The sequence below is a fragment of the Cavia porcellus genome, unplaced genomic scaffold (assembly GCF_034190915.1).
Source record: "Cavia porcellus strain 051 isolate PalLab524CR breed Dunkin Hartley unplaced genomic scaffold, mCavPor4.1 scaffold_1, whole genome shotgun sequence".
NCBI lineage: Eukaryota > Metazoa > Chordata > Mammalia > Rodentia > Caviidae > Cavia > Cavia porcellus.
The window spans coordinates 21,273,367-21,417,545 of NW_026947484.1; the positions used below are offsets into that span (position 1 = coordinate 21,273,367).

General features: G+C 38.3%; 3 protein-coding genes and 1 long non-coding RNA gene across 6 annotated transcripts; 1 reads left to right on the forward strand and 3 right to left on the reverse strand.

Moving 5' to 3' along the window:
* The first annotated feature begins 1,920 nt into the window (after window positions 1-1,920).
* Window positions 1,921-54,809, forward strand: LOC106026467 (uncharacterized). Its single transcript, XR_001200100.3, has 5 exons — window positions 1,921-2,330; window positions 45,798-49,302; window positions 51,054-51,155; window positions 51,938-52,037; window positions 52,264-54,809. It is a non-coding gene; the product is annotated as an uncharacterized LOC106026467 (long non-coding RNA).
* On the reverse strand, window positions 46,928-50,306 carry LOC100718836 (granzyme B-like). The gene is made up of 5 exons (XM_013146998.3): window positions 50,110-50,306; window positions 48,952-49,099; window positions 48,355-48,490; window positions 47,942-48,199; window positions 46,928-47,184 (listed from the first exon to the last, which is right to left on the reverse strand). The coding sequence occupies exons 1-5, from the start codon at window positions 50,270-50,272 to the stop codon at window positions 47,023-47,025; spliced, it is 867 nt and encodes a 288-aa protein (XP_013002452.1). The 5' UTR covers window positions 50,273-50,306; the 3' UTR covers window positions 46,928-47,022.
* A 4,136-nt stretch (window positions 54,810-58,945) lies between the features above and the next one.
* On the reverse strand, window positions 58,946-61,574 carry LOC134475461 (granzyme B-like). The gene is made up of 2 exons (XM_063246098.1): window positions 61,332-61,574; window positions 58,946-60,325 (listed from the first exon to the last, which is right to left on the reverse strand). The coding sequence occupies exons 1-2, from the start codon at window positions 61,492-61,494 to the stop codon at window positions 60,174-60,176; spliced, it is 315 nt and encodes a 104-aa protein (XP_063102168.1). The 5' UTR covers window positions 61,495-61,574; the 3' UTR covers window positions 58,946-60,173.
* A 48,243-nt stretch (window positions 61,575-109,817) lies between these two features.
* Window positions 109,818-121,065, reverse strand: LOC100719110 (granzyme B-like). 3 transcript variants are annotated; one of them, XM_063246249.1, is made up of 6 exons: window positions 120,951-121,065; window positions 119,792-119,930; window positions 119,194-119,329; window positions 118,779-119,039; window positions 117,549-117,668; window positions 111,171-112,690 (listed from the first exon to the last, which is right to left on the reverse strand). In XM_063246249.1, the coding sequence occupies exons 1-5, from the start codon at window positions 121,057-121,059 to the stop codon at window positions 117,603-117,605; spliced, it is 711 nt and encodes a 236-aa protein (XP_063102319.1). In that variant the 5' UTR covers window positions 121,060-121,065; the 3' UTR covers window positions 111,171-112,690; window positions 117,549-117,602. The 3 variants fall into 3 exon arrangements, with proteins under 3 accessions (XP_023418631.2, XP_063102319.1, XP_063102314.1); XM_063246244.1 differs by lacking the exon at window positions 111,171-112,690 and adding an exon at window positions 114,664-115,167; XM_023562863.2 differs by lacking the exons at window positions 111,171-112,690; window positions 117,549-117,668 and adding an exon at window positions 109,818-110,093.
* Between the last annotated feature and the right edge of the window lie 23,114 nt (window positions 121,066-144,179).

Genomic DNA, 144,179 nt, shown 5'->3' on the forward strand with positions numbered 1-144,179 from the left:
TGCTTTCTCCCTGACATCAACCGTTTTCCCTCTGCAATGCCTCTCTGTTATGCCACCCTGCCTGGAAATCGGTCAGTTATGGACTGAAACCTGTGCAAATTGTGAGTTAAATAAACCTGTATCCCTTGCAGATTTGTGTTGGACATTTTGTCTTATTCATGAAAAAATTCGTCCTGAGAGTAGTATTGGTGGCACAGTGCTAGGGTGACTTACTGAGCAACCCATTACTATCTTATTGTCATTAATTCTGTATGCCAAATCATTTGCCAAAACTTCCAAGAGGAGACTTTACAGTGTAGCCTGGCACACTCAGATGTCTTCCTGGACTACACTAAATTCTCCATAGCATTGGCTCTCTCCTTGAAGCTCCAAAGTGTCTGTTCTCCAGGTCCCTTTGGCCTTACAACATTAAGATTCTGAATTTGCAGTTATGAGTTCTTAACAACTTATGCACAGATCATAAGTGGTACTTAAGAACTCCTGAGGACATAATGGGAACTGTAATTAGTGGAACTGGTATCAATTCACATTGTTGCTTTAGGTTCTTTCTCTCCAGAAATCTCACTGTTGTTCTAGTCATCACAGAATCAGTAAGACCAGGGCTTTATTTTTCAGAATATTTTATAATGGGTTAAATGAAGAGGAATTAGTTAGTTGTGAGAGGTTTCCCAGCCTGGGTGCTATGAAATGTTTCTGAAGGAAGGATCTTTATGGTGCAGTAAACTGCTACCTGAGCCATAAAAAACTGAAGAAGTAAGGTAAAGGCACATCATAGCTATCCTGAAATAATTTGTGACTATTACTTAGTAGCAGTTCTTGCAATAGAAGCAGCAGGATATCTTAGTATGCTGGCAGGTTACAATGGGATTTGGGTGTAAAAATCACTAGAAAGATTTCAATGCAGCTCTGAGTTTATCTGTCAGTTGAAAGAGTCTTTGGTTTAGAATTCTGGACTTTGTTTCAGTTACATGGCTCAGTTGCCTATTTCTGGATTTCATGATCTCATTTGACAGAGACACTATAGGCTGTATAAAAGGCTTTAAAATGTTTAAAACTATAATGTCAGTTAGAAAGGGAATCATTAGTGTCAACACAGCTTTTTGAATCTGTATCTCTTACTTTCTATATGCAATACTTCTCTCTGTGTTTCTGTACATTTTCATATGCATTGCCACACATGTATGTATATTCAATATATGCTTTTGTATATGATTACATATGCAGAACATACATGGAGATTTATATTTGTGTGTGTTCATGTACATGATACTATATGATTCTCTTTCTTGTTATGTCTTCATTTTTTCCTTTTCAAGCATAGTCTGGAACAACTGTGTTGCAGGAGACATTTTTTCACTCAGTTAGAATTTTTGAATTCAGCTGCTTCACCCTTATTATGAAGATGACCCGAGTCATTAAGATATTCTGCTACCATATACTCCATGAACAAAAAGAAAGCAAGTGGCAGGTACCTAGAAGATGATATTATCCCAATGTGAAAATGAATTTTATATTGGTTGTTTTTGAGTATATTGGATGAGGGGTCCTTGTGCACAAGGGTAACTCGACAACACTGCATTGGGCACCAGGATGACAGAGGATGTTTGCTTGCTATGCTGGAGCAAACAATGGCCTAAAAACACGGACACAGTGTCTACAGTTGATCTCATAGCACAAGTGTGGTCTGTACATCAAACACTGTCTAAATTTGAGGGGTCACTGTGGGCTTACAAAGAAAACATATAGCATTAACCCTTACGGTTTGTGGGTTAGGGCTGCTGTTCAATTTTCTGGTGCTACGTGAGCTTCTTTGAATCTAATGTTCTTTTAAAAACGTAATGCTACACGGTGTGACTTCCGTGTTTCAGTTTACACTACACTTTGAGGTAAACCATAACATGTGACTGCTCATTTTTTTTTTTTTTTTGGTTTTTCTCCCTGTATGCCTGCATCTCACAGTGAGTACACATTTGGGAACCTTCAGCCCAGAATATCTACCCAGTCTTTCTAATTCCCTATTTACTGCACTAACTTAAAATGTGACAATGCTCATGAACATTTTTAGTGTAAGAATCATAATTGCTGTTATCCTAAAAATTTTCATTTATGTGGATTTCTCAGACAGATTCAGGCTAACCAAATTACACTGGGTGAAGAAACAAGGCATTGGTACACTGTCATATGGCTGAAGTTTGTGAAGGTTTGGAGGCCCCACAACAAGCTTGCTTTTGAACCTCCAGCAGCTGTCACCTGCATTATATCTGTTTGCTGATGAATAACAAATGGGTGCTTTCGTCCTTCTGGAAAAAAGTCTTGTGGCTATTCTAAAGGTAGGTACAACCTGGGGATGCACCTATGATCTTGGAGCAGAGGCTATGTTGGGATTGGTGAAGCAGGGCTGAAGCTAATGAATTAGTTTATTTCTGAGTGCATCCTGAGCTCATGAGGGTTTTTGGACCAGGTATGAGAGTTTTGTTTGCATAGCCACGAAATGGAAGTGAGAGCTCTGGGCAGAGATCTTGCTTGATTTTCTCTATGACTGTCGTGGGACCAGCAAATACTGACCTCTTAGAATCACTCTCAGACAAGTTAAGAGAAAAGAAGAAGACCTACCTGAATAAAAGTCCCTATTAGTCCATTGTAAAAGTCCCACTAGAAAAAGAAATGCTCAGGAAGTACTGTCTGAAGAAATGAATAGAGATACTGGGTAAGGTCAAGGTCATTTGAAGGAGAAGTCCTAGGCTGAGAGACTTTGTAAAGAAGGTGTGTTCAACCCATTACCTGAAGGCTGTAAATGTCTCCCAAAATCAGGCCCACAAGATCACACACTTATAGCAATTTTCTGTGATTTTCAGCACTATTTTTTACGATTTGACTGTACAGTGCTCTTGCACAGATTGTGTGACAGTGGAACTCTGTATGCATGGGGACAGAGCAGTGTTAACTCTACACTCTGTTCTCACCACACACAGTGCTTTCATGAACTTCTATTTACAAGGATGAAAAAGAGAAAGCATAAAACTATATCAAAATTTTCTGAGAAGCATCTTGAAAACTAACTAAATTGCAACGACTTTCAGTGAAACATTTATGGATGAATTAGTTTCACAAATGAGGCCAAAGTTGCTATTAGATTTATGTTTGCATTTCCCCCTTAAAAGAGTGAAAAGAAGAATATAAATGTTTTGATATTCATATACATTAGCTATATTGTAGATTTAAAGTGTAACCCGTGACCATTTTTTTTATATACTGTAGACCAAAAAGTCTACAAATGTTGTGTTGTTAATGGTCCAAATTTTCACACTGGGTTAGGAAAGACCATGGACGTAAGAAACAGTTGGGCATTGGGGAAATAAGCAATGTGTCAGCTTCCTAGCTCTCCAGCATTCCTGGCTGTCCCAACTAGGTGAAATCATGTACACCCTGCCTGGGCTTTATTTATCCTCATTGCAGAGGAGACAGAAAAATATAAAGGAGGTCGTGTTCCACACAAGAATTTGTAAGTTTCTTTCTTGCTTAATCATAAATGGATATCATGTTGTAGTAACTTCTATCATCATTTCAGGTGACTGCTTTCCTTTTGTCCCTTACAGGTAGCTTTTGAACACATTTATTTCAGTAATTTCCCTTTTGTCTCCTGGCGGGTTACTCACTTTCCCCTTAGTGCATACAATGCTCTCAGGAGTATCATTTACATATTAGTCCCAGTCTTCTGAGGATATGCAAGTGAAATAGGTTGGCTAGCTTATTGTATCCTTTCAATTTGCACTTACCATATGTATTTCTCGTTGGTAACTGATAAGTTTGGATAGATGTTTATTCACATGCAGCCTATTTAAAGTACTTGATTTTGATAAATCATTGCCAGCCTATGAAGTTAAATTATTTTCCTTATAATTAGTGAGGAGAATGAGGGATGAAATAACTGCTTAATGTGTTAGCCTCATTTTTCCTAGGGCTCCTAAAAATCCTGCATCACGTTTATAATACTATATTATATGGATACATCATTGCTCCATCTAACTAATATGTTATTATTCAAACTATTACTAATTTCTGATAATATTAAGCAGTACTGAAAGTATGATCTTTATGCTGAGAACTCAGTGTATGCTGTGTGTAGTGCTGTATGTGTGTGCTCCTGTGCCCGCACTTTCATTTCGGTTTGCAGGATGTTCTCACAATATTAGAATTACTGTGCTGTATTATTGTCTGTTGTCACAAATGTTTCACCAGGGGAAAATGTTGGTAATGAGTGAGATTACACATGTGTGGGATCAGGGATTTGGGGGAAATCTCTGTATTTACCTATCCAGGTTTCTTTAAACCTAAAATTGCTGTTTAAAAATTAAAGAGTTTGCTGTAATATTAAAAAGGGTCTCTAAAACAAACATAAGCCCAAAGGAACAAACAAGCCAGTGAAGATTTATAGAACAGTTGATACAAGTAAAGTAAGAGTGCATGTAAAAATAATCATATCAATATCTATATAAAACATAATTCAGAAGAATTAATAAATCAGTAAAAGCCCAAGATAATCAGAGTGGGGATAAAAGCAAAATATAAACACATGTTATATGTAAAATGTTGCAAAAATTGAAAGGAGAATGAAAATAGAAGTACACACAGAATACCAGTATAGGTGGAAAGGTAACAGAAAATACTGATTTTTAAGAAAATAGCATTAGAAGGACATGTACAGTCCTTCCATGAGGACTATCAGTTTAATTCCTTGAGAAGATACATTAATTTTTATTCATTTGATTGAATATAATTGACAAAATCAAATTTACTTAAGTTGCAGAGCATCATGTTTTGATATAGCTGGGCACTATGAACCACTGCTACAATCACCTCACACACAGCAAATTTGACTCCTTCTGCTTAAAGTGTTTTATAATAGCACAAGTCAGAAATACTTTTAACCAAACAGAAAATGTTTTCAGCATCTAATTCTCAGAGTCATTAAAGAGTTAGTGAATGCTATTCTCAAAGATTTCATATTTCTGTATTAATGCATTTTTGAAAATAAAACAATCTATCATGTTCCTGCATAGGATTTTGTACCCTGATTTTTCACCTAATGAAGTGTACTGGACACATTGTTACCTCAGTAAATTCATGTCAGCATCATAATAACTTGATGACACACTTAATAACTTTTTCCATTCAAAATAGTGCCTTGATTACAACTTTCTCTTGCTCCTCTTTATTTCCTGTCTATGGTCAAATAATAGTCTACCTACTACTTTCATGTCATGTTTTACATTCCACACATTAGGAAAAACATACAATATTTGTCTTTCTGAAACATAAATTTCATTTAACTTGATCGCCTTCAGTTTCATCCTTTTTTTGCAAATACTTGATTTGATTCTCTTGATGGCCAAATAACATACCATTGTACGTATACACCACAATTTATTATTATTATTTTCTTTTAAAATGGGACAAATAAAACTTAACAAATCAGAACAAAGCAGATCAGAAGAAAACAATGTAAGTGACATAGATTTCAATGCAAAACAATTGGAGATCTACTGTGGCTAGCATTTCTCTTGTTTCCTTCTAAATTGTTATCCAGATCTTCAATCACAATGAATTCACACAAATCAATGTAGTATAAAACAGATAGAAACAGAGTAATCTAGGCATTACAAGTCTCTAAAATCAGCTGAAAAGAATATCAACAATGACTGCAATAATGTCTCTTGTTCTCTTCAAAATAGAGCCATCCAGCCCTTCAGGTATGTTGAAATTCAATAATAGAAAACAGACTAAAACTACTCTGAACAAAGAATAAAAGCATTACTGGATTTCACATCATGATGATATGTGATCACCAATGGATACCATAATGTCTCTTTTTCTTCAAAGCATCTGTTCATCCTATCATGCATAACATAATTGATTCTCTTAAACTGTTTAGGAGAAATTTTGGGCATGTATAAGCCTATACATATATACCTATCCTTTCTGTATTAGCAGGAAAAAACCAAACCAAAGCAAACCAAACAAAACAAAACAGATTACTAGAAAAACAAGAAACAAAAAACGCAAATGAATGACGATAGCTAAGTACCCAAAACAATGACTATATAGGCCTGCGAAACAAGGTAAGACGAGCATAATCAGGGTTGTTACTTTGTATCGTGATCTTCACAAGAGTTCCTCAGATCACCAGACCGAAACATGCCAAATTGTTCCATACCCATTAATGTTAACTGTTCTGTTCCAAGTACTAATAGAATTTTTATCACAATCATCTTAACTATCCTGCATGTTTACACAAACGTAGATTTTTTTTTTATTTTCCCATCCTATTTCCTTTTCCTCCTTTTCTCTGAGATATTCTTTTTTTCTCCTTTGAGCAGATACTTTCCCTATCACTGGATTGATTGAGGATTTTATATCTTATATACTCTTACCATTTCTTACACTACAGAGAAAATGCAGTATTTACACATGTGAGTTTGATTTGTTTCATGTGTGAGTATGGTGTCAAATTGCATTTGTTTACCTATAAATATCTCAGTGTTACCATTCTTCATAGCTGAGTAGTACTGCTTGTATAAACTTACCACATCTTTTTTATCCATTCCTCAGTAGATGGGCATTTACGTTGTCTCCAAATCTTAAGTTTTCAATTCTTCTGGAAATGTGCCCAGAAGTGGAATAGCAGGGCAAAATGTGACTTCTCATTCCAGCTTTTAGGGGCACCTCTAGACTGAACCCCATAGTGGGTGCCCCATCTCTTGCACCAACAGTGCCAGAGAGTTCCTTTTTAGGCACAGACTCTCAAAGATTTGTTGATTGTAGTTTTCTGGATCCTGGCCATTCTTTCTGCAGTGAGATGCAACCTCAGTGTGGTTTGAATGTGCATTTGTCTAATGAACAATGGTGACAAACATTTTTTCATGAATTTATTTGCCTTTCATATTTCTTTATCAGAGAAACGTGTATTCATCTCAGATGCCCATTTTAGGATTGGGTATTTGAATATCAGGGTACTGAAATTTCAAAATACTTTATATGTTCTGGACTGAAGTTCTTTGAGAGACAGTTGACTAAGATTTTTCAAACCACATGGGTTTCCTCTTTACTCTGCTGAAAATTTATTTCAACATGCAAAACTTTTTAATAAGACAAGAACACAATTATTGATTCTGGGAAGCATCTGGTGAAGTTTGATTTTTGTTCATGAGTTCTCTATCTATCATAATACCTACCTCTTCAGATTTCTACCTACTTTGTCTTCCAGAAAATGAGTAGTACTTTTGTTTTTATATTTAGATCTTTTTTCCATTTTAACTTTAGTACATGGTAATAGGCATGGTCTACATTTATTTTTTGGCTCGTGGAGAGCCAGTTTTTCCACTAGCACTTTTTAAAAGGACAATGTTCAGTGAACATGTTTGGCTCCTTTATCAAAGATAAGGTGGTGGAGAACATGGTGGGCAGATAGCAGCAGCTATGGAGGCTCTCTGAAAGACCCAGCTTAGAATTCAGGAATGGTGCAGAGTAAGGATTCATAGGCAAGTGGAGATTTGCCCTACTGACCCAAGAATGAACTGGGCTGAGAGAAACCAACTGGGAATGCAATCCTGGTGCTATAACAGAAACAGAAAAGGCTCAGCATGGAAGTTGGAGCCCGTGCTATTGGAAACCGCGATTTGGGTTTCCCACTGCTGCTGTTGCATCTACATTGGCTCGGCAGGGAGAGAGATGAGTGAAAGCTCTGAGAACAGGAATCGGTGAACTGAGTTGAAAGCAGGACGGGCGGGGAGCTGTGCATTGACTTGTGGTGAGTGAGAGAAACTGGGACTCTTCCATGGTTTAGGAGCCTCCAACAGAGGACATTCTGGGATGGATCAGACTTGGGGGAACGGGGTGCTGCAGTGACTTCAGCCCAGTATACCCTCTCAAGTGGGATTGGTGAGCAGTACCTAGCCTAGGTGACATGCTGGCTGAGACCCAGTAGGCTAGCACAACCCAGATCCCAGTGCCTGAAGGTGACCTAGAGGGGCGGGCCCTGCATAGGCTGCCTGGTCTGCAACTTCCTGGTGTGCTGCGGTGGGCAGGAACACATAGCTGGCACAATTCAATCAGACTGTGGCTGACAGGAAAGAAAGCTGGGCCTCCTATACACACTTGCATATATAAGGAACAAAGAATATGGGAAGAGGCACAACAAGAAAGGGTCCTCAGCCTCCAATCCTGAGAAAGAGGCAATAGCAGATACAGCACCAATAGATATAAAGCGCTATCTCCAGAGCCTCATAGACAAGTTCAAGAATGAAGTTATTAATGACCTGAAGCTAGACATAAGCAGCATAGTTAGAGAAATGCTAAGCACCACCCAAGATAAAACAGATGGTGTAATGGAATAATAGAAAAAGAGGGGAGAATTGTTTGATGGAGAAAATAGAGAAAGCATAGAATACGTGAAGCAGGTTCAAAGAGATTACCAGGAAACTAAAAACTCTATCGAAAACTGGCATAACAGCTTGAAAGAAACTTAGGACAGATTATCACAGCTGGAGGGCAGATTTGTAATAGGGGAGAATGAAATGAAAAACTTCTTTAAAATAACAAAGAAACAAACAGCAATAATACAAAGACTAGAAGATGATAACAGGATCCATAATTTAAGAATTAAGAACATAAAAGAACAAGTAGGGACACAAACAAATGAACTACAAAAGCTAATCACAGATATAATCCAGGAGAATTTTCCTAATTTAGCAAATGGTAAAGATACTCAGTTGTATGAAGCATACAGGAACCCAGCCACTTACAACCCAAACAGATCAACGCGCAGGCATATAATAATTAAAATTCCAGAAATCCAATACAAGAACAGAATATTAAAAGCCGTCAGAGACAAGAAACACTTACAAGGTTTCCCTTGTAAGAGGGATCACTTACAAGGGAACACCCATCAGAATTACAGCAGATTTCTCGGCACAAACCATCAAATCACGAAGAGCATGGGGCAAATAATTCAAGCTTTGAAAGGTAATAATCTCCAGCCAAGATTGATATATCCTGCACAACTATCCCTCGAAATTGATGGAAAAACGAGATGCTTGCCGGATAAAGAGGATCTAGGGGAATATGTAACCACCAATTCAACTCTATAGAGAATACTGCAGGATATTCTAAAAAGGAAAAATACGAAGAATCCAGAAAATAGTGGCAGAGAAGCCACAATGAATGGAGCAGAAAGCAAAATGAAGAAGACAAACTGACAACTAATGACAGAAAAAGAGCTCAACAGAAATGAGACAGAGAAGACTGGATGATAGGAACAGCTATTTTGGAGAAAATGACATCTTAATAGGAAATACTGATTTAGTATCATCTTGTTTTGAAGTCTCATCAAGCTTTTGTTCTTCTGTCTCCAATGGTCTAAACAGGTTGTATCTTATTGGATTTTATTATGTATGATAGTATAAGCAAAAACTTTTATAGACAAGGAGATTATACAGAAACCATTGTTCATTTTCTGTTAGTTGATTCTAAATACTCTGTAATACTGTCATTCTCTTAAATGGTTTTACATTGCTTTGATATATTTGATGCTACAGTATATGAAACTGTACTCAAAAGATTTCAAGGAAAGAGACAATATGGTAACTACTTTTATGTTGGGATTATCTTGTGGTGAAAAACTATTTTGCTTAAATGGTTATGTTTTGATCTGCACTGTTTTGCTGTTTTGCCCTCTTTTATCTCAATCTCCATTTTATTGTTTACTTTATTATTTTTATCCTTTTAATTAAGGGAAATATAAATAAAAAATAGCAGGATATATTATAGTAACCCACTTTGACTTTCCATTATCCTGATTTAAAGCCCTGTATTGCTCTCACCATCTTGTTTTGACTGATGTTCCTCTATTCTGTTTTGCTTGATAGTACCAGGTTTGAAAGTTTAGGCAACAGGTGTGAAGATAGGGGGATTCATTATGACGCCCATTCTGGTTCACTATTATCTACTATTGAAGACCTATAATGTCTCCAATGTTTTGGTTTCTTTGGTTTTGTTCTTTACTGTTTTGTTCAATTTTATTATAACTGATGATATAGGCCATTCTATTAGAGATAGCAGGAGGCATTATGGCAACCATTGTTGATCACCTCGTATTATGCTTTTACATTTTCTATTATGTCCACCCTTTTGATTGGACTGACGCTGTTCTGTTATGTCACATTTGGTTCTACTCTCTTCCAAAAAAGTAATAATAAGTGTGGGAGCAACAAAACCCAAAATGTGTAATAGTAATTGTACAAAAGAGAGGAAAAGAAAGTGCTCTAAACGATATAACTGCATGTATATTTAAGTGTATAATATAGATACTGATATCACTGAGTTTTGTTGGATCATTGAACAGAACTGTTTGCAGTCTCACTGTTGGAATATCCACATTATAAGCTTTAATTTTGTAATTTTAACAATTATTTCTAAGATGACAATATGTAATCCATTAACTAGTGATTTCCTACAGTTTATTTTTTTTTCTGTAAATCTGTATAACTTGTACCCTTTCTCTGCTTTTTTTTTATCTCCTTAAATAAAATTTAAAAAAAAAGATAAGGTGGCTGAGGGCATTTGTAGTTGTAGTTGTATCTTCTAATCTACTCCATTGATGTTCAAGTTTATTTGAATTTCAGTACCATGCTGATTTTATAGCAGTAGCTTTTTGTATTACTGCAAGTCAGGAATTGTGATGTTTCCAGCCTAGCCTGTGTTGCTGAGAATTTTCTTTGCTACTTTAAGTCTATTCAGGATTCAGATGAATTTCAGGAGTGAATGCTCTAGATCTGTCAGGTATATAGGGGTATTTTGATTGGAATTTAATTAAATCTGTATAACAATTTTGGGAGAATGACCGTTTTCACAATGTAAATTCTTCCTATACATGAACAAGAAATTGTCTTTCCATTTTCTGAGATCCTCTTCAAATTCTTTTTATTGGGGGGGGGTATTGTAATTTTCCCTAAATAGAGAGTTCTTTTACTTCTTTTGTTAGATTCATTCCTAAGTATTTCATTTTTGGATTCTAATTTGAAGGATGTTGATTCTCTTATTTCTGTCTCAATGAATTTGTTGTTTGTGAATACGAATGCTATTGATTTTTGTGTATTGACTCTGTTCCAGCTACATTACTGTCGTTATTAGAGCTAGGAGTCCTTAAATGGAGTTTTGTAGCTCTTCTATGTAGAGTATCATGTCATGTGCAAATAATGATAATTGAATTTCTTTTCCCAACCTTACTTCTTTTATTTCTATCCCTTATCTAATTGCTCAGGCTAGTATATCTAGCACTATATTGAAAAAGAGTAGTGACTATGGACGTCCTTGTCTGGTTCCTGATTTTAGAGTAAAGGCTTTAAGTTTTTGGCCTTTTAGTATGATACTAGCTGTTTGATTATCATAGATGGCTTTTTCAGAATGAGATAAATACCATCTATTCCAATTTTCTGTTAGGTTCGTATCATGAATGAGTGTTGGACTTTATCAAAAACTTTCTGTATCTATAGAAATGATCATGTGATTATTATTTTTGGGTCTATTGATATGGTGGATTACATTTATTGATTTGTGTTTATTGAATCATTGCTGCATTCCTGGGATGAATCCCACTTGCTCATGGTGCATAATCTTCTTGATGATTTGCTTAATTCTGTTTCTCAGTATTTTATTGAGAAATTTTTGCATGTATGTTCATTAGGGAGGTTGACCTGTAGTTTTCTTTTTTGTTTGTGGTTTTTGTATTAGAGTAATATTTGCTCCCACGAATGAGTTAAGGAAAATTGCTTCCCTTTCAAGTTCATTGAAGGTTTGAGGAATGTTGGCATTAAGTCTTCTTTGAATTTTTTGTAGAATTCTCCAGTGAATCCATCTGGACCAGGACATTTCTTTGTTAGTAAAGTTTTTTATTTATTTATTTAAAATTTTATTTGAAGTGAAATTAAAAAATAGATAAAAGGGTAAAAACAATACAGACTTATAGAAAAAAACCTAAACAGTAATCACTAGTTGATAAATTATATTTTGCTCTTAGAAATAGTTAAATTACAAAATTAAAACATACAAATTAGACATTCAAAGAGAGAGACTGCAACAGTTCTGCTCAATGATCCAAGAAAATCTTAGTGGTATGTTTATCTATCCTACACACTTAAACATACCTGCAGTTATATTCTTTAGAGCATTTTCTTTTCCTGTCTGCTTTACCTAGCAATTACACATTTTGGGTTTTATTACTCCTACATTTATTAATACACGTCACACTAGATATACAATGTGATTTTTATTAATATGATTTTTATTTATTTCACTTACAAGGATAGAGTCAAGTTGTCTCCATTTACCTATGAATGTCTCAAGATCATCCATTTTTATAGCTGAATAAGAAGAATACCACATCTCTTTCATCCACTCTGTGTTTGATGGGCATTTTGGTTGTTTCCAAGATTTAGGTACTATTAAATTGTGCTGCTAGGAATATGGGTGCATATATATCACTGTAGTATGAAGTTTTCATTTTTTCTGGGAAAATAGCCAGGCAAGGAGTAGCTGGATTGAATGGAACTTCCAAGTCTAGTCTTCTGAGAAATCTCAATACTGATTTCCATAGTGACTGCACCAGTCTACACGCCCACCAACAGTGGGGCAGTGTTGCTTTTACCCCACATCCTTGCCAACATTTGTTATCAGTTGATTGCAGAAGGCAGCTATTCTTTCTGGAGTGAGATGAAACCTCAATGCTGTTTTAATTTGCATGTCTCGAATGACCAGTGATGGTGAACACTTCTGCATGTATTTAATTGTGCCATTTGTATATCTTCATTTGAGAACTGTGTGTTCATCTCAGAAGCCCTTTTTGAGATGGTTTTTGAATGTGGGGCCTTAATATTTTTCAGTTCTTTATATGTTCTTGATATAAGTCCTTTGTCTAAGGAGTTGCTGGCTAAAATTCTTAACCATTCTGTGGGCTTTCTTTTTACCCTGTTGCTTTCTTCCGAAGTGCAAAAACTTTTAAATAACATGAGATCCCAGTTGTTGATTTTTTGAAGTGTTTCCTATGAAGTTTATATTTTGTTCATGATTAATCTGCTTACCCCTATGTCTCTAAGACTTCTACCTACCTTGTCTTCCAGTAGATTTCTTATCTCTGTTTTAATATTTAGATGGTTTATCCATTTTCACTTTAGTTTTGTGCATGGTGATAGGTATGTGTCTAGTTTCAGGCTTTGGCATGTGGAGAACCAATTTTTTCAACACCATTTATTAAAGAAGCTATTCTTCCAGTGAGCTAGCTTAGCACCTTGGTCAAACATCAAATGGCTGAGTGTCTTGCTAGTTGTGTTTGCATCTTCTAATCTGTTCTATTGATCCTCAGGTCTATTTCTTTGCCAGTACTATGATAATTTTTTTCACTGTGGCATTGTAGTATAGCTGCAAGTCAGGAATTTAGATGCCTCCTGCCTCACCTTTGTTGCCCAGAATTTCCATTGCTATTCTAAATTTCTTCTATTTCCAAATGAATTTTAGGAGTGTTTTCTCTAGATCTGTGAAGTATGTTAATGGTATTTTGATTGGGATTGCAATAAATCTGTATCGTAGTTTTGGGAGTAAGGCCATTTTCACAACGTTGGTTCTTCCTAAGGGCATGGAATATCCTTCCACTTTCTACTATCCTTTTCCAACTCCTTTTTAAGAGTAGTAATAATTTTCATCACATAGGTCTTTTACATTCTTACTTATGTTGATTCCTAAGTATTTCATTTTTAGATGCTATTGTGAAAGGTGATATTTTCATAATTTCTCTCTCTAAGACTTTTGTTTGTGTGCAGAAATGCTATTGACTTTTGAGTGTTGACTTTATGTCCAGCTATATTGCTGAAATTAAACATTACTTCTAGTAGTCTTTTAGTGGAATTCTTTGGGTCTTCTATATAGAGTTTCATGTTTTCTGCAAACAGTGATAATTTAACTTCTTCACTTCCTATCTTTATTCCTTTTAGTTTCTCTCTCTTGTCTGATTATCCTGGCTAGTGTTTCCATTACTATTTTGAATAGGAGTGGTGACAATGGACATCCTTGTCTTGTTCCTGTTTTTAGAGTAGAAGCTTTCAGGTTTTGTCCATTTAGAATAATGCTGGCTGCTGGTTTGTCATAGATGGCCTTTTTCAGTTGATGTATACAACATGTCCTCTGAGTTTCTGTTTTTTTTTTTTTTTTATCATGAACAAGTGTTGGATTTTATTGAAAGCTTTTTCTGCATCTATTGAGATAATCATTTAATTTTGGTTTTTGGTTCTATTGATGTGGTGTATTACATTTATTGACTTGCATATGTTAAACCATCCCTGTATTCCTGGGATAAACCCCACTTGGTCGTGATGTATAATCTTCTTGATGATTTGCTGCATTCAATTTGCCCTGTATTTTATTGGGAATCCTTGCATCAATGTTCATTAGTGAGACTGGACTATAGTTCCTTCTGGTTGAGTATTTCTCTGGTTTTGGTGGCAGAGTAATACTTGCCTCCCAGAATTCTGTAGGGAGGATTGCTTCCCTTTCAGTTTCATTAACGCATTTGAGGATTTTTAGCCTTAAATCTTCTCTAAATTTCTTGTAGAATTCAGCCATGAGTATATCAGGACATAGAGTTTTTTTATTGGTAAGTTTTTAATCACATTTTCAATTTCAAATGCTGATATTGGGTCATTGAAACCTTCCTGAGTGAGCTTTTGTATTTCATATGTTTCTTGAAGTCATCCATTTCCTCTGTATTTTTCATCCTATATGAGTAAAGATTTTCAAAGTAGGTATTCATGATCTTTTCAACTGAATACCTGAAGGCCTCTAATTCAGAGGCAAAGTTACCAAACTGGAGCAAACCTGATGAGGTCCCCTTTTTGGTTACTGAGTCTCCATTAATCCAGCAAGGCTACTCCAATGAAATCCAAGGTTCTGGGAAGTGGAAGCGCAAGGGCTCAACCATTCCACATAGAAATCATACACGATATTCTCTTTCAATATGCTTATTCTTGAATAACTCAAAACTGGAACACCTGAATTCAATATAAATTGCTACATGAGGGTTAATTTAATACCTTCTACACTTGTAAATTTTAAGACTAGATAATCCAATCAGGACTAAGGTAAAATCCAGTCCTCATAATTTTCTTTTTTCTGTACCAGTCTGCAACACCCATGTATGTGAAATAGCTCCTGAGGGCAGAGCATAAACCATTCCACATAGAAATCATATAAGATACTCACTTTCAGAACACTTATCCTTGAATTACTCAAGACTGGAACACGTGACCTGGATCAAATTTCCTACATGATGGTCAATTTAAACCCTCCTCATCTCCTAAGCATTAAAACTAGTTAATCCGATTAGGAACAACATAAAATCCAGTTCTCATAATTTTCTTTGTTCTGAAAGAGTATGCAACAGAAATGTATATGAAATAGCTCGAGGACCATGGGGTAACCATTTCACATAGAAATCATATATGATACTCCCTTTTAATGCACTTATCCTTGAATAAATCCAGAATGGAAAACCTGACTTTGAGGAAAATATATACATGAGGGTCAATTTAAACCCTCCTAATCTGCTAAACCTTAAGAACAGATAATCTGATTTGGCTGAACAATAAATCCAGTTGTCATAATTTTATTTGTTCTGAATATGTCTGCAGTAGAAATGTATGTGATGTAGCTGATAGACTTTGGTGTAAACCATTCCACATAGAAATCATGCAGGATACTCATTTTCAACATTTTCATCCTTGAATAACTCTAAACTGCAACACATGACTTGGATGAAAATTCCTACATGATGGGCAATTTAAAAGCCTCTAATCTGCTAAACCTTAAAACCAGTTAATCTGGTTAGGACCACCATAAAACCTATTTCCCATAATCTTCTTTGTTCTGAAAGAGTCTACAGTGGAAATGTATGTGAAATAGCTCTTAGACCATAGGGTACACCATTCTGCATAGAAATGATGCACAATACTCACTTTTAATATGCTTATCCTGGAATAACTCAAAATTGGAAAACCTGACTTGGATGAAAATTCCTACATGAGGGTCAGTTTAAACCCTCCTACACTGGAAAACATTAACACTAGATAATCGGATTAAGATGAACATAAAATGAAGTTTTTGCAATTTTCTTTGTGCTGAATATATCTGCAATAGAAATGTATGTGAAATACCTCGAGGACCATGGAGTAAACCATTTCACGTAGGAATCATACACAATACTCTCTCTCTCTCTCTCTCTCTCTCTCTCTCTCTCTCTCTCTTTTGGTCTTTTTCCCTTTTATTGGTACCTGGGACAGAACTCATGACTGCCTGCTTTACAAGGCAGGTGCTTATGCCCCTGAGCTAAATCATCAGCCCCTAACGACACCCTCTTTCAATATACTTATCCTTGAATAACTCAAACCTGGAACACCTGACTTGGATATAAATTCCTACATGAGGGTTAATTCAATCCTTCCTACACTTGTAAACTTTAAAAATAGATAATAGAACAAACATAAAAATCCAGTTCTCATAATTTTCTTTGTTCTGAAAGAGTCTGGAATAGAAATGTGGGTGAAATAGCTCATAGACCTTGGGGTAAACCATTCCACATAGAAATCATGCATGATACTCATTTTCAATATAATTATCGCTGAAATACTCAAGACTAGAACAGCTGACTGGGATGAAAATTCCTACCTGATAATCAGTTTAAACCCTCCTACACTGGTAAACCTTAAGAACAGATAATCTGATTAGGATGAACATACAATGAAGTTCTTGTAATTTTCTTCGTGCTGAAAGAGTCTGCAATAGAAATATATGTGAAATAGCTCAAAGGCCATGGGGTAAACCTGTTACACAGAAATCATAAATCACTTTCAATACTATTATCCTTGAATAATTTAAGACTGGAACACCCTGACTTTGATGAAAATTCCTACATGAGGTTCAGGTTAAACCCTCCTACACTGATAAACGTTAAGACAAGATAATCCAATTAGGATGAACATAAAATCCAGTTCTCCTAATTTTCTTTGTTCTGTAACAGTCTGCAATCGAAATGTATGTCAAATAGCTCATAGACCTTGGGGTAAACCATTCCACATAGAAATCACAAAATACTCAGTACATAAGTAGGTGTATGCAATACATAAGTATGGGAACTACTTCCTAGGAAGTTGTTCCTGGTGTCCAGTAGCAGCCAGCAGAGGTCAGAACCAAGCCTAGTGCCCTCCAGTCTCCAACCAAAACCTTGGCCCCCCATGTGAAGCCCTCCCTGTACAAAGAATACACTCCTCGATCTGAAGTGACAGATATTCCTGATCTGCATGGACTGCCACCCAAGGCTGTCCTCTGCAAAAAAAGAGAGCCTCTTACAGCTGACAAAAGATAAATGAAAGAAACATTGGCCTCGGATGCAAGGCCACGCGCAATCCTGGGAAGATTCTGATCAGTCTCCAGAGAAGGCAATGTTCAGAGCACCTACAGAGCTACAACTTAAAAACACTAATGCAGAGCCTAATCCTAATCGTAACATTCTCAAAAGTGGCGGCCTCCTTCCTTCGGTGCCCCCCTACAACACGGGACAGGTCCATAACCGAAGAAATGTTTCACGTGCCCTGTATGTCTATGATGTCTTTCTTTGCCTCTTTCTGTTTCTCCCTGGACTTCTGAATCCTCCACTGTGGCTAGGTTTGCAAGCTGCGCCCTCTGGTGACGAAACGTGCAATAGGCGGTAACCTCAGATAGCTGAGGTAGACCTCCAAATGCAGGTCGACCTAAGTGGCTAAACTTAACGGTCCGGGGGCGGTCCATCGCACTTTCCCCATGCAACTCCTCACGCCAGGAGGGGAGTGGGGTTAGGATGGCCCCGATAATGGGTCCAGGGGGTCTTTCCTAAGCCACTGGCCAACTAATCATCACCTTCTGCTAAACCTAAACCCCTGCCGCTAGCCACTCCTCTGCTCTAACATATCTATAGCAAACTCCTCATGGAACATAGAAATACAATAAATTTTGCCATGTGGAAAAATTGGACCAAGAGACTCTAGTTGTTTCTTTGGTGAAACAGACAGAACAACTTCCTCTATGGCTGGGGGCCATCCAATCCCACATCAGAGCCCACATTCCTTCAGGGTGTGTGGAGGAAGGAGTAGAGGGTGGGGGTTTACAGGGGCATCCTCAGGCTTCTCTAAGTCACCAGCTGATAACTCCAGTGATCACTAACCCTCACTCTATGCCAGACCTAAGCCTAACCAACCCCTGTGTCCACTCCCCTGCCCTCATCCAGTACTCCATAAACCCCACGAACAACACTTTGCCTGGCTTCAAAGGTCCCATTCTGCTGGAAATGAGTTAGCTAGCATCTGACTTTGACTGGTCTTGGGCTTATTGGAAGTAAGGGTCTGTAGGCCCCCACCCTGGGAGAGAGGGTGGTGGCAAACCACTCACAGAAGGGTGTGCTCCAGAGAAAGTGTCAGTCTCTCTGGGCAGTACTGGAACTGCTCCCTCCTGAGCCTCAGGGGAGGATCTGATATCAGGCTGCTCAGTGACACCAACCTTGGCCCTGGAGGGTAATTTTGGGCACAAGGCTGACTCTTGTTTGAGCCTGAAGGGTATATGCAGAGGCCAGGCTGATGGTAAAGGTAGTGGACAAAACCAAAAACCCAATATTGGAGGCCCCATGGATGGAGGGAAGACCGGCAACAGTGATTCATTCCAGTGGTGTGCCTCCTTTTCAGAAGGACTGAGTCCATTCCCCGGAGACACTGGATGCTGACTCATACCTATGCACAAACAAAACCCTGAGTTCCTCTACAGCCCAAAGAGAGGGACATCAGAAAGCACTTTCCACCACCTCTCTCGTGTCCCTGATGAATGTTGCTCTAACTCCCTTGCCAGCAGGTATCAGGGTGGCTTCCTCAATGGGTAGCCAGACAGACAGAAGACAGACAGACAGACTTACAGTAGAGGAGAGGGCTGTGGATTCCTCAAAGACATAGGCCCCAGAACAGCATACCCATCTGTGGGTCAGGACAGTTCTTTTTCTTCACTTGCCTCAGACAGGTAAATGAGTCTGTGTGACCCTCTGTCCATCCGTGTGCCACCATCTGGTGCTGCTGCATGGGATCCTTCTCGGGTAATGGCCTTCCTTCCGGTTCCCCTGACCCCTTGTCCCATCCAGGGTGGATGGCCCAACTGGGGCAAACATCCTCTCAGACAGACATACTTGTGCACCTTAGAAATGGGCAGGATAGATATCTAGAGCACACTGATTTTTATCTAGGGGTGGATGAGACTGCATTAGGCTGGGTGACTTTGTTGGCTTCTATTTTTTAGGGCTCTCCCAGTTGTCAAATATCTTTTAAGCAATATCTAATAACTGACTGAAGGGAATTCCCTCAAACTTTTGCAATTTTCCCTTAATATCAGGGGCTGACTGGGTTACAAATGCAATCTTAATGGACTTTGCATTTTCAGGTGCTCCCTGATTTATGGGTTTATAAATGTCATAGACCTTTTGCACTGTTTCCAGAAAACCCCGAGGAAGTCTCATTAGCCAGTTGTCTCACCTGTGCTACCTTGGGCAAAATGGTGGGGTTACTGGGGCGCCCTTTCCAAGAACAACTGGCAATACCAATGGAGAACCTCCTTACCTCTGGCTGTCCACTCAGGTTGGACAAAGGGAAAACGTGGTTCTGGTTTTCAGGATCAGAGGACATGTTCCATCTGAATCACACACTGCTTTTTCATCCCAGGGTGCAAACTCTCTCTCTCTCTCTCTCTCTCTCTCTCTCTCTCTCTCTCTGCCTCTTCTACTGTAAACAGAACCTGTAAAGTCTGCTGGCAATCATTCCAAGTGGGACAATTATTGAAAAAGATAGAATCCAGAAGAGAAATTAAGGCCTTGTGGATCCTCAGAAAAATGATGGGTTCTGCTGTTTCTGATAATTTTAGGATTTGAATCTATTTGTTCAGCTTCCACACTGGAACTTGTTTTTTCAGCTTTAAAATCAGAATCAATAGTCAGCACTAATTTCCACTTTTGTAACAAATCACTTTCCCACAAGTTAACTGGAATAGGTGCCATATGAGGTAAAAAGAATCTCTTTTGTTGGTTGGGTCCCCTCTAAGACAAAGGTGAAGCACTCTGTAACAAAATCAACTGGGCCACGTAGCCTCCCTGTTCAAAAACCCAGATATCCACAACACATGAAAGAACTTGTATTTCATCTCTACAATGTTCAATCATACTAGGCACAATAGTTATTTATTTTAAAGTTATATCATCTTTTTCTAGCACAAGGCTAACTGTTCCTTAGTTGGGGGACCCCAAATTCTTGTCCTAGAAAGCAGTTCCTCAAACAGATTGGGACCCTTTCTATTTTTATGAGCCTTCTCCAAGAAAAGAGTTTTTAGCTTCACATCAAAATGCAGGAATTGACCATGAGACAGGCACGTTATTGCCGAATGTTTGATATCATAAGGTGTCAACTGATATGTATCTAAAATATTTTGCAGTAAAGGTTGACTAATTCAATTCTATTAAATTTTGAAAATATTTGTTTCTTTTTTATTTAAAGCCTGTTATTCATAGGTACTATAATACAAAGCAAACAAAATTCATGTTCCCTCAAGCTTTCTATTACTTACCACACACACTCAAATTGAACTTTTCCTGTTTCACATTCTGGCACAGCCATAACTCTTTAAGACAAAACCACTTTCTTTGTCCCTCTTTTTCTTTCTTTACTTATTTCCAGTCAATTTCTTTCTCTCTCACTTTTCAGACAACATTAAAACAGTCAATAAAATCTTTGAAGTGACTTGCTTTCAGTCATCTAAAACATATTTAATCATTTTGTGTCTTTTCAACACCTTAAAAAGCTAAACCTTAAAAACTGTAACTTTCTTAACTGGCCCAATTACATCATGACCTGGTTTCATTTGGTAAAATTAATATGCTTTTTAAAACCCATATATATATATATATATATATATATATATAGAGAGAGAGAGAGAGAGAGAGAGAGAGAGAGATTTTAACCAGAAAGAAAAATACTTTTTAAAGGCACTCTGAAGTTGCAAGTAATCACTTCAGGACCGAAACATTAAACAAGGCACTGCAAAAGACAAGACCAACATTAAAGACACAAACAAAGATTTTTCTGTCCACAGTTTTGTGAGCCACTGGGAATGAGTTTTCTTTATGAACCTTGAGTTCAATAAGCTGCATGGATCCTGAAGCAGAAAATGGCAATGAGCCCCTAAATTAAGTAGCAAATTCAACAAGTTCAAATGGGCAAAAAAAAAAAAAAAACCAAAGTTACTAACAAGATTCAACAGATCCAAATGAGCAGATGGCACCAAAGTGCAGAAACACTGAACATAAAGACAAATGGGCAAAAAGCCCCAAATTACAAACAGGCAAAAAGACCCAAATACTTACAGATGTTTAAGCCAATCAATTGTTGAAAAATAATTTGGGGAGGGGTCCCCCAGTAATACCAGATGAGCACCCAAATATTGTACCCCAAAAATTAGACCCCTAAATGTTGTCCAAAAAATGGAGCAAGATTTTTTTAAAGAAAAGGAGCAGTTTTATTTAAGCTGGCAACAGCCATACAGTGCAGCTGGAGTTTGCTATGCCTTGTAACTTGTTTAAAATTTTGACAGACTTTTATAGAAAGAACAATCACAAAGTAAATCTTGGGTGGGGTAACAAGAATAAGGAAGACTTTGTTCGCCCTTGCTTGAGGGCAGAGAAGTTTTGCAGTTGGTGGTCAGCCATTTGCTTCTTTACAAGTATTTACCACCCTTTGTTTACTAATTTCGGGATCAACTATCTTTCACAAAAGGAGGACAAAAGTCGAGAGAGAGGAATGTAGGTAACTCAAGGTAGACCGATTCCAGGAGCAATTGTCCATCACAAGGGGATCAAGGGTCAACACACCACACATGTTACCAGGGTGATGGCACATGCAGAACAGTTTGGCAGTGCTTTTTAGAATAACATTTCCCCTTTCCACTAATTCCCCTTTCCCCTTGCCTTTATTTTTCTTTAGTTGTCTCTCCTCTACTTTCATGTCATTTTATTTATTTTCCACATTTAAGAAAATACATTTATTTTTGTCATTCTGACTCTGACTTATTTTGCTTAACAACAATCTCCATTTTCAGGAAATGATTTCTTATGGGACTATGACTCAGTGATACTCCAGTATGTATATATGTCACATTGTGTTTATCCATTAATCAGTGGGTGAGGGTCAGGGCTATTTCTATGGCTTAACTATTGTGAATTGCCCACAAATAAGCATAAGTGCACAGGTACATCTAGAGTATGCTGGATCTATATTATTTACACAGTATGGAGCAGGTTTCAATTTTTTGAGGTTCTATAATGTGTATTTTCATGGTGACAGTCCTAACTTACATTCTTATTCAGTGCTTATGAGCATTTATTGTTTGATAATCATTATGACTCAAACTAGATGGAATCTTAATGTAGCTTTATTTTAGTTCATTCATGTCTAAAGACATTGAACACACTTTTATGTACTTATTCATCATTTGTTTGTATGTTTTATGGAAGTATCCATAAAGTTCACCTGTCTACTTATCAACTTGTCTTGTGTTTTTGTTTTCCTTTATTTTTTGACATGGGAGTCTTGCTATATAGTTCAAGATAGTTTTGATCTCACTGTGTAGCCTACACTAGCCTCAGACTCACATCAATTGTCTTACCTCAGCTTTCTGAGTGCTTGGATTACAGGCATGTACCACAACTCCCAGTTTGTTTCTTTGGTTGTGATAAATTTTGAATCTATTATACATTTGAATATTTAAGCCTGTGTTAGAAGGGTAGCTCACCAAGATTTCCTCCCAACTTTTAATGGGTGTTACTCTTTAATCTATAGATTGCTTTTTGTGCAAAGGTTTTGAAATCAATGCACTCTTCCTTGGCAATTGCTGCTATTATTCCCTAAGATATCAACTCCTGTAACAGAAAGTCTTTTGGGTGCTGGAATCACTTGATTATGTATAACTATTATGAGTTATTGTCACATACACTCAGAAGTAGTGCTGTTTGAGTGATATGGGATCCTAAATAAGATCATGTAGGTCACAACACTCTCATATCTGAAGTGCAGCAGGTTGGAGTTTTGTGGCTGGGCTGCCTCCTGTCCACTCCTACACCGCTGGACCCAGACTTCAGTGGCCACACATGGGCTATGAGCACCTTCATGGCTCTTGCAGTATCACACATTGCTCTTCTGGAGCCAAAAATATTACACATGTGACACTGTTATACACAACCAAGGCAGAATACAGAGAATTTAATGTTTTTCAAAATAGATTTCTAATGGATTCCCAATATAAATCTGTTTGGGTAAATTGACTTGCTTTGGTGGAAGGAGAGAACTTATGGATATTTAGAGGAAATTTCTCATTCCTGAGAGTTTTCCAAAGGTGAGACCAGAGCCTATTATATATCAGATACCAAGAGATAGATCAAAAGAGTGTTTGCTGATAGAGGCATAAGTGATCCTTCTTGTCCAGCTTCCCTGGGCTGACTCACAGGACCAATAATCCATGCTTGCCACAGGGGGAGAGTGGGCTCCAAGGCCAGGCCAAGCAGAAAGGGCTGAGGCTGCCCTGAATTCACAGAGGGTGATAATTCACAGGAGGTGATGGCTGAATCCTTGGAGAATGCTGGATTGGAACAGGCTGCAGCCAGGGCTGCTGAGGGAGAAGTGGAGCATTGCAAGTTTTGTGTAACTGGCTGACAGCGGTGAATACACACAGAGTTGTGATCTCTACAGGAAGCTGGAAAGGAATAGAGTTGGTGGCCAGAGACACACAGGTGGAGCCAGGCATTGGTGTGCAAAGCCCAAAGCAAGAGGGAGGAGGTGGACTGAACATTGTGTTGGCCAAGAATAGGGCAGGAAATGGGACCTGGTAATCCAAAGGGTGATCTCAGCCTCCTAAGCAGAAGACAGTACTTAAAGGTGGAGAAACTTGCAATACTGGCTAGAGAATCACTGAAAGAGGAAAGTGAGTGCTCGGAATCTCGTGAGTCTCTAGGATTACCATTTCCACTGCCCTGCTCTATTCCCTGCCAAATTGTTTGGGATCCCATGAAGATTCTTGGACTAGAGATGGTAAGACAGTCCTGAAGCACAGTGATACATATTTGGAAGGTAAACTATAAGATTGTGGAACCTTGTGTGTGATGATGCCTCCTAATGCTGAGTGAGACTTTCCAGTGTGCGTTGAGGACCTACATTGGAGAGCTGAACATTAAACAAAATGGGTGGGAGCAATCAGTGAGGAATTGTATGGGATGAACTTAAGGGAAGAGGGAGGGCTGGGGAGAAAAGAGGAAGCCACAGTCAGAATGGCCAGCACATAAGTTTCACACTCATTAGGGTTTAGGGAATAAATAGGATTTCAGGCACAGTCATTCTTCCAATCCATTTACTGTAACTATGTAGTGGCCTGGGTTTGTGGGAGTGTTTTATTCTGCCTCAGTAAAGATGATGAGGCACAGAGGAAGTCAATCTTGTGCCTGCTGTTAGAAGTGCTCCATTATCTTCTTCATTCAGGGCAGGAAGAGGGAGAACTTCATGAAGACGCCTGGGGGTTTGCCATCCTTTTCTTCATAGAATAAAATGTCATGAATCATGTTTTTACGCATGAGGGGGACCCCAGATTCCCCCTGTGGACAGAGAAGGAAAGCATGGAATAGGCCTCTTCCTGTTTGTGCTCTTTGAACATCACCACTGTGGATGACCTCTGTCAGGGTTCTGTGAGCATGAGATGAGGGCAGGGTACATCTGGCTGTCTCCTGCAGACCAGAGGCTCTACCCTCACCCCGGCTTTGCTTTCCAATATTAACTTACCTGAACCTTTCTGGGCAATCCTTGAGATACTCAAGTGATTACACTGAAATCGGTTTACTGGTATTTCCTGATCCTCTACTCCTATATTCCCAGGGAATGGATTAAACACTGCATTGCTGCAGAACCCAGGCCTTCAAAGTTTGGACTCAGGGAATGGAATATGGACACCATCATCTTCTCACCAACTTTCTCTTTCCTAGGTTCTGTCTCTATAGGCAATGGAAACCTCACCTTGAAACCAGTCTTTGTTTTCCTTGGGTTTTCCACACCAATCTCAGTGAGAGTGGAATAGGCATGGATGGAAGATTTGCATTTTTTGTTGTACTGTCCGCTCCAAGTCTTGCAGTGTCCTTGCTAAGGGACACAATGGGGTGATTCTCCCCAACCCTGCCACAAGACATGTGTGTCCTGGATTCACCTGGCTCATGGCCTCATGCAATCTGAGGGTCTGCACAGCTTTAGTCTCATTGGCTCTTCTGTCTAGCTGATAAAGAATAAGCAAGATAGTCGAGATCAGCCTCTGGCATAGGCAGTATGCCTTCTGGACCTATGCATTGTGATAGCTGTGAGGGCAAGAAGGAAAAGAGCGGAGATCCACTGGGAGCAACAACACTGTATGAGAAGAGAAAGAGCAGCAGAAAGGTTTAACTCACCTACAGCAGCATGATGTTACTGGAGAAGGTTTTAGGAGTTTATTCTGGGTGTGGGATGGCTCTTTTCCCATGGATGTCCTTATAGGTCTTGTTTTGTTTCTGGATGTTGTGGGCCCCTAGGATGACACTTATTGAGCTGTGCAGAGAGGAGCATGGATTTAGGTAGTAAAACCATAGGGAATCTGTGCAGTGCAGGCAGCACCAGCTTTGCAATGTAGTTGCTATGTCTTATCATCTGTCACTTGTTCTGTACTCTCACCATTTGACTCCAAAGCTTAGCTCTTCTGTTTCTCAGCATTTCATTTTCCCAGTTTTCTTTCCTTTTTTAAGGCAAATGGGATGGAATGTTTTTTTGTGCAATGAGCTAAAGCTTTCAGTCCTTTTTAATTTATTTTTATTTTTGAGAAAGTATCTCAATAATTAGTTAACTTATCAAGCCTGGGCAGAAACATTTTTTTGACTTTTATTCCTACATGTTTGCGGAATACAAGGACTACATCCACCGTAAGAGATTATCACAGGTCCATAACTCGTTCAGTTTCTTTCTTTTCTCCCCTTCTTTCATCTCCTTTTTATTTTTCCAGCCTCAGAATCATTTATTTGTCTTAGAATGCTTGATACAGTTAATTGTCATACATTCAGATACTGAGCTGAAACTTTTGATCTTCCTCACTTTCCTGCTTTCTGATGAGCTCTTACGGGTTTGTGAACCCGAGGAGCTCCAAAGACTGTGGTCTCTGTGGAGGACAGTGGTCCCTGTTGGGTCTTAGCAAATGTGGGCTGGTTGTCCCTCCTCACCTTCCCTTGCAGGGTACAGCTGTGAGTACAAATTTCTTTCACACCAGGACAGTACCACATCTCCTCTTCCTATATCCAATCAGAAACTGGACAAAGGTCATATAGGGATGACAGTGGGACTTGCCTTATGATCCCTGATGATCTCCTGTGAAAGAAAAGTTGAAATAGGGTGTCTGTGAGAAGTGTGGTCCACAGAGAGGACTGGGAAATGTGAGGGGTGAGGGTGGGATCTGGAGTGACTGTACCCAGCAGAGGGACTCATCTTAGGTTCTGCAGGCTGCATGCCTTGGAGCCAGAATGACTTTTTCTGAATGTCAACTGCTATGAGAAAGTCAGGATAGTGCTGGTCTTCTACTTCCTACCTTGGACACTTGCATGGAAGAGGAATGAGTGATGGTAAAATTTCATAAGATATTAGGAAGCTGCCTTCATTGCTGTTTGAACTGCTATTAATTTCTGGATTGGTGGCACTTTCTAACAATCTACCTATGAGATAATGAACTTGGATTCTTCAAACCCTGATAATCTATACCGAACATATTCTGTGTTCTCAGGAGCTGTTTTATGCTGTATATCTGATGTCTAATCAATGTTTCATCAGTGCTTGATTGCCCAGTATAGTATGGTGGGATTCAGGGACATAAACATTTAGGAGGAGGAAGTATCCAATGCAGGGACCACAAGGGAAGCCAGCAAGGCAGAAGTAGAAAAGATCATTAGAGTGAAACTGCAAAGACCTAAGGTGGAACTAGGGTAATGGAATGTAGGATTCAGTCATCATGTCACCTCTGAGTCTAGCTGCACCCTGAAATTCTCTTCACGGTTGGGACTGGGCTTGAGGCACACTGGATAGTGCAACTGGTTCCTGTGACACCCGTCCCCCACAGGCTGTTGGACTGACCTGCCCTGTTCTGGTTTTTGAGCAACAGGGTTTAATTACTTACTTTTGTTGGTTCACATTCTCTGGTTAATGATTTCTTGATTTTTTTAATGTTTTTCTGAGGACAACTCACTTTCCAGGTAATGCAGAAAATTCTGTGCAGAGGCTAACACCTATTAAATCATCTGAGAACACCCTCCTTTTGACACCCTTGGAAGTGTCCAGCCAGCTTTGTATTTGTGAGTCTAGGTTTGTAATTGGATCTGGGGTCAGATAACTCCTGGCTGAGACCAAGGAATGTTCCAGACCCAAGCTGGCAAAAATGTCAGTAGTGGAGAGAATTTTGTGGTATAGCTCAGACCTCTAGAATAGAGATGGCCACTCACCCATTCCAGCCTGAAGGGGAAGCAGAAACCTCAGCAGGAGTAGGAGTGGTGTCATTTTCCCAGGAAGGCTACCCAGGTCAGAGTAGACAGAGCCCCTGCAGCACGATGAATGGGGCACAAGCTGTGACCTTGCTGATATCTTACATATATGCTCCTTTGGTTTTGATGGGTGTCATCCTTCTAGGGAGGATTATGAACATTTTCTGGATGATTCAGGAAACTCTGTCAGTCTAACATCTCTGTGGCTGAATCACAAGGCACAGCAAGAAGAAAGCTCAAGCAATAGAGGTAGTTGAGGCTGTTCTGCATGCAGCTAGTAAAAGTGTGGAGACCTCAGAACCTACCCAGGTTCTGAGCTTAACCAAGCATGGCTATTTTTCACAGGTCTTGTGAGTTTTCATTCTGTGAAGAGTGTGAAGAATTACTTAGCAGACTAGAGTCAAGAACGAAATGCAAATGGGTCCTTCCCTCAAAATCTGGTAATTGGTTGAAGTGGACTTAAAATTTGTGCTTAGAGCATAATGTGGTAAATTGGAAGTGAATTTAGCTTGGTAATATTAGGTAAAGACTGGACTTGCTCTAAAGACTGTGCTCTAAAGACTGTCCATAAAGATGGACAGTATATTATTTTGTGGAATAGTAACAGTTTGCTATTTTGTTACCATCATAGCCTCAGTTTTTTAAAATGACTTAATACCCTCTTTAAATATGAATACTCTGGAATTTCTCTTTCTTAGGAAGAACACTTTGAGAACCAAAATTCACTGGATCAAAATAAAACATTGTTTACTTTGTTGCAACCTATTTGCTTAGATGTTCATTATTTAGCATTTCATGATCCCAGAAAATAGTCTTCCAAATGCCCACCTCTGAATGCAAGAGCTTTTGGGTAGACATTCTTGATCTAAGGCCATTCCATCAGCAGTAGTTCTCACTTCTTGGCTTGTGAATCATAACTCCCATCTGCATCAATCATCACATGGTGAGGCTTTGTGTGTTTTTATGTCCCAATTTCCCTTTTTTTCAGGGGTCACCATTCAACTGGAGTTCAGTCCTGCTTGAGACTCTCAGAGGATCTGTGTGGAATGAATGTTGGCACTCAGGTTTTGCAGTTCAGTAGTGTAGATCATTCCACTGCTGATTTTCGTTGGTAATTGTTCAGTGTTGTCTGTGAATCCATTACCTTTTCCTCTTTTTAGGGTTGAGCCTGCTCTCTTGCTGGTCTCTTCTGGAAAAAATTCCTATGGCTTCAGGTGATGTGTTGAGTCACAAAAGTGAAGAGATGCTTGTGAGTCTGGAAATCTAAGGTGCACGTTAAGTTATAGGTGTCTGCAGGGATGAGTCCTAAGGAAACTAGCCTCTACTCAAAGTAATGTCTTTGATCACCCTTTTAATCCAAGTCAGTCTTGTTTGGATCAGGTAAACTTTCTTTAATCAGCTCAGTCAAGACTCTTCTTTTTGTGGTCCCTTTTCTGACCCATCACTCTTTTTTGTGTGCTTGCCTTTTTCTGTACTTCAACCTCCTGAAAAGATTGAACCCTTTGCTCAATGACACTGAAGAAAGTTAAGGGCAAATTTCTTTTAAAGTTTTCTTTCTTTTGGTTTCTTTATTTCATGAATTCTATTCCCACAAATTCGTATGACTTATTTGTTGCTCCATCGGTAGTTATGATCCTCATTCTTCTGACTTAGGGATTGTGCATCCATCTAAGCCAGGTGCTTTGTTTCTAGTCCAGATTACCTACTGTGCTGGATAGCATCCTAAGGTCACCTTCGTGGGTTGCAAGTTGGTATGTGTGGTAGTTAGAGCACAACACCTAGGCAAGCTCACTCTGAATCTCTGAAAATAGTAAGCAGGTGCCAGTAGCACTGTACTGGGTTGAATCAGGGGAACTGACTAAGGCCAGGGTTGAGATCATAGGGTCAGTGAAGCACAGTTGTCCAGATCATATGGCTTGTGTTCATTATCTCTAGGAGTTAGAGAAGTTTCCTGGGCTATAGCCTAGAAAACACATTATGGAATTTACCAAAATTAACTCTAGTTGTGAGAAGTGGAATTTGAGAAGTTCCAACATTCCCTTCGAAGGCAGATGCTTTGCAGACAGCTGTCTGCCTGGGAGTTTTATTTCCACAGAGTTTACTGAGCAGAGTTAGAAAAATACTTTGATTGGGAGACTAAAAACTTTTCCTTGGATGGTTGTTAGGTTGTCCTGAAGGCTTCTGGTCCAGAAGAATTGAGGGAGACCTTGTCTCCTAGCTGAAAGACAGCAGAATCAGATAGTAGGAGGTCAGGATCCATCCCTAACATCTGGGGCTAACTGGTTATGTGATAGTAGGGTCAGTTAGCTTCTTATATTTTGATTAATCACAAGAGACTTATGACACTTACTATGCCCATCTATGCTAGCTACAAGAGCCATTCCTATAAATACAATGAAAAAATGTGCATATTAGTTTTATGTATTTTTGAAATGAATATTTTTTCTTGTATTTCTGTTCTTTAAGTTCCATACAAAAAACAGAGTTTGTGCCTCATCAGTTTGTTTTCAGGGTGAGAAGCAGAGCTGTGTGCTGACCGATGATCTGCCTTCCTTGTTGATATAGTCACCACAGAGTTCTTCAGAGCCAAGGTATGAAGTGACAATTCTTTGAGGACCATGATTACAGAGATAGATAACTTTCCCAGATTTAAAAGTGAGATGATCAGGAAGAGAGACATGCTGACTCATGACTGAAACCCATGCTTCTTCTGCAGCAAAGTCCAGATTGGCTAAGACCTCTGAGGAGTTGTGACTCTAGAACTATCAGAGGAGGCCAGTGCAGCACATTGTGATATAATTAGGCTGAACAGTGTAACTCGAGATTAGAGGATGTTTTTGTCCTGTGTAAACATCCCTAATTTTGCTCACTATTGGATGTGGCCAGGCTTCACTAGCAATGAGGATTAAATTTGACACCAGCCCAAGGCTAGAAATGGATCCAAGAGATTGCTCAAACATTTTATATCTAAGTTTGTACACCAAACAAGTTTGTGCACCAAAGGCGTATATGACAATTTGAGACCTGCCTGATTAAGCCTTCTGTCCTCCTCCTCAATTTCGACCTTCCTCTGCTGACTTGTTCATTTTAGATCCCTAATCTGCTGTTGTCAGGTCTGTTCTGATAATGCACTTGAAACCCGTGGCACATGGCCGTTTCTGTGGCATGTATACTCCAAATAAATATTATCTTCAGAGCAAGACTTCTTTTGTTCTCATGTCTTTCGAATCCAGATCTAAACCAAGAAGCTTACACAAGCTAACTAACAAGAAAATGAGAGAAATTCCATGACAGGCTGCTTTTCTGTGTATCTACTGACTTGTACTCAGTATTTGCCTGGTAAGAATTCATGTATTGGTGGGCAACAGAGTGGTGATTTCTAGACCTATTGTACTTGTGTCCGCTCTCACTTAAGTGGACATTACTGGCTGGATAAAAAATCATGGAGTTCCAACTCTGAGATCCTGCTGCTGGCAGTGACCAAAAAGACAGTCTGAAAAGGAATCAGGCTGCTGAGTGACCTCTCAGAGTTTGCCCTGAGCTTATGAGCAAAACTTGTCTTTCTGAGAACTGACAGTGCCCTGCCTAGCGGAAAGCTCTGGCCTAGCTTTCTATGGACATGTTCCACCTTCTTTGTCTTCTATAGGACAGAAAATGAGGCAGTATCCAAAAGTGACCTGGGAAGAATGGTATGGAAAGCATTCTACTAGGATCCTCATGGAACCCTTGAGATTGTGGACAGTGAAATGTAGAAGAACACTTTCCCAGGCAAGAGCAAGCCTGAAGCCTCTGCCTGAGGCCAAGGATGCCTGGCTGCAAGAGGATGTGCTGCTATGAGAGGAAGGCCTGCTCCATGCTTTGGACCTGAATAGAAGAACAGCTGTCATTGACACTTACACTGTGTCTAGCAAACCTACTCTGGAGTGTTTCTCCAAAGGTCTACAGATCATGGGGTTACCTAAATTTCCATGTTTATTGCTGCATTACTCGTGATAGCCAAGTGTCAACTTTTATCTATCAATGAATGAAGGAAATGTGAAATGTATTTTTAAATATCATATATATATATATATATATATATATATATATATATATATATAACCAAGTGGCAATCAAGGTCCTATAGGACCCTTATGCTTTGTTCATATTTCTCTCTTTCTTTCATTTCCCAGACTGAGTTATTTCATTTTTATGAAAATTTCACTAGTTCTTTTCTTCTGTTTGTTCAGATCTGTATTTGAACTTTGTTAGTGAACTTTCATTTCAACTATCATGCTTTTAAGCTCCAGAAATAAGATTTTTTTTTTGTTTTTATGAGTATTCCTTACGTTTTTTTTTTTTTTTTTTTTTTTACATCGTGTCTGGTTTCATTTAGTTATTTGCCAGTTTACTTCACTGTTTTGAGCATTTTAAAGGAGGAAGATTTAAAACTTTTGCTAGTCTTTCCAATGCCTAAAATTTTCAAAAATGCTTTGCGTAAATTTCATTTATTGTGAGCGGGTAATACTTTATTATTCCTTTTTATTCTCTGTAATTCTTTGCTCAAAACTAGTCATTGAGTGTATTTTCAATGTGAAAGTTTCCTCACATTGTAAAGTTTATTTTCCTTTCCATAGCATTTTCTTTACACAGGGCCCAAAGATATACTTTCTCTTTCTAGAGCAATGGGTTCTTTCTCTTCTCATTTTCTCAGGGTCTCATGCTGTGAACATTCTTAGCACATTTATGGAGGGAGTGGAAGATATATATTTTGCGGGCAGTAAGAGATGTGTTGCATCATTTACTGAAACGTCCAGTGTATGATTGTAAAATTGATGTTAAAAAAACAGTTGTACCTCTAACTTCTCCTTGCTAATTATTGCAGTATATCCTTTATTACCTTGCATTGGAGTGACAAACCAGGAATAGAAAGCCCTGTTCTATTGGGCTGCTGTTACCAACTAAAAACTGAAGAACAACCTAATGCATATATGTAAAAAGAACAGACAGCCTAGATCATTCCAGGCTGCCCTTCAAAGTGTGCTCTGTTTGAAATCAGGTATTGCAAAAAACTGAGAACATTGTTGTCATTGTATGTGTCTAAATATTCCCCCAATTCCTCATGCAGTCTTAAATGTGGCTTTTTCAGAGGAGGCTGGATCTAGAATATGTGACACTGAGATTTATTCATTTTACAATGCTAAGATGAAGGGCTTTGAGTTTAAGGGTGTGAGCGATTCCTGTTCCATCTAACCTAGATAAAATACAAGGGATAGAAAGTGCCATGGTTGTCCCTTGTCCAGTTTTGTTGTTTTCTCCCTGTCTTGAAACGTTTTCCCTCTGCAATGCCTCTCTGCCATGCCACCCTGTCTGGAAATCGGTCAGTTATGGACTGAAATTTGTGCAAATTGTGAGTTAAATAAGCCCTTTTCCCTTGCAGTTTTTATGTTGGGCATTTTGTCTTACTCATGAAAGAAAAGTAGTCCTGAGAGTTGTATTAGTGGCACAGTGCTAGGATGACTTACTGAGCAACCAATTGCTACCTTATTGTCATTAATTCTGTATGCTGAATCACTTGCCTAAACTTCCAAGATGAGTCTTTACACTGTAGCCTGGCACACTCAAATGTTTTTCTGGACTACACTAAATTCTCCAAAACTTTGGATCTCTCGTTGAAGCTCCAAGTGTCTGTTCTCCAGGTCCCTCTGGCCTTACCTGTTAAGAATCTGAATTTGCAGGTATGAGCTCTTAACTACTTATGCAAAGATGATAAGTGGAACTTAAGAACTCCTGAAGACATAATGGGAACTGGACCTAGTGGGACTGGTATCATTTCACAATGTTGTTTTAGGTTCTTTCTCTCCAGAAATCTCACTGTTGTTCCAGTCGTCACGGAATCAGTAACACCAGGGTTTTATTTTTGCCTATATTTTATAGTGGGTTAAATGAAGAGGAATTAGTAAGTTGTGAGAGGTTTCCCGGCCTGGGTGCTGTGAAATGTTTCTGAAGGAAGGATCTTTATGGTGCAGTGAACTGCTAGCTCAGTCATAAAAATCTGAAGAAGTAGGGTAAAGGCACATCATAGCTATCCTGAAATAATTTGTGACTATTACTCAGTAGCAGAATGTATGAAACAAACAATAAACAGGAAGATAAAGGGGATTCTTATTAATCCATACCTTACCATGTTTTAAGAGAGATGTATTTAGCTTGTCACACTGCAGGTTCCATGTCCTGCACTGGACTTGCATCTACACATTCTAAGATGAAACAGTCAGAGATATTAAGTGATGTACCAATAGTCACAGGGTTTCTGAAAGTTTGGTACACACACACACACACACACACACACACACACACACACACATAGAAGTTGCATGCTTACTATACTGAAAACTGTCTATCCCACTTACAAGTTGTCAAAACAACACTGGAAAGATTTCAGATCAGCAAAAGTAAGTGATCTCATAATTAGAGATGTCTTTTGAATGGTGACTCTAGAAAGTCTAGATATTTTCTTTGCAGGCAATTCTTGCAATAGAGGCAGGAGGAAACGTTAGTATGCTCGCAGGTTATAATGGGTTTGGGAGGAAAGATCACTAGAAAGATTTCAATGCAGCTCTGAGTTTATCTTTCAGTTGGAAGAGTCTTTGGTTTAGAATTCTGGACATTGTTTCAGTTACATGGCTCAGTTGCCTATTTCTGGATTTCCTGATCTCATTTGACAGAGACACTATAGGCTATAAAAAAGGACTTACAAAGGTTTTTAACTATAATGTCACTTAGTTTGGGAAATGTGCGTGTCAACACAACTTTTTGAATCTCTTTCAATTTCTAAATTTCTATATACAATACTTCTCCCTGAGTTTCTGTACATTTTCATATACATTGCCACACCTGTATTCATATTAAATATATGGATTGTATATGAATACATGTGCAGACCATACATCTAGATTTATATTTGTGTGTTCATGTACATCATTTCTATATGTTTTTGTTGCTTTTTATGTATTCATTTTTACCTTTTCAAGCATACCCTGGAACACCTGTGTCCCAGGAGACACTTTTTCACTCAGTTAGAATGTTTAAACCAGTTGCTTCAACTTATTATGAAGATGACAAGGGTCATTAAGATATTCTGCTACTCTACCATATTCCCCATGAACAAAAAGAAGGCAGGTGGCAGATAACTAGAAGATGATACTGTCCCAATGTGAAAGTGAATTTTAAGTTGTTTGTGGGTGAGTATTTTGGATGAGGGGTCCTTGTGCACAATAGTAACAAGACAACACTCCATTTGGCATCAGGATGACAGGGAATGATTGCTCGCTATGCTTGAGCCACTAACATCCTAAAATATGGATACAGTGTCAACAGTTTGTCTCATAGCACAAGTGTGGTCTGTACATTAAGCGCTGTCTGACTTTGAGAGGTCACTGTGAACTTGGAAACGAAACATGTAGCATTAACCCTTATGGTTTGTGGGTTTGGGCTGTTGTTCAATTTTCTGGTGCGATGTGAGCTTCTTTGAATCTAATGTTCTTTAAAAATGTAATGGTACGTGGTATGTCTTCCATGTTTGAGTTTACACTACCCTTTAGGTAAACCATAAAATGTGACTGCCCTTTTTTGTTTTTTCTCTCTGTGTGCCTACATCTCACAGTGAGTACACATTTGGAAACCTTCAGACCAGAAGATCTACACAGTCTTTCTAATTCCCTATTTGCCTACTAACTTAAAATGGGACAATGCTCATGAACATTTTTAGTGTAAGAAACATAAATGCTGTTATCCTAAAATTTTTCATTTATGTGGATTTCTCAGACAGATTCAGGCTAACCAAATTAACCAGGGTGAAGAAACAACGCATTGGTAGACTGTCATATGGCTGAAGTTTGTGAAGGTTTGGAGGTTTCCCACCAAGCTTGCATTTGAACCTCCAGCACCTGGCACCTGCTTTATATCTATTTGCTGATGATTAACAAATGGGTGCTTTCAGTCCTTCTGAAGAAAAATCTTGTAGTTATTCTAAAGGTAGCTACAACCTGGGGAGGCACCTATGGTCTTGGAGCAGAGGCTATGTTGCGATTGGTGAAACAGGGTTGAAGCTATTGAGTTAGTTCTTGTCTCAGTGCATGCTGAGCCCTTGAGCTTTGTTAGGCCAGTTGGGAGAGGTTTTTTTGCATAGCCACGAAATGAAAGTGAGAGCTCTGGGGAGAGTTCTTGCCTGATTTATCTCTATGACTATCCTGGGACCAGCAAATGCTGACTTCTTAGAATCAAATAAATAGTGTCTTCAGAGCTAGACTATTTTGATTTTTGTGGCTTTCAAACCCAGATATAAAGCAACAATCTCACACAGGAAAAGTGGCATATAAAATGAGAGAACCCACAGTAATTACATAAAAGGCTGTTTTTCTGTGTATCTACTGTCTAACACACAGTATAACCTGAAAATAATCTATGTATAAGTGGAAGAGGGAATGGTGATTTCTAGTCCTGTTGTATATGTAGTCACTCTCACTTAAGTGGTCATTACAGACTGGTAATCAATCATGGAGTTCCAACTCAGAGACCGTTGCCTTAGCAATGACCAAAAAGGACAGGCTGAAAGAAATCAGGATGCTGAGTGACCTCTCAGAAGGTGGGATCTGAGCTTAGGAGCAAGATATGTCTTTCTGAGAATTGACAGTGCCCTACCTAGTGTAATTCTCTGGCCAAGCTTTCTTTGGACATGTCCTGCCTTGTTTGTCCTCTATGGATAGGGTAAAAAATAAGCCAGTATCCAAAAGTGACCCAGGAAGAATAGTATAGAAATAAATCTGCTAGGAATCTCACGGAAGCCTTGAGATTGTGGACAGTGAAAGGTGGAAGAACAGAATCTCAGGCAAGACCAAGACTGAAGCTTCTGGCTGAGCCCAACATTCCCTGGCTTCAAGAGGATGTACTGCTAGGAGAGGAGAGCATGCTCCATGCTTTGCACCTAAATAGATCGGGCTGTCATTGGCACTAATACTCTGTCCAGGAATCCTATGATAGTGCTTCTCCAAAGACTAGAGATCAGTGTGCTAAGAAATTACCTGAATTTCCATTTTTATTGCTACATTATTCATAAGAGTCTAGAGTCAACTTGTGTCTATCAATGATTGAATAAAGAAAATGTGATATGTATGTTTTAGTATTATAATATATATATATATATATATATATTTCAGCCAAACTAAATTAAAAAGAGATCTTGTCATTTGCAACAGCCTGGATATACCAGGGGGCTATTATGTCAAGCTCGAATAGCCAAGCGCAGAAGAACAATATAAGTTGTTACTTACATGGGGAATTTAAAACAATTGTAGTTGTAGATATAGAGTACAATAGTAGTTGTCACAGGCTAGGGATTTAGGAGCATTTGGAGATGTTGCTCAGAGGGCACAAAGTTTTAGCTAGACAAGTGAAATAAGATTTTTGATATCTATTTGTACATCACACTGATCATACTTAGTAGTGTGTATACATCACACTGATCTTACTTAGTAGTGCATATTTCAGAATTGCTAAGTGCAAATTTCAGATGCTCTGAGTATAAAAAATCATGATTATTAAACTATTGGTTATGCAGATCAGCCTTAATCATTCCAAATTGTGACTGAATATTTCTGCAAGCAGGGAGGGATCGCAGGTTCCTGAGGCACCTTGGCCTGTGGTGAGTGCCCAGCACAGTCTCCCCAAATCACAGACTGTTCCAGACCCGCCAGGCTTCTGGGTGCAGTGAAGTGGAGCAGTGGGTTAGAGGCCACTACAGCCGCCTCCCCATCCCTCCCGGCTACACTTGGAGGTCTGCTGAGCTCCCGTCGTGTGGGCGGGCCTACACTATCCCCCGAGCCCAGCCGCGCCTAGCCATCGTCATGCAGAGGAGGAGCTGGGCAGATCTGGAGTGCCTGCAGAAGCCCCTTCCTTTGTCTGGAGGACTGTGGATATCTCTGCAAGCAAGGAGGGATCACAGGCTCCTGAGGCACTGCGGCCTGTGGTGAGTACCCTAACCCGGCTGCAATTGAAGAGCTGTGGATCTTCCAAGGGGCAGGTGGGCACACAGTGTCCCTGAGGCCCAGCTTGTCTGGAACTGCAGAGTTCTGAACAAGCAGAGGAGGGCCATTGGTTCTGCAGGCCCAATGGCTTGGGGTAGCGTGGTGCCAGAGTCTCAGTAGCTGCAAACATAGAAGGGGATTTTCAACAGATCCTGAGGAAGCTTTCAAATAACACTTGAAACACAGAAATATAGGAAAATTACAAAACGAAAGACCAAATTACAACCTCAAACCTCCAGCCCATCTCAGGAAACCCTAGGAGGAATGTATTTAGAAGAAAATATACCCCATCCACCTCATATATCAGACACAATAGCTAATGAAGTTGACAAGCAACTCCAGAAAGCTTTAAAGAAATTCAAACTCGAAATAATATCCCAGATAAAAGAAGAAATGATAAAAGAAATGAAAGAAATTCTAAATATATCTAAAGAAAACACAGATAAAAAATTGGAGGAAATAAACAAAAAGATAGAATCCCTAGACGAGCAATATAAGAAACAAACAGAATACATAATGCAGATGCACAGAGATATACAGGAAATAAAAAACTCCACTGAAAGTTGTAAAAACCGCCTTAATGAAAGTGAAGATAGAATTTCAGACCTTGAAGACAGGATTGCAGCTAGTGAACAGGAAAGGAAAGATCTTTTAAAAATAACAAGGAATCAGGAAACAACAATTCAACAACTGCAAGACTATGCAAAGAAGAATAACATAAGAATGATAGGGATTAATGAAAAAGAAGGAGACAACATAAAGGATATCAAGAGGATATTTAGAGAAGTAATAGCTTAAAATTTTCCAAGCATGAGATCAGAAACTGACATCAGGATCAGTGAAGCATATAGAACTCCAAATAGTCATAAACAAAATAAAACTACACCCAGACATATAATAATCACCATCCCAGAAATCCAACACAAGAATAGATTATTAAAACCTGTCAGAGAGAAAAGACAGATCAATTATAAAGGACAACCTATCAGAATCACAGCAGACTTCTCATCACAAACAATAAAGTCAAGAAGAGCATGGAGTGAAGTATTCCAGATCCTAAAGCAAAATGATTTCCAACCTAGACTGATATATCCTGCAAAACTATCATTCAAAATAGATGGTGAAATACGATACTTCCATGACAAAGAACAGCTGAAGAACTTCATGAACACCAAACCAACCCTGCAAAAAAATATTGAAAGACAGTTTAGATACACAAAGGAAAAAACCACTAAGCAAAGCAAATAATTAAACAGAACTGAACGATAAAGATGCAACAGCAGAGAGATAAGATTCCTACAATTAACCAACATTTAACAGTAATAACCATTAATGTAAATGGTCTCAATGCACCAATCAAAAGAAACAGACTAGCAGAATGGATCAAGAAACGAAATCCAACCATATGCTGTTTACAGGAAACCCATCTAACCCAGAAGGATACTCACAGACTGAAAGTCAAAGGATGGAAAATAATTCTTCATGCAGCAGGAATCCAAAAAAAGGCAGGAGTAGCCATTCTGTTTGCAGACAACGTGAACTTTAAACCAACAATGACCATAAAGGATAAAGAAGGTCACTACATACTCGTAAGGGGAAAACTCCAAGAGGAAGAGATAACTATCTTAAATATATATGCAAGAAACTCCAGAGCACCCAGTTATATAAAACAATTATTAACAGAAATGAAAACTCAAATTATCAGTAACACAATTGTAACAGGAGACCTTAATACGCCATTGACACCAAGGGACAGATCAACCAGACAGAAAATGAGCAAAGAAATAACAGAACTGAATCATACCTGTGAACAAATGGGTTTGATAGACATATACAGAATGTTCCACCCAACAACATCAGAATATACATTCTTCTCAGCAGTACATGGATCATTTTCTAAAATAGACCATATATTAACTCACAGAACATATTTAAACAAGAGCAAAAGAGCTGAAATCATTCCTTGCATGTTATCGGATCATAGCGCTCTGAAATTAGAAATTAATGATAAAAGATACTGCAAAAATCCCACAAACACATGGAAACTGAATAACACAATCTTGAGTAATCAGTGGATCACAGAAGAAATTAAAGAAGAAATTAAACAATACCTAAAAGAAAATGAAAATGCAGATACAACTTACAGGAATTTGTGGGATGCAATGAAAGCCGTCCTGAGAGGAAAATTTATTGCACTGAGTTTCCACATCAGGAAAACAGAATGAATACAAATAAATAACTTGATGCTACACCTCAAACAGCTAGAAAAAGAAGAGCAAGTCAAGCCCAAAGCCAAAAGAAGACAGGAAATTATAAAAATCAGAGCAGAAATCAATGCAATAGAAACTAAGAAAACAATCCAAAGAATCAATGAATCAAAGAGTTGGTTCTTTGAAAGAATAAATAAAATCGATAAGCCCCTAGCCAACCTTATTTAAAAAAGGGAAGAAAAAGCTCAAATTCATGCAATAAGAAATGAAAAAGGAGAAATCACTACAGACCAAATAGAAATACAGAAGATCATCAACACCTATTTAGAAAACCTCTACTCTCAAAAGTTTGATAACACAGAAGAAATAGACAGATTCTTAGAAGCATATGAAGTACCAAAGCTAGATCAAGAGGATGTAAAACTGTTGAATAACCCAATCTCTGTTACTGAAATTGAAAATGTAATTAAGTCCTTACCCACCAAGAAAACCCCAGGCCCAGATGGATTCACTTCAGAATTCTACAAGAAATACAAAGAAGACCTAAAGCCGACACTCCTCAAACTATTCAATGAAATTGAAAGGGAAGCAATCCTTCCTAAGTCATTCCTTGAAGCAAATATTACTCCAGTACCAAAACCTGAGAAAGACCCAACTAAAAAAGAGAACTATAGACCGATCTCCCTAATGAACACAGATGCAAAAATCCTCAATAAAATATTGGCAAATAGGATCCAGCAAATCATCAAGAAGATTATACACCATGACCAAGTGGGATTCATCCCAGGAATGCAAGGATGGTTCAACATATGCAAATCAATAAATGTAATCCACCATATCAATAAAGCCAAAAATAAGAATCACATGATCATTTCTATAGATGCAGAAAAATCCTTCGATAAGGTCCAACATTTATTCATGATAAAAACTTTACAGAAAATTGGAATAGATGGTCTTTACCTCAATATAATAAAGGCTGTTTATGACAAACCAATGGCCAGCATCATACTAAATGGCCAAAAATTGAAAGCCTTTACTTTAAACTCAGGGACAAGATAAGGATGTCCTTTATCACCACTCCTATTTAATATAGTACTGGAAGTACTAGGCAGAGCAATTAGGCAAGAAAGAGAAATAAAAGGGGTAAAGATAGGAAAAGAAGAAGTTATGTTGTCATTGTTTGCAGATGACATGATACTCTACATAGAAGACCCCCTAAACTTCATTGAAAGAATCTTAGATACAATAAATAAATTCAGTAATGTGGCTGGATACAAAATCGATACTCAGAAATCAATAGCATTCCTATACACAAACAACAAAATCACAGAGAGGGAAATAAGAGAAACTGGACTATTCACATTAGCAAGCAAAAAAATGAAATATTTAGGAATTACTCTTACAAAAGAAGTGAAAGATTTATACAGTAAAAATTAAAATACACTGAAAAAAGAAATTGAAGATGATCTCAGAAAATGGAAAGACATCCCTTGCTCATGGATAGGAAGAACAAACATTGTGAAGATGGCCATTCTCCCAAAACTCTTATACAGATTCAATGCAATCCCAATTGAAATACCATCAACATACCTTATAGATCTAGAGAAATCACTCCTAAATTTCATCTGGAACCAGAAGAGACCTAGAATCGCAAAGGCAATTCTAAGCAGCAAAGACAAAGCAGGAGGCATCACAATCCCTGACTTGAAATTAAACTACAAAGCAACAGTAGTAAAATCAACATGGTATTGGAATCAAAACAGAGATGAAGATCAATGGAATAGATTAGAAATACAACCACAACTACAAACACACTCAACCACCTTATCTTTGATAAAGGAGCCAAGCAGGTTCACTGTAAGAATGACAGTCTCTTTAATAAATGGTGCTGGAAAAACTGGCTCTCCATTTGCCGAAAACTAAAGCTAGACCCCTGTCTATCACCATGTACTAAATTAAAATCTAAATGGGTCAAAGATCTGAATATTAAAACAGAAACACTAAATCTATTGGAAGATAAATTGGGTAGGAACCTTGGAGACATAGGAGTAGGTAGAGAATTCATGAACAGGACTCAAACCGCAAGGGAAATACTTCCCAGAATCAATAACTGGGACCACTTCTTATTAAAAAGTTTCTGCATGTCAAAAGAAATCTCCAGCATAGTGAAAAGAAAACCCACAAACTGGGAAAAGATTTTAGTGAACTCTCTCTCAGACAAGGGACTCTTGTCTAAAATATATAAAGAATTAAAAAAACTCAGACCTCCAAAATTCAAAGATCCAATCCAAAAAAAGGGCATCTGAGATGAATACACAATTCTCAGATGAAGAAATGCAAATGGCAAATAAATACATGAAAAAATGCTCATCATCATTGGTCATTAGAGAAATGCAAATTAAAACCACACTGAGATACCATCTCACTCCTGAAAGAATGGCCAGGATCAAGAAAACTGACAACAACAAATGCTGGAGAGGCTGTGGGGAAAAAGGAACTCTCCTGCACTGTTGGTGGGAGTGTAGACTGGTACAGCCTTTGTGGAGGTCTGTCTGGAGATTTCTCAAAAAGTTGGGATTGGAAATCCCCTTTATTCCAGCTATTCCACTTCTAGGCATATTCCCAGAAGAACTGAAAGCATCATACCACAGTGATATATGTGCACCTATGTTTATAGCAGCACAATTTGTAATCGCCAGATCTTGGAAACAACCCAAGTGTCCATCAACTGAGGAATGGATAAAAAAGTTGTGGTATTTTTATACAATGGGGTATTATTCAGCTATAAAGAAGGATCGCTTTGAGATATTTATCAATAAATAGGAGCAGCTTGAGACCATACTCATAAGTGAAATAAATCAATCTCGCATGTATGAATACCGAATAGTTTCCCTAATGTAAGTAATGATTCAAATATATAAAAATATGTGGTAATCATTATTCCCCATTATGTGGCCTTGAAGCCTTATAAAATTTTCACTTATTGATTAGAAAGGGTTTATTCTGGGCTTCTTGATATGGAAATATTTGAAGCTATAGTATATGAAGTTTATTCCAAATATTTCAAGGAAAAAGATAGACACTATGGTAACTACTATTCTTTAAAAAAAATTATTTAGTTATTTCTTATGTTTATTTTAATTAAGGGAAAAATTAAAAACATTAGGATATATAGTAGTAACTCTTTTTGAATTCCTATTAACTTGTTTTGAAGTCCTGTAATACTCCCACGATCTTGTTTTGACTGATTAGACTCTGTTCCATTCTGTATGATAGTATCAAGTTTGAGGGTATAGGCAACTACTTTGAAGGCAATAAGATTCACTAAGATGCCCATTCTGGTTTGACTATTGTCTCCTTTGGAAGTCCTGTAATGTTTACAATGCCTAAGTTTTATTGGTCTTGTTCTCTAGTGTTTTGTCCAACTTTATAATATCTAATGAGATAGACAATTCTTTTTAAGGAAACAAGAGACAACGTTGATAACCATTGTTAATAACCTTGTACTCTGTTCTACATCATGTGCTATGTCTATCCTTCGTTTTGACTGACAGCTTTGTTTTGCCATATTTGACTTTATTCTCTCCCCCCCCAAAAAAAGTAATAAGAACTAAGGTGTAATAAAATCCAAAATGCGTAAATTTTGTTGTAAAAAAAAGAGGGAGTAAAAAAAAAAGAGCTTTAACAGATATAAGAGCAAGTGTGTTTAGGGGTGTTAAATAGCTGACTATATTAATGTTTTTGGATCATTGAACACAGCTGTTTGCAGTCTCTCTGTTTGAAGGTCTACTTTGTATTCTTTGATACTGTGATTTGAACAACTATTTCCAAGATGATAATATATAATCTATTAACAGGTGATTTCTTACTGTTATGTTTTTTTTTGTAGTTCTGTATTATGTGTAACCTTACACTGTTCTGTTTTGTTTTGTGTTTTTCTCTTTTTCCTCTTAAATAAAAAAAAAAGAAAATTAACTACTATGAAAAAAAAATCATTCCAAATTGTGTGTGTGTGTGTGTATATATATATATATATATATATATATATATATACCATAACAACTCTTAGAATACCATAAATATCTTCAAGAAAAGAATGTTGAAATAATATTTAAGTATCATTTGCTTGAGTAAATCCTGGCATCGGAAAAATAGTATTTGGTGAAAGGAATGGGAATTTATATGCATTCATTTCTTACTGTGATTTAGAGGATGTACCAGCTACTGTGGATAAGTTATATAAAACTCCAGTGTGGGAGATACCTACTACTAACTACATGTGTAGATAAAAGAGGTTGAGAAACCTTAGATAGTATGTCAAGTGGAATGGAGGTAACAGTTCACTTCTATGTCAAAATGCAAATTTCCATTACCTTTCCTTGTAGATAATAAAAGTCACAAATTGGTAGATCTCAACTCAGCTGTCCTAGTAAGGTAACCTGATGCAGTCAGCATACCCCTGTGATGATCTTCCATTGACTTTCATTCACTGTCACTAAGGGTGATTTCAGCAAATCCTATCTTCCCTTAGACATCAGGATCAATCATCTACCTATCATCATGGCCCACATAAGCAGATGACAGCTGCCTTGTTATTGAGGAAGTAAGACCAATAGACCAGCAAATTTCAAGATTGTGGCGATAGAGCTAAAATATGGACTGGCAGTTACAAGACCAGGGCTGCTGGTAGGCTGATGGTTAGGGAATCTGTCTCAGTCCAAGCTCTCTCCTAACTTCTGCATTACATTTGGTCCTCACTATCTTTTACTGGGAATCTCTTTCTTTTTATTTTTTTAGAGTAGGATTGGGACCAATCTACAGGAATACTTTTCAAAGGAGTTTTAAACTACAAACCCATTTCCCCAAAGTAAATCGAACCCGGGAGTATTCATGTATATGACTGGAAAACTTACTAAAATATTATTTTTTGTTTTTTGCTTTATTTATTTTCTTTATTTTTTTTTCCTGAGGAAGGAGCCAGATCTTCAGTAGGTGTTAGGTGCAGGAATTTTGGTTTTCAGGCTCAAGTCAGAAGCTGATTTTTCCTTGTAAAGCTACACAAGACAATTATTTATGAGACTGTGATGTAGCATGCTCTGTAAACAGATGGGAGAAGGCATGCCTTTGAGAATTACATGATCTCAGAGTGAGATTTAACTCTGTACCACAAAAGAATGTAGTAATTTGTGTATTTGAGACATAGAGGCATTAAGATTGAGCCAAATTCTGCCAGGCAATGTGGATATTAGTGACCTGACCCTGCAGCCCAAGGTGGAGGGACTGTTCAGCAAGGTAAACAAAGCACCCACAGGACATTTGTTCAACAAAATGCCATGCACTTTGTTTTCTCTAAGCTATGAACTTCTCAACAAAGAGAAGTTTGGATAATATTAGATATAATGGATGCATCAGTAACCATGATGACTTAAATATTACAGATATCTCCCCTTTTTTTTCTGTGGTGGCCTCCCAGACTCAAGTTTGATTCTTCAAAGGGGGGCACTGTAGTACTGACAGGTATTATGGTTTCCAGCAGGTTGACTGGGTATGTGCGTTTCCTGTAACTGGATTTTGTATGATAACATTTATATCTGTTTCCTTTCAAACAAATGAAAATAAGCCTGCTTCATTATGTTATCACCTATGCGCCCTCTTTTGAATCATTTAGCAACTTCATATCTGAAAAGTGTGTGACTAAGGTCATTTTTAAATCTCATACAGTTTTGAAGTATCATGTGATAATGTTTATAGAAACTGTAAGCAGAAATATAAATAAGATGTTTTATTTCACAGGTTTTCCACACAGGCTTCATTGGGCAATCTGGAGGATGGAGAGAGAGTTAATTTGGAAAGTCTGTGACCATACCAGCTTCACTGGGATCTATGATTATGTTCATCATAGAACCTAAGACCTGGCACTATTTTTTTTTAACTAGGACTGAGCTCAATACCTTGTGATTGCCTGGCAGGTGCCTCGGCAGGTGAACTAATCCCCAGCCTCTGGCCTAGCACTTTGTACACACTGTTACAGAAACTGTTCCAGTATTGTCACAGTAAGGAGGAGATTATATTGGTAAATCCAGGAAAAGTTATGGGAATTCTAATAAATAAATTTCAGTCTACCAAGTCCAGTGAAATTCATGCCATGAATAAAGAGTTAAACCAGTATCTGTAGTTGTGGGGAACCAAGGTATTCCTGGTTCCAGTCAGAACAATAGCTAAGCAGAATAAATGCCACCACCCAGTTCTGAACCAAGGTTTCATTAACTTGTGAAGAGAGACAGGTTTGGGTCCTGGATTGGGAGATTGGAAGAGGTTACAATATCAAATCACGGTGGCCTCATAAGGAGAGTAGTTGGTAGACAGTGACAACTCTCAGAGGGATAAAATTGGGCAGCCAGGTGGCTGTAAGCCAAGGTTAGCCTTGGTCTTAGAGCGGAATGGAGAAGGAAACAAATTTCAGGTGAAGGTAAAGAGTCAGTCAGGTTAACCAGCACTCCATGTGTATCCCGAAAGCTGTGGGAGAGAAATGTCCTGCCAGGAATATCCTCCCTCTACTGAGCCTGATAGGGTCCTGTCGCGACCTCAGTGGTGCCTGGATGAACTCCAGGACCCATGAATTCATCCCCTTCCCCTCTACATGTGACATAAAAGAAGTCACATGTTCCCCTGGAGCCCTAGAAAAAAAGATGTCCAGTTTTTCTTCAGTTGGTGCTTAACTGTAGCCCTTGAAAAAAGAGAGGCTGTGGAGAAGCTAAAGTGTATAAGGCAGAGCTTGGTAACAGTTTTGAGAGGGGATTTGGAAAAGTATTGAGTGGAGAAGGAGTGGAGGAGGCAGAAATCATCAGAACTGTGTCATTGTCCTGCTTACCACAGAGTTGGTCCCCATGAACCCAAGTAAGAGAGCAAACAAGAAACTGGCCTTCCACTGAGATGAAACATTTATTTAGTTGCTGGCATCTGCTCTAGAGTGATTCTAGACTCAGCTCCAGGTAAGATGGTTGCTCATAGAGGGGATTTACTTTACTGTGTGCAGGCAGCTCTGTTTCATCGTTTTTTTTATCCAGCTTAGAAACCATGAGACTTTGGTGAAGATACGCGGTGTTGTTCCATTCTTTGGTCCATAGGAGACAATGCCTTGTGCCACATTATTACACACCAGGGGGCCTCCGGAGTCACCCTGTAAATAGAGAGTGAGTCTGTGAACCAGTGCACCACTTAACTCCTCACTTCCATTATTCCAAACCCCCTCATGCAGTAATGATTGTAAGGTCTGCTTGTGAGAGATAGAGAGAACTACAGGCTGTTACCTGCTGAGCTCTGACTATGGGCATTTTCACTCTTAGAGCCAGCCTTTGTCTTCATCCCCAGGTCTGGACCTCACCCCTGTTGAGTTGTGAGGACCATTCATTACAGGCCAGGGAGGCTGATGACCATGTCTGACAATGAGCACAGATGATGAGCTCATTGACCAAGAGGGCTGCTGTCTCAGAGGAGGTTATAATTCCTGCACACCAGGGAAACAGTTTTCTCATGCCTGTGCATGAGCTCAGGCAATGTGTTACAAAGTGAAGCTTCCAGTGGCTGCACCCAGAATAAATGCCACCACCCAGTTCTGAACCAAGGTTTCATTAACTTGTGAAGAGAGACAGGTTTGGGTCCTGGATTGGGAGATTGGAAGAGGTTACAATATCAAATCACGGTGGCCTCATAAGGAGAGTAGTTGTTTCCTTCTCCAGAGGCCCCTTAGTAAAGTGGTAGCGGCTTTAGGCTTTAGTACCTCCCAGCTCAGGCTTCTCCCTTCTTCTCTTTTCTGGGAGAAACATAACAGCCAGCCTATAGGGTTAAGGAATCCATGATCCTTGGGTCTCCTGGTACTAGATCTGTCCCAAACACTCTTTCCCACAAAGCCAATTGTGGCAGATGCCTCGTCTTACCTTAAACGAAGTATTGTTAATCTTGGGGTCTCCCACACAAATCTCAGTAGCAGGATCATATTTTTTCAAGTGTTTCTCACACTTCTTGTCATTCTGCACTACCATCTCCACTTCCTGCAGTGTACTTGAATGGTTTCCATCTGGGGACAATCTTCCCCATCCAGCCACCTGGCACCGGGTACCTGGCTTTACCTGGGTCATCTCCTTGGGCAGGTTGAGGAGCTGCACAGCTTTAGTCAGCTTGGCCTTTTTCTGCAGCTGGTCGAAAAATAAGTAAGGAAGTCCAGTTCAGTGCATGGCTCCTGGGTATGCACAGTGTGATGGACATGATGGCAAAGAGGGCAGGGGCAGGGTGCCAGTGGGAGTGGCAACCTTTTTGAGGAGAGCAAGAGCCACAAGGACATGTGCCTTACCTTCAGCAGCATGATGTCATTGATGCGTTTTTCCCAATTAAAGTCTTGGTGGGGAAACGCTTTTTGTACACGGATGACCTGCTGGGTGTCCTCTTGTTCCTTGATGTTGTGGGCCCCCAAGGTGACCTTTATTTGGCTGTACACAGAGGCAAGTGGATTGGTGGATGGAGAGCTACAAAAGACACTACCCAGGATCTGTAAAAGCAGGCCACAACTGAAACAGGTATAGCTGTAGAGGGCAGAGTGCTACCCGGCTGAATGACTGTCCCTCCTTCTTAGTACCAAGGGAGGGCACCTTGAGCACCAGAGTTTCTCAGTGGTCAGTGCCTCCAGGAAAGGACATGAAACTGTTTTACTTTGCTTGATTATGCCAAAGTATTGTCCTGGGTCTAGATGTAATCAGGTTTGATTGCCCTGGTTTTCCTTATATCAGGAATTCTTTGGTGCCAACTTGCTTCTCTGCCCTTGGGATATGATGACCCTTTCTCACTCTCACCAGTCCTCCTCATGGTTATGTCCATGAACTCATCGAGCTCCCCAGAAAAAAGGCACTGAGAAGGGTTTCCTATAGACTGTGAACCTTTTTTTTTTTCTCACCCCTTTAAACAGTGAGCAGCTGTCAGCACAAAGTCCTCTTGAATCAGGAAGCCACCACAAATTTTCCTAGATTTCTCACGCCTGATCCTAAGGTAAGCCATGTAGGGGCGGGAGTGGGGTTTGGCTTCATGTCCCCCGATGATCTCTCCTGAAAACAACAATAAGACTGGGTGCAGCCACTGAGTCCTTGAACAAGTATCTTACAATCTCTTAACAGTTGGACATTTGGGAGGTTGCAGTTCCTTGAAGTGGACAGGAACCTAGAGGAAGATGCCTGAACTTGTTTTCCAATGTGCAGGAAATTGAGTCTTGTTCTACAAATCCTTTTCCTCTGTTTGATTGGAGATGACTGTATGTATCAGGGGAAAATAAAACATCTGAAGCTTTTCATCATTCCTCTGCTAACTTTTTACTTCCCTTGAGTAAATAAAACCCTTCTGAGTCCTGTGATGTCTAGGATGATGATGCTTCATCCTGGCAGGCTCTAGGTGTACTGTAGGTGAGGTCTTAACCTCTTTTTAAGGGCCTGACATGTAGAGGGTGTCTCAGATCTGTTCCCTGGCAGCATGAAGGAACAGCTGCAGTTACTGTCTGGTTAGTGGAGCAGTGCAGATGGAATTCTGGAAAGCAGAGAAGTGTGAGTCTGCCTCTGTGGCTCCTACTGAAATACAGAGAAGCCCCTGAAATCCAGAGGAGGAAAGCAGAGCTGGGGAAAGTTAGTAGGAGTGAGGAGAGGCATAAACAGTGATCCGAGGACAGAGATTCCATCCATTGTGGGGAGCTCTGGGCATCTCTGCTAGGCAGTTATGAATGCAAAGACTTTGCCCTCCCCTGACCGGGATGACGAGCCTATTCTGCCCTGTTTAGGAGTACTTGCTATTTTCTTCTTTTTACTTCTCACCTGCATGAACTTTGAAGAAAGCCTCTCTAGATGTGCAAGCTGACTCTTACTGAGGGTACATTACCCACTCTCTCTTCTTGAAAACAAACTCTGGTAGCTTATACAGTGTCCTCCCTGATTCCCTCTGGTGGGATTGGAGTTCAGGTTCAGAGCAATGCTGGCAAACAGAAGGCTCTGGGGGTGTTGCATAGGGACAGGAGATTCATATGCTCTGTGCAATAAGATTGGGCATCTGGAGGGTGGAGATGATCACTCACCTGCCTCTGCTCTGGGGAGCAGAAGGAAGGCCAACAGGAGCAGGAGCAGCTGCATCTTCCCAAGAAGCAAGAAGCGTTTCCAAGTCAGAGCTTCTGAATATTTGTCCATGTTGTCTTTTAGCCCCCAGCAGAGGAAATAGAGGAGATGGCTCAGTGACCTCATGTTTGTCACTGGTTTTGTGGTGCTTTACCCTGAGAGGCTTTCTAAAACAACACATTATGGCCATTGCCTCCTCTCATCATGACACCTTTTGAGTGTGTGAGACCCGTATAATGACCACAGCTGATGAGTCAGATCAAATCATGTGTTCCTGTCCTCACCAGAAACCCAGGTGTGCAAGGTGGGTCTGTAGCATGTGGTATTGGCCAGGACATTCTCATAAACATGGGTTTCCAGTAACAGAATTATCAATGCCAGGTTTCATCAGGGTAGTTTTAGAACCATTTGAGTATTAGGACCATCTCTTGTGCTAGGAGCAAGCATGCTGGAGAGTGAGCTGACCATCTGATGAAAGAGACAGAAACCCAGGAACAAAACTTCAGGAAGGCCACAGTGGAGCAATGTACTTAGGAATAACAAAGCTTGGCCAGCATCTGATCAATCTATATGATGACTCTGACATCATCATAGCCTCCTTCCCAGGGAATCCTAAGCATCGCTTTTTTAATTACAAATATTCAGTGTGATGGAGTAGGACTCTCTTCTCAATATTTTTTAAAAAATGTCTGCACTTGGCATTTTTGGTCTAAATTAGCAAATTGCTGTGGGTCCTTGCAATTCAATCTATGTCTTGACATAGGTTACTCCCATTGCTTTGCTTGTGCTGTTGTGGATCCCAGCAGAATCTCCTAAACTACATATGGTGGTGTTTTGGGGTGTATATCAGAATTGTGATCCCTTGTTTTGAGGGCTCTTTTTCTTTTCTCTTCTTCCCATCCTATAGGAATTGAGAGTTGCCTTGCTCCATGAAATGCTTCTGCCATAGTGTTCCTGTTTGAAGACTGCCTGCCTGAATCACTGCATCCCTGTTGCTCAAGGGCCAACTGTAGGTCTGAACAATTTGATTTGGTGATTTAAGCTTCCTGTTCATGTTTTGTATGTTTTTCTATGAGGAGTATTACACTGGAGAAGAAAACATTCCGGTGTATCTTCCTTTTCAATAGAAGACCATCAACATTTATCAAAGCTGAGCTTTTTTTTAACTGAACTTTCCCAGTAGTAAATAATTAAAAGGCAAAATTTTCTTTCTGACTGTAATTATAATGCATATTCATTAATAGCATTCAGAGAGCTGGAAGAAAAAATAGCATGCATTTGTCTATCTCCCCCAGACAACTGAAAATTTTATTATATATATATTTGTGTTACATAATGATTATACTTATTGTGGGAATTTTGTATGTAATGCATCTTATTTCTTCTTGTCCTCTTCTTGTCTCCTCTCTTTCCCCTCCTTACAAATCTTAGTCCTCTTCTTCTCTGAAAAAAAATATATCACTGTTTCATGTTATGTATCTTTTATTTGGCTCTTTAATTTATTTATACTTTAGGTTTCTTATAAAAGAGAAATCGTGTGATATTTAACATTGTGTTGATTGTTTATTTTACTTAACATCGTGGTCCTAAGTACAGCCATTTTCCACAATGACTCATGTTTATCCTGCTTATAGAAGAGTAGTACTCCATTGTTTACAATGCCACATTTTGAAAATGCATCTATTGCTGGACAGACAAACAGTGTGCTTCTAAGTTATAGCTGCTATGAGTTGTGCTACTATGAACATGGATATGAGTATATTACTCTAATAAAGTTTCTCACTTTTTCAGGAAGACAGGGAAACTGCTATCTTTAGAAGGGAGATAACTGGGCTGAGTAGAAGTTTACTTTGGTGTGACATCCATGTTTGAGTTTACACTACACTTTGAGGTAAACCATAAAATGTGACTGCTCTTTTCTTGGTTTTTCTCCCTGTATGCCTGCATCTCACAGTGCGTACACATTTGGAAACCTTCAGACCAGAAGATCTACCCCGTCTTTCTAATTCCCTATTTGCTGTACTAACTTAAAATGTGTCAATGCTCATGAACTTTTTTAGTGTAAGAAACAGAAATGCTGTTATCCTAAAAATTTTTCATTTATGTGGATTTCTCAGACAGATTCAGGCTAACCTAATTAACCTGGGTGAAGGAACAAGGCATTGGTACAAGGTCAGATGGCTGAAGTTTGTGAAGGTTGAAGGTCTCCCACCAAGCTTGCTTTTGAAACTCCAGCACCTGGCACCTGATTTACATCTGTTTGCTGATGAATAACAAATGGGTGCTATCGTCCTTCTGAAGAAAAATCTTGTAGCTATTCTAAAGGTAGCTACAACCTGGGGAGGCACGTATGGTCTTGGAGCAAAGGCTATGTTGGCATTGGTGAAGCATGGCTGAAGCTATTGAATTAGTTCCTTTCTCAGTGCATCCTGAGCTCATGAGGGTTGTTGGAACAGGTATGAGAGTGTTGTTTGCATAGCCACGAAATGGAACTGAGAGCTCTGTGGAGAGATCTTGCCTGATTTTTCTCTACGACTATCCTGGGACCAGCAAATACTGACTTCTTAGAACCACTCTCAGTCAAGTTGAGACAGGAAGAAGACCTACCTGGATAAAAGTCCCTGTTAGTCCATTGGAAAATCCCATTAGACAAAGACATGCTAATAAATAGAGACACTGAGTCACGTCAAGGTCATTTGAAAGTGAAGTACTAGGCCGAGAGATCTTGTAAAGCAGGTGTGTTCCACACATTGCCTGAAGGATGTAAATGTCTCCCAAAAGCAGCCCCACAAGATCACACACGTTTAGCAATTTCCTGTGATTTTCAGCACTATTTTTTACGATTTGACTGTACAGTGCCCTTGCACAGATGGGGTGACAGTGGAACTCTGTTGGCCTGGGCACAAAACTGTGTTAACTCTACCCTCCGTGCTCACCACACACAGTGCATTCATCAACTGCTATTTACAAGGATGAAGAACACATAGCATAAAAATGTCAAAATTTTTTGATAAGGACCTTGAAAACTCACTAAAAATTGTAACCTCTTTCAGTGAACCATTTATGGATGTATTAGTTTCACGAATCAGGTCAAAGATGCCATTACATTTATGTTTGCATTTTCCCCCTTGAAACAGTGAAAAGAAAAATATAAATGTTTGGATACTCATATACATTAGCTATATTGTAGTTTTAAAGTGTAACACACGACCATTTCTCTTTACATACTGCAGACCAAAAAGTAAAAAAATGTTTGGTGTAAATGGTCCAAATTTTCATACTGGGTTAGGAAAGACCATGGACGCATGAGACAGTTGGGCATGGGGGAAATAAGCAGTGTGTCAGCTTCCTAGCTCTCCAGGATTCCTGGCTGCCCCGACCAGGTGAAATCATGTGCACCCTGCCTGGGCTTTTATTTCTCCTCATTGCAGAGGAGACAGAAAAAAATAAAGGAGGTCCTGTTTCACACAAGAGTTTGTAAGCTGTTTTCTTGATTAATCATAAACGGCTATCATGTTGTAGTAACTTCTATCATCATTTCAGGTGACTGCTTTCCTTTTGTCCCTTACAGGTAGCTTTTGAACACATTTACTTCAGTGATTTCCCTTTTGTGACCTGGCGGATTACTCAGTTTCGCCTAGTGCATACAATGCTCTCAGGAATATCATTTATATATTTGTCTCAGTATTCTGAGGATATGCAAGTGAAATAGGTTTGCTATCTTATTGTGTCCTTTCAATTTGCACTTACCGTATGTATTTCTCAATGCTATCTGATAAGTTTGGACAGAGGTTTATCCACATGCAGGCTGTTTAAAGTACTTGGTTTTAGATAAATCATTGCCAGCCTATGAAGTTAAATTATTTTCTTTATAATTGGTGATATTCTTTTGGGAGAGTGAAGAAGGAAATAACTGCTTAGTGTTCTTAGCCTCATTTTCCCTACGGCTCCTAAGAATCATGCCACATGTTTATAATACTATATTATGTGGATACATCGTGGCTCCATCTAACAAATTTGTTATTATTCACACTATTTCTAATTTCTGATAATATTAAGCAGTAATGAAAGTATAATCTTTATGCTGAGAGCTCAGTGTATGCTGTGTGTAGTGTTGTGTGTGTGTGTGTGTTCCTGTGCCCGCACTTTCATTTTGGTTTGCAGGATGTTCTCCCAATAGTAGAATTACTGTACTGTATTACTGTCAGTTGTCACAAATGTTGCACCAGTGGAAAATGTTCGTAATGTGGGACACTGCACATGTGTGGAAACAGGGACTTGGGGGAAATCTCTGTATTTATCTATCCAGTTTTCTATAAACCTAAAATTGCTGTTAAAAATTGAAGAGTTTGCTGTAATATTAAAAAGGCTCTTTAAAACAAACATAAGCCCAAAGGAACAAGCAAACAAGCCAGTCAAGATTTGTAGAACAGTTGATATAAATAAAGTAAGAGTGCATGTAAAAATAATCATATCGATAACTATATAAATCATAATTCAGAATAATTCATAAATCAGTGAAAGTCCAAGATAATCGGAGTGGGGATAAATGCAAAATATAAACACATGTTCTGTTTAATACATTGCAAAAGTTAAAAGGAGAATGAAAATACAAATACACACAGAATACCAATATAGGTGGAAAAGTAACAGATAGTATGATTTTGACTCCTTCTGCTTAAAATGTTTTATAATAGCACAAGTCAGAAATACTTTTAATAAAAAAGAATATGTGTTCAGCATCTCATTCTCAGAGTCATTAAACAGTTAGTGAATACCATTCTCAAAGATTTCATATTTCTAATATTAATGCATTTTTGAAAATAAAACAATTTATCATGTTCCTGTATAGGATTTTGTACCCTGATTTTTCACCTAATGAAGTGTACTGGACACATTGTTACCTCAATAAATTCATGTCAGCATCATACTAACTTAATGACACACTTAATAACTTTTTCCATTCAAAATAGTGCCTTGATTACAACTTTCTCTTGCTCCTCTTTATTTCTTGTCTGTGGTCAAATAATAGTCTACCTACTCCTTTCATGTCATGTTTTACATTCCAAATATTAGGGAAAACATACAATATTTGTCTTTCTGAAACGTATACTTTCATTTAACTTGATCACCTTCAGTTTCATCATTTTTGCAAAAACCTGATTTGATTCGCTTAATGGCCAAATAATATACAATTGTACGTATACACCACAATTTATTATCATTACTATTATTGTTCTTTTCTTTTAAAATGGAAAATAGAAAACATAACAAAACAGAACAAAGCAGATGACATGAAAACAATGTAAATGACATAGATTATAATGCAAGACAATAGGAGATCTTCCGTGGCTAGCATATCTCTTGTTTTCTTCTAAATTGTTGTTCAGATCTTCAAATACAATGAATTCATACAAAATAATGTAGTATAAAACAGATAGAAATAGAGTAATCTAGGCATTACAGGCCTTCAAAACCAGACAAAAGAAAATCAGCAATAACTGCCATAATGTCTCTTGTTCTCTTCAAAATGGAGCTGTCCATTCCTTCATGTCTGTTGAAATTCAATAATAGAAAACAGACTAAAACTATTCTGAACAAAGAATAAAAACATTACTGGATTTCACAGCATGATGATATGGTGTCAGCAGTGGATAGCATAATGTCTCTTTTTCTTGAAAGTATCTGTTCATGCTATCATGCGTAATATAACTGATTCTCTTAAACTGTTTAGGAGAAATTCTAGACATTGATAAGCCTCTACATGTACACCTATCCTTTCTGTATTATCAGGAAAAACAAAACAAATTACTAGAAAAACAAGAAACAAAAATGCAATTAAATGACGATAGCTAAGTGCCCAAAACAATGACGATAGAGGCCTGCAAATCAAGGTGACAGGAGCATAATCAGGGTTGTTACTTTGTATCGTGATCTTCACAAGAGTTCCTCAGATCACCAGACCCAAACATGCCAAATTGTTCCATTCCTATTAATGTTAACTGTTTTGTTCCAAGAACTGTTAGAGTTTTTATTACAATCATCTTAGCTATCCTGTGTGTTTATACAAATTTAGATATATTTATTTTCCCTTCCTATTTCTTTTCCCTCGTTTTCTCTGAGATACTCTTTTTTCTCCTTTGAGCAGATACTTTCCCTATCACTGTATTTAGTGAGGATTTTGTATCTTTTATACTCTAATCATCTCTTACACTAGGGAGACAGTACAGTATTTACACGTGAGTTTTATTTGTTTCATGTGAGTATTGTTTCAAATTGCATACGTTTACCTATAAATATCTCAATGTGATCACTCTTCATAGCTGAGTAGTACTCCTTGTATAAAAGTACCACATCTTTTTTATCCATTCCTCAGTTGATGGGCATTTAGGTTGTTTCCAAGATCTGGCTAAAACAGATTGTGCTGCTATAAACATGAGTGCATACATATCAGTGCAACCTGATCGTTTCACTTCTTCTGGAAATGTGCCTAGAAGTGGAATATTTGGGTAAAATGGGACTTCTAACCCCGGCTTTTAGGGTAACCTCTAGACTGAACCACATAGTGGGTGTACCACTCTCCTGCACAAACAGTGCAGGAGGATTCCTTTTTACCCACACACTCTCTAGGATTTGTGGTTTGTGGTTTTCTTGATCCTGGCCATTGTTTCTGGAGTGATATGCAACCTCAATGAGCTTTGAATGTGCATTTGTCTAATGAACAATGATGATGAACATTTTTTCATGTATTTACTTGCCATTTGTATTTCTTTACCAGACAACTGTGTATTCATCTCAGAGGCCCATTTTTCGACTGGGTATTTGAGTATCAGGGGATGGAAATTTTAAAATTCTTTGTATGTCCTGGACTTATGTTCTTTGAGAGACAGTTGACTAAGATTTTTTCAAAACTCATGGGTTTCCTCTTTACTCTTCTGAAGATGTCTTTCAACATGCAAAAAATTTTTAATAAGACAAGAATCCAGTTATTGATTCTGGGAAGCATCCCGTGCAGTTTGAATGTTGTTCATGAAATCTCTATTTACTGTACAACTTAACTCTTCAAGATTTCTACCCACTTTGTCTTCCAGAAAATTAAGTTTCATTTTTTGTTTTAATGGGGGCTTTAGATATGTTTTCCATTTTGACTTTAGTACATGGTAATAGGCATGTGTCTACCTTTATTTTTCAGCATGTGAAGAGCCAGTTTTTCCAGCAGCACTTCTTAGAAAGACTATCTTTCTTCCAGTGAATGTGTTTGGCTCCTTTGTCAAGGATAGCGTGGCTGAGTGTGTTGGGAGTTGTAGTTGTATCTTCTAATCTATTCTGTTGATGTTCAAGTCTATTGTTATTTCAGTACCATGCTGATTTTATTGCAGTGGCTTTGTGTATTACTCCAAGTCAGGAATTGTGATGCTGCCAGCCTTGCCTGTGTTGCTGAGAATTTTCTTTGCTACTCTAAGTCTATTCAGGATTCAGATGAATTTCAGGAAAGGATGCTCTAGATCTTTGAGGTACCTAGCGATATTTTGTGAGAATGCCCATTTTCACAATGTTTATTCTTCCTATACATGAACAAGAAATTCTTTTTGCATTTCCAGAGATCCACTTCAATTTCTTTTTTGGGGGGATAATCATAATCTTCCCTAAACAGATAGCTCTTTTGCTTCTTTTGTTAGATTGATTCCTAAGTATTTTATTTTTAGATGCCATTGTGAAAGGCGTTGCTTCTCTTATTTCTGTTTCAATGAGTTTGTTGTTTGCGTATAGGAAAGCTATTGAGTTTTGTGTATTGACTTTGTATCCAGCAACATGACTGAATTTAATTATTATAACCAGGAGTCTTTCAATGGAGTTTTGGAGGTCTTCTATATAGAGTATCATGTCATGTGCAAATAATGATAATTGATTTTCTTTTCCCATCCTTATTTCTTTTATTTCTCTCTCTTTTCTAATTGCTCAGGCTAGTATATCTAGCCCTATACTGAATAAGAGTGGTGAGCATGGATATCCTTGTCTGGTTCCTGATTTTAGAGTAAAGGTTTTCAGTTTTTGGACTTTGAATGTGATGCTAGCTGTTGTATTATCATAGATGGCTTTTATCAGATTGAGATAAATACCATCTATTCTAATTTTCTGTAAGTTTCTTATCATGATTGAGTGTTGGACCTAATCAAAATCTTTTTCTGTATCTATAGAAATGATCATGTGATTCTTATTTTTGGGTCTATAGAATTGGTGGATTACATGTATTGATTTGTGTTTGTTGAATCATTGATGCATTCCTGGGATGAATCCCACTTGGTAATGGTGCATAATCTTCTTGATGATTTGCTTAATTCTGTTTCTCAGTATTTTATTGAGAAATTTTTGCATGTGTGTTCATTAGGGAGGTTGACCTGTAGTTCTCTTTTTTGGGTCTTTCTGTGGTTTTGGTTTTAGAGAAATACTCACATTCATGAATGAGTTAGGGAGAATAGCTTCCCTTCCAAGTTCATTGAAGAGTTTGAGGAATGTCGGCATTAAGTCTTCTTTCAATTTTTTGTAGAACTCCGCAGTGAGCTTTTCTTTACTACTAAAGTTATTTATTTATTTATTTAAAATTTTATTTGAAAAGAAAATAAAAGAACAGATAAAAGGGTAAAAATAATACAGAATTTGACCGAAAAAAAACCCTAAACAATAAACACTAGTTAATAAATTACAGTTTGTTGCCGTAGAAATAGTTGTTTAAGTTACAAAATTAAACTGTACAGAGTAGACATTCAAACACTCAGACTTCAAACAGTTCTGCTCAATGATCCAAGAAAAACTTAGTAATATGGTTATCAATCCTACACACTTAAACATACCTGCAGTTATATCCTTTAGAGCATTTTCTTTTCCTGTCTGCTTTACAGTAGCAATTACACATTTGGGGTTTTATTACTCCTACATTTTTTAATACATTTCACACTAGAGACACAATGTGATTTTTATAAATATGATTTTTATTTATTTCACTTATAAGGATAGAGTCAAGTTGTCTCCATTTACCTATGAATGTCTCGAGATCATTGTGCTGCTATGAAAAATGGGGCACATAAATCACTGTGCTATGAACTTTTCATTTTTTCTGGGAAAATACCCAGGCGGGGAGTAGCTGGATTGAATGGAACTTCCAATTCCAGTCTTCTGAGAAATCTCCATACTGATTTCCATAGTGACTACACCAGTGTACACACCCACAAACAGGAGAGCAATGTTCAGTTTTCCCTACATCTTAGCCAACATTTGTTATCAGTTGCTTTGTGGATGGCAGCTATTCCTTCTGGAGTGAGATGAAATCTCAGTGCTGTTTTAATGTGTATGTCTTGAATGACCAGTGATAGTGAACATTTCTGCATGTATTTATGTGCCATTTCTGTATCTTCATCTCAGAACTGTGTGTTCATCTCAGAAGCCCATTTTTAGAGGGGGTTTGATTTTAGGGCCTTAATATAATTCTTTATATGTTCTGGATATAAGTCCTTTGTCTGAGGAGTTGCTGGCTAAAATTCTTCCCAATTCTCTGGATTTCCTTTTCACCCTGTTGGTGATTTCTTCTGAAGTGCAGAAAATTTTCAATAATATGAGATCCCAGTTGTTGAATTTTGAAGTGTTTCCTATAAAGATTTTATTTTGTTCATGAATTATCTGCTTAGCCCTATGTCTGCAAAACTTCTACCTACCTTGTCTTCCAGTAGATTTCTTATTTACATTTTAATATTTAGATAGTTTATCCAGTTTGATTTTAGTTTTGTCCATGGTGACAGGCATGTGTCTAGTTTCAGTCTTTGGCATGTGGAGAGCCAATTATTTCAACGACATTCATTAAAGAGGCTTTCCTTTCAGTGAGCATGATTAGCACCTTGGTCAAACATCAAATGGCTGAGTGTTTTGGTAGTTGTGTTTGCATCTTCAAATCTATTCTATTGAATCTCAGGTCTATTTCTTTGCCAGTACTCTGAGAAGTGTTTCTTGTAGATTGTGGACTCTTTTTCCTTTCTCACCCCTGTAAACAGTGAGCAGCTGTCACCACAAAGTCCTCTTGAATCAGAAAGCCATCACAAATTTTTCTAGATTTCTCAAGCCTGATCTTAAGGTAAGCCATGTAGGTGCGGGAGTGGGGTTTGGCTTCATGTCCCCCAATGATCTCTCCTGAAAACAACAAGGAGACAGGGTGCAGCCAATGAGTCCTTAAACAAGGATCTACTTATGTCTCTGAACAGTTGGGCATTTGGGAGCCTGCAGTTTCTTGAAGTGGACAGGAACCTAGAGGAAGATGCTTGAACTTGTTTTCCAAATAGCAGGAAATTGAGTCTTGCTCTACAAATCCTTTTCCTCTGTTTGATTGGAGATGACTATATGTATCAGGGGAAAATAAAACCTCTGAGGCTTTTCATCATTCCTCTGCTTACTTTTTACTTCCCTTGAGTAAATAAAACCCTTCTGAGTCCTGTGATGTCTAAGATGGTGATGCTTCCACCTGGCAGCCCTCTAGGTGTACTGTACATGTGGTTTTATCCTGTTTCCTAAGGCCTGACATGTAGAGGGTGTCTCAGATCTGTTCCCTAGCAGTATGAAGGAACAGCTGCAGTTAGTGTCTGGTTAGTAGAGCAGTGCAGATGGAATACTGGAAAGCAGAGATGTGTGAGTCTGCCTCTGTGGCTCCCCCTGGAAAACAGAGGAGCCACTGAAGTCCAGAGGAGGAAAGCAGAGCTGGAGAAAGTTAGTAGGAGTGAGGAGAGGCAAAAACAGTGTTCTGAGGACAGAGATTCCATCCATTCTGGGGTCACTGAGCTCTGGGCATCTCTACTAGGCAGGTGATCAAAGCAAAGCCTTTCCCCTCCCCGGACCGGGATGACTGGCCTATTCTGCCTTCTTTGGGAGTGCTGGATATTTTCTTCTTTTTTACTTCTCACTTGCATGAACTTTGAAGAAAGACCCTATAGATGCACAAGCTGAGTCTTACTTAGGGAACATTATCCACTGGCTCTTGTTGAAAACAAACTCTGGTAGCTTATGCAGTGTCCTACCTGATTCACTCCGCTGGGAATGGAGTTCAGGTTCAGAGCAATGCTTGCAGACAGAAGGCTCTGGGTTTGTTGCATAGGGACAGGAGAGTCATATGCTCTGACTCTGGAGGGTAAAGACGGTCACTCACCTGCCTCTGCTCTGGGGAGCAGAAGGAAGACCAACAGGAGCAGGAGCAGCTGCATCTTCCCAAGAAGCAAGAAGCGTTTCCAAGTCAGAGCTTCTGAATATTTTTCCATGTTGTCTTTTAGCCCCCAGCAGAGGAAATAGAGGAGTTGGCTCAGTGACCTCATGTTTGTCACTGGCTTTGTGGTGCTTTACCCTGAGAAGCTTTCTAAAACAACACACTGTTGCCACCACCTCTTCTCATCATGACACCTTTTAAGTGTGTGAGACCCGTATAATGACCACAGCTGATGAGTCAGATCAAATCATGTGTTCCTATCCTCACCAGAAACCCAGGTGTGCAAGGTGGGTCTTCAGGATGTGGTATTGGCCAGGACATTCTCAGAAACATGGGTTACCAGTGACAGAATTATCAATGCCAGGGTTCATCTGGGTAGTTTTAGAACCATTTGAGTATTAGGACCATCTCTTCTGCTAGGAGCAAGCATGCTGGAGAGTGAGCTGACCATCTGATGAAACAGACAAAAATGTGTAACCCAATTTCAGGAAGGCCACAGTGGAGCAATGTACTTAGGAATAAAAAAGCATGGCCATCATCCACTCAATCTATCTGGTGACTCTGACATCATCATAGCCTCCTTCTCAGGGAATCCTAAACATCTCTTATTTAATTACAAATATTCAGTGTGATGGAGTAGGACTCTCTTCTCAATATTTCTTAAAAAATGTCTGCACTTGGCATTTTTGGTCTAAATTAGCAAATTGCTGTGGGTCCTTGCAATTCAATCTATGTCTTGACATAGGTTACTCCCTTTGCTTTGGTTGTGCTTGTGGATCCCAGGAGAACCACCTGAACTAAATATGGAGTTGTCTTGGGTTGTATATCAGAATGGTGATCCCTTGTTTTGAGGGCTCTTTTTCTTTTCTCTTCTTCCCATTCTATAGGAATTGAGAGTTGCCTTCTGAAATCCTTCTGCCATAGTGTTCCTGTTTGAAGCCTGCCTGCCTGAATCCACTGCAACCCTGTTGCTCAAGGGCCAACTGTAGGTCTGAACAATATGATTTGGTGATTTAAGCTTCCTGTTCATGTTTTACATGTTTTTCTATGAGGAGTATTACACTTGAGAAGAAAACATTCTGGTGTATCTTCCTTTTCAATAGAGGACCATCAACATTTATCAAAGCTGAGCTTGTTTTTAACTGAACTTTCCCAGTAGTAAATAATTAGAAGGTAAAATTTTCTTTTTGACTGTAATTATAATACATATTCATTAAGAAAATTCACAGAGAGAGGAGCGGAGGCCGGCCCTGCTGCCACCTCTCCTGCCCAGGACCCAACTACCACCGCTGGGGATCAGAAGATGCGCATCCAGCTGATTGGAGGCCGGCCCTGCTGCCCCCTCTCCTGCCCGGTGCCCATACTACCACTGTTGGGGACTGGAATGTGCGCATCCAGCTGAGGGGAGGATGGCCCTGCTGCCACCTCTCCTGCCTGGGGCCCATATTACCACCTCTGGAGACCAGAAGGTGAGCATCCAGCTGAGCAGAGGTGACTCTGGTATGGTCCTGAAACTGTGCAAATTGAGGAAGCTTTAGGTCTACGTGAGCAGAGCCTGGCAAGCCTCTTTTAATCCAGGGGCTCCGCTGCCCAATGAGGGAGCTACTACAAGAGGAGTCCCAGGAGCCCAGGATATAAGAGTCAATTTACAACACAACCAGGGGAAACTCTGAAACAAAGCTTGAAACACTATAATATAGGAAAATGACAAAACAAAAGACCAAAATACAATCTCAAACCTCCAACCCATCCCAAGAAAGCCTAGGAGCCATGTACATAGAAGAAAATACATGCCATATACCTGAAATACCTGAAACAATAGTAACAGAAATAAAGAAGCAGCTCCGGGAAGCTTTGAAGGAATTCAAACTAGAAATAATATATGAGGTAAAAGAAGAAATAATAAAAGAAATGAAGGAGATGCTGCACATATCTAAAGAAGACACAGCTAAAAAATTGGAAGAACTAAACGAAAGGATAAAATCTCTGAATGAACAATATAAGAAACAAACAGAATATATAAAACAGATGCAAAGAAATGTACAGGAAATCAAAAGCAACATTGAAAGTTGTAAAAACCACCTGAATGAATGCAAAGATAGAATTTCGGACCTCAAACACAAGATTGCAGCCAGTGAACAGGAAAGGAAAGATCTTTTAAAAATAACAAGAAATCAAGAAATAACAATACAATAACACCTGCAAGATGATGCAAACAAAACCAACATAAAGTTGATAGGGATAAATGAAAAAGAAGGAGACACATAAGGTTGATAGGGATAAATGAAAAAGAAGGAGACATACAAAGGATGTCAATAGGATATTTAGACAAGTAATTGCTGAAAACATCCCAAACATGAAACTGGAAACTGATATCAGGATCAATGAGGCATATAGGACTCCAAATAGCCATAACCAAAATAAAACTACACCCAGACATATAATAGTCACCATTCCAGAAATCAAACAAAAGAATAGACTATTAAAAGCTGCCAGAGAGAAAAGACAGATCACCTATAAAAGAAAACCTATCAGAATCACAGCAGACTTCTCAACACAAACAATAAAGTCAAGAAGAGCATGGAGTGAAGTATTTCAGACCCTAAAGGAAAATGATTTCCAACCTAGACTGATGCAAAACTGTCTTTCAAAATTGATGGAGAAATAAGATACTTCCACGACAAAGAACAGCTGAAGAAATTCATGATCACCAAGCCAATCCTGCAAAGAATATTCAAAGACAGTCTAAATACACCTAATAAAAAACCACTTAATAAAGCAGACAATTAAATAGAACAGAAAAATAAAGATGCAACAGCAGAAATATAACAGGTCACTAATAAACCAATATATAACGCTTATAACCATTAACGTAAATGGTCTCAATGAACTAATTAAAAGAAATAGACTGGCAGAATGGATCAAGAAACAAAATCCAACCATATGTTGTCTACAAGAAACCCATCTAACCCAAAAGGATACACACAGACCGAAAGTCAAAGGATGGAAAACAATACTTCATGCAACAGGAACCCCCCAAAAAAGCGGGGGTAGCTATTCTGTTTGCAGACAATGTGAACTTCAAACCTAAAAGATCAGAAGAGACAAAGTAGGTCACTACATACTGGTTATGGGAAAACTTCAAGAGGAAGAGATAACTATCTTAAATATATATGCACCAAATTCCAAAGCACCAAGTTATATAAAACAAGTAATATCAGAAATGAAAAACCAAATTAGCAGTAATACCATTATAACAGGAGATTTTAACACACCATTGACACCAATGGACAGATCGACAAGACAGAAAATCAGCAAACAGATAAAAGAACTGAATCAAACCTGTGAACAAATGGAATTGATAGACATATACAGAGTATTCCACCCAACAACAACAGAATACACATTTTTCTCAGCAGTACATGGGATCTTCTCTAAAATAGACAATATATTAACTCATAAAACATATTTAAAGATATGCAAAAGAGTAGAAATCATCCCCTGCATGTTATCAGATCATAGCCCTATGAAATTAGTAATTAATGAGAAAAGATACTGCAAAAATCCAATAAACACATGGACACTGAATAACACACTCTTGAGTAATCAGTGGGTCACAGAGGAATTTAAAGAGGAAGTTAAACAATACCTACAAACAAATGAAAACACAAATACAACTTAGCAGAATCTGTGGGATGCAATGAAAGCTGTCCTCAGAGGGAAATTTATTGCACTGAGTTCCCACATCAGGAAAACAGAACAAATACAAATAAATAACTTGATGCTACAACTCAAACAGCTAGAAAAAGAAGCGCAAGTCAAGCCCAAAGCCAAAAGAAGTGAGGAAATTATAAAAATTGGAGCAGAAATCAATGCAATAGAGACTAAGAAAACAATACAAAGAATCATTGAAGCAAAGAGTTGGTTCTTTGGAAGAATAAATAAAATTGATAAGCCCCTAGCCAACCTTATTAAAGAAGGGAAGAAAAAGCTCAAATTCATGCAATAAGGAGAGAAAACGGTGAAATCACTACAGACCCAATAGAAATACAGAAGATCATCAACACCTATATCAAAAACCTCTACTCTCAAAGGTTAGATAACACAGAAAAAATAGACAGATTTCTAGAAGCATATGAAGTACGAAAGCTAGGTCAAGAAGAAGTAAAACTGCTGAATAACCCAATTTCTATACATGAAATTGAAAATGTAATTAAGTCATTACCTACAAAGAAGAGCCCAGGCCCAGATGGATTCACTGCAGAATTCTACAAGAAATACAAAGAGGACCTAATGCCGACACTCCTCAAACTCTTCAATGAAATTGAAAAGGAAGCAATCCTTCCTAAGTCATTCCTGGAAGCAAATATTACTCTAGTACCAAAACCTGAGAAAGGCCCAACTGAAAAAGAGAACTACAGACCAATCTCCCTAATGAACACAGATGCAAAGATCCTCAATAAGATATTGGCAAATAGGATGCAGCAAGTCATCAAGAAGATTATACACCATGACCAAGTGAGATTCATTCCAGGTATGCAGGGATGGTTCAATATGCGTAAATCAATAAATGTAATCCACCATATCAATAGAGTCAAAAGTAAGAATCACATGATCATTTCTATAGATGCAGACAAAGCTTTTGGTAAGGTACAACATTCATTTATGATAAGAAACTTACAGAAAATTGGAATAGATGTTCTTTACCTCAACATAATAAAGACCATCTATGACAAACCAACAGCCAGTATCATAATAAATGGCCAAAAATTGAAGGCCTTTACTTTAAAATCAGGCACAAGACAAGGATGTCCCCTGTCACTGCTCCTATTTAATATAGGAAATACTAGCCAGAGCAATTAGACATGAAAGAAAATAAAAGGTGTGAAGATAGGAAAATAAGAAGTTAAATTATCACTATTTGCAGATGATATGGTACTCTACATAGAAGACCCCCAAAACTCCATTGAAAGACTCCTAGATATAATAAATAAATTCACCAATGTGGCTGGATACAAAATCAATACTCAAAAATCAATAGCATTCTTATATAACAACAAAATCACAGAGAGAGAAATAAGAGAAGCCACACCCTTCACACGAGCAACCAAAAAAATGAAATATTTAGGAATTACTCTCACGAAAGAAGTGAAAGACCTATACAAGGAAAATTATAATACATTGAAAAATGAAATTGAAGATGATCTCAGGAAATGGAAAGACATCCCTTGCTCATGGATAGGAAGAATAAATATTGTGAAAATGGCCATTCTCCCAAAACTGTTATACAGATTCAATGCAATCCCGATAAAAATACCATCAACATACCTCATAGATCTCGAGAAATCACTCCTAAAATTCATCTGGAGTAAGAAGAGACCTAGAAGAGCAAGGACAGTTCTAAGCAGCAAAAGCAAGACAGTTATCACAATCCCTGACTTGACGTTATACTACAAAGCAACTGTAGTGGTACTGGAATCAAAACAGAGCCGAAGATCAATGGAATAGATTAGAAGATACAACCACAACTACAAACACACTCAACCACCTTGTCTTTAATAAAGGGGCCAAACAGGTTCACTGGAAGAATGATAGTCTCTTTAATAAATGGTGTTGGAAAAACTGGCTCTCCATATGCCAAAAAGTAAAACTAGAGCCATGCCTGTCACCATATACTAAAATAAACTGTAAGTGGATCAAAGATCTAAATATTAAAACAGAAACACTAAATCTATTGGAAGACAAATTGGGTAAAAACCTTGAAGACATAGGGGTAGGTAGAGAATTCATGAACAAGACTCAAACTGCACAGGAAATACTTCCCAGAGTGAATAACTGGGATCACAATTTATTAAAAAGTTTCTGCACATCGAAAGAAATCACTAACATTGTGAAAAGAAAACCCACAAACTGGGAAAAAATCCTAGTGAACTGTCCCTCAGACAAAGGACTTCTGTCTAAAACATTCAAAGAATTTAAAAAAATCAGACCCCCAAAATTCAAAGACCCCATCCAAAAATGGGCATTGCAGATGAATAAACAATTTTCAGATGAAATACAAATGGCAAACAATTATATGAAAAAATGTTCAGCATCAGTAGTCATTAGAGAAATGCAAATTAAAACCACACTGAGATTTCATCTCACTCCTGAAAGAATGGCCAAGATCAAGAAAACCACCAATAAGAAATGCTGGAGAGGCTGTGGGGAAAAAGGAACTCTCCTACACTGTTGGTGGGAGTGTAGACTGGTGCAACCATTGTGGAGGTCAGTCTGGAGATTTCTCAGAAAACTGGGACTGGAAGCACCATTTGACCCAGCTATTCCACTTCTGGGCATATTCCCAGAAGAACTGAAAGCATCCTACCACAGTGATATATGTGCACCCATGTTTATAGCAGCACAATTTGTAATAGCCAGATCTTGGAAACAACCTAAGTGTCCATCAACTGAGGAATGGATAAAAATGTTGTGGTATTTTTATACAATGGAGTACTACCCAGCTATAAAGAATGATCACATTGAGACATTTATAAATAAATGGACGCAGCTCGAGACCATACTTATAAGTGAAATAAATCAAACTCACCTGTATAATTACCGAATAGTTTCCCTAATGTAAGAAACGATAAGAATACATGAAAGTACGAGACAATCATGATTCCCAGTCACACTTGTTTGAAGCCATATAATGTTTTCACTCATTAGTTGGAATGGTTTTAATTTAGGTGGTTTTATTTTATTGTCTGTGTTACTACAAATAACTATTTTGAAGAGAATAAGAGCATAATAGCTAACGCTGATTTAGTATCATCCTGTTTTGAAGCCCCATCAAGTTTTTGTTCATTTGTTTACATTGGTTCTAACATGTGGTACCTTATTATATCTTAATGTATGCGATATTATAAGCAAGTTTTTTATAGACAAAGAAATAATATAGAAATTGATGTTTGGTTTCTGCTAGCTGGTTCTAAGTACTCTGCAATAATTTCATTCTCTTGAATGGTCTCATACTGTCTTGATAAATTTAATGCTATAGTATATGAAGTTAGACTCAAACATTTCAAGGAAAGAGTCACTATGGTAACTACTATTAATGTCAAGCTATCTGGGGGTGAAACACAATGATGGTTAAATTTTTTGATTCTGACCAGTGTTGTTATATTGATACATTCTTTCTTTTAATCTCAGTCTCCCCTCCTTTTTCTTTCCTTTTTGTAAAAATTAATTTATTTCTTAGTATCTTTTAACTAAGGGAAAACTAAATTAAAAGTAGTGCAATAGATTATAATAATTATTTAGTTTCCCTATTAACCTGATTTGAACCCCTGTAGTGTTCTCCATATCTTGTTCTGACTGATTTTATTATATTCTGTTTCACTTAATAGTATCAAGTTTGAGTGTTTAGGCAACCATTTGGAAGGCAACCAGATATTCTATGATGCCCGTTTTTATTTAACTATTATCTTCTTTGGAATCCTGTAAGCTCTCCGATGTGGTTTTATTGGTCTTATGTACACTTTTGTTCAATTCTTTTATATTAGCTGATATAGGCTACTCTTTTTAGGATAACAAGAGGCATAATGGTAACCATTGTTGATATCCTAGTAATCCCCCCTTTTTTTTCATTTTCTGCTATGTCCATCCTCCTCATCTAAATGACTCTTTTGCTTTGTCACATTGGGTTTTTCTTTGGTCCGTCTTGTTTTGTTTTTGGTTTTTTGGCCTTTTTTTTTTCAATCTTTTTTCTTTTCCTCTTCAAAGAAAAAGTTAAAAAAAAAACTGTGGAAGTAATGGAAACTAAAATGCGTGATTGTTAGTGTAAAAAAGAGAGGAAGGAAAGTGATCTCAAGGATATAACTGCAAGTTTATTTAAATGTGTAGGAAAGAGAACCATATTGCTGAGTTTTTCTTGAATCATTGAACAGAACTGACTGCAATCTCACTGCATTAATCTCCACTTTGTATGCTTTAATTTTGTAATCTGGACAGCTGTTTGTAAGTTGACAATGTGTGATCTATTAACTGGTGAACTCTTACTGTATGTTTTTTTCTCTTGAAATTCTGTGTGGCTTCTAGCCTTTTATTGTCTTGCTTTGTTTAGTTTTGTTTTTCTCGTTACATTAAAAAAAGAAAAAAGAAAATTCACAGAGCAGGAAGGAAAAATAGCATACATTTGTCTGTCTACCCCAGACAATTGAAAATTTTATTATACATATTTGTGTTACATAATGATTATACTTACTGCGGGAATTTTGTATGTAATGCATCTTATTTCTTCTAGTCCTCTTCTTGTCTCTTCTCTTTCCTCTCCTTACAACTCTTGTCCTCTTCTTCTCTGAAAAACATCTATCAGTGTTTAATGTTATGTATCTTTTATTTGGCTCTTTAATTTATTTATACTTAGGTTTCTCCTGGTATTTAATTTTGTGTTCTTTGTTTATTTTACATAACATCGTGGTCCTAAGTACAACCAGTTTCTACAAATAACTCATGTTTGTCCTGCTTATAGAAGAGTAGTACTCCATTGTGTACAATGCCACATTTTTAAAAATGCATCTATTACTGTACAGACAAACAGTGTGCTTCTAAGTTATAGCTGCTATGAATTGTGCTACTATGAACATGGATATGAATATATTACTGTAATAACGTTTCTCGCTCATTTAGGAAGATAGGGAAACTACTGTGTTTAGAAGGGAGATGACTGGGCTGAATAGTTTACTTTCAGTTTTCTGAGGAATCACTGTACTGATTTCCATAGTCTTACACAGAGCCCATTAACCTTATGGGGTGAGCGTTTTAACTCAGTGCAATGCTGTAGATACAATGCAATTTACTTCCTATTGTACTCCGTATTAATTAATCTTACAATTTAAATGTTCTAAGCACATTTAAAATATCCAATTACTCAGTATTACCTTAATAATTATTTCATAGTGTTATTAAAAATTTTAATATGCAATAAATGTCTAAAGTTGTAAACTAAAATATCAACATAAAGTGTAAATACTTAAACTCTTCCAGATCTTTGCTCAGTGGCATAAACAATTAAAATTACCTGATTTTCTACACTCATTAATCATTAGCTTTAACATTTTGAAATATGACCTAACACATTTTTTGTGTAATATTTGCACTGAAAAATTAAATGAGGGATGATGCTAAACACAGTTATGACTCATTTTTAAAACTAAGGGGAAGTTAAAATGTTACATGTGCAACTATATTCAAGCATACAATTCAGTAGAATTTATGGCATTCAAAATGTGCATTTGGAATTTCAAAATATTTCTAGCACCTCAAAATGTTGTATAAATATTAAATGATTGCTCCCCATTAACCTTTTCCTCATCGTCCTGCTCACAGCACTGCTAATCTTTTTTTCTCTATGTACTTCTCCATTTTGAATAATGCATGGTTGGATCATGTTTTTAAAATCGTTGTTTAAATCTTTGAAAAGTTTAAACTATTTACATTTAAAAGGATTACTTATAATGAAGGGTTTTTTATGATATTGTGCTACTTGGTTTTTATGTCATGTGTTTTTCACTAATCAGTTTTCATCATACTGCCTTGGCATTTCCTATAGGCTGTCACATTTAAAAAATCATGATATATTCTGTTTTTGGTTTGTTTGTTACTGGTGGTACTTAAGGTAGAACCCAGGATCTTTGTAGTGAGCTACATCCGACCTTTCTCTTTAGTTTTTACTTTGAGGCAAGATTTCATTAAACTGCTTTGGTTAGATCTTAGGTTTCTCCTGCACCAGCCTTCCAGAGTCTGGGGACTGCAGGCATCTACCATCACCCCTCACTTAATGCCGAGTGATGAAGGATAGATTCTCTAGATGTAGAATCCTTGGTTGACGGCTTTCTTTTTTCTTTTTTCTTGTTATCGAGGATTGAATTTACACCTTGCACTTGCCAGGCAGGCACTGTGCCACTAAGCTATATATCCTGCCCAACAGGACTTTCTTTCTGCACTGTAAGGAAATGGTCCCAGTGCCTTTGGCCCTTAAGGTTTCTAATGTGAGATCAACTGTTAATATCACTGAGAATCATTTTCTGGGATGAGTCGCTTCTATTTTGCTGTTTGGGAGGTTTTCTCTTTGTGTTGTAGCAGTTTCCTTGTAGTAAGTGTCCTTTTGAGTTTTGAGTTTAACCTGCTTAGAAGTTTTGAGCTTATTGGGATTGTGTATTCGTATACTTCATCATATTTGGGAAGTTGGGGGCCATCTGTTATGGAATGTTTTTGATTTTGAAATTATCTATCTTTCTTAACTATCTTGAACTTCCATTGTCTCTCTCTTTATATATATATATATATATATATATATATATATATATGAAATAAGATAAAAATATATATGATACATATGATATTGAATGTGTCCTATAGGACCCTTAGGCTTTGTTCATATTTCTTTATTTCTTTCGTTTCTAAGACTGAGTTATTTAATTTTTATGAAAAACTCACTTGTTCTTTTCTTCTCTATGTTCAGATATTTGGGCTTTGTTAGTGAACTTTTCATTTCAACTATCGTGCTTTTAAGCTCCAGAAATAAATATTTTTCTTTTTATGAGTAGTCTTTACTTTTTTGTACATCATGTCTGGTTTCATTTAGTTATTTGTGAGTTCACTTCACTGTTTTGAGCATTTTAAAGTGGGCAGATTTAAAACCATTTGTTAGTCTATCCAATGCCTAAGGTGTTCAAAAATGTTTTACATAAACTTCATTTTTTTTCTGTGAGTGGGTGATACTTTATTATTCCTTTTCATTCTCTGTAATTCTTTGCTCAAAACCAGTCATTGGGTGTATTGTAAATGTGAAATTTTCCTCACATTCTAAAGTTTATTTTCCTTTCCATAGCATTTTGTTTAAACAGGGCCCAAAGGTTATACTTTGTCTTTCTAGAGCGATGGGTGCTTTCTATTCTCATTTTTCTCAGGGTCTCATGCTGTGAACATTCTCACCACATCTATGGAGCATGGGGCAGATGTATATTTTGTGGTAGGTAAGAAATGTGCTGAATCATTTACCAAAACGTCCCGTATATGATTGTAAAATTGATGTTAAAGAAACCTTTGTATCTCTAACTTCTGCTTGCTAATTATAGTGCTGTATCTTCTATTATCTTGCATTGGTGTGACAGACCACAAATACAAACCCCTCTTCTACTGGGCTTCTTTTCCCAACTAAAAAATTAAGAACAACCTAATGCATACATGTAAAAAGAGCAGGCAGCCTAGACCACTCCATGCTGTGCTTCAAAGTGTGCTCTGTTTGAAATTAGATATCGCACAAAACTGAGAACATTGTTGTCATTATATGTGTCTAAATATAACTCCAAAGACTCAGGCAGTCTTAAATGTGGCTTTTTCAGAGGAGACTGGATCTACAATATGTGAAACTGAGATTGATTCATTGTGCAATGCGAAGATGAAAGTGTTTGGGATTAAGTGTGTGAGTGATTCCTGTTCTGTGTAACCTGGATAAAATACAAGGGATAGAAAGTGCCATGGTTGTCCTTTGTCCAGTTTTGTTGCTTTCTCCCTGACATGAACAGTTTTCCCTCTGCAATGCCTGTCTGCCATGCCACCCTGTGTGGAAATCGGTCAGTTATGGACTGAAACCTGTGCAAATTTTGAGTTAAATAAGCCTGATTCCCTTGCAGTTTTTGTGTTGGGCATTTTGTCTTATTCATGAAAGAAAAGTAGTCCTGAGAGTTGTACTGGTGGCACAGTGCTAGGGTGACTTACTGAGCAAGAAATTGCTACCTTATGGTCATTAATTCTGTATGGTGAATCATTTGCCCAGACTTCCAAGATTAGACTTTAAAGTGCAGCCTGGCACACTCAGATGTCTTTCTGTACTACAATAAATTCTCCAAAGCTTTGGCTCTCTCCTTGAGGCTCCAAGGTGTCTGTTCTCCAGGTCCCTTTGGCCTTACATGTTAAGATTCTGAATTTGCAGTTTTGAGTTCTTAACTACATATGCACAGATCATAATTGATACTTAAGATCTCCTGAGGACATAATGGGAACTGGAATTAGTGGGACTGGTATCATTTCACATTGTTGGGTTAGGTTCTTTCTCTCTAGAAATCTCACTGTTGTCCTAGTCATCACAGAATCAGTAAGACCAGGGTTTTATTTTTTTGGTATATTTTATAATGGGTTAAATGAAGAAGAATTAGTTAGTTGTGAGAGGTTTCCCAGCCTGGGTGCTGTGAAATGTTTCTGAAGGAAGGATCTTTATGGTGCAGGGAACTGCTTAGATCAGCCATAAAAATCTGAAGAAGTAAGGTAAAGGCACATCATAGTTATCCTGAAATAACTTGTGACTATTACTTAGTAGCAGAATGTATGAAACAAACACAATAAAAGGGAAGATAAAGGGCATCATTATTAATCCATACATTACCGGGTTTTAACAGAGATTTATTTAGTTTATCAAACTGCATTTTCTATCTATATCCTGCACTGGATTTACATTTACACATTCTAAGATGAAACAGTCAGAGATATTAATTGATGTACCAATAGTCACATGGTTCCTGAAAGTTTGGTACACACACACAAACCCCCACACACACACACACACACAAAACACACACAGAAGACTCATGTTTACTATACTGAAAACTGCCTGTCACTCTTAGAAGTCGTCAAAGTAACACTGGACAGATTTCAGGTCAGCGAAAAGAAGTGATTTCATAATTAGAGATGTCTTTTGAATGGTCACTCTAGTAAGTCTAGATATTTTATTTTCAGGCAGTTCTTGCAATAGAGGCAGCAGGATATCTTAGTATGCTGGCAGGTTACAATGGTTTTTGGGTGGAAAGATCACTAGAAAGATTTCAATGCAGCTCTCAGTTTATCTGTCAGTTGGAAGAGTTTGAGGTTTAGAATTCTGGACTTTGTTTCAGTTACATGACTCAGTTGCCTATTTCTGGATTTCATGATGTCATTTGACAGAAACACTATAGGCTGTATAAAAGGCTTTAAAATGTTTATAACTATAATGTCATTTAGAATGGGAACCATTAATGTCAACACAGCTTTTTGAATATCTCTAACTTTCTATATGCAATATTTCTCTCTGTGTTTCTGTACATTTTCATATACATTGCCACACCTGTATGTATATTAAATATATGCTTTTGTATATGATTACATATGCAGAACATACATGGAGATTTATATTTGTGTGTGTTCATGTACATCATGCTATATGATTTTGTTTCTTTGTATGTTTTCATTTTTTCCTTTTCAAGCATAGCCTGGAACACCTGTGTTGCAGGAGACATTTTTTTCACTAAGTTAGAATTTTGAAGTCAGCTGTTTCACCCTTATTATGAAGATGACCCCAGTGATTAAGATATTCTGCTACCCTGTACTCCATGAACAAAAAGAAGGCAGGTGGCAGGTACCTAGAAGATGATATTATCCCAATGTGAAAATGAATTTTATATTGGTTGTTTCTGAGTATATTGGATGAGGGGTTCTTCTGCACAACAGTAACTAGACAACATTGCATTCGGCACCAGGATGACAGAGGCTGTTTGCTTGCTATGCTTGAGCGAAGAATGGCCTAAAAACACGGACACAGTTTCTACAGTTGATCTCATAGCACATGTGGTCTGTACATTAAACACTGTCTAACTTTGAGGCGTCACTGTGGGATTGGAAAGGAAACATATAGCATTAACCCTTATGGTTTGTGGGTTAGGGCTGTTGTTCAATTTTCTGGTGCTACGTGAGCCTCTTTAAATCTAATGTTCTTTTAAATATGTAATGGTATGTGGTATGTCTTCCATGTTTGAGTTTACACTACACTTTGAGGTAAACCATAAAATGTGACCGCTCTTTTCTTGGTTTTTCTCCCTGTATGCCTGCATCTCACAGTGCGTACACATTTGGAAACCTTCAGACCAGAAGATCTACCCAGTCTTTCTAATTCCCTATTTGCTGTACTAACTTAAAATGTGACGATGCTCATGAACATTTTTAGTGTAAGAAACATAGATGCTGTTACCCTAAAAATTGTCATTTATGTGAATTTTTCAGACAGATTCAAGCTAACCAAATTAACCTGTGTGAAGAAGCAAGGCATTGGTAGAATGTCAGATGGCTGAAGTTTGTGAAGGTTTGGAGGTCTCCCACCAAGCTTGTTTTTGAACCTCCAGCACCTGGCACCTGATTTACATCTGTTTGCTGATGAATAACAAATGGGTGCTATCGTCCTTCTGAAGAAAAATTTTGTAGCTATTCTAAAGGTAGCTACAACCTGGGGAAGCACCTATGGTCTTGGAGCAGAGGCTATGTTGGGATTGGTGAAGCAGGGCTGAAGCTATTGAATTAGTTCCTTTCTCAGTGCATCCTGAGTTCATGAGGGTTGTTGGCCTAGTTATGAGAGTTTTGTTTGCATAGCCTGGAAATGGAACTGAGAGCTCTGGGGAGAGTTCTTGCCTGATTTTCCTCTAAGACCATCCTGGGACCAGCAAATACTGACTTCTTAGAATCACTCTCAGACAAATTAAGAGAAAAAAAGAAGACCTACCTGAATAAAAGTCCCTGTGAGTCCATTGTGAAAAGTCCCACTAGACAAAGACATGCGCAGGGAGTACTGTCTGAAGAAATGAATAGAGACACTGGGTCAGGTCAAGGTCATTTGAAGGAGAAGTGCTAGGCTGAGAGACTTTGAAAAGCAGGTGTGTTCCACACATTGCCTGAAGGCTTTAAATGTCTCCCAAAATCAGGCCCACAAGATCACACACTTTTAGCAATTTCCTGTGATTTTCAGCACTATTTTTTACGATTTGACTGTACAGTGCTCTTGCACAGACTGTGTGACAGTGGAACTCTGTATGCTTGGGCACTGAGCAGTGTTAACTCTATCCTTCGTGCTCACCACACACAGTGCGTTCATGAACTGCTATTTGCAAGGTTGAAGAACAGAAAGCATAAAACTATATCAAAACTTTCTGAGAAGCATCTTGATAACTAACGAAACTGTAGCCACTTTCAGTGAAACATTTATGGATGAATTAGTTTCACCAATCAGGCCAAAGATGCCATTAGATTTATGTTTGCATTTTCCCCCTTAAAACAGTGAAAAGAAAAATATAAATGTTCTGATATTCATATACATGAGCTATATTATGGATTTTAAGTGTAACCCACAACCATTTCTTTTTATATACTGTAGAACAAAAAGTCTACAAATGTTGTGGTGTAAATAGTCCAAATTTTCATAGAGTGATAGGGATTAATGAAAAAAAAGGAGACAACATAAAGGATGTCAAGAGGATATTTAGAGAAGTAATAGCTGAAAATTTCCCAAGCATGAGATCAGAAACTGACATCAGGATCACTGAAGCACATAGAACTCCAAATAATCATAACCAAAATAAAAATAAACCCAGACATATAATACTCACCATCCCAGAAATCCAGCACAAGAATAGATTATTAAAAGCTGTCAGAGAGAAAAGACAGATCACTTATAAAGGAAAACCTATCAGAATCACAGCAGACTTCTCAGCACAAATGATAAAGTCAAGAAGAGCATGGAGTGAAGTATTTGAGATCCAAAAGCAAAATGATTTCCAACCTAAAGTGATGTATCCTGAAAAACTATCATTCAAAATTGATGGGGAAATATGATACTTCCATGACAAAGAACAGCTGAAAAACTTCATGAACACCAAACCAACCCTGCAAAAAATATTGAAAGACAGTTTAGATACACAAAGGAAAAAACCACTAAGCAAAGCAGATAATTAAACAGAACAGAAAGATAAAGATGCAACATCAGAGAGATAACATGTCAACAATAAACCAGCATTTAATAGTAATAACCATTAATGTAAATGGTCTCAATGCACCAATCAAAGAAACAGACTAGCAGAATGGATCAAGAAACAAAATCCAACCATATGCTGTTTACAGGAAACCCATCTAACCCAGAAGGATACTCACAGACTGAAAGTCAAAGGATGGAAAACAATACTTCATGCAGCAGGAATGCAAAAAAGGCAGGAGTAGCCATTCTGTTTGCAGACAACGTGAACTTTAAACCAAAAATTACCATAAAGGACAACGAAGGTCACTACATACCCATAAGGGGAAAAATCCAAGAGGAAGAGATAACTATCTTAAATATATATGCACCAAACTCCAGAGCAACCAGTTTATAAAAAACAACTATTAACAGAAAAGAAAACTCAAATTATCAGTAACACAGTTGTAACAGGGGACCTCAATACACCATTGACACCAAGGGACAGATCAACCAGACAGAAAATGAGCAAAGAAATAACAGAACTGAATCACACCTGCGAACAAATGGATTTGATAGACATCTACAGAATGTTCCACCCAACAACATCAGAATACACATTCTTCTCAGCAGTACATGGATCACTCTCTAAAATAGACCATATATTAGATCACAGAACATATTTAAACAAATGCAAAAGAGGTGAAATCATCCCTTGCATGTTATCGGATCATAGCGCTCTGAAACTAGAAATTAATGATAAAAGATACTGCAAAACTCTCACAAACACATGGAAACTGAATAACACACTCTTGAGTAATCAGTGGGTCACAGAAGAAATTAAAGAAGAAATTAAACAATACCTAAAATAAAATGAAAATGCAGATACAACTTACCGGAATTTGTGGGATGCAATGAAAGCCATCCTCAGAGGAAAATTTATTGCACTGAGTTCCCACATCAGGAAATCAGAATTAATACAAATAAATAACCTGATGCTACACCTCAAACAGCTAGAAAAAGAAGAGCAAGTCAAGCCCAAAGCCAAAAGAAGAGAGGAAATTATAAAAATCAGAGCAGAAATCAATGCAACAGACTAAGAAAACAATCCAAAGAATCAACAAATGAAAGAGTTTTCTTTGAAAGAATAAATAAAATCAATAAGCCCCTAGCCAACCTTATTTAAAAAGGGAAGAAAAAGCTCAAATTCATGCAATAAGAAATGAAAATGGCGAAATCACTACAGACCCAAAAGAAATACCGAAGATCATCAACACCTATTTCGAAAACCTCTACTCTCAAAAGTTTGATAATACAGCAGAAATAGACAGATTCTTAGAAACATATGAAGTACCAAAGCTAGATCAAGAGGATGTAAAACTGTTGAAGAACCCAATCTCTGTTAATGAAATTGAAAATGTAATTAAGTCCTTACCTACAAAGAAGAGCCCAGGCCCAGATGGATTCACTGCAGAATTCTACAAGAAATACAAAGAAGACCTAATGCCAACACTCCTCAAACTATTCAATGAAATCGAAAGGGAAGCAATCCTTCTTAAGTCATTCCTGGAAGCAAATATTACTCTAGTACCAAAACCTGAGAAAGACCCAACTAAAAAAGAGAACTATAGACCGATCTCCCTAATGAACACAGATGCAAAAATCCTCAATAAAATATTGGCAAATAGGATGCAGCAAATCATCAAGAAGATTATACACCATGACCAAGTGGGATTCATCCCAGGAATGCAAGAATGGTTCAACATACGTAAATCAATAAATGTAATCCACCATATCAATAAAGCCAAAAATAAGAATCATGTGATCATTTCTATAGATGCAGAAAAAGTCTGCGATAAGGTCCAACATTTATTCATGATAAGAACTTTACATAAAATTTGAATAGATGGTCTTTACCTCTATATAATAAAGGCCATTTATGACAAACCAACAGCCAGCAGCATACTAAATGGCCAAAAATTGAAAGCCTTTACTTTAAAATCAGGCACAAGACAAGGATGTCCTTTATCACCACCCATATTTAATATAGTACTGGAAGTACTAGCCAGAGCAATTAGGCAAGAGAGAGAAATAAAAGGGGTAAAGACAGGAAAAGAAAAAGTTAAATTATCATTGTTTGCAGATGACATGATACTCTATATAGAAGACCCCCTAAACTCTTAGATACAATAAGACTCTTAGATACAATAAATGAATTCACTAATGTGGCTGGATACAAAATCAATACTCAGAAATCAATAGCATTCCTATACACGAACAACAAAGTCACAGAGAGGGAAATAAGAGAAATTACACTCTTCACATTAGCAAGCAAAAAAATGAAATATTTAGGAATTACTCTTACAAAAGAAGTGAAAGATTTATACAGTGAAAAGTATAATACACTGAAAAAAGAAATTGAAAATGATCTCAGAAAATGGAAAGACATTCCTTGCTCATGGATAGGAAGAACAAACATTGTGAAAATGGCCATTCTCCCAAAACTGTTATACAGATTCAATGCAATCCCAATAAAAATACCACCAACATACCTTATAGATCTAGAGAAATCACTCCTAAATTTCATCTGGAACCAGAAGAGACCTAGAATAGCAAAGGCAATTCTAAGCAGCAAAGACAAAGCAGGAGGCATCACAATCCCAGACTTGAAGTTATACTACAAAGCAACAGTAGTAAAATCAACATGGTATTGGAATCAAAACAGAGCCAAAGATCAATGGAATAGATTAGAAGATACAACCACAACTACAAACACACTCAACCACCTTATCTTTGATAAAGGAGCCAAGCAGGTTCACTGGAAGAACGACAGTCTCTTTAATAAATGGTGCTGAAAAAACTGGCTCTCCATCTGCCAAAAACTGAAGCTAGACCCATGACTATCACCATGTAGTAAATTAAAATCTAAATGGGTCAAAATCTGAATATTAAAACAGAAACACTAAGTCTATGGGAAGACAAATTGGGTAGAAACCTTGAATACATAGGAGTAGGTAGAAAATTCATGAACAGGACGCAAACCGCACGGGAAATACTTCCCAGAATCAATAGCTGGGACCACTTCTTATTAAAAAGTTTCTGCATGTCAAAACAAATCTCCAGCATGGTAAAAAGAAAACTCACAAACTGGGAAAAGATTTTAGTGAACTCTCTCTCAGAAAAGGGAATCTTGTCTAAAACATATAAAGAATTAAAAAAACTCAGACCCCCAAAACTCAAAGATCCAATCCAAAAATGGGCATCTGAGATGAAAATGCACTTCTCAGGTGAGGAAATGCAAATGGCAAATAAATACATGAAAAAATGTTCATCATCATTAGTCATTAGAGAAATGCAAATTAAAACCACACTGAGATACCAATTCACTCCTGAAAGAATGGCCACGATCAAGAAAACCAACAACAACAAATGCTGGAGGGGCTGTGGGAAAAAAGGAACTCTCCTACACTGTTGGTGGGAGTGTAGACTGGTGCAGCCTTTGTGGAGGTCAGTCTGGAGATTTCTCAAAATGCTGGGATTGGAAGTCCCATTTATTCCAGCTATTCCACTTCTAGGCATATTCCCAGAAGAACTGAAAGCATCATACCACAGTGATATATGTGCACCTATATTTATAGCAGCAAAATTTGTAATCGCCAGATCTTGGAAACAACCCAAGTGTCCATCAACTGAGGAATGTATAAAAAAGTTGTGGTATTTCTATACAATGGAGTATTATTCAGCTATGAAGAAGGATCACATTGAGATATTTATCAATAAATGGGCGTAACTTGAGACCATACTCATAAGTGAAATAAATCAATCTCGCATGTGTGAATACCGAATAGTTTCCCTAATGTAAGTAATGATTCAAATATATAAAAATATGTGGTAATCATGATTCCCTATTATGTGGCCTTGAAGCCTTATAAAGTTTTCACTTATTAATTGGAAAGGCTTTATTCTGGGCTTCTTGATACGGAAATACTTGAAGCTATAGTATATGAAGTTTTATTCAAATATTTCAAGGAAAAAGACAGACACTATGGTAACTACTATTAAGTCGGGTTATTTGTGGTGAAGCACTAGGTTGCTGAAACAGTAATGCTTTGACCTGTATTGTTATATTGTTATGTCCTGTTTTATCTCAATCTCTGCCCTATTCATTAAAATCTTATTTAGTTATGTTTTATGTTTTTTTAATTAAGGGGAAAAATTTTAAAAATTAGCAGGGTATATAATAGTAACGTTTTGATTTCCTATTAACTTGTTTTGAAGTCCTGTAATACTCCCACTATCTTGTTTTGACTGATTAGACTGTGTTCCATTCTGTGCGATAGTATCAAGTTTGAGGGTATAGGCAACTACTTTGAAGGCAATAAGATTCACTAAGATGCCAATTCTGGTTTGACTATTGTCTCCTTTGGAAGTCCTGTAATGTTTACAATGCTTAAGTTTTATTGGTCTTGTTCTCTACTGTTTTGTTCAACTTTATAATATATAATGAGATAGACAATTCTTTTTAAGGAAACAAGAGACATTGTTGATAACCATTGTTGATAACCTTGTACTCTGTTTTACATCATGTGTTATGTTTATCCTTGGTTTGACTGACAGCTATGTTTTGCCATATTTGACTTTATTCTCTCCCTCCCCCCAAAGTAATAAGAACTAAGGAGTAATAAAACCCAAAATGTGTAATTTTTGTTGTAAAAAAGAGAGGGAAAAAAAGAGTTCTAAATCATACAACAGCAAGAGTGTTTAGGGGTGTTAAATAGCTGACCATATTAATATTTTTGGTTGGATCATTGAACACAACTGTTTGCAGTCTCACTGTTTGAGTGTCCACTTTGTATGCTTTGATACTGTGAATTGAGCAATTATCTCTAAGAAGATAATATGTAATCTGTTAACCGGTGATTTGTTATTGTTTTTTTTTGTTTGTTTGTTTGTTTGTTTGTTTTTTGTAGTTCTGTATTACTTGAACCCTTACACTTGTTTTGTTTTGTTTTTTTCTCTTTTTCCTTTTAAATAAATTTTTTTAAAAAGCCCATGATAATCAGAGTGGGGATAAAAGCAAAATATAAAAACATGTTATATGTAAAATGCTGCAAAAGTTAAAAGGAGAATGAAAATAGAAGTACACACAGAATACCTGTATAGGTTGAAAAGTAACAGAAAATACTGACTTTTAAGAAAATAGCACTGTGAAGGACATGTACAGTCCTTTCATGATTAATATCAGTTTAATTCCTTGGGAAAATACATTAATTTTAATTCATTTGATTGAATAATATTGACAAAATCAAATTTACTTAAGTTGCACAGCATCATGTTTTGGGATAGCTGTGCACTATGAACCACTGCTACAATCACTTCACACACAGCAAATTTTGACTCCTTCTGCTTAAAATGTTTTATAATAGCACAAGTCAGAAATACTTGTAACCAAAAAGAAAACGTGTTCAGCATCTAATTCTCAGAGTCATTAAATAGTTAGTGAATACTATTCTCAAAGATTTCATATTTGTATATTAATGAGTTTTTGAAAATAAAACAATTTATCATGTTCCTGCAGAGGATTTTGTACCCTGATTTTTCACCTAATGAAGTGTACTGGACACCTTGTTACCTCAGTAAATTCATGTCAGCATCATAGTAACTCAATGACATACTTAATAACTTTTCCACTCAAAATAGTGCTTTGATTACAACTTTCTCTTGCTCCTCTTTATTTCTTGTCTGTGGTCAAATAATAGTCTTTCTACTACTTTAATGTCTTGTTTTACATTCCACACATTAGGGAGAACATACAATATTTCTTTCTGAAACATAAATTTTCATTTAACTTGATCACCTTCGGTTTCATCAATTTTTGGCAAAAACTTGATTTGATTCTCTTGATGGCCAAATAATATACCATTGTACATATACACCACAATTTGGTATTTTTATTTTCTTTTAAAATGGGACAAAGAAAACTTAACAAATCAGAACAAAGCAGATCAGAAGAAAACAATGTAAGTGACATAGATTTCAATGCAAGACAATAGGAGATCTACCGTGACTAGCATGTCTCTTGTTTCCTTCTAAATTGTTATCCAGATCTTCAAGCACAATGAATTCATACAAAGCAACGTAGTATAAAGCAGATAAAAACAGAGTAATCTAGGCATTACAGGCCTTCAAAATCAGACAATAAGAATATCAACAATGACTGCATAATGTCTCTTGTTCTCTTCAAAATAGAGTCGTCCAGCCCTTCATGTATGTTGAAATTCAATAATAGAAAACATACTAAAACCACTCTGAACAAAGAATAAAAGCATTGCGGGATTTTACAGCATGATGATATGGTATCAGCAATGGATAACATAATGTCTCTTTTTCTTCAAAGTATCTGTTCATTCTATCATGCATAATATAATTCATTCTCTTAAACTGTTTAGCAGAAGTTCTAGGCATTCATAAGCCTCTACATGTATACGCATCCTTTCTGTATTAGCAGGAAAAAACCAAACCAAAGCAAACCAAACAAATCAAAACAGATTACTAGAAAAACAAGAAACAAAATAATGCAAATGAATGATGATAGCTAAGTGTCCAAAACAATGACTATATAGGCCTGCAAAACAAGGTGACAGGGTTGTTACTTTGTATGGTGATCTTCACAAGAGTTCCTCAGATCACCAGACCCAAACATGCCAAATTGTTCCATTCCCATTAATGTTAACTGTTTTGTTCAAAGAACTAATAGAATTTTTATCACAATCATCTTAGCTATCCTGTGTGTTTATACAAATGTAGATTTTTTTTATTTTCCCATTCTATTTCTTTTTCCTCCTTTTCTCTGAGATATTCTTTTTTCTACTTTGAGCAGATACTTTCCCTATCACTGTATTTATTGAGGATTTTGTATCTTATATACACTTACCATTTCTTATACTAGGGAGAATATACAGTATTTATACATGTGAGTTTGATTTGTTTCATGTGTTAGTATGGTGTCAAATTGCATTTGTTTACCTATAAATATCTCAATGTGATCATTCTTCATAGCTGAGTAGTACTCCTTGTACAAAAGTATCACATCTTTTTTATCCATTTCTCAGTTGATGGGCATTTACATTGTTTCCAAGATCCGACATTTTCAATTCTTCTGGAAATGTTCCCAGAAGTGGAATAGCAGGGCAAAATGGGACTTCTTAGCCTAGCTTTTTTGGGAACCTCTAGACTGAACCCCATATTCGATACAACATCTCATGCACCAACTGTGCAGGAGGGTTCCTTTTTACGCACAGACTCTCCAGGATTTGTTGTTTTTAGTTTTCTTGATCCTGGCCATTCTTTCTGGAGTGAGATGCAACCTCAGTGTGGTTTGAATGTGCATTTGTCTGACGAACAATGGTGACAAACATTTTTTCATGTATTTATTTGCCATTCGTATTTCTTTATCAAAGAAATGTGTATTCATCTCAGATGCCCATTTTAGGACTGGGTATTTGAATATCAGAGGACTGAAATATTAAAATTCTTTATATGTTCTGGACTGAAGTTCTTTGAGATACAGTTGACTAAGATTTTTTCAAAACTCATGGGTTTCCTCTTTACTCTGCTGAAGATTTCTTTCAACATGCAAAAACTTTTGAATAACACAAGAACCCAGTTATCGATTCTGGGAAGCATCCTGTGCAGTTTGATTTTTGTTCATGAGTTCTCTACCTACCATACTACTTACCTCTTCATGATTTCTACCTACTTTGTCTTCCTGAAAATAAGTATTACTTTTGTTTTAATATTTAGATCTTTTTTCCATTTTGACTTTAGTACATGGTAATAGGCATGGGTCTACCTTTGTTTTTCGGCTTGTGGAGAGCCAGTTTTTCCAGGAGCACTTTTTAAAAAGACTATCTTCCAGTGAATGTGTTTGGATCCTTTATCAAAGATAAGGTGGCTGAGTGCGTTTGTAGTTGTAGTTGTATCTTCTAGTCTGTGGATGTTCAAGTCTATTGTTATTTCAGTATCATCCCTGATTTTATTGCAGTGGCTTTGCTATATTACTCCAAGTCAGGAATTGTGATGCTTCCAGCCATTCTTGTGTTGCTGAGAATTTTCTATGCTACTGTAAGTCTATTAATATTTCAAATGAATTTCAGGAATGAATGCTCATAGATCTGTGAGGTACCTTGGGGTATTTTGATTGGAATTACATTAAATGTGTATGACAATTTTGGGAGAATGGCCATTTTCACAATGTTTATTCTTCCTATACATGAACAAGAAATTGTCTCTTCATTTTCTGAGATCCTCTTCAAATAGTTTTTTTTTGGGGGGGGGGAATATTATAATTTTCCCTAAGTAGATAGTTCTTTTGCTTCTTTTGTTAGATTGAATCCTAAGTATTTCATTTCTGGGTGCTAATTTGAAGGGTGTTACTTTTCTTATTTCTGTCTCAATGAGTTTCTTGTATGTGAATAGGAATGCTCTTGATTTTTGTGCATTGACTTTGTATCCAGCTACATTACTGTAGTTATTATAACTAGGTGTCCTTCAATGGAGTTTTGGAGGTTTTCTATGTAGAGTATCATGTCATGTGCAAATAATAATAATTGAATTTCTTTTCCCATCCCTACTTCTTTTATTTCTCTCTGTTGTCTAATTGCTCATGCTATTACATCAAGCACTATAGTGAATAAGAGTGATGACCATGGATATCCTTGTCTGAATCCTGATTTTAGAATAAAGCCTTTCAGGATTTGACCTTTTAATATGATACTAGCTGTTTGATTATCTTAGATGGCTTTTTTCAAATTGAGATAAAGACTATCTATTCCAATTTTCTGTAAGGTTCTTATCATGAATGAGTGTTGGACCTTATCAAAAGCTTTTGAAATATCTATAGAAATGATCATGTGATTCTTATTTTTGGATCTATTGATATGGTGGATTACATTTATTGATTTGTGTTCATTGAATCATTGCTGCATTCCTGGGATGAATCCCACTTGGTAATGGTGCACAATCTTCTTGATGATTTGCTTAATTCTATTTCTCAGTATTTTATTGAGAAATTTTTGCATGTATGTTCATTAGGAAGATTGACCTGTAATTCTCTTTTTTGTTTGGGTCTTTCTGTGGTTTTGTTATTAGAGTAATATTTGCTCCCTCGAATAAGTTAGGGAGAATTGCTTCCCTTTCAAGTTCATTGAAGGTTTGAGGAATGTCAGCATTAAGTCTTCTTTCTATTTTTTGTAGAATTCTGAAGTGAATCCATCTGGACCTGGACTTTTCTTTGTTAGTAAAGTTTTTTATTTATTTATTTAAAATTTTATTTGAATATAAAATAAAAGAACAGATAAAAGGGTAAAAATAATACAGAATTTCAGAAAAAAAAACCTAAACAGTAATCAGTACTTGATTAATTATATTTTGTTCAAATACAAATAGTTAAATTACACAATTAAAATGTACCAAGTAGACATTCAAACAGTGACACTGCAAATAGTTCTGCTCAATGATCCAAAAAAATTAGTAATATGGTTATCTATCCTACACACTTAAACATACCTGCAGTTATGTCCTCTAGAGCATTTTCTTTTCCTGTCTGCTTTACATAGCAATTACACATTTTGGGTTTTATTACTCCTACATTTATTAATACCATTCACACAAGAGACACATTGTGAGTTTTATAAATATGATTTTTATTTATTTCACTTATAAGCATAGAGTTAAGTTGTCTCAATTTACCTATGAATGTCTCAAGATCATCCATTTTTATAGCTGAATAAGAAGAATACCACATCTTTTTCACCCACTCTGTGTTTGATGGGCATTTTGGTTGTTTCCAAGATTTAGCTATTACAAATTGTGCTGCTATGAATATGGGTGCACATATGTCACTGTAGTATGAACGTTTCATTTTTTCTTGGAAAATACCCAGCCGGAGAGTAGCTGGATTGAATGGAACTTCCAATTCTAGTCTTCTGAGAAATCTCCATACTGATTTCCATAGTGACTGCACCAGTCTACAAGCCCACCAACAGTGGAGCAGTGTTGCTTTTTCCCCACATCCTTGCCAACATTTGTTATCAGTTGACTTGTGGATGGCAGCTCTTCTTCTGGAGTGAGATGAAACCTCAATGCTGTTTTCATTTGCATTTCTCGAATGACAAGTGATCGTGAACACTTCTGCATGTATTTATGTGCCATTTGTGTATCTTCATTTGAGAACTGTGTGTTCATCTCAGAAGCCCATTTTTAGACTGTCTTTGAATTTGGGGCCTTAATATTTTTCAATTCTTTGTACATTCTGGATGTAAGTCCTTTGTCTGAGGAGTTGCTGGCTAAAATTCTTCCCCATTCTGTGGGCTTTCTTTTCACCCTGTAGGTTTCTTTCGAAGTGCATAAACTTTTCAATAATATGAGATCCCAGTTATTGATTTCTTGAAGTGTTTCCTATGAAGTTTGTATTTTGTTCATGAATACTCTGCTTACCCCTATGTCTGCAAGACTTCTACCTACCTTGTCTTCCTATATTTATTACTTCTGTTTTAATATTTAGATAGTTTATCCATTTTGACTTTAGTTTTGTGCATTGTGATAGGCATGTGTCTAGTTTCAGTCTTTGGCATGTGGAGAGCCAATTTTTTCAACACCATTCATTAAAGTGGCTGTCCTTTCAGGGAGCATGCTTAGCCTCTTGGTCAAAGATAAAATGGCTGAGGGTCTTTTTTTTTTGTTTTTTTTTTTTTTGTATTTTTTTTTTTTTTTTGTCTTTTTCCTTTTTATCGGTACCAGGAATCGAACTCACGACTGCCTGCTTGCAAGGCAGGTGCTTATGCCGCTGAGCTAAATCCCCAGCCCCGATGGCTGAGGGTCTTGGTAGTTGTGTTTGCACCTTCTAATCTGTTCTATTGTTCCTCAGGTCTATTTCTTTGCTGGTACTATGGTAATTTTTTCACTGTGGCATTGTAGTATAGCTTCAAGTCAGGATTTTAGATGCCTCCTACCTTCCCTTTGTTGCTCAGAATTGCCATTGCTATTCTAGATTTCTTCTATTTCCAAATGAATTTTAGGAGTGTTTTCTCTAGATCTGTGAAATATGTTAATGGTATTTTGATTGGGATTGCAATAAATCTGTATCATAGTTTTGGGAGTAAGGCCATTTTCACAATGTTGTTTCTTCCTAAGAGCAAGGAATTTCCTTTAATTTTCTATTACCCTTTTCCATCTCCTTTTTAAGAGTAGTAAAAATTTTCAGCACATAGGTCTTTTTACATTCTCACTTATGTTGATTCCTAGTATTTCATTTTTTAGATGCTATTGTGAAAGGTGATATTTTCATAATTTCTCTCTCTGAGTTTTTTGTTTGTGTGCAGAAATGCTATTGATTTTTGAGTGTTGACTTTGTATCCAGCTATATTGCTGAAATTATTTATTACCTCTTGTAGTCTTTTAGTGGAATTCTTTGGGTCTTCTATGTAGAGTATCATGTTTTCTGCAAATAGTAATAATTTAACTTCTTCACTTCCTATCTTTATTCCTTTTAGTTTCTCTTTCCTGTCTGATTGTCCTGGCTAGTAATTCCATTACTATTTTGAATAGGAGTGGTAATAATGGACATCTTTGTCTTATTCCTGTTTTTAGAGTAAAAGTTTTCTGGTTTTGTCCTTTTAGAATAATGTTGGATGCTGGTTTGTCATAGATGGCCTTTTCCAGATTGATGTTCACCATCGCTTCTGAGTTTCTGTTTTTTTTTTTTTGTTCGTTTGTTTTGTTTTGTTTTGTTTGTTTGTTTTTTGTTTTGTTTTGTTTTTTATCATGAACAAGTGTTGGATTTTACTGAAAGTTTTTCTGTATCTATTGAGATAATCATTTAATTTTTGTTTTTGGCCCTGTTGATGTGGTGTATTACATTTATTGACTTAAATATTTTAAACCATCCCTGCATTCCTGGGATAAACCCCCCTTGCTCGTGAGGTATAATCTTCTTGATGATTTACTGGATTCTAATTGCCCTGTATTTTATTGAGAATCTTTGCATCGATGTTCATTAGTGAGACTGAACTATAGTTCCTTTTGGTTGAGTATTTCTCAGGTTCTGGTATCAGAGTAATACTTGCCTCCCAGAAATAGGTAGGGAGGATTGCTTCACTTTCAGTTTCATTACCGCATTTGAGGATTTTTAACCTTAAATCTTCTCTAAATTTCTTGTAGAATTCAGTCCTAAACAAGCCGGACATAGAATTTTTTGTTGGTAAGTTTTCAATCACATTTTCAAATTCAAAAGCTGATATTGGGTCATTGAAACGTTCCTGAGTGAGCTTTTGTAGTTCATAAGTTTCTTGAAATCATCCATTTCGTCTGTATTCTCCATTCTATATGAGTAAAGATTTTCAAAGTAGGTATTCATGATGTTTTGAATTGAATACCTGAAGGCCTCTAATTCAGAAGTAAAGTTATCATACTGGTACAAACCTGCTGAGATCATCTTTTTTGATTCCTGAGTCTCTCACTAACCCAGCAAGGCTAATCCAATCAACTCCAAGGTTCTGGGAGAGGAAGTGCAAGGGCTAAACCATTCCACATAGAAATCGTACATGATATTCTCTTTCAATACACTTATTCTTGAATAACTCAAAACTGGAACACCTGAATTCAATATAAATTGCTACATGAGGGTCGATTTAATCCCTTCTACACTTGTAAACTTTAAGACTACATAATCTGATTAGGACTAACATAAAATCCAGTTTTCGTAATTTTCTTTTTTCTGTAACAGTCTGCAATACACATGAATGTGAAATAGCTCCTAAGGGCAGAGGATAAACCATTCAACATAGAAATCATACAGGATACTCACTTTTAAAACGCTTATCCTTGAATAACTCAAGACTGGAACACCTGACTTGGATCAAATTCCTACATGATGGTCAATTTAAACCCCCTCATCTACTAAATGTTGAAACTAGTTAATTGGATTAGGAGGAACATAAAATGCAGTTGTCATAATTTTCTTTGTTCTGAAAGAGTCTGCAATAGAAATATATGTGAAATAGCTCAAGGACGATGGGGTAAACCATTTCACATAGAAATCATACAGGATACTCTCTTTCAATACACTTATCCTTGAATAAATCTAGACTGAAAAACCTGACTTTGAGTAAAATACATACATGAGGGTCAATTTAAACTCTCCTAATCTGCTAAACCTTAAGAATAGATAATCTGATTAGGCCAAACATAAAATCCAGTTGTTGTCGTAATTTTATTTGTTTTGAAAGTGTCTGCAATACAGACTGTGTGTGCCATAGCTCATAGACCTTGGGGTAAATCATTCCACATAGAAATCATACATGATACTCACTTTCAGTATTTTCATCCTTGAATAACTCTAAACTGGAACACATGACTTGGATGAAAATTCCTACATAATGGGCAGTTTAAAACCTCCTAATCTGCTTAACTTTAAAACTAGTTAACCTGAATAGGACGAACATCAAATCCAGTTCTCGTAATTTTCTTTGTTCTGAAAGAGTCTGCAATGGAAATGTATGTGAAATAGGTCCTGGACCATGGGGTAAACCATTCCACATAGGAATCATACACAAAACTCACTTTTAATATGCTTATCCTGGGATAACTCAAAACTGGAAAACCTGCCTTGGATGAAAATTCCTACATGATGGTCAATTTAAACCCTCCTACACTGGAAAACATTAAGACTACATAATCCAATTAGGACGAACATACAATTTTCTTTGTGCTGAAAGAGTGCAATAGAAATGTATATGAAATAGCTCCTAGACCATGGGGTAAAACCTGTTACATAGAAATCATACACGATACTCTCTTTCAATATGCTTATCCTTGAATAACTTAACACTGGAACACCTGACTTTGATGAAAATTCCTTCATGAGGGTCAATTTAAACCCTCCTACACTGGTAAACATTAAGATAAAATAATCCGATTAGGACAAACATGAAATCCAGTTCTCATAATTTTCTTTGTTCTGTAGCAGTAGCAGTCTGCAATAGAAATTTATGTGAAATAGCTCCTAGACCTTGGGGTAAACCATTCTACATAGAAATCACATGATACTCAGTGTGTAATAGGTGTACGCAATACATAAGTATGGGAACTACCTGCTAGGAAGTAGTTCCTGGTGTCCAGTAGCAGCCACCAGAGGTCGCAACTGAGCCTAGTGCCCTCCAGTTTCCAAAGGAAACCTTGGCCCCACATGTGAAGCCCTCCCTGTACAAAGTATACACTCCTCATTCTGAACCAATGGATAATCCTGTTCTGCATGGATGGCCACCCAAGGCTGTCCTCTGCAAAAAAAAAAGACAGACAAATAGTCCTCAGTACCATGCCATCAGTTTCCTGCCTGCCAGGATTCTGCTCAGCTGAGACATTGCTCACCCTAGTGGTTAAAGAGAACACACACATCATCCCCAAAGACACTTCCAGGATCCAGGTTCTCTGACAACCTAAGAAGTCCCTCCCCTCCGTACCTGACAATACCCAGGTGCATGATAATATCTAGGGAAGGTGCCTTCTGCAGTGGAGGGAGGGCTGTGCTGTGCTGTGCTGTCCTGTATAAGCAGGCACGTGGAGGCAGGGCTGCCGGGCACTCAAGTCTCACTCCTGTTTGCAAGGCAGTGGTTAGGATTTCATCGAACTCATTGCATATGAAAGTGCAATATATCACGAGCCATAGGCACCAGAGGAAACGTGGTGTTGTGATCCTTGGTGTAGATGGCATTCTGGGCAGCTAGCTCCAGCCTATTACAGCTGAAAAGAGAGACAGAAAAGAAACATTGGCCTGGGTACAAGGCCACGGGCAATCCTGAGAAGATGCTGGTTGGTCTCCAGAGAATGAAATGTTCAGAGCACCTTCCCTAGCTTCCACAACCTAAAAACTCTAATGCTGAGCCTGATCCTAAACCTAACCTTCCCAAAAGTGGCACCCTCCTTCCTTCTGTGCCTCCCCACCACATAGGACAGGTACATCCCAGAAGGAACTTGTTGCGTGCCTTGAGGGTCTGATTTATTTCTCTGCCTCTGTATGTGTCTGTCTTCTTCTGAATCTTCCATCTTGGCTAGGTTTGCGAGCTGCATCCTCTGGTGGCCAAAAGATGGAATAGGTGGTGACATGAGGCCCTGACATCAAAACTGGCAGCTTCCAAAGGCAATGCAGATCGACCTAAGAGGCTAACTGTGACTGGCCAGGGGCTGTGCATTGCACCTTCCTCACCCAACCCCTCACCCCAGCAGGAAAGAGCAGTTAGGATGGTGTGGATGTTGGGTCCGGGGGGCTTCCCTAAGCCACTGGCTCACTAATCATCACCTCTAACCCTAACCCCCTGCAACTAGCCACTCCTAGGTTCTATCATTTCTGTGGCAAACTCATCATGGAAAAGCAAAACACAATAAATTTTTCCATGGGGAAAAATTCGACTACAGTCTCAAGTTATTTCTTTTGTCGAACAGACAGAGCAACTTCCTCTGTGGCTGGGGGCCATCTTATCCCACATCAGAGCCCACATTCCTTCAGGGTGTGTACAGGAGGGAGTAGTCGGTGGGTGTTGTCAGGGCCCACTTCAGATCTGCTTCTCTGAGCTACTGGCTGGCTAACCCCAGTGATTGCTAACCATCACCCTATGCCAGACCTAAGCCCAACCAACTCCTTTGGTCCATTCCATTGCCCTCATCCATTACTCCCCAAACCCTCACGAACAACACACTGCTTGGCTACAAGGGTCCCATCCCTCTGGAAAAGAGTTTGCTAGCATTTGACTTTGGCTGGTCATGAGCTCATTGGAAGTAGGGATCTGTAGCCCCCCCCGGGGGGGTGGCAGCAAACAGCTCACACAAGTGTGTGCTCCAGAGAGAGTGTCAGTCCCTCTGGGCAGTACTGGAATTGCTCCCGCCTGAACCTCAGGGGAGGATCCGACATCAGGCTGCTCTGTGACCCAAACTTGGCCCTGGAGGGTAGCTAGTGGCCACAAGGCAGACTCTTGTTGGAGCTTAAAGGGTATATGTAGAGGCCAGTCTGAAGGTAAAGGAAGGGGAAAAACAAAACAAAAAAAAATTGGATTCCCCAAGGAGGGAGGGAAGATGGACAGCAGGGATTCATTCCACTGGCTGTGCCTCCATTTCAGAAGAACTGAGGCTTTTCCCCAGAGAAACTAGATGTTGATCCAGCCCTGTGCACAAACAAAACCCTGACTTCCTCAACAGCCCAAAGAGAGAAACATTAGAAAGCACTTTCCACCATATCTTTTCCACCATCGTCATCAAGGGTGCTCTGCCGCCCTTGGCAGCAGTTATCAGGGTCGCTTCCTCATGAGCAGCCAGACAGACAGACAAACAGACAGACAGACAGACTGACAGATGGGGACAGAGCTGTGGGTTCCTCAAAGACATAGGACCTAGAAAACTTGCCCATCTCTGTGTCAGTAACCATTCTTCTTTCTTCACTTGTGACAGACAAGGAAACGAGTCCATGTGACCCTCTGTCCATCAGTGTGTCACTATCTGGTGCTCCCGCATGGGCTCCTTCCTGGATCATGGCCTTCCTTCTGTGTCCACTGACCCCCCCTGGCCTGTCCAGGGAGGCGGACTCGCTGAGGCATATGTCCCCCTTACACAGACACAGGTGTGCATCCTAGAAATGGAGAGGGTAAATATCTATAGCCAACTTAGAGTACTGGCACTTCAGAGGTTGCTGGTGTCCAGCAGCAACCACCAGAGGTTGAAATCCAGCCTAGTGGCCTCCAGACTCCGACCAAAGCTTCGGCCTCACATGGGAAGCCCTTCCTGTACAAAGTATACTCTCCTCAATCTGAATCCACAGATGCTCGTGTTGTACACCGACTGCCACCCCAGGTGGTCGTCTGCAAAAAAGACAGAGAAATAGTCCTCACTACCATGCCATCAGTTTCCCTGCCTGCCAGGCTTCTGCTCGGATGAGACATCGCCCCCTGGTGGCTAAAGGGGACACACACATCATCTTCTTTTGCCAAATGAGACAGCACCGCCTAGTGGTTAAAGAGGACACGTACATCATCCCCAAAAGCACTGCCAGCATCTAGGTTTTCTGACAATCCTATGGAGCCCCTTCCATCTCTGCCTGCGGATTCCCAGAGGGTGTGACAATACCTAAGGAAGGTGTCTTCTGCAATGGAGGGATGGCTGTGCTGTGCTGTGCTGTGCTGTGCTGTGCTGTGCTGTGCTGTGCTGTATAGGCGTGCATGTCGAGCCAGGGCTGCTGGGCACCCAAGACTCACTCCTTTTTGCAAGGCGGTGGTTACCATGTCATGGAACAAACATAAGTTGTTGGATACAGAAACGCAGTACATCACGAGCCATAGGCACCAGAGGAAACTTGGTGTTGTGATCCTTGGGGTACATGGCATTCTGGGCACCTAGTTCCATCCTCTTACAGATGACAAGAGAGAAATGAAAGAAACATTGGCCTCGGATGCAAGGCCACGGGCAATCCAGGGAAGATGCTGTTCGATCTCCAGAGATGGCAATGTTCAGAGCACCTTCCCTAGCTTCTACAACTTAAAACCCTAACGCTGAGCCTAATCCTAATCATAACATTCCCAAAAGTGGTGCCCACCTTCCTTCTGTGCCTCCCTACAACACGGGACAGGTTCATACCCGAAAAAATATTTTACGTGCCCTATGTGTCTGTGAAGTCTTTCTGTGCCTCTTTTTGTTTCTCCATGGACTTCTGAATCTTCCACTGTGGCTAGGTTTGCAAGCTGCGCCCCCTGGTGGCCAAACGTGGAATAGGCGGTAGCCTCAGAGAGCTGACATGGAAACTGGAAACTGCCAGGTTCCAAAACCAATGCAGGTCAAGCTAAGGGGCTAAACGTGACTGGCCGGGGCTGTCCATCGCACTTTCCCCACCCAACCCCTCACTCCAGGAGGAGAGTGGGGTTAGGATGGCCCGGATGTTGAGACCAGGGGGTCTTCCCTAAGCCACTGGACAACTAATCATCACCCTCTGCTAACACTAACCCCCAGCCACTGGTCACTCCGCTGCTCTAACATATCTATAGCAAACCTCGTTGAACATAGAAATGCAATAAATTTTTCCATGAGGAAAAATTCGACCAAAGACTCAAGTTGTTTCTTTTGTCAAACAGACAGAGCAACTTCCAATCCTACATCAGAGCCCACATTCCTTCAGGGTGTGTGGAGGAATGAGTAGGGGGTGGGGGTTTACAGGGGCATCCTCAGGCTTCTCTGAGTCACTAGCTGACTACCTCCACCGGTCACTAACCCTCACCCTATGTCAAACCTAAGCCTAACCAACCCCCGTGTCAACTCCCCTTCCCTCATCACCCTCACGAACAACAACTTGCCTGGCTCCAAAGGTCCCCTCATGCTGGAAATGAGTTAGCTAGCATCTGACTTTGACTGGTCATGGGATCATTGGACGTAGGGATCTGTAGTCCCCTACCCTGGGAGGGAGGGTGGCGGCAAACGGCTCACACAAGTGTGTGCTCCAGAGAGAGTGTCAGTCCCTCTGGGCAGTACTGGAACTGCTCCCTCCTGAACCTCAAGAGAGGATCCCATATCAGGCTGCTCGGTGACCCTAACCTTGGCCCTGGAGGGTAACTAGTGGGCCCAAGGCTGACTCTTGTTTGAGACTGAAGGGTATATGCAGAGGCCAGGCTGAAGGTAAGGGTAGTGGAGAAAACCATAAGACCCAACACTGAGGGCCCCATGGACAGAGGGAATACCAACAGCAGTAATTCATTCCAGTGTCTGTGCCTCCTTTTCAGAAGGACTGAGTCCATTCCCCGGAGACACTGAAAGCTTACTCATCCCTATGCACAAACAAATCCCTGAGTTTCCCTATAGCCCAAAGACAGAGACATCAAAAAGCACATTCCACCAACTCTCTAGTGTCCCTAATGGATATTGCTCTGGCTCCTGTGGCAGCAGGTATCAGGGTGGCTTCCTGGTGGGCAGCCAGACAAACAGAAAGACAGACTGATAGAAGGGGACAGGGCTGTGGGTTTCTCGAAGACATAGGCCCCAAAACAATGGGCCCATATGTGTGTCATTACAGTTCTTCTTTCTTTACTTGCCACAGACAGGTAAACAAGTCTGAGTGACACTCTGTCCATCAGTGTGCCACCATCTGGTGCTCCCTCATGGGCTCCTTCTTGGATCATGTCCTTCCTTCAGGTTCCCCTGACCGTTTGTCCCATCCAGGGTAGATGGCCCCACTGGGGCAAACATCTTCTCAGAGAGACACAGGTGTGCACCTTCGAAACAGGCAGGATACATGTTTAGCACACTGATTTTTGCTAGGAGTGGATGAGACTTTTCATTAGGCAGGGGGACTTTGTTGGCTTCTGTTCTTTTGGGCTCTCCCAGTTGTCAATTGTCTTTTAAGCAGTATCTAATAATTGACTGAGGGGCATTCCCTCAAATCCCTCAAACTTTTGCAATTTTCCCTTAAGATCAGGGGCTCACAGGGGCAATATTAATGGCCCTTGCATTTTCAGGTGCTACCTGATCTATGGGTGTATAAATGGCATAGACCTTTTGCATTATTTCCAGAAAACCCCAAGGGAGACTCAGGCAGTTGTCTCACCTGTGCTAACTTGGGCAATTGGTGGGTATTCTGGGGCACCCTTATGGGCTTTCAAGAACAACTGGCAATACTGCTTGAGAACCTCCTTTCCTCTGGTTGTCCACTGGTGCTTGGACAAAGGGAAAACACGGTTCTGGTGTTGGGGATCAGAAAACAGGTTCCATCTGAATCACACACTGCTTTTTCATCCCAGGGAGCAAATGTTCTCTCTCTCTTCTTCTGTAAACAGAACCTGTAAAGTCTGCTGGCAATCATCCCAAGTGGGACAATTAGTGAAAAATATAAATTCCAGAAGAGAAATTAAGGCCTTGTGGATACTCAGAAAAATGGTGGGTTCTGATGTTTCTCATAATTTTAGGATTTGGATTTATTTGTTCAGCTTCCACATTGGAACTTCTTTGTTCAGCTTCAAAATCAGAATCATTAGTCAGCACTAATTTCCACTTTTTTAACAAATCTCTTCCCCTCAAGTTAACTGGAACAGGTGCCATATAAGGTAACAGAAACCCTTTTGTTGGTTGGGTCCCCTCTAAGGCAAAGGTGAAGCACTCCATAACAAAATCAACTGCACAACGTAGCCTCCCTGTTCAAAAACCCAGATAATCCACAGCACATGAAAGAACTTGTATTTTATCTCTACAATGTTCAATCATACTAGGCACAATAGTTACTTATTTTAAATTTAGATCAGCTTTTTCCACCACAAGGCTAACTGTTCCTTCAGTTGGAGGACCCCAAATTCCTGTCCCAGAAAGCAGTTCCTCACACAGATTGGGACCCTTTCTATTTTTATGAGCCTGCTCCAAGACAAGAGTTTTAGCTTTACATCAAAATGCAGGAATTGAGCAGGAGACAGGCACGTTATTGCCAAATGTTTGATATCATAAGGTGTCAATTGATATGTATCCAAAACATTTTGCAGTAAAGGTTTACTAATCTAATTCTATCAAATTCTGAGTATATATGTTTCTTTCTTTTATTTAAAGCCTGCAATTTATAGGTACTATAATCCAAAGCAAATAAAATTCACATCCCCTCAAGCTTTGATTACTTACTACACACCCTCAAATTGAGCTTTTCCTCTTTCACATTCTGGCACAGACATAACCTTTTACTTTAAGACAAAAACAATCTGTTTGTCCCTCTTTTTCTTTATTTACTTATTTCCAGTCAATTACCTTCTTTCTCACTTTTCATACAACATTAAAACCTTCAATGAAATCTTTGAAGTGACTTTCTTTCAGTAGTCTAAAACATATTTAATCATTTCATGTCTTTTCAACACCTTAAAAAGCTACACTTTAAAAACTGTAACTTTTTTAACTGGCTCAATTACATTTTAACCTGATTTCACTTGGTAAAGTTAATATGATTTTTAAAATCCATGTATATATAAATGTGAATATATTTACATATACATATATGTGTGTATATATTCATATTTTAACCAGATAGAAAAATACTTTTTAAAGGCATGCTGAGGTTGCAAGTAATCAGTTGAGGACTGAAATATTAAACAAGGCTCTGCAAAAGGCAAGACCAACATTAAAGACAAGAGCAAAGGTTTTTCTGTCCACAGTTTGGTGAGCTAAAGGAAAAGAGTTTTCACTATGAACCTTGAGTTCAATAAGCTGCATGGATCCTGAAGCAGAAATGGCTAATGAGCCCCTAAGTTAGTAACAAATTCAAAAAGTTCAGATGGGCAAAAACCCCCAAAGTTAGTAACAAGATTCAACAGATTCAAAGGAGCAGATGGCTCCAGAGTACAGAAACACTGAACATAGAGACAAATGGCCAAAAAGCTCCAAATTACAAACTGGCAAAAAGCCCCAAATTACAAATGGGTGAAAAGCCCCAGGAAGGCATCCCATTCCAGTGTAGAAGGAGCACTAGGCTCCTCTGCAGTTACAATTGTGCGCACCCAAATTTCAAACAGGCAAAAAGACCCAAATACTTACAGACGTTTAAGCCAATTAATTGGTGAAAAATAACTTGGGGAGGGGCGCCCCAGTAATACCAGATGAGCACCCAAATATTGTACCCCAAAAATTAGACCCCTAGATGTTGTCCAAAAAATGGAGCAAGATTTGTTTTTAAACAAAAGTAGCAGTTTTATTTAAGCTGGCAACAGCTACACAGTACAGTTGGAGTTTGCAAAGTCCTGTAACTTGGTTAAAATTTTGACAGACTTTTATAGAAAGAACAATCACAAAGTAAATCTTGGGTGGGGTAACAAGAATAAGGAAGACTTTTTTCACCCTTGCTTGAGGGCAGAGAAGTTTTGCAGTTGGTGGTCAGCCATTTGCTTCTTTACAAGAATTTACCTCCCTTTGTTTACTAATTTCGGGATCAACTATCTTTCACAAAAGGAGGAAAAAAGTCAAGAGAGAGGAATGTAGGTAACTCAAGGTAGACCGACTCCAGGAGCAATTGTCCATCACAAGGGGAACAAGGGTCAACACAGCACACATGTTACCAGGGTGATGGCACATGCAGAACAGTTTGGCAGTGCTTTTTAGAATAACATTTCCCCTTTCCACTAATTCCCCTTTCCCCTTGTCTTTATTATTCTTTAATCACCTCTCCTCTACTTTCATGTCATTTTATTTATTTTCCACATTTAAGAAAAGATGTTTATATTTGTCATTCTGACTCTGACTTATTTTCCTTAACATGATGATCTCCATTTTCAGGAAATGATTTCTTATGGGACTATGCCTCAGGGATACTCCAGTATGTATATATGTCACATTGTGTTTATCCATAAATAAATGTGTGAGGGCCAGGGCTATTTCTATCGCTTAACTATGATGAATTGCCCTGAAATAAGCATAAGTGCACAGGTATCTCTAGAGTATGCTGGATCTATATTATTTACACAGTATGGAGCATGTTTCAATTTTTTGAGATTCTATACTATGTATTTCCATGGTGACAGTCTTAACTTACATTCTTATTCAGTGCTTCAAAGAATATGTTGTTTAATAATCATTATGACTCAATCTAGATGGAATCTTAATGTAGCTTTATTTTAGTTCATTCATGTTTAAAGATGTTGAACACACTTTTATGTTCTTATTCATCATTTGTTTGTATGTTTTATGGAAGTATCCATAAAGTTCACCTGTCCAGTTACCAACTGGACTTCTGTTTTATTTTTCATTTTTTTAGGGGGCTCTTGCTATGCAGTTCAGGCTGGCTTTGAACTCACTATGTATTGCACACTCGCCTCAGACTCACAGCAATTGTCTTGCCTCAGCTTTCTGAGTGCTTGGATTACAGACATGTACCACAACTCCCAGTTTGTTTCTTTGGTGGTGTTAAAATTTTGAATCTATATACATTTGAATATTAAGCCTGTGTTAGAAGGGTAGCTCACCAAGATTTCCTCCCAAGTTTTGATGGGTGTTACTCTTTAATCTGGAGATTCCTTTTTGCGCAAAGGTTTTGTAATCAATGTAATCTTCCTTGGCAATTGCTGCTATTATTCCAGAAGGTATCAACTCCTGTAACAGAAAGTTTTTTTGATGTTGGAATCACTTGATTAAGCATAACTATTATGAGTTATTGTCACATACACTCAGAAGTAGTGCTGTTTGAGTGATATTGGATCCCAAATAAGACCATGTAAGTCAAAACACTCTCACATCTGAAGTGCAGCATGTTGGAGTTTTGTGGTTTGAAATTCAGCCTGCTTGGGCTGCCTCCTGTCCCCTCCCACACCTCTGGATCCAGACTTCAGTGGCCACACATGGGTTATGAGCACCTGCATGGCTCTTGCAGTATCACACATTGCTCTTCTGGAGCCAAAAATGTTAAACATGTGACACTGTTATACACCCAAGGCAGAATACAAAGAATTTAATGTTTTTCAAAGTAAGATTACTAATGGATTCCCATTGTAAGTCTATTTGGGTAAATTGACTTGCTTTGGTGGAAGGAGAGAACTTACGGATATGTAGAGGAAATTTCTCATTCCTGAGAGTTTTCCAAAGGTGAGACCAGAGCCTATTATATATCAGATACCAAGAGATAGATCCAAAGAGTGTTTGCTGATAGAGGGATAAGTGATCCTTCTTGTCCAGCTTCCCTGGGCTGACTCACAGGACCAATAATCCATGCTTGCCACCAGGGGGAGAGTGGGCTCCAGGGCCGGGCCAGGCAGAAAGGGCTGAGGCCTTCCTGAATTCACAGGAGGTAATAAATCAGAGGAGGTAATGCCTGAGACCTTGGAAAATGCTGTATTGGAACCGGTTGCAGCCAGTGCTGTGGAGGGAGAAGTGGAGCATTGCAAGTTTTCTGAAACTGGCTGACAGCGCTGAATCCACAAAGAGTTGGGACCTCTTCAGGGAGCTGGAAAGAAATGGAGTTGGTGGCCATAGACACTCATGTGAAGCCAGGGGCTGGTGTGTAAAGGCCAAAGCAAGAGGGAGGAGATGGACTGAAGTCTGTGTTGGCCCAGGATAGGGCAGGAAATGTGACCTGGTAATCCTGAGGGTGATCTCAGCCTCCTAAACAGCAGACAGCACTGAAAGGGCGAGAAACTTGCAATACTGGGGAGAGAAGCACTGAAAGAGGAAAGTGAGTGCTCTGAGTCTCCTGAGTCCCTAGGTTTACACCTCTCCACTGCCCTGCTCTATTCCCTGCCAAATTGTTGGGGATCTCATGAAGATTCTTGGAATAGAGATGGTAAGACATTCCTGAAGCACAGTAATATATATTTAGAAGGTAAAGTATAAGATTGTGGAACCTTGTGTGTGATAATGCCTCCTAATGCTAAGTGAGACTCTCCAATGTGCATTGAGCAAGCCACATTGGAGAGCTGAACATTAAACAAAATGGGTGGGAGCAATCAGTGAGGAATTGTATAGGAGGAAGTTAAAGAAAGAGGGAAGGCTGGGGAGAAAAGAGGAAGCCACAGTCAGAATGGCCAGCACAGCAGTTTCACACTCATTAGTGTTCAGGGAATAAATAGGATTTCAGGCACAGTCATTCTTCCGATCCATTTATTGTAACTGTGCAGTGGCCTGGGTTCGTGGGAGTGTTTTATTCTGCCTCAGTAAAGATGATGAAGCACAGAGGCAGCCGATCTTGTGCCTGCTGTTAGAAGTGCTCCATGGTCTTCTTTATCCAGGACAGGAAGTGAGAAAACTTCATGAAGACTCCTGGGGGTTTGCCATCCTTTTCTCCATAGAATAAAATGCCATGGATCACGTTTTTACACACAAGGGGGAACCCAGAGTCCCCCTGTGGACAGAGAAGGAAAGCATGGAAGAGGCCTCTTCCTGTTTGTGCTCTTTGAACATCACCACAGTGGATGACCTCTGTCAGGGTGGCTGTGAGCATGAGATCAGGGCAGGGTACGTCTGGCTGTCTCCTGCAGACCAGAGGCTCTACCCTCACCCCGGCTTTGCTTTCCAATATTAACTTACCTGAACCTTTCTGGGCAATCCTAGAGATACTCAATTGATTACACTGAAATCTGTTTACTGGTATTTCCTGATCCTCTACTACTATGTATCCAGGGAATGGATTAAACACTGCATTGCTTCGGAACCCAGGCCTTCAAATTCTGGACTCAGGGAATGGGATAGGGACACTGTCATCTTCCCACCAAGTTTCTCTTTCCTGGGTTCTGTCTCTATTGGCAATGGAAACCTCACCTTGAAACCAGTCTTTGTTTTCCTTGGGTTTTCCACACAAATCACAGTGAGAGTGGAATAGGCACGGATGGAAGATTTGTATTTTTTTTTTTTGTACTGTCAGCTCCACCTCTTGCAGTGTGCTTGCTAAGGGACCCAATGGGGTGATTCTCCCCCAGCCTGCCACAAGGCATATGGATTCACATGGCTCATGGCCTCATGCAGTCTGAAGGGCTGCACAGCTTTAGTCTGCTTTGCTTTTCTCTCCAGCAGATGGGGAATAAGCAAGATAGTCAAGATCAGCCTCTGCCATAGACACCATGCCTTCTGGACCTATGCATTGTGATAGCTATGAGGGCAAGGAGGAAAAGAGCGGGGACCCACTGGGAGCAACAACCCTGTATGAGAATAGAAGGGGAAGCAGGAAGGTTTAACTCACCTACAGCAGCATGATGTTACTGGAGAAGGTTTTAGGAATATATTCTGGGTGAGGGATGGCTCTTTTCCATGGATGTTCTTATAGGTCTTGTTTTGTTTCTGGATGTTAGAGAAGGATCCTGGGCTATAGCCTGGAAAACACATTATGTAATTTACCAAAATTAACTATAGTTGTGGGAAGTGGAAGTTGAGAAATTTCCAACACTCCCCTCAAAGACAGATGCATTGCAGACAGCTGCCTGCATGGGAGCTTTCTTTCCACAGAGTTTACTGAGCAGAGTTAGAGAAACACCTTGGTTGGGAGACTGAAAACTTTTCCTTGGATGATTGTTAGGTTGTCCTGAAGGCTTCTGGTCCTGAAGAATTGAGGGAGATCTTGTCTCCTGGCTGAAAGACAGCTGAATCAGATAGGAGGAGGTCAGGGTCCATCTCTAGCATGTGGGGCTAACTGATTGTGTGATGGTAGGTTCAATTAGCTTCTTATATTTTGATTAATCACAAGCGACTTATGACACTTACTATGCATGTCAATGCTAACTACAAGAGCTGTTCCTATAAAGAAAATGAAAAATGCGCATATTAGATTTATATATTTTTGAAATGCATATTTTTCTCTTGTCATTCTATTCTTTAAGTTCCATACAAAAAAACAGAGTTTTCTTAGGTTTGTGCCTCATCAGGTTGTTTTCAGAACAAGAAGCAAACCTGTGTGTTGACCAATGATCTGCCTTCCTTGTTTGTATACTCACCACAGAGTTTGTTCAGAGCCAAGGTATGAAGGGACATTTTTTGAAGAACATGATTACAGAGATACATAATTTTCCCAGATTTAAAGAATGAGATCATCAGGAATAGAGACATGTTGACTCATGACTGATACACATGCCTCTTCTGCTGCAAAGTCCAGATTGGCTAAGACTTCTGAGGAGCTGTGACTCTAGCACTACCTGAGGAGACCAGTGCAGCACACTGTGATATAATTAGGCTGAACACTGTACCTCGAGATTAGAGGATGTTTTTGCCCTGTGTAAACTTCCCTAACTTTGCTCACTATTGGATGTGGCCAGGCTTCACTAGCAATGTGGATTAAATTTGACACCAGCTGAAGGATAGAAATGGACCCAAGAGTTGAGCTACATTTTCATATCCAAGTTTGTGCACCAAAGCATATATGTCAATTTGAAACCTGCCTGATTAAGCTGTCTGTGCTCCGCCTCATCTTCCACCTTCCTCTACTGACTTGTTCATTGTAGATCCCTAATCTCCTGTTGTCAGGCTTGTTCTGATAATGCACTTGAAACCAGTGGCAAATGGCCATTTCTGTGGCATGTATACTCCAAATACATATTATCTTCAGAGCAAGACTTCTTTTGTTCTCATGTCTTTCTAATCCAGATCTAAACCAACAAGCTTACACAAGCTAAATGACATGAAAATGAGAGAAATTCCATGACAGGCTGCTTTTCTTTGTATCTACTGACTTGCACTCAGTATTTGCCTGGTAAGAATTCATGTATTGGTGTGCAACAGAGCAGTGCTGTCTAGTCCTATTGTATGTGTGGCCACTCTCACTTAAGCGGACATTACTGGCTGGATAAACAATCATGGAGTTCCAACTCCGAGATCCTGCTGCTGGCAGTGACCAAAAAGACAGGCTGAAAGGAATCAGGCTGCTGAGTGACCTCTCTGAGTTTGCTCTGAGCTTATGAGCCAAACTAGTCTTTCTGAGAACTGACAGTGCCCTGCCTAGGGGAAAGCTCTGGCCTAAATTTCTGGCCACATGTTCCACCTTCTTTGTCTTCTATAGGACAGAAAATGAATCAGTATCTAAAAGTGACCTGGGAAGAATGGTATAGAAAGCAGTCTACTAGGATCCTCATGGAACCCTTGAGATTGTGGATAGTGAAATGTGGAAGAACACTTTCCCAGGCAAGAGCAAGACTGAAGCCTCTGCCTGAGGCCAAGGATGCCTGGCTGCAAGATGATGTGCTGCTATGAGAGGAGGGCCTGCTCCATGCTTTGGACCTAAATAGAAAAGGCTGTCATTGGCACTTAAACTGTGTCCAGCAATCCTATGCTGGAGTGTTTCTATGAAGGTCTAGAGATCATGGTGCTGAGGAGTTACCTAAATTTCCATGTTTGTTGCTGCATTACTCATAATAGCCAAGTGTCAACTTTTATCTATCAATGAATGAATAAAGAAAATGTGAAATGTATTTTTAAATATTATATATATATATATATATATATATATATATATATATAATCCAAACCAAATAGAAAGGATATCTTTTCATTTGAAATAGCATTGGAGTACTGGGAGGACATTATGTCAAATAAAATAATCAATGCCCAGAAAGAGAAATATAAGCTGTTACTTAAAAGTGAACTAAAAACAATTGTAATTGTACATATAGAGTATAACAGTAGTTATCAGAGCCAAAGATTTTAGAGAGCATTTGAGCATTTGTTCAGTTTTAGCTAGATAAGAGAAATAATACTTTTGATATGTATCGTGCATCACACTGACCATACTTAGTAGTGTATATTTCAGAATTGCTAAAAGCAAATTTCAGATGGTTTGAGTGTAAAAAATCGTAACAATTAAACTACTGGCTGTGTTGATTACCTTTAGTTAATCAATCCAAATTGTGTGCGAATTCAGCTATAAAGAAGGATCACATTGAGATATTTATCAATAAATGGGCACAGCTTGAGACCATACTCATAAGTGAAATAAATCAATCTCGCATGTGTGAATACCGAATAGTTTCCCTAATGTAAGTAATGATTCAAATATATAAAAATATGTGGTAATCATGATTCCCCATTAGGTGGCCTTGAAGCCTTATAAAGTTTTCACTCATTAATTAGAAAGGCTTTATTCTGGGCTTCTTGATATGAAAATATTTGAAGCTAGAGTATATGAAGTTTTACCCAAATATTTCAAGGAAAAAGACACTATGGTAACTACTATTAAGTCAGGTTATAAGGTGGTGAAGTACTAGGTTATTGAAACAGTCATGCTGTGACCTCTATTGTTATATTGTTATGTCCTGTTTTATCTCAATCTCCCCCTTATTGTTTCAAAAAAAAATTATTTAGTCACTTCTTATGTTTGTCTTAATTAAAGAAAAAATTCAAAAAAATTAGGATATATAAATAGTAACTCTTTTCGATTTCCTATTAACTTGTTTTGAAGTCCTGTAGTACTCCCACGATCTTGTTTTGACTGATTAGACTCTGTTCCATTCTATATGATAGTATCAAGTTTGAAGACATAGGCAACTACTTTGAAGACAATAAGATTCAATAAGATACCCATTCTGGTTTGACTATTGTCTTCTTTGGAAGTCCTGTAATGTTTACAATGCCTAAGTTTTATTGGTCTTGTTCTCTACTGTTTTGTCCAACTTTATAATATCTAATAAGATAGACAATTCTTTTTAAGGAAACAAGGGACAACGTTGATAACCATTGTTGATAAACTTGTACTCTGTTCTACACCATGTGCTACGTCTATCCTTGGTATTGACTGACAGCTTTGTTTTGCCATATTTGACTGTATTCTTCCCCCCCCCCCAAAGAAAGTAATAAGCACTAAGGAGTAATAAAATCCAAGATGTGTAAATTTTGTTGTAAAAAAGAGAGGGAAAAAAAATAAAAAAAAAAAAGAAAAGGAGCTCTAACGGATATAACAGCAAGTGTGTTTGGGGGTGTTAAATAGCTGACTATCAATGTTTTTGGATCATTGAACACAGCTGTTTGCAGTCTCCCTGTTTGAATGTCCACCTTGTGTTCTTTGATACTGTGATTTGAGGAACAATTTTCAAGAAAATAGTGTGTAATCTACTAGCAGGTAATTTCTTACTGTTATGGTTTTTTGTTTTGTTTTGTTTTGTTTTGTTTTGTTTTGTAGTTCTGTATTGCGTGTACCCTTACGCCGCTTTGGTTTGTTTTGTGTTTTTCTCTTTTTCCTCTTAAATAAAAAAAAAAAAAAAAAAAAAAAAAAAAAACAAATTGTGTGCGTGTGTATGTGTGTATATATATATATATATATATATATATATATATATATACTATAAAATCTCTTAGAACACCATTTCAAAAGAATTTCTCAAATAATCCACATGTAATATTCGATTAAATAAATCTTGGAATGGGAAAAATAGTGCTAGGTGAAAGCAAAGAGATTTCATATTTATTCTTTTTTTGCTCTGCTTCAGAGAACATATCAGCTACTGTAGATATGTCATATACAACTCCAGTTAGGGAGATGCATGTTACTAACTACATGTGTAGATAGAATGCAGCTGAGAAACATTACATAGTATGTCAAGTAGAGTGGAAGTAACAGTTCACATCTAGGTCAAAATTTAAACTTCGACTATTGTCCCTTCTATAGTAGAAGCCACAAATTGGTAGATTTCAACTCAGTTATCCTAGCGTAGTAATCTGGGGCAGTCAGGATACCCCTGTGATGGCCTTACATTAACTTTCATTCACTGTCACTAAGGGTCAATTCAGTGAGTCCTATCTTCCCTTAGAAGACTATTCGCCCACTTTAGGAGATGACAGCTGACTTGTTATTCAAGAAGTAAGACCAATAGACCAGCAAAGTTCAACACTGTGGAATTAAAGCCAAAACTTTGAGGGTAGTCACCACGGACTGAGACTTAGAAGACCAAGGCTGCTAGCAAGCCTCGTGTTTAAGGGATCTGGCTCAGTTCAGGCTCTCTCTTAACTTATGCATTACATTTGGTCATCCATGTCTTTTCCTGGGAATCTATTTCATCCTCTTCTCTTAGAGGAGGATGAGGACCAACTTACAGCAATGATTTTTCCAAGGAGTTTTAAACTACAAATCCATTTCCCAAAGTAAATAGAATACGTGAGTATTCATGTATATGACTGGCAAACTTTCTAAACTATTATTTTTTTCTTTTTTGCTTTGTGGATTTCAATTTTTTTTCTGATGAAGGACCCAGATCTTCAGTAAGTTTTAGGTGCAGGAATTGTGGTTTTCTTCCCCAAGTTGCAAGCTACTTTTCCCTTGAAAAGCTACATAAGACAATTATGAGACCATGATGTGGCATGGTTTGTAAACAAGATGAGAAAGAGCATGCCTTTGAGAATTACATGATCACAGAGTAAGATTTAACTCTGTGTCACAAAAGATGTAATATTTTGTGTATTTGGGATGTAGAGGCATTAAGTTCAAGCCAAATTCCGCCAGGCAGTGTGGAGTATTAGTGACCTGACCCTGCAGCCAGATATGGTAGGAGGATTCAGCAAGGTAAACCCAGCACCCACAGAGACATTTGTTGAACAAAGTGTCACACAGTTTGTGTTCTCTAAGCTAAGAACTTCTCAACAAGGAGGAGCCTGGGTTATATTAGATATCATGCATGTAGCAGTAACCATGAGTACCTAAATGTTACAGGTATTTCCCCATTTTCTTCTGTGGCAGTCTCCCAAATTCAAGTTTCATTCTGCAGAATCAGGCTTTGTAGTATTGACAGGGATGATGGTTCACAGCAGGCTGACTGGATATGTGTGTTTCCTATAATTTAATTTTCTGTGATGACATTTATATCTGTTCTTGATCAAACAAATGAAAACAAGGCTGCCTCATTATCTTCTCACCTCCTGGCTCCGCATATGAAAAGCTCCTCTTTAAATCACTTCGTAACTTCACATCTGAAAAGTGTATGCTTAAGGTCATTTCTAAATCTCATACAGTTTTGTAGTATCTTGTGATACTATTGGTAGAACCTGTAAGCAGAAATATAAATAATATATTTTATTTCACTTATTTCCCATGTAGGCCTCATGGGACAATCTGGAGAATGGAGAGGGAGTGAAATTGGAAGTCTGTGACACTGTCAGTTTCAAAGGGCTCTGTGATTATGTACACCATAGACCCTATGGCCCAGCACTTTTTTCTTTATTGGTACCTGTGATTGAATTCAGGACCTTGTGCTTGCTAGACGGGTCTGTGTCACTGAGCATAACCTGCAGCCCCTGGCCTAACCCTTTGTAAACCTTTTAAAAGAAACTGTTCCAGTCTAGCCACAGTCAGGATGAGTTTATAGTCGTAATCGCAGAAAAAAATATTGAAATTCTAATAAATAAATGTCAATCGACCAAGTCCAGTGCAAATCCTGATGTGAATAAAGATTTAAAGGAGTATCTGTAGTTGTAGAGAAACAAGGGGGTCCTAAGTCCAGTGGGAAAAAAGGCCACAACCCAAGGCTGAAGTGGGTGTCATTAACTTATAAAGAGAGGACTGGCTTTGATGTCCTGGGTGGGGTGATTTCAGGAGATTACAATGTCAAATCAGTGTCGCCTGGTAAGGACAGGACTTGGTAGACTGTGACAGTTCTCCGAAGGATAAGAATGGGCAGCCAGGTGGCTGTAAGCCAAGGTAAGCCTTGGTCTTAGAGGAGAATGGAGAAGGAAACGAATTTAAGGTGAGGGTGAAGAGTCATTCAGGTTACTCTGCACTCTTTGTTTATCCTTAAAGCTGTGGGAGAGACATATCCTCTTCAGGGATATCCTTCCTCTACCTAGCTTCGTAGGGCCCAGTGGTGACCTCAGTGGTGCCTGACAAATCTCTAGCAACTATGAAATCATCCCCGTTCCCTCTGCATGTGACACAGAAAGAGATCACATGTTCCCTCTGAGCCCCAGGAAGTGAGATGTACACTTTTTCTTCTGTTAGGTCTTAACTTTAGCCCCTTAAAAAAGAGATGCTGTGGAGAAACTAAAGTGTTTAAGGAGGAGCTGGTTAACTGTTTTGAGAGCGGATTTGGAAAGGTATTGATTGGAGAAGGAATGGAGGAGGCAGAAATCATCAGAACGATGTCACTGTCCTGCTTAGCATGGGGTTGGTCTCTAGGAACCAAATAAATTGAGCAAAGAAGAAACCAGCCTTCTTACTGAGATGAAACATTTATTTATTTGCTAGCATCTGCTCTAGAGTGATTCTAGATTCAGCTCCAAGTAAGATGGTTGCTCATAGAGGGAATTTAGTTTTCTGTGTGCAGTCAGCTCTGTTTCATAGTTTTCTTTATCCAGCTTAGAAACCATGAGACTTCGGTGAATACACGTGGTGTTGTTCCATTCTTTGGTCCATAGGAGACAATGCCCTGTGCCACATTATTACACACCAGGGGGCCTCCAGAGTTGTCGTGAGTGTCTAGAGCACTCTGAACTCCGGGCAAGGTAAACACGCACGCCTTGTCGGGACACGGGGGGTACAGCGCTTGGAAAAGAAAGACAGGAGAGACACCTTTGCTGTCTGCACCGCGTTACACTGCACTGCACTGCACTGTACGCACAATCTTTATTTTAGGATTCATATATAGTAAACCCGATCAATTCACAGAGCCCAGATAATTAAGTAGTGAAAAGGCATTCTTTGTGGCAAGCTACAACGTGACAGACTACAATGTTTATTCTAAAACTATCTAAGTGAAGTAAATAATCACAACCAGTTCTCACAACTTCTCTAGCCCAGGAAGAAATTCATTAGCTCAAGAATGTTGTTAATTTGTCTGCTGTTAGTGTCACAAAGGGTGGCCAGCCACTTCCTCAAGACTTCTGCAAAACAAAGCCAGCTCACAGTATGGATTCCAGAGGGTGAGGGCTCACTGAGAACGGGCATTCCCGTTCTACCTCCTTCTCGCATACCAGGGCGGCTATTGTAAATTGCAGGTTAGAGGGGGTTGGGCCTACAAAGTGACACCTTATCCCCCACACTTCCTTCCTTTTTATTTTTTAACAACAATTTCCATAAGATCAGGTTATTAATAGCATTTCGTCTTATGCAGTAAAAATACACAAGAACTATGGCAATGAGAACTATAATTAAACTAAGTCCCATGCCACTAAAAGTGTGGGTAATGCTCTGCCAGATTCCTTTGGAATCTAATCCTTTCAAAGATTGAGCAAGCAATTGCGCGAATTGTGCTAGAGATTCATCATCATTTTGCTTTGCAAAATCCTTGTCAATTTGATTATGCAAAGATTCTATTTCCTCCTGGGCAGAGGTGTTTCCATTTAAATACATTCTAATCATTTCCCATTCATGTTCTGTCTGATTATAAGGTCGTTGGGTTATACAGAAAGTAGTTGAATTCCAATCACATTTTAAAAACACTTGATGCTGAAGAGCCAATATTTTTTTACCCATCCATTCAACTGTTTGTTTAAGGAGGTCTATTTGTTGTTGTAGTCTGGCGTTTATCTGCCACTGAGTTAACCAAAGTTCATGAGAATTCTCATGCCATAATTCGACAACATGTTTTTCTTGCAAAGAGGTTTGTAAAGCTACTCCTGAGACTGCTGCTAGAGAGGCTACAGTTATCAGACTTAACAGTACAGCAACCACTATTCCAATAAATCTTTTTGTACGTTTTAACAGATGTTTAAAAAATTCAGTAGTAACAGAAATTACCGGGTCTTGAGACCAAGGTCGAGTTAAATTTACAGGCAACCAAATATGAGTTTTTTGTTGTAACAGCATAACTGTATAAGGCTTAGTGAAATTTAGTGTGTTATTTAAGCATGTAAACAATTGACAATTTAAACAAGTACAAGAAAAATGTGTAAAATTAAAAGTTCCCACTAAAAAGACATAAGGCAGAGGTGCACAAACAGTAATATTATACATTTTAAACCTAGTAAAATTATAAGTAGTAGATACAGATCGACTAGTCCCTGAATATGAAACATTGTACAAGGTTACAGGTTGCATAGCGGCTGGGATCTTCCAAATATGATTTTGAAGGTGATGAGGGTATTCTTCGGCTGCAACAGCAGGGTTAGCGATTCCACCATCTCCCCACCACAAGAGAGCCGTCTTTTGTTGAAATATAGGAGCTCCGTCAGTTATTTTCTTTGGATCTGGAAGACTATACACAACAGAGAGATTACATCTTGTCTCATTCCATTCAGCACATCCATTAACGAATTTTCCAAATGGTCCCCAAATAATATACCCATCAATATTTTTAGCAAATTTTCCCATACATAGTTGCCAAATTATGGGATTATAAGAAATATTTTTATAAGTAAATTCAGGGCATACAGGAAATGTATTTGTATCAGGTGCTGTTAAATTTCTCCAGGTAACATTAAAGGTTTGAGCAGCCAAGGCTTGAAGCCTTGTCCTTTTGTTGCCTGCTTTTATTCCATGTTGAATCCAATACTGCCATCCCAGAGGGATGCAAGGCGGTTCCCCAATGCAAATAGGCCTTTGATTACCATAATAAGTAAAATTGAATAGTGTCCCATCATCTTGATTGTGGGGGGTTAAATCAGCCCACGGTGCTGACAAAATTTCTCTAGGTGTGGTATAAAGTAAAATATCACTAGTTCCCCATTTTACAGGTTCTAATAAAGGGGGGTTTGGAATATATGCCCAGTACGAATGCGGAGGTACCTCAGTCCCCGATGCAACGGTGAGCAAGGCACATAAAGCTAAAAACAAGTTTTCAGGGTTTAAAGGCTTTCCTGCTTGAAGGACAAGCCGTTGCCCTTCTATGGTCAATTTCTTTAATTGTCCCCATGTAGGGAGGGGATTTAAATTTGGTCGCTGTGAGCGGCGGGATTTTCTTAGCTGTAATCTGGCCATGGCTGCGATAGGAACAAACTCAGCATCCTCAGCTTCTAGCTGGTTTCGCGCTCGCTTCTGAAGGCACGGTTCCGGTTCCTTGGGGAGTTGTCTCCGGGGCTGGTGAACAGGATCTGGAGACGCGGGTCCTGATCCATCGTCCAGGGACCCACTGCTGAATTCCATTTTCTGTGGAGATATAACCAAAACCTTTCCCCCTATAGAGCAATGTGCCCCTCTCCCATTCAGCCTCTGGAGCTGTTTTAGTCCAAATAGGTTCATTAATCACAAAAGGCTGTTGTTGCTGTTCAAAATGTTTTTCAGCTCTTGTTAATATTTCACCTTGTGGTAAATTGAGAAAATTTAAAATAAACAATGCTTGATGCAGTAATGTTTTTGGACTGTTTTGCAATTTAAACAGTATTGGTATCTGAATATCCTCCTGACTCCTCCTTTTTAATTTTTTAATTTGCAATTTAAGAGTGCCATGTGCTCTTTCAACAATAGCTTGACCCTGGGGGTTATATTCAATCCCTGTAATATGAATAATATTATGGAGATCACAAAATTGTTTAAATGTTCTGCTAGTATAAGCAGGTCCATTATCTGTTTTGATTTTAGAAGGAATTCCCATAACTGCAAAAGTCTCCAATAAATGTACAATAACATTTTTAGTGGATTCTCCCTGTTGAGCAGTAGCCCATAGAAATGAAGAATAGGTATCAATAACTACATGTACATAAGAAAGCCGACCAAAAGAAGGTACATGTGTAATATCCATTTGCCATAATTCATTAGGTTGAGTTCCTCGAGGGTTGACACCTGCGGGAATAATTCTTAAATGTAATGGTCTACAAATAGGGCAGGCTTTTACAATTTGTTTAGCTTTTGTAAAAGGTATCTTATATTTAAGATGCAAATGTCCTGCATTTGCATGATTAAATTGATGTTCTTCAACGGGTGTGGTGAACATAACTAAGGAATCCACTGCATTGTTACCTGATACTAATGGTCCGGGTAACTGAGAATGAGAACGTAAATGAGTAATAAAATAAGAATGATTTCTTTTTTGAACATGTATTTGTAAATTTTGAAATAAAGACAATAAAGCAGGCTTATTAGAATATAACACAGCTGAATAGATATTTGTCACTACTCCAACAGAATAGGCCGAATCGGCTATAATATTAATAGGTTGGTTATGAAAATCTAAAAACACTTGTAATATAGCAAAAAGTTCATTTTGTTGTACAGAGTTAAAATTTGTCTGACGTACCCAGTAAGATTTTTGAGTCCAATATGCAGCTTTATTTTTAGATCCATCTGTAAATATAGTCAAAGCTTGTGGAATTGGCTGTACAGCTAATAAGGTATTAACCACAAATTGTTGACGTCTAAAAAAATCCCATAATTTACTTTTAGGAAAATGATATGAAAAAGTTCCCATGAAATCTGCTAAAGCAATTTGTAAGGTTTCAGAAATATTCCCATTGTTCCTTAGTTAAAGGGATAACTATATTGTTTATATCTTCTCCTATCAAAGTTATAGAACGAGCTCTACCATTCATAATTAAAGCTGCAACCATGTCAATATAAGGCATAACATTTTTAGATTGCTTAGTTTTAGTGAATACCCATTCTACTGGCATAGCATTTTGACCTAAAACTGCAGAGGGATATTGAAAAGTATTAATAATATATAAAGTTAGAGGCAATTTAGGATCAATCCTAATTAAAAATGCATCCTTAATTCGTTGTTCTACAAACTGTAATTCTTGCTCGGCTTTTGTTGTTAAAGAACGAGGGCTGGATGGATCTGAAGAGCCCTGTAGAGTAGCAAACAAATGCTGTAATGCATGGGTAGGAATACCTAGTGTGGGACGAAGCCAATTAATATCCCCTAATAATTTTTGAAAATCATTTAAAGTGGATAACTTATCTCTCCTAATAGACATTTTTTGTGGAATCACCTTTTGTCTAGTAAGAATATATCCCAAATAATGACTAACTTCTTCCTTTTGAATTTTATCCTGTGCTATTACAAGTCCAAACGGAGAAAAATATTGAGGTAAAGTTTTTAAAATATCTTCTAAAACATTTCTATCACTATATGAGAATAAAATATCATCCATGAAATGAGCCGTATAAACCTGAGGCCATCGTGCACGCACTGGTTTTAATGCTGCATCAACATAAATTTGACATATAGTTGGGGAATTTTTCATTCCTTGGGGTAAAGTCCTCCATTGATATCTTTGATAAGGTCTTTGATAATTTGTTTGAGGAATTGAAAAAGCAAACCGTTTTCTATCTTCTGGATGTAATGGGATGTTAAAAAAACAATCTTGCAAATCTATAACATATACAAACCAACCAGCAGGGAGCGCTGAGGGTAAAGGAATACCGGGCTGAAGGGCTCCCATTTGAATTAAGGATGAATTTACAGCACGTAAGTCCGTTAAAAGTCTCCACTTGCCTGATTTCTTTTTTATCACAAATATTGGAGAATTCCAAGGAGATGTGGATGGTTCTATGTGATGTAGAAAAAGCTGTTGATCAATCAATTCCTGCGCTGCCTGTAACTTTTGAGTAGTCATAGGCCACTGATCTATCCAAATTGGGTCATCATTTTTCCAATTAAGCTTTAAAGGATTCATTTCCCTAGGCTGTAGAAACATGCAAAATATTAAAAATGTATATAAGCTCCCCATTGTTCTAATACATCTCTTCCTAAAATAGAAACTGGTACCTCTAAGATATAAGGTTTAATAACAGCAACTTGACCCTCTTCATTTTTTATATGTATATGCATTGTGGCTTGTCCAATTGTATTTACTGGAGTTTTACTTACTCCTTTTATATTACATGGAATAATAGTATAAGTAATATGAGAAGGCCAATCAGTAGGTTTAACAATAGTAATATCCGAGCCTGTATCTATAAGAGCCTGAATTTTCTTATGCTCAATAAAAATATTAATAAGAGGTTGTTGTTGAGATAATTTAGCTGTCCACATTACATTAATAGGGTTAGTGCTGCCGAACCCTCCTGTTCGCTGAACAACAGAGGATCCTATTGGGATATAAGGCAGTAAAATGAGTTGAGCTATACGTTCTCCCTTTAATAATTTATAATCTGTAAGTGAGGACATCAGAATCTGAATTTCTCCAGTATAATCTGCATCTATAATTCCTAAGTGAACAGTAATGCCTTTTTGATTTAAACTAGATCTACCCGTGAGCAAGCCAAAAGTTCCCGCAGGCAGAGGACCAAAAATTCCTGTAGGAATTCTCACGGGAGATTGTCCTCCTCTTAATTCTACATCTTTTAAGGCTGGTATGTCCACTGCGGCACTGTGTTGGGTGGCTGGCTGTAGGGAGAATACGGTAGAGTTACCCCATTGATTTGTCCGGGGCCCGGGGTAGGGCCCGTTCTCCCGTTTCCCTTTTGTTCAGCTGAATTAACTTGTTTACTCCTGCATTCACGAGCCCAATGATTTCCCTTCTTGCATTTTGGACATAAGCCAGGAGCTCTAGATCTCTTTTTTTGATCATTGCCTACAAGTTTTGGACAGGCCCTCTTTACATGTCCTATCTGACCACAATTAAAACATTTTAAAGACTGTTCCTTTTTAGATTGCCAATTAGTCCACGTGGTTGCCATGGTCTCAGCAAACAGTTGCATTTTCCTAGATTCTGAATTTAAATCTTTACATTGTTTTATAAAATTGTCAATCGTTCCAGTATCTTTTATTGGAATTAAAGCCCTTTTGCATTCATCATTAGCATTTTCAAAAGCTAACATTTTTAAGAGATGCTCTTGTAAGTCTTGTCCCACTACTGTTTTTTCTATAACATTTTGAAGTCTTGCAACGAACTCAACATACGGTTCATTGGCTCCTTGCAGAACTTTAGCCCAAGATCCATATTCTGATCCTTTAGGCCGTATTTTATCCCAAGCTTTTAAAGCAATATCTTTTAATTGAGCATGAATCTCTCTTGGAGCTCCTGCCTGATGCTCAACAGTATCAAAGAAACCTGTACCAGAGAGCATGGGATAAGAAAGGAGTCTAATATTCGGATCTCGATCGTCAGCATTTTGTCTTGCCTTTTCCGCACAACCTTCCATAAACCACATGTGCCACTGTAAATATTCTGGCTCCTTTAAAAGAATTTTGGCCAAGGCTTTCCAATCATAAGGAGCAAGATTACCATAGTGATCTGCTACTGATGTTATTAATTCTCTAGTGTAATGAGCCTGAGGGCCATAAAGGGTTACAGCCTTTTTTAATTTTGCTAAATCATCCATATTAAATGCTTCCCATCTAGGGGGAACTGCCTCTCCATCTATTGGCTGAGGCCTGATTACAGGGAAAGCAAAGGCAGGCTTTTCCTCATCAGAATCCCCTAATTTTGGTAAATCAGCCAAAGCTAGCTTGGCTTTACTCCAATTAGGGTTAGATGGAGGAGGTGCAGAGGGAACTACAGGCGGGTTCTGCTTAACGGAGAGTTGTTTCACCTCTTGTGTTAAATGCTGTATAGCCTGTAAAATTGGGCGATTGTCATAATTTGATATTGCTGCGGCAGCTAAAGCTGAGTCGGCTGTAGCGGATTTTACTTTTGGTTTGGACGCCTTTTCACTACTTAAAGCGATAGCGTCATTTTGAACTACATTCTGCTCCTCCTCTGTGAGGGGCAATTCCTGAATAACTGGCTTAATTTCTAGTTGAAGATTTTCTACAATATGTTCATCTTCCATAGCTTTTAATAAAGAGTACACAACCGACCAAATAGCCCAAAAACGTAAAGGAATCTTTTCCTCCTGTTGCATAGCCCTTTCTATACTAACCCTTGCCTTCCTCCATACTTCTACATCCAAAGTTCCTTCATCTGGAAACCAAGGATTATATTCTTTAATTGTATCAATACACATATCCAAGTCAGCTGACCTGAGCGATATGCCATATATAGATAATAAATGTTTAAGAATTTTTAAGAAAGGAGAGGAAGCAGATTGTCCCATTTCCCCGTAATAAAATTATACTTACCTTCCTAAGCGACCTTCGGAGTCCCTGAATTCGGGCGCCACTTGTCGTGAGTGTCTAGAGCACTCTGAACTCCGGGCAAGGTAAACACGCACGCCTTGTCGGGACACGGGGGGTACAGCGCTTGGAAAAGAAAGACAGGAGAGACACCTTTGCTGTCTGCACCGCGTTACACTGCACTGCACTGCACTGTACGCACAATCTTTATTTTAGGATTCATATATAGTAAACCCGATCAATTCACAGAGCCCAGATAATTAAGTAGTGAAAAGGCATTCTTTGTGGCAAGCTACAACGTGACAGACTACAATGTTTATTCTAAAACTATCTAAGTGAAGTAAATAATCACAACCAGTTCTCACAACTTCTCTAGCCCAGGAAGAAATTCATTAGCTCAAGAATGTTGTTAATTTGTCTGCTGTTAGTGTCACAAAGGGTGGCCAGCCACTTCCTCAAGACTTCTGCAAAACAAAGCCAGCTCACAGTATGGATTCCAGAGGGTGAGGGCTCACTGAGAACGGGCATTCCCGTTCTACCTCCTTCTCGCATACCAGGGCGGCTATTGTAAATTGCAGGTTAGAGGGGGTTGGGCCTACAAAGTGACACCTTATCCCCCACACAGAGTCACCCTGGAAATAGAGAGTATGTCTGTGAACCAGTGCACCACCTCTCACTTCCTTTATCCCAAATTCCCTCATGCAGTACTGATTGTAATGTCTCCTTGGGAGAGTTTAGAGGGAACTACAGGCTCTTAGCTGCTGAGCGCTGACTATGGACATTTTCACTCTTGTAGCAGCCTTTGTCTTCATCCCCAGGTCTGGACCTCACCCCTGTAGAGTTGTGAGGACTATTGATTACAGGCCAGGAACACTGATGAGCAGTTCCCACACTCAGCACAGAGAATGAGTTCATTGACCAAGAGGGCTGCCGTCTCAGAGGAGAATATGTAATTCCTGCACACCAAGGAAACATTTTTGTGGTTCCTGTGCCATGAGCTCAGGCAATGTGTTGCAAACTGAAGCTTCCAGTGGGGTTTCCTTCACCAGAGGCCCCTTAGTAAAGTGGTAGCGGCTCTATTACTTCCCAGCTCAGGAAGCTGCCTTCTTCTCTTTTCTGGGAGAAACACCACAGCATACGGGGTGATAGAATTCATGATACTTGGGTCTCCTGGTACTAGATCTGTCCCAAACACTCTTTCCCACAAAGCCAGGTGTAAAAGATGCCTAGTCTTACCTGAAAAGAAGCGTTTTTAATCTTTGGGTCTCCCACACAAATCTCAGTAGCCCGATCATAATGCTTTGGAAAGAGATCCTCACACTTGTCGTCCTTTTGTGCTACCATCTCCACTTCCTGCAGTGTGCTTGGAAATCTTCCCTCTGGGGACAATTGTCCCCATCCAGCCACCTGGCACCGGGTACCTGGCTTCACCTGGGTCATCCTCTTGGGCAGCTTGAGGAGCTGCACAGCTTTAGTCAGCTTGGCCTTTTTCTCCAGCTGGTGGAAAATAAGTAAGGAAGTCCAGTTCAGTGTATGCTCCTGGGTATGCACAGTGTGATGGATATGATGGCAAAGAGGGCAGGGGCAGGGTGCCAGTGGGAGTGGCAACCATTCTTGAGGAGAGCAAGAGTGACAAGGACATGTGCCTTACCTTCAGCAGCATGATGTCGTTGATGCGTTTATTCTGATTATAGTCTGGGTGGGAAAACGTGTTTTGTACATGGAAGACCTGCTGGGTGTTCTCTTGTTCCTTGATGTTGTGAGCCCCCAAGGTGACTTCTATTTGGCTGTACAGAGAGGGAAGTGGATTGGTGGATGGGGAGCAACAAAAGACACAACCCAGGAGCTCTAAAAGCAGGCCACAGCTGATACAGGATACAGCTGTAGATGACAGAGGGCAGCCTGCCTGAATTACTGTTCCTCCTTTTTAGTACCGAGGGAGGGCACCTTGAGCACCAGAGGTTCTCAGTGGTCAGTGCCTCCAGGAAAGTACATGAAACTGCTTTACTTTGCTTGGTTATGCCAAAGCATGGTTCTGGGTCTACATGTAATCAGGTTTGATTTCCCAAGTTTTCCTTGTATCAGGAATTCTTTGGAGCCACATTGCTTCTCTCCCCTTGAGAAATGAGGACCCTTTCTCACCCTCACCAGTCCTCCTCATGTATATGTCCATGAGCTCAGCGAGCTCCCCAGCAAAAGGGCTCTGAGAAGTGTTTCCTGTAGACTGTAAACTGTTTTTCCTTTCTCACCTCCCTAAACAGTGAGCAGCTGTCAGCACAAAGTCCTCTTGAATCAGGAAGCCACCACAAATGTTTCTAGAATTGATCTTAAGGTAAGCCATGTAGGGGCGGGAGTGGGGTTTGGCTTCATGTCCCCCGATGATCTCTCCTGAAAACAAGAAGAAGACTGGGTGCAGCCACTGAGTCCCTGAACAAGTGTCTATTTACAGTCTCTTAGCAGTTGGGCATATGGGAGCCTGCAGTTGCCTGAAGTGGACAGGAACCTAGAGGAAGATGCCTCAACTTGTTTTCCAAAGTGCAGGAAATTGCGTCTTTTTCTACAAATCCTTTTCCTCTGTTTGATTGGAGATGACTATATGTATCAGGGGAAAATAAAACCCCTGAGGATTTTCCTCATTCCTCTGCTTACTTTTTACTTCCCTTCAGTAAATAAATCCCTTCTGAGTCCTGTGATGTCTATGATGGTGATGCTTCCTCATGGCAGGCCTCTAGGTGTACTGTAGGTGAGGTCTTATCCTCTTTCCTAGGACCTGACCTGTAGAGGGTGTCTCAGAACAGTTCCCTGGCAGCATGAAGGAATAGCTGCAGTTAGTGTCTGGTTAGTAGAGCAGTGCAGATGGGATTCTGGAAGCAGAGAAGAGTGAGTCTGCCTCTGTCGCTCCTACTGGAAAACAGAGGAGCCACTGAATTCTGGAGGAGGAAAGCAAATCTGGAGAAAGTTAATAGGAGTGAAGAGAGGCAAAAAAGGTGTTCTGAGGACAGAGATTCCATCTATTCTGGAGTCACTGAGCTCTGGGCATCTCTTCTAGGCAGTTGCTGAATGCAAAGCCTTTCCCCTCCACTGACCTGGATGACAGGCCTATTGTGCCCTGTTTAAGACTATCTGATATTTTCTCCTTTTTACTTCTCACCTGCATGAATGTTGAAGAAAGACTCTTTCTAGATGTGCAAGCTGAGGCTTACTAAGGGCACAGTATCCACTGGCTCTTCTTGAGAACAAACTGTTAGCTTATGCAGTGTCCTACCTGAGGCGTTCGGATGGAATTGGAGTTCAGATTCAGAGCAATGCTGGCAGACAGAAGGCTCTGGGGGTGTTGCATAGGGACAGGAGATTCATGTGCTCTGTGCAAGAAGATTGGGCCTCTGGAGGGAGGAGATGGTCACTCACCTGACTCTGCTCTGGGGAGCAGAAAGAAGGCCAACAGGGGCAGGAACAGCTGCATCTTCTCAAGAAGCAAGAAGCATCTCCAAGTCAGAGCTTCTGAAGATTTGTCCATGTTGTCTTTAAGACCCCAGCAGAGGAAAGGGGAGGAGTTTGCTCAGTGACCTCATGTTTGCCATTGGTTTTGTGGTGCTTTACCCTGAGAGGCTTTCTAAAAAAACACACTACTGCCACTGCCTGCTCTCATCATGACATCTTTTAAGTGTGTGAGACTCATACAATGACCACAGCTGGTGAGTCAGATCAACTCATGTGTTCCTGTCCTCACCAGAAACCAAGGCGTGCAAGGTGAGTCTGTAGGATGTGGTATTGGCCAGGACATTCTCAGAAACCTGGATTCCCAGTGACAGAATTATCAATGCCAGGTTTCATCAGGGTAGTTTTAGAAGCATTTGAGTATTAGGACCTTCTCTTGTGCTAGGAGCAAGCATGCTGGAGAGTGAGCTGCCCATCTGGTGAAAGAGACAGAAACCCAGTAACCCTACTTCAGGAAGGCCAGAGTGGATCGATATACTTAGGAATAACAAAGCACAACCATCATCCACTCAATCTACCTGGTGACACTGACATCATCATAGCCTCCTTCCAAGGGAATCCTAAACATCTCCTATTTAATTATAAGCATTCAGCATGATGGAGTCAGCCTCTCTTCTCAATATTTTTAAACAAAGTGTCTGCACTTGGCATTTTTGGTCTAAATTGGCCAATTGCTGTGAGTCCTTGCAATTCAGTCTATGTCTTGACATAGGTTACTCCCATTGCTTTGGTTGTGCTGTTGTGGATCCCAGTAGAACCTCCTAAACTAAATATGGAGGTGTTTGGGGGTGTATATCAGGATACTGATCTCTTGTTTTTAGGGCTCCTTGTCTTTTCTCTTCTTCCCATTCTATAGGAATTGAGAGTTGCCTTGCTCCATGAAATCCTTCTGCCATAGTGTTCCTGTTTTGAAGCCTGCCTGTCTGAATCCACTGCATCTCTGTTGCTCAAGGGCCAGCTGTAGGTGTGAACAATTTGATTTGGTGATATAGGCTTCCTGTTCATGTTTTACATGTTTTTCTATAAGGAATATTACACTTGAGAAGAAAAAATTCCAGTGTATATTTCTTTTCAATGGAGGAACATCAAAGTTTATCAAAGCTGAGCTTGTTTTTAACTTAACTTTCCCAGTAGTAAATAATCAAAAGGCAAAATTTTCTTTCTGACTGTAATTATAAAACATATTCATTAAGAAAATTCACAGAGAAGGATGGAAAAATAACAAGCATTTATCTATCTCCCCCAGACAATTGAAAATTTTATTATACATATTTCTGTTACATAATGATTATACTTATTGTGGGAATTTTGTATGTAATCCATCTTATTTCTTCTTGTCCTCTTGTCTCTTCTCTTTCCCCTCCTTACAACGATTAGTCCTCTTCTTATCTGAAAATAATCTATCACTGTTTCTTGTTATGTATCTTTTATTTGACGCTTTAATTCATTTATACTTTAGGTTTCTTATAAAAGAAAAACCATGTGATATTTAATGTTGTGTTGATAGTTTATTTCACTTAACATTGTGGTCCTAAGTAAAACCATTTTCTATGAATGACTCATGTTTGTCCTGCTTATAGAAGAGTAGTACTCCATTGTGTACAAAGCTTCATTTTTAAAAATGCATCTGTTGCTGGACAGACAAACAGTGTGCTTCTAAGTTATAGCTGTTATGAATTGTGCTACTATGAACATGGATATCTGTATATCACTGTAATAAGATTTCTCACTCTTTTAGGAAGATAGGGAAACTGCTATCTTTAGAAGGGAGACAACTGGGCTGAAGAGAAGTTTACTTTTAATTTTCTGAGGAATCACTGTACTGATTTCCACAGTCTTATAAACAGCCCATTAAACTTATGTGGTGAGCATATTAACTCAGGGCAATGCTTTTATATACAATGAAATTTACTTCCTATTGTACTCATTCTTAATTAATCTTAAAATTTAAACATTTTAACCACATTTAAAATATCCAGTTAGTCAGTATTATCTTAATAATTGTTTCATAGTGTTATTAAAAATTTAATATGCAATAAATTTGTAAAGTAAATTTAAAAAACAACATAAACAAAGTATAAATATTAAAACTCTACCAGCACCTTTTGCTCAGTGGCATAAACAATTAAAATTACCTGATTTTCTTCACTCATTAATATTTAGCTTTAATGTTTTGAAATATGATCTAATACATTTTTCATTGTTAAATTTAACAAGGGATGATGCTAAACATATTTATGACTCATTTTTAAAACTGAGGGGAAGTTAACATGTCACATGTGTAACTATTTTCAAGCATAAAATTCAGTAGAATTTATGGCATTCAAAATGTGCATTTGGAATTTCAAAATATTTTTAGCACCTCAGAACATTGTATAAATATTAAATGATTGCTCTGCATTTAGCTTTTTTTCACCGTCCTGCTCACTGCACTGCTAATCTTTTTTCACTATGCACTTCTCTATTTTGAATATTGCATGGTTGGATCATGTTTCTGAAATCATTCTTTAAAACTTTGGCAAGTTTAAACTATTTATATATAAACATATTACTTATAATGAAGGTCTTATTTCTGGCATTGTGGTACTTGTTTTTTATGTCATGTGTTTTTCACTAATCAGTTCTTTCCATAGTGCCTTGTCATTTCTTATAGGCTGGCACATTTAAAAATTCGGGACATACACTTTTTTGGTTTGTTTGTTTCTGGTTGTCCTTGAGGTTGAATCCAGGATCTTTAGACTGAGATACATCTTATATTTCTCTTTAGTTTTTATTTTGAGACAAGATTTCATTAAATTGCTTTGGCTAGGTCTTAGGTTTCTCCTGCAGCAGCCTTCCAGATTCTTGGGACTGCAGGCATCGGCCTCTATCCCTCACTTATTGCTGAGTGATGAAGGACAGATTTTTTAGATGTAGAATCCTTGGTTGACGGTTTTCTTTTTCTTTTTTCTTGGTACTGAGGATTGAATTTACACCCTGCACTTGCCAGGCAGGCACTGTGCCCTTAAGCTATATATACTGCCCAACAGGACTTTATTTCTGCACTGTAAGGAGATGGTCCCAGTGCCTTTGGCCCTTAAGGTTTCTGATGTGAGATCAACTGTTAATCTCATTGAGAACCATTTTCTGGGCTGAGTCACTTCTGTTTGGCTGTTTGGAAGGTTTTCTCTTTGTGTTGTAACAGTTTCCTTGTAGTAAGTGCCCTTTTGAGTTTTGAGTTTAACCTGCTTAGAAATTTTGAGCTCATTGGGGTTGTATATTCTTATACTTCATCATATTTGGGAAGTTTGGGTCCAATGTTTATTGGAAATGTTTTTGATTTTGAAATCATCTTTCTTTCTTCAGTATTTTGAACTTCCATTCTCTCTCTCTCTCTCTCTCTCTATATATATATATATATATATATATATATGTAATATATGATATTGAATGATATATAATATATATATTTTATATATATATATATATATATATATATATATATATATATGATATACATGATATTGAATGTGTCCTATAGACCCTTAGGCTTTGTTCATATTTCTTTATTTCTTTGTTTTCTCAGACTGAGTTATTTCATTTTTATGAAAATTTCACTAGTTCTTTTCTTCTCTTTGTTCAGATCTGTAGTTGGACTTTGTTAGTGAACTTTACATTTCAACTATCATGCTTTAGCTCCAGATATAAACATTTTTATTTTTATGAGTATTTTTTTACTTTTTTGTACATCGTGTCTGGTTTTATTTCGTTATTTGTAAGTTCACTTCAGGGTTTCAGTATTTTAAAGTAGGCGGATTTAAAACTTTGGTTAGTCTATCCAATGCCTTAGAGGTTCAAAAATGTTTACATAAAACTCAATTTTGTGAGTGGGTAATACTTTATTATTCCTTTTTATTCTCTGTAATTCTTTGCTCAAAACTAGTCATTGAGTGTATTGTAAATGTGAAAGTTTCCTCACAATGTAAAGTCTATTTTCCTTTCCATAGCATTTTGTTTAAACAGGGCCCAAAGTTTATACTTTATCTTTCTACAGGGATGGGTTCTTTCTCTTCTCATTTTTCTCAGGGTCTCATGCTGTGAACATTCTCACCACATCTATGAAGGATGTGGCAGATGTATATTTTGTGGTAGGTAAGAAATGTGCTGAATCATTTACCGAAATGTCCAGTGTATGATTGTAAAATTGATGTTAAAGAAACCTTTGTATCTCTAACTTCTGCTTGCTAATTATTGTGGTGTATCTTTATTATCTTGCATTGGTATGACAGACCACAAATAGAAATCCCTCTTCTATTTGGCTTCTGTTCCCAACTAAAAACTCAAGACCAACCTAATGCATATACGTAAAAAGAGCAGGCAGTCTAGACCATTCCAGGCTGCCCTTCAAGGTGTGCTCTGTTTGAAATTAGGTATTTCAGAAAACTGAGAACATTGTTGTCATTGTATATGTCTAAATATTCCCACAAATCCTCATTCAGTCTTAAATGTGGCTTTTTTCAGTATGCAGAATGTGTGACACTGAGATTGATTCATGGTACAATGCTAAGGTCAAGGACTTTGGGATTAAGTGTGTGAGTGATTCCTGTTCTGTGTAACCTGGATAAAATACAAGGCATAGAAAGTGCCATGGTTGTCCCTTGTCCAGTTTTTTTGAATTCTCCCTGCCTTGAACCGCTTTCACTCTGCAATGCCTCTATGCCTTGCCACCCTGTCTGGAAATCACTCAGCTATGGACTGAAAGCTGTGCAAATTGGGAGTTAAATAAACCTATTTCCCTTGCAGGTTTTGTGTTGGGCATTTTGTCTTATTCATGAAAGAAAAGTCGTCCTGAGAGTTGTATTGGTGGCACAGTGCTAGGGTGACTTACTGAGAAACCAATTGCTTCCTTATTGTCATTAATTCTGTATGCTGAATCACTTGCCCAAACTTTCAAGAGGAGACTTTATACTGTAGCCTGGAACACTCAGAAGTATTTATGGACTACAGTAAATTCTCCAAAGCTTTGTATCTCTCCTTGAGGCTCCAAGGTGTCTGTTCCCCAGTCCCTCTAGCCTTACATATTAAGACTCTGAATTTGCAGGTATGAGCTCTTAACTACTTATGCACAGATTATCAGTGGTACTTAAGAACTCCAGAGAACATAATGGGAACTGGAATTAGTGGGACTGGTATCGGTTCACACTGTTGGTTTAGGTTCTTGCTCTCCAGAAATCTCACTGTTGCTCCAGTCATCACAGAATCAGTAAGACCACGGTTTTATTTTTCCCTATATTTTATAATGATTAAATGAAGAGGAATTAGTTAGTTGTGAGAGGCTTTCCAGCCTAGGTGCTGTGAAATTTTTCTGAAGGATGGATCTTTTATGGTGTAGTGAACTGCTGGCTGAGTCATAAAAATCTGAAGAAGTAAGGTAAAGGCACATCATAGTTATCCTGAAATAATTTGTGACTATTACTTAGTAGCAGAATGTATGAAGCAAACACAATAAAAAGGAAGATAAAGGGCATCATTATTAATCCATACCTTACCATGTTTTAAGAGGGATTTATTTAGCTTATCACACTGCAGTATCTATATCCTGCACTGGACTTACATTTACACATTCTAAGATGAAACAGTCAGCGATATTAAGTGATGTACCAATAGTCACATGGTTCTGAAAGTTTGGTACACACACAGAGAGAGAGAGAGAGAAGATGCATGATTACTATACTGAAAACTGTCCATCACTCGTACAAGTCATCAAAACAACACTGGACAGATTTCAGGTCAGCAAAAGGAAGTGATCTGATAACTAGAGATGTCTTTTGAATGGTCACTCTAGAAAGTCTAGATATTTTCTTTTCAGGCAATTCTTGCAATAGATGCAGGAGGATATCTTAGTGATAATTAGAGATGTCTTTTGAATGGTCACTCTAGAAAGTCTAGATATTTTCTTTTCAGGCAGTTCTTGCAATAGACACATATCTTAGTATGCTGGCAGGAGGATATCTTAGTATGCTGGCAGGTTACAGTGGGTTTTGGGGGAAAGATCACTAGACAGATTTCAGTGCAGCTCGGAGTTTTTCTGTCAGTTGGAAGAGTCTGAGGTTTAGAATTCTGGACTTTGTTTCAGTTACATGGCTCAGTTGCCTATTTCTGGATTTCATGATCTCATTTGACAGAGACACTATAGGCTATATAAAAGGCCTTTAAAATGTTTTTAACTATAATGCCAGTTAAAATGGGAAATGTGAGTGTCAACACAGCGTTTTGAATCTCAGTCTGTAACTTTCTATATGCAATACTTCTGTGTTTTTCTAAATTTTCATATATATTGCCACACCTGTATGCATATTAATTATATGGTTTTGTATATGATTATATATGCAGAACATATGTGTAGATTTATATTTGTGTGTGTTCATGTACATCATTTCTATATTATTTTGTTTCTTTGTATGTCTTCATTTTTACCTTTTCAAGCATAGCCTGGAACATCTGTGTCACAGGAGATATTTTTTTCACTCAGAATTTTGAAGTCAGTTTTTTCACCCTTATTATGAAGATGACCCGAGTCATTAAGATATTCTGCTACCATATTCTCCCTGAACAAAAAGAAGGCAGGTGGCAGAGGATGGTATTATCCCAATGTGAAATGAATTTTATATTGGTTTCGAGTGAGTATTTTGGATGAGGGGTCCTTGTGCACAAGGGTAACTAGATAACACTCCAGTTGGCATCAGGATGACAGGGAATGATTGTTCGCTATGCTTGAGCGAAAAACGGCCTAATAATATGGACACAGTGTCAACAGTTGGTCTCATAGCACAAGTGTGGTCTGTACATTAAACGCTGTCTCACTTTGAGGGGTCACTGTGGGCTTGGAAAGGAAACATGTAGCATTAACCATTATGGTTTGTGGGTTAGGGCCGTTGTTCAATTTTTTAGTGCTATGTGAACTTCTTTGAATCTAATGTTCTTTAAAAAATGTAATAGTATGTGGTATGTCTTCCTTGTTTGAGTTTGCACTACACTTTGAGGTAAACCATAAAATGTGACTGCTCTTTTTTAGTTTTTCCTCCTGTACGCCTGCATCTCACAGTGCGTACACATTTGGAAACCTTCAGACCAGAAGATCTACCCAGTCTTTCTAATTCCCTATTTACTGCACTAACTTAAAATGTGACAAATCTCATGATTTTTTTTAGTGTAAGAAACATAAATGCTGTTATACTAAAAAGTTTTCATTTATGTGGATTTCTCAGACAGATTCAGGCTAACCTAATTAAACTGGGTGAAGAAACAAGGCATTGATAGAATGTCAGATGGCTGAAGTTTGTGAAGGTTTGGAGGTCTCCCACCAAGCTTGCTTTTGAACCTCCAGCACCTGGCACCTGCTTTATATCTGTTTACTGATGAATAGCAAATGGGTGCTTTCAGTCCTTCCGAAGAAAAATCTTGTAGCTATTCTAAAGGTAGCTACAACCTGGGGTGGCACTTATGGTCTTGGAGCAGAGGTTATGTTGGTATTGGTGAAGCAGGGCTGAAGCTATTGAATTAGTTCCTTTCTCAGTGCATGCTGAGCTCATGAGGGTTGTTGGGCCAGGTATGAGAGTTTTGTTTGCATAGCCAAAAAATGGAACTAAGAGCTTTTGGGAGAATTATTCCCTGAATTTTCCCTACGACTATCCTGGGACCAGCAAATACTGACTTCTTGGAATCACTCTCAGACAACTTAAGAGACAGAAACAAGACCTACCTGAATAAAAGTCCCTGTTAGTCAATTGTAAAAGTCCCGTTAGACAAAGACATGCTCAGGGAGTACTGTGTGAAGAAATGAATAGAAACACTGGGTCAGGTCAAGGTCATTTGAAGGTGAAGTGCTAGGCTGGAGGATCTTGTAAAGCAGGTGTGTGCAACCCATTGCCTGAAGGCTTTAAATGTCTCCCAAAAGCAGTCCCACAAGAACACATACTTTTAGCAATTTTCTGTGATTTTCAGCACTATTTTTTACTATTTGACTGTACAGTGCTCTTGCACAGACTGTGTGACACTGGCACTCTGTTAGCATGGGGACAGAGCAGTGTTAACTCTACCCTCCGTGCTCACCACACACAGTGCATTCATGAACTTCTGTTTACAAGGATGAAGAACAGAAAGCATAAAAATATACCAAAATTTTCTGAGAAGCATCTTGAAAACTCACTCAAAATTGTAACCACTTCCATTGAACCAGTTATGGTTGAATTGGTTTTACAAATCAGGCCAAAGATGCCATTAGCTTTAGGTTTGCATTTTCCCCTTTAAAACAGTGAAAAGAAAAATATAAATGTTTTGATATTCATATACATTAGATATATTATAGATTTAAAATGTACCCCATGACCATTTCTCTTTACATCTGTAGACCAAAAAATAAACTAGTGTTTGGATACGTGTGGTGTAAATGGTCCAAATTTTCACACTGGGTTAGGAAAGACCATGGACGCATGAGACAGTTGGGCATGGGGGAAATAAGCAGTGTGTCAGCTTCCTAGCTCCCCAGCATTCCTGGCTGTCCTGATCAGGCGAAATCATGTGCACCCTGCCTGGGCTTTTATTTCTCCTCATTGCAGAGGAGACAGAAAAATACGAAGGAGGTCCTGTTTCACACAGGAGTTTGTAAGCTCTTTTCTTGCTTAATCATAAACGGCTATGATGTTGTAGTAACTTCTATCATCATTTCAGGTGACTGCTTTCCTTTTGTCCCTTACAGGTAGCTTTTGAACACATTTACTTCAGTAATTTCCCTTTTGTCTCCTGGCGGGTTACTCACTTTCTCCTTAGTGCATATAATGCTCTCAGGAATATCATTTATATATTTGTCTCAGTCTTCTGAGGATATGCAGGTGAAATAGGTTGGCTAGCCTTCAATTTGCACTTACCATATGTATTTCTCATCTGTATCTGATAAGATTGGCTAGCTGTTTATTCACATGTAGGCTGTTTAAAGTAATTGGTTTTTTAATAAATCATTGACAGTATATGAAGTTAAATTATTTTCTTTATAATTAGTGATTTTCTTTTGGGAGAGTGATGGGGGGAAAATAACTGCTTAGTGTTCTTAGCCTCATTTTCCCTAGGGCGCCTAAAAATCCTGCCTCGCGTTTATAATACTATATTATGTGGATACATCATGACTCCGTCTTCCTAATTTGTTATCATTCCAACTATTTCTAATTTCTGATAATATTAGGCAGTATTGAAACTAGAATCTTTATGCTGAAGCTCAGTGTATGCTGTGTGTAGTGCTGTGTGTGTGCTCCTGTGCCCGCACTTTCATTTCTGTTTGCAGGAGAATTACTGTGCTGTATTATTGTCAGTTGTCACAAATGTTGCACCAGGGGAAAATGTTGGTAATGAGGGAGATTGCACATGTGTGGGACCAGGGATTTGGGGGAAATCTCTGTATTTACCTATCCAGTTTTCTATAAAAATTAAATTGCTGTTTAAAATTTGAAGAGTTTACTGTAATATTAAAAAGGTTCTTTAAAACAAATATAAGCCAAAAGGAATAAACAAGCCAGTCAAGATTTATAGAATAGTTGATACAAGTAAAGTAAGAGTGCATGTAAAAATAATCATATCAATAACTATATAAAACATAATTCAGAATAATTCATAAATCAGTAGAAGTCCAAGATAATCAAGTGTGGATAAAAGCAAAATATAAACACATGTTATACATAATACATTGCAAAAGTTAAAAGGAGAATGAAAATAGAAGTACACACAGAATACCTGTATAGGTGTAAAAGTAACAGAAAATACCGATTTTTAAGAAAATAGCATTGAGAAGGACATGTACAGTCCTTCCATGAGGACTATCAGTTTAATTCCTTGGGAAGATATATCAATTTTAATTCACTTGATTGAATATAATTGACAAAATCAAATTTACTTAAGTTGCACAACATCATGTTTTGGGATAGCTGTGCACTATGAACCATTGCTACAGTCATCTCACACTCAGTAAATTTTCACTCCTTCTGCTTAAAATGTTTTACAATAGCACAAGTCAGAAATACTTTTAACCAAAAAGAAAATGTGTTCAGCATCTCATTCTCAGAGTCATTAAAGTGTTAGTGAATACAGTTCTCAAAGATTTCATGCTTCTATATTAATGCATTTTTGAAAATAAAACTATTTATCATGTTCCCGTATAAGATTTTGTACCTAATGAAGTGCACTGGACACATTTTTACCTCAGTAAATTCATGTCATAACTTAATGACATACTTAATAACTTTTTCCATTCAAAATAGTTCCTTGATGACAACTTTCTCTTGCTCCTCTTTATTTCCTATCTGTGTGTCAAATAATAGTCTTCCTACTATTTTAATGTCATGTTTTACATTCCACATATTAGGGAAAACATACAATATTTGTCTTTCTGAAATGTATATTTTCATTTAACTTGATCACCTTCAGTTTCGTCCTTTTTGAAAAAACTTGATTTGATTCTCTTGATGGCCAAATAACATACCATTGTACGCATACACCACAATTTATTATTGTTGTTATTATTACTTTCTTTTATAACTGGAAAAAGAAAACATAACAAAATAGAACAAAGCAGATCAGAAGAAAACAATGTAAGTGATATAGATTTCAATGCAAGATAGTAGGAAATCTACCATGGCTAGCATGTCTCTTGTTTTCTTCTAAATTGTTGTCTAGATCTTTAAACACAATGAATTTATACAAAACAATGTAGTATAAAACAGAAACAGAATAATCTAGGCATTACAGGCCTTCAAAACCAGTTAGAAAATCAACAATAACTGCCATAATGTCTCGTGTTCTCCTCAAAATGGAGTTGTCCATCCCTTGATGTATGTTGAAATTCAGTAACAGAAAACAGACTAAAACCACTCTGAACAAAGAATAAAAGCATTACAGGATTTTACAGCATGATGATATGGCATCAGCAATGGATACCATAATGTCTCTTTTTCCTCAAAGTATCTGTTCATCCTGTCATGCATAATATAATTGATTCTCTTAAACTGTTTAGGAGAAATTCTAGACAAGTATAAGCCTCTTCATGTATACCTATTCTTTCTGTATTAGCAGCAAAAACCAAAAAAAAAAAAAACAGATTACTAGAAAAACAAAAAACAAAAAGGCAAATAAATGACGATATATAAATTCCCCAAACAATCACGATATAGGCCTGCAAATCAAGGTGACAGGAGCATAATCAGGGTTGTTACTTTGTATCCTGATCTTCACAAGAGTTCCTCAGATCACCAGACCCAAATATGCCAAATAGTTCCATTCCCATTAATGTTAACTGTTTTGTTCCAAGAACTAATAGAATTTTTATCACAATCATCTTAGCTATCCTGTGTGTTCATACAAATTTAGATATTTTTTACTTTCCCTTCCTATTTCTTTTTCCTCCTTTTCTCTGAGATACTCTTTTTTCTCGTTAGAGCAGTTACTTTCCCTATCACTGTATTTACTGAGGATTTTGTATCTTTTATACTCTTACCATCTCTTACACTAGGGAGACAGTACAGTATTTACACATGTGAGTTTGATCTGTTTCATGTATGAGTATTGTGTCAAATTGCATTCATTTACCTATAAATATTTCAATGTGATCATTCTTTATAGCTGAGTAGTACTCCTTGTACCAAAGTACCACATCTTTTTTATCATTCCTCAGTTGATGGGCATTTAGGTTGTTTCCAAGATCTGGCTAACACAGATTGTACTGCTATAAACATGGGTGCACACATATCAGTGTGACCTGATGTTTTCAGTTTTTCTGGAAATGTGCCCAGAAGTGGAATAGCTGGGTAAAATGGGACTTCTAATCCCAGCTTTTAGGGAACCTCTAGACTGAACCCCATGGTGGGTGCACCAGTCTCCTGCACCAACAGTGCCGGAGGGTTCCTTTTACCCACAGACTCTCCAGCATTTGTTGTTTGTAGTTTTCTTGATTCTTGCCATTCTTTCTGGAGTGAGATGCAACCTCAGTGTAACTCGAATGTGCATTTGTCTAACAAACAATGATGATGAATATTTTTTCATGTATTTATTTGCCATTTGTATTTCTTTATCAGACAACTGTGTATTCATCTCAGATGTCCGTTTTGGATTGAATATTTGAATATCAGGGGACTGAAATTTTAAAATTCTTTGTATGTCCTAGACTGAAGTTCTTTGAGAGACAGTTGACTAAGATTTTTTCAAAACTCATGGGTTTCCTTTTTATTCTGCTGAAGATTTCTTTCTTTCAACATGCAAAAACGTTTTAATAAGACAAGAACCCAGTTATTGATCCTGGGAAGCATCCTGTGCAGTTTGATTTTTGTTCATGAATTGTCTACCTACCATACTACTTACCTCTTCAAGACTTCTACCTACTTTGTCTTCCAGAAAAATTAGTATTACTTTTGTTTTAATATTTAGATCTTTTTTTTCATTTTGACTTCAGTACATGGTAATAGGCATGGGTCTACCTTTATTTTTCGGCATGTGGAGAGCCAGTTTTTCCAGCAGCACTTTTTAAAAAGACTATCTTTCTTCCAGTGAATGTGTTTGGCTCCTTTATCAAAGATAAGGTGGCTGAGTATTTTTGTAGCTGTAGTTGTATCTGCCAATGTATTCCATTGATGTTCAAGTCTATTTTTATTTCAGCACCATGCTATTTTTTTTTTTTTTGCAGTAGCTTTGCTGTATTACTTCAAGTCAGGAATTGTGATGCTTCCAGCCTTGCCTGTGTTGCTGAGAATTTTCTTTGCTACTCTAAGTCTATTCAGGTTTCAGATGAATTTCAGGAATGAATGCTCTAGATCTGTGAGGTAGCTAGAGGTACTTTGATTGGAATTCCATTAAATCTGTATAACAATTTTGGGAGAATGGCCATTTTCACAATGTTTATTCTCCCTATACATGAACAAGAAATTGTCTCTCCATTTTTCTGAGATCCTCTTCAAATTCTTTTTTGGGGGGTGGTGTTATAATTTTCCCTAAATAGATCATTCTTTTGTTCTTTTGTTAGATTGATTCCTAAGTATTTCATTTCTGGATGCTATTGTGAAGGGTGTTGCTTCTCTTATTTCTGTCTCAATGAGTTTGTTGTTTTTGTATAGGAATGCCATTGATTTTTGTGTTTTGACTTTGTATCCAATACATTACTGAATTTAGTTATTAAAACTAGGAGTCTTTCATGGAGTTTTGGAGGTCTTCTATATAGAATATCATGTCATGTGCAAATAATGATAATTGAATTCCTTTTCCAATACTTACTTCTTTTATTTCTCTCTGTTGACTAGTTGCTCATGCTAGTATATCTAGCACTATACTGAATAAGAGTGGTGACCATGGCTATCCTTGCCTGGTTCCTGATTTTAGAGTAAAAGCGTTCAGTTTTTAGCCTTTTGATATGATACTAGATGTTGGATTATCATAGATGGCTATTATGAGATTGAGATAAAGACCATATATTCCAATTTTCTGTAAGGTTCTTATCATGAATGAGTGTTGGACTTGATCAAAAGCTTTCTCTGTATCTATAGAAATGGTCATGTGATTCTTATTTTGGGGTCTATAGATATGGTGGATTACATTTATTGATTTGTGTTTGATGAATCAATGCTGCATTCCTGGGATGAATCCCAATTGTTCATGGTGATAATCTTCTTGATGATTTGCATAATTGTTTCTCAGTATTGTATTGAGAAATTTTTGCATATATGTTCATATTGAGGTTGACCTGTAGTTCTCTTTTTTGTTTGGGTCTTTCTATGGTTTTGTTATTAGAGTAATATTTGCTCCCTCGAGTAAGTTAGGGAGAATTGCTTCCCTTTCAAGTACATTGAAGCTTTGAGGAATGTCAGCATTAAGTCTTCATTGAATTTTTTGTAGAATTCTGCAGTGAATCTATCTGGACCTTGGCTTGCCTTTGTTAGTAAAGTTTTTTATTTATTTATTTAAAGTTTTATATTAAGAGAAAATAAAAGAACAGAAAAAGGGGAAAAATAATACAGAATTTCAGAAAAAAAGCCTAAACAGTAGTCACTAGTTGATAAATTACATTTTGTTCTCTTAGAAATAGTTGTTTAAGTTACAAAATTAAAACGTACAAAGTAGGCATTCAAGCAGTCAGACTGCAAACAGTTCTGCTCAATGATCCAAGAAAACATAATATGGTTTTCAATCCTACACACTTAAACATACCTGCAGTTATATCATTTAGAGCACTTTCTGTTGCTCTCTGCTTTACAGTAGCAATTACACATTTGGGGTTTTATTAATCCGACATTTCTTAATACATTTCACACTAGAGACACAATGTGATTTTTATAAATATCATTTTTATTTATTTCACTTACAAGGATAGAGTCAAGTTGTCTGCATTTACCTATGAATGTCTCAAGATCATCCATTTTTATAGCTGAATAAGAAGAATACCACATCTTTTTCACCCACACTGTGTTTGATGGGCATTTTGTTTGTTTCCAAGATTTAGCTATTACAAATTGCGCTGCTATGAACATGGGTGCACATATATCACTGTAGTATGAATTTTTCATTTTTTCTGGGAAAATACCCAGGCTGGGAATAGCTGGATTGAATGGAACCTCCTATTCTAGTCTTCTGAGAAATCTCCATACTGATTTCCATAGTGACTAGACCAGTCTACACGCCCACCAACAGTGTAGCAGTGTTCATTTTTACCCACATCCTTGCCAACATTTGTTATCAGTTGATTTGTGGATGGCAGCTCTTCTTTCTGGAGTGAGATGAATGCTCCAGAATCTCAATGCTGTTTTAATTTGCATGTCTTAAATGACCAGTGATGGTGAACATTTCTGCATGTAGTTATTTGCCATTTGTGTATCTTCATTTGAGAACTGTGTGTTCATCTCAGAAGCCCATTTTTAGAGGGTCTTTGAATTTTGGGCCTTCATAGTTTTCAATTCTTTGTATGTTCTGGATATAAGTCCTTTGAGGAGTTACTGGCTAAAATTCTTCCCCATTCTGACTCGGGAGAACATGGCGGACAGACAACAGCAACTACCGAAGGATCTCTGAAAGGCTCGGTTCAGAGGCCAGGAATGATGCGGACTAAGGAGACACAAACCAGTAGAGATATGCTCTGCTGACTCAGGAACGAACTGGGCTGAGAGAAACCAACTTAGAATACAGTCCTGGCGCTAAAATAGGAACAGAAAAGACTCGGTATAGAGGCTCGACCCCGCGCCATTGGAAACTGCGATTTGGGTTTCCCGCCGCCCGGCAGCTGGCTGCCTCCACAGTGGCTCGGCAAGGAGAGACGCGCAGAGCTCTGGGAACGGGAGTCTGCGAAAGGAGTCGAAAACAGGACAGACAAAGAGGCGTACACGAAAACTGACTGGTGGCGAGGTGAGTGAGAAACTGACCCCCTACCACAGTTTGACTCCAGTGGAGGTCTTTCTGGGTTCAGGCAGTCCTGTAAGAGCAGGGCGCGGTGGCAACTCCAGCCACACATTCCCCTCTCGGACAGGATTGGTGAAAAGTGCCTGGCCTGCGTGACGCTGCTGGCGGACTCCCTAGGCTGGCCTAACCCAGATCCCAGAGCCTGAGGGTGGCCTGGAGGAGCGACTGATTCCCGTGTAGGCTACCTCCTCCGCAACTCCCTGGTGCACAGCGGTGGGCGGGAACAACTAGCCAGCGCAATTTGATCAGTCTGTGGCTGACAGGCAGGGAAGCCGGGCCTCCTATGTAAGCTTGCATTTTATAAGGAACAGAAAATATGGGGAAGGGAAGCAACAAAAAAGGCTCCTCGGCCCCCAATCCTGAGAAACAGGCAATAGTGGACACCGCACCAATATACATTAAGCGCCATATAGAGAGCGTCATAGACCAATTCAGGAATGAAGTTATCAATGATCTGAAGCTAGAAGTATGCAGAATAGTTAGAGAAATGCTAAGCACCACCCAGGAAAAAACAGATGGTGGAATGGAAGAACAGAAAAAGAGGGGAGAATTGCTTGATGGAGAAAACAGAGAAAGCATTGAGTATGTGAAGCAGGTTCAAAGGGACTATCAAGAAATTAAGAAGTCTATCCAAGACTGGCATAACAGCTTGAAAGAAACTAAGGACAGACTATCTGAACTGGAGGGCAGACTTGAAATATGGGAGAATGAAATGAAAAACTTCTTAAAAATAACAAAGAAACAAACAGTAATAATACAAAGACAAGAAGATGATAAGAGGAGCCATAACTTAAGGATTAAGAACATAAAAGAAGAAGCAGGGACACAAACATGTGAACTACAAAAGCTACTCACAGAAATAATCCAGGAGAATTTTCCTAATTTAGCAAAAGGTAAAGATACTCAGATGTATGAGGCATACAGGACCCCAGCTACCTACAACCCTAACAGAGAAACACCCAGGCATATAATAATAAAAATTCCAGAAATTCAATACAAGAACAGAATATTAAAAGCTGTAAGAGACAAGAAACAGATCACTTACAAGGGAACACCCATCAGAATTACAGCAGATTTCCCTTCACAAACCATCAAATCACGAAGAGCATGGGGGGAAATAATTCAAGCTTTGAAAGATAATAATCTCCAGCCAAGATTGAGATATCCTGCACAACTGTCCCTGGAAATTGATGGAAAAATGAGGTGCTTCCAGGATAAAGAGGAACTGGGGGAATTTGCAACCAGCAATTCAAATCTACAGAAAGTATTGCAGGATATTCTAAAAAAAGAAAAATACAAAGAACCCAGAAATAGTGGCAGGGAGGCCACAATGAATGGAGCAGAGAACAAAATGAAGAAGACAAACTGACAGCTACTGACAGAAAAAGAGCTCAACAGAAATGAGACAGAGAAGATTGGATGATAGGAACAGCTATTTTGGAGAAAATGACATCTTAATAGGTAATGCTGATTTAGTACCATCTTGTATTGAAGTCTCATCTAGCTTTTGTTCTTCTGTCTCCAATGGTCTAAACAGGTTGTATCTTATTGGATTTTGTTATGTACGATAGTATAAGCAAAAACCTTTTAAAGACAAGGAGATTATACAGAGACCATTGTTCATTTTCTGTTAGTCGATTTTAAATACTCTATAATGCTGTCATTCTCTTAAATGGTTTTACATTGTTTTGATATACTTAATGCTACAGTATATGAAGTTGTACTCAAGGACTTCAGGGAGGGAGTCAATACGGTAACTATTTTTGGGTCAGAAATATCTGGTGGTGAAACACTATTCTGCTTAAATGGTTATGTTTTGATCTGCCCTGTTTCGCTGTTATGCCCTCTTTTTTCTCAATCTCCACTCCATTATTTACTTTTTTATTTTTATCCATTTAATTAAAGGGAAAAATATAGCAGGATATAATATAGTAACCCACTTTGACTTTCTATTATCTCGATTTGAAGCCCTGTATTACTCTCACCATCTTGTTTTTGACTGAGGTTCCTCTATTCTGTTTTGCTGGATAGTATCAGGTTCGAAAGTTTAGGCATCAGCTGAGAAGATAATGAGATTCATTATAACGCCCATTCTCGATGACTTTTATCTACTTTTGAAGACCTACAATATCTCCAATGTTTTGGTTTTGTCGGTTTTATTCTTTACGGTTTTGTTCAATTGTATTACAACTAATGATATAGGCAATTCTATTAGAAATAGTGGGAGGCATTAGGGTAACCATTGTTGATCACCTTGTATTATGTTTTTATATTATCTATTATATCCACCATTTTGACTTGACCAATTCTGTTCTGTTATGTCACATTTGGTTTTACTCTCTTCCAAAAAAGCAACAAGAACCGTGGGAGCAATGAAACCCAATATGTGTAATAGTCGCTGTACAAAAGAGAGGAAAAGAAAGTGCTCTAAACTATATAACTGCATGTATATTTAAATGTATAAGATAGAAAATGATATCACAGAGTTTTATTGGATCATTGAACAGAACTGTTTGCAGTATCATTGTTGGAATGTCCACTCTACAAGCTTTAATTTTGTGACTTGAACAATTATTTCTAAGATGGCAATATGTAATCCATTAACTAGTGATTTCCTACTGCGCATTTTTTTCTTCTGTAAATCTGTATAACTTGTACCCCTTCACTGTTTTTTTTTTCTTTCTTTTCTTTTCTCCTTAAATAAAAATAAAAAATAAATAAAAAATAAAATTCTTCCCCATTCTGTGGGCTTTCTTTTCACCCTGTTGGTGATTACATTCGAAGTGTAGAAACTTTTCAATAATATGAGACCCCAGTTGTTGATTTCTTGAAGTGTTTCCTATGAAGTTTGTATTTTGTTCATGAATACTCTGCTTACCCATAAGTCTCCAAGACTTCTACCTACCTTGTCTTTCTAGATTTATTATTTCTGTTTTAATATTTAGATAGTTTATCCATTTTGACTTTAGTTTTGTGCATAGTGATAGGCATGTGTCTAGCTTCAGTCTTTGGCATGTGGAGAGCCAATTTTTTCAACGCCATTCATTAAAGAGGCTGTCCTTTCAGTGAGCATGCTTAGCACCTTAGTCAACAATTAAATGGCTGAGTGTCTTGGTAGTTGTGTTTGCATCTTCTAATCTGTTCTACTGATCCTCTGGTCTATTTCTTTGCCAGTACTATGATAATTTTTTCACTGTGGCATTGTAGTATAGATTCAAGTAAGGAATTTAGATGCCTCCTGCCTTGCCTTTATTGCCCAGAACTGCCATTGCTATTCTAGATTTCTTCTATTTCCAAATGAATTTCAGGAGTGTTTTCTCTAGATCTGTGAAGTATGTTAATGGTATTTTGATTGGGATTGCAGTAAATCTGTATCATAGTTTTGGGAGTAAGGCCATTTTCACAATGTTGGTTCTTCCTAAGGGCAAGAAATTTCTTCCATTTTCTATTACCCTTTTCCATCTCCTTTTTAAGAGTAATAATAATTTTCAGCACATAGGTCTTTTACATTCTTACTTATGTTGATTCCTAAGTATTTCATTTTTTAGATGCTATTGTGAAAGGTGAGATTTTCATAATTTCTCTCTCTGAGTTTTTTGTTTGTGTGCAGAAATGCTGTTGATTTTTGAGTGTTGACTTTGTATCCAGCTATATTGCTGACATTATTTATTACCACTAGTAGTCTTTTAATGGAATTCTTTGGGTCTTCTATGTAGAGTATTATGTTTTCTGCAAATAGTGATAATTTAACTTCTTCACTTCCTATCTTTATTCCTTTTAGTTTCTCTCTCTTGTCTGATTGTCCTGGCTAGTAATTCCATTACTATTCTGAATAGCAGTGGTGATAATGGACATCCTTGTCTTGTTCCTTTTTTAGTGTAAAGGATTTCAGTTTTTGTCCATTTAGCATAACGTTGGCTGCTGGTTTGTCATAGATGGCCTTTTTCAGATTGATGTATTCACCATGTTTTCTGAGTTTCTGTTTTTTTTTTTAATCATGAACAAGTGTTGGATTTTATTGAAAGCTTTTTTCTGCATCTATTGAGATAATCATTTAATTTTTGGTTTTGGCTCTGTTCATGTGGTGGATTACATTTATTGACTTGCATATGTTAAACCATCCCTGTATTCCTGGGATAAACCCCACTTGGTCATGATGTATAATCTTCTTGATGATTTGCTGCATTCTGTTTGCCCTGTATTTTATTAAGAATCTTTGCATCGATGTTCATTAGTGAGACTGGACTGTAGTTCCTTTTGGTTGAGTCTTTCTCCCGTTTTGGTATCAGAGTAATACTAGCTTCCCAGAATTAGGTAGGGAGGATTGCTTCCCTTTCAGTTTCATTAACGCATTTGAGGATTTTTACCCTTAAATCTTCTCTAAATTTCTTGTAGAATTCAGCCATGAATCAATCAGGACATAGACTTTTTTGTTGGTAAGTTTTTAATCACATTTTCCAATTCAAAAGCTGATATTGGATCATTGAAATCTTCCTGATTGAACTTTTGTAGTTCATATGTTTGTTGAAATCATCCATTTCCTCTGTATTTTCCATACTATATGAGTAAAGATTTTCAAATTAGGTATTCATGAGCTTTTGAATTGAATACCTGAAGGCCTCTAATTCAGAAGTAAAGTTATCGTACTGGTGCAAACCTGCTGAGATCCTCTTTGGTTACTGAGTCTATCCTTAACCCAACAAGTCTGATCCAATCAAGTCCAAGGTTCTGGAAGGAGGAAGTGCAAGGACTAAACCATTCCACATAGAAATCATACACGATATTCTCTTTCAATATGCTTATTCTTGAATAACTCAAAACTGGAACACCTGAATTCAATATAAATTGCTACATGGGGGTCAATTTAATCCCTTCTACACTTGTAAACTTTAAGATTAGATAATCGTATCAGGACTAACATAAAATCCAGTTCTCATAATTTTCTTTTTTCTGTACCATTCTGCAATACACATGTATGTGAAATAGCTCCTAAGGGCAGAGGATAAACCATTCCACATAGAAATCATACAGGATACTCACTTTAAAACACTTATCTTTGAATAACTCAAGACTGGAACACCTGACTTGGATCAAAATTCCTACATGATGGTCAATTTAAACCCTCCTCATCTGTGAAACTTTAAAACTAGTTAATCAGATTAGGAGGAACATAAAATCCAGTTCTTGGGGTGGGCCCATGCTATCCCCAGAGCCCAGCCTGTTTGGGACTGCCATGCCTAGCCATCAGTGTACAGAGGAGGGGCTGGGTGGATCTGGGGCAGCTGCATCAGCCTCCCCGTGTGTCTGGAGGACTGTGGATATCTCAGCAAGCAGGGAGGGATTGCAGGTTCTGGAGGCATGATGGCCTGTGGTGAGTGTTCAGCACACTCTGCTCAAATCCCAGACTGTTCGGGATCCTCCAGGCTTCCGGGTGCAGTGAAGTGGAGAAGTGGGTTTGAGGCCCCTACATCTGCCGCCCCATTCTGGCTGCACTTGGAGAACTGCTGAGCTTCCAACAGGTGGGCGGGCAAACACTATCCCCAGAGCCCAGCCTGTTTGGCCCTCCCCACCTAGCCATCAGTGTGCAGAGGAGGGGCTGGGCAGATCTGGGGTGCATGCATGGTCCTCCCCATGTGTCTGGAGGACTGTGGATGTCTCGGTGGGCAGTGGAGCATCGCGGGTTCCGGAGGCCCTGCAGCCTGTGGTAAGTGCTCAGCACACTCGGCCCAGAGCCCAGACTGTTTGGGTCCCTCCAGGCTTCCAGGTGCAGTGAAGTGGAAAGGTGGGTTTGAGGCGTCTACATCTGCCTCCACATCCCGGCTGCGATTGGAGAGCTGTGGAGCTTCCAACAGGCAGGTGGGCGCACAGTGTCCCTGAGGCCCAGCATGTCTGGAACTGCGGAGTTCAGAGCAGGCAGAGGAGGGCTATTGGTTCTGAAGGCCCAGTGGCTTGGGGTAGCGTGGTGCCAGAGTCTCAGTAGCTGCAAACATAGAAGGGGATTTCCAACAGATCCTGAGGAAGCTTTCAAATAACACTTGAAACACAGAAATATAGGAAAATGACAAAACGAAAGACCAAATTACAACCTCAAACCTCCAGCCCATCTCAAGAAACCCTAGGAGCAATGTATATAGAAGAAAATATGTCATTCACCTCAAATATTGGACACAATAGCTACTGAAATTAACAAGCAACTCCTGGAAGCTTTAAAGAAATTCAAACTCAAAATAATCTCCCAGGTAAAAGAAGAAATGATAAAAGAAATGAAAGAGATTCTGAATATATCTAAAGAAAACACAGATAAAAAATTGGAAGAACTAAACAAAAAGATAGAATCCCTAGACGAGCAATATAAGAAACAAATAGAATACATAATGCAGATGCACAGAGATATACAGGAAATAAAAAAACTCCACTGAAAGTTGTAAAAACCACCTTAATGAAAGTGAAGATAGAATTTCAGACCTTGAAGACAGGATTGCAGCTAGTGAACAGGAAAGGAAAGTACTTTAAAAAATAACAAGGAATCAGGAAACAACAATTCAACAACTGCAAGATGATGCAAAGAAAAATAACATAAGAATGATAGGGATTAATGAAAAAGAAGGAGACAACATAAAGGATGTCAAGAGGATATTTAGAGAAGTAATAGCTGAAAATTTCCCAAACATGAGATCAGAAACCAACATCAGGATCAGTGAAGCATATAGAACTCCAAATAGTCATAACCAAAATAAAACTACACCCAGACATATAATAATCACCATTCCAGAAATCCAACACAAGAATAGATTATTAAAAGCTGTCAGAGATAAAAGGCAGATCACTTATAAAGGAAAACCTATCAGAATCACAGCAGATTCTCAGCACAAACAATAAAGTCAAGAAGAGCATGAAGTATTCCAGATCCTAAAGCAAAATGATTTCCAACCTAGACTAATGTACCCTGCAAAACTATCATTCTAAATTGATGGTGAAATACAATACTTCCATGACAAAGAACAACTGAAAAACTTCATGAACACCAAACCAACCCTGCAAAAAATATTGAAAGACAGTTTAGATACACAAAGGAACAAAACACTAAGCAAAGCAGATAATTAAACAGAACAGAAAGATAAAGATGCAACAGCAGAGAGATAACATGTCAACAATAAACCAGCATTTAACAGTAATAACCATTAATGTAAATGGTCTCAATGCACCAATCAAAAGAAACAGACTAGCAGAATGGATCTAGAAATAAAATCCAACCATATGCTGTTTACAGGAAACCCATCTAACCCAGAAGGATACTCACAGACTGAAAGTCAAAGGATGCAAAACAATACTTCATGCAGCAGGAATCCAAAAAAAGGCAGGAGTACCCATTCTGTTTGCAGACAACGTGAACTTTAAACAAACAATTACCATAAAGGACAGAGAAAGTCACTACATACTCGTAAGGGGAAAACTCCAAGAACAAGAGATAACTGTCTTAAATATATATGCACCAAACTCCAGAGCACCCAGTTATATAAAACAACTAAAAACAGAAAAGAAAACTCAAATTACCAGTAACACAATTGTAACAGGAGACCTTAATACACCACTGACACCAAGGGACAGATCAACCAGACAGAAAATGAGCAAATAACAGAACTGAATCACACATGTGAACAAATGGATTTGATAGACATATAC

Coding starts and splice junctions, on each gene's coding strand:
- LOC100718836 (XM_013146998.3), bottom strand. CDS start 50,272: ATGAGGTCACTGAGCCATCTCCTCTATTTCCTCTGCTGGGGGCTAAAA. Junction 48,491..48,951: donor GCTGCTCACTGTTTAAAGGG/GTGAGAAAAAAA, acceptor CTCTGTGTACAG/CCAAATAAAGGTCACCTTGG. Junction 48,200..48,354: donor ATGACATCATGCTGCTGAAG/GTAAGGCACATG, acceptor TTTTTCGACCAG/CTGCAGAAAAAGGCCAAGCT.
- LOC134475461 (XM_063246098.1), bottom strand. CDS start 61,494: ATGAGGTCACTGAGCCAACTCCTCTATTTCCTCTGCTGGGGGCTAAAA. Junction 60,326..61,331: donor GCTCCCCAGAGCAGAGGCAG/GTGAGTGACCGT, acceptor TGTTGTTTTCAG/GAGAGATCATTGGGGGACAT.
- LOC100719110 (XM_023562863.2), bottom strand. CDS start 121,059: ATGGACAAATCTTCAGAAGCTCTGACTTGGAGATGCTTCTTGCTTCTT. Junction 119,040..119,193: donor ACGACATCATGCTGCTGAAG/GTAAGGCACATG, acceptor ATTTTCCACCAG/CTGGAGAAAAAGGCCAAGCT. Junction 110,094..118,778: donor TTAAAAACGCTTCTTTTCAG/GTAAGACTAGGC, acceptor CCCGGAGTTCAG/AGTGCTCTAGACACTCACGA.